Here is a 144179-nt window from a genome sequence, read left to right as displayed (position 1 = left end):
GCCACCATGTGCTGCACATTCGTTTTGTGGTAGTGAGTGTTTTCACTATCTTTTTGGGGGGTTTTGGTCCCTTATTTAGGGGCTGGTTTGGGGGTTTTTGTCCCTTTTTCCACATTTATACATGTTTGTTCTCCCTACATGGGAAGTATTGAAATTATTCTTTTGTTTTCTTGTCTTTATTAAAGGAGGAGGATAGGTATTTTGTATGTATCTTTCCTCCTTGTGTGATTCTTTTCCCTCTCGTGATGTGGTTTCTACTGTTCATCCCTGGGTTATTGACCATTAATTCTTGTTGTACTTTGTGTTTATAGTTTTAAAAGTGTTGCTTTAATATTATTCTATGTTATAGGAAGGAGATAATGTTGCATCTACATGTTGTGTTATTAGGTTCTATGTTACCTTGTTCCTAGCTGCTCAGCCAGTGTGAGTGTTCTGTGTTAAATGTTGTTGTGTGGGTCATGAGTGGAATGCTTGAGTGACTGGTATGAGTGGTGACAGTTGGAGGAAGGGCTGAGAAGCTGGCAGGCTGCTCCTAGTGGGGCTGCTCTACAGACTTTAACTACCTACTGTGCAGGATCTAAGCTACATGTTATCTACTTGAATAAACTTACTGAAAACTACATCCTACCAGCGTGTACTACTTTACAGTAGGGACAGCAGACAGGACAGGGACAGCAGGCAGTGTAGGAAGAATAAGCAGTGCAGGGACAGCATCCAGCACAGGGACAGCAGGCAGCACAGGGACAGGGACAGCAGGCAGCACAGGGTTTAAAAGCACAGGGACAGCAGGCAGTGAAAGCAGGCCATGCAGGAACAGCAGCCAGTGAAGGGACAGGGACAGAAGGCAGCATAGGGACAGCAGGCAGTGCAGGGACAACGGGCAGCAAAGAGACAGCAGGCAGCACAGAGACAGAGAGAGAAGACAGCTAAGCGTCAGGGACAGCAGACAGCACAGGGACAGGGACAGCAGGCACAGTACCTTATGGTGGGCCAGGCGAAAGAGAGGTGGCACAGTCCAGCCTCCTCTGTGCTCTGACAGGCACAGATGGGCCCGCCCTTGACCCACAGGAAGCCTTTATCCAGTGTCGGGAGGTGCCAGAAAGTAGGACCCAGCAGGCCCCGCCTCCAGGGGTGCAGGGAAATTATGTCTAAAGAAGGACCAGTTGGAGCGAGAGGGGCAAAGAGCTCTCAAGCGCTTGGCAAGGAGGCATAGAGGCAGGCTGAGCTGGAGGGTAGACACCTTCTGGAGGGGAGCCATGGCAGCTTCCCACAAAGCAGGAGCCACAGGGAGCCTTTATTAAATGCCATGAGGCACTAGAAACAAGTAACACAAGTACCAAGCACAACGTGAATTCATTGACATTATATGAGATTACGCCAACATACCAGAAATTCTGCACGGGCCTACAATTAACCTGTATTTTCAAGGACATTTAAGAATCTATCCCTGATAGTTGCAATATCTGGGATATAACGGATGCCGCCATGAGGGGTTTGGTATAGAGATCTCTGCCTATGAAAATAAAAAGAATAAGAAGATCTTACTAGACTTAAAACAGGAAATTTAAAAAGGTAACTCTTGACCTCCAGGCATAATAATACAACATTCCTAGATCTGAAATCTCTAAAATATGAATATGAAAGAATTTTCTCTTTCAGGGCTTGGTATATGATTCAATTCAAGAAAGCAAAATCTCTATGCAGAGCGGAAAAATCAGGGGAACTGCTGGCTTCCATCTGAACTTTAAGTGGCTTAGGAATCTTAGTGGCTCTTTTTTTTAACTCTTTATTCACAGCTGTATCATCAGAAACATGACAGTGCAATAAACGTCTTCGTTACATCAGCTGGTATTTTCCAATTTTTCTCCCAACCATAACAGCCCACTTTGCCAGTTTTATTCCCAACCATGGAACCATTGGTAATACAGTTAGTCCAATTACTTTTTGCAACGCATCTCTTCCGTATATCTGTATTCACACTCTATACTTTTGTGGGATCAAACAAAGGGCTAACTCATCTTCCCTCCCCCTCCCTCCCATCCCCCGTGCATCCCCTCCCTTTCCGTCTCCTGGTGGTCCGTGCAACTCTCGTCGTCTAAGCCCGGTCTGTACTGGCTTTCGTGTAACAGAATAAGTGCTGTATCCTGGCATATCGTACGACCTGCGGGAGACATCAGACCCTACCTAAACAGCCCCTACTCCTCCCTCCTAACCCTGAGAGCCGTGTCCCGGTGCCGGGGCCAGGTCTATATCTTCAAGTGCTATGAGCAGGACCTCCCAGTCTTGGGATATGGGGTACTTTCTGTGGCCCCGGATTTCTTCCTTCCTTCCCCTCTGCCCGACCCCTTTTTCAGTACCTCTGTTTGCCATAAGTGTGTTCCTGGTGCCCTAGGGGATTTCCACCTCATTGTTATCACCTGTATAGCCAATAAGAGAGCTAAGTCCTACAATTTCAGTGGTTTAGGCCATCTGTGCAGCCCCAGCAAGCAGGGCAGTGCCTCAATCGGCACCGGCATGGTCGTGACCGTATGTAGCACCTGGCATACCACCGACCAATACTCGCGAAGTTTTGAGCAAGCCCAGATCATGTGGAGGAACCCAGCCTCATCCTCCCCACAGCGTGGACATCTATGGGGGGCATCCGGGAACATCAAGTGTAGTCGTTTAGGGGTTAGATATGCTCTGTGTAAAACGATCACTTCTATAAATCTGAACCTAACGTTGGGTGATACCCTCCGGGGATGTTCCAGCGCTGTGCGCCATTCTTTCTCCGTCATTATCCTATCCGTGTCCCGCTCCCAAGTGTATTTCAGTGTTGTGATTTGAATTGCGACATGTGCCCTGATGCCCGTGTACAGCCAACGTACCAGGTGACCCCCTGAGCCCATGTAGTATAGTAGGTGGACTAATTCATGTTGTGGGGGTTGAAGACGTTGAGGTGCCCATTTGTGGCGTATGAAATGTGTAACGGTGGCATGAAGTAAGTACAAATGTGGGGGAGCACCAGTGGCCTGCCGGAAGGCGTCGTGGTCCAACAAGTTGCCATCTCCGAAAAAGGCACCCACCTCAAGCACACCTCATTGTCTGCCAGAGGCGCATTGCTCTACTAGTAAGTCTACCCTGTGGTGTCGGGATTCCCAATAGAGGGATATTATCCTCGTACGCCACTGTCGGGGCTGTATACACGAGGGCTTTCCGCCAGCATACCAAAGCTGTGCGGAGGAGCGGGTGGCAGTCTGCGGGGATGTGGCTCCGCGGGAGTAGCAATGTGTGTAGTCCACCCCGGTTCAGCCTCTCGGGCATGTAGTCTATTTCATAATGGTTCCGTCCTGCTGTCCAGTAGGAGAGCCATTCAAGCTGATTAGCAAGGTAATAACCTTTGAAATCTGGGCGCCCTAGCCCTCCTTCTCTAGTCCCTAACTGTAGCTTACGGAGGCCTATCCGGCGTCTCCCAACCCCCCCATATTAAAGTAACTGGGTGTGTATTAAGTGTGTCAAAAATGGACTGAGGCAGACTAACAGGGAGATTAACAAAGAAGTATAGTATTCGGGGGAGCATCACCATTTTGGAAGTTGTTTTCCTGCCCACGACTGATAGTGGCAACGCAGTCCAGAATTCCACCGAACTGCGAAGCCTCGTAATAGCCCTCTTGATGTTCCCGTCTATCTGGTCCTCTTGTGTCCTGTACACCTGGATCCCCAGGTACTTAAACGTAATCGGAGCTATTGGGATAAGATGGGCCACAAAGGGAATGGGACCTGGATTTTGAATATCCCGAAAATAAAAGCCGGTGGACTTATCCGGGTCAATGGTTAGGCCTGAGACCTCTGCAAAGCGGTCAAATATGTCATAGATGGCAGTGTGATCAGCCCCTAGGTCTTGTAGGTATAATAGGATATTGTCCGCGTAGATCGATATCAGGTCGTATGTACCTCTAATCGGTATGCCTCTCAGTCCTTCCTTTGTACTCAGGTCTATGGCCAGGGGTTCTAGAGCAAGAACAAATAGCATTGGGGACAGGGGGCATCCCTGTCAGGTGCCCCTGTGCACTGTGTGTTTATCAGACACATGACGTCCTGTGTGTGCTCGTGCCGAAGGAGCAGTGTAAAGCAGTCTGATCCATGCCAGGATGGAAGCTGGGAGCCCAAATCTCTCCAAGGTTAACAACATGAAAACCCAAGACAGTGAATCAAAGGCCTGTCTAAGATCCAAGGCTATGCAGCCTGCCCTGGGGAGGACCAGCCCACTCCTCAAACCCCGACCAAGCCGCCACCAACCTTACCCTATGGCTATCCAACAGCGCCGACACCCTAGCACCACTGAAAAAACGACAAAGCAAACTTGGCAGCAAGAAGGCCTCATGGTTCAACGATGATCTTAAGAAATCCAAGAAACTCTGCCGCTCTCTTGTGAAGGCCTGGAAAAAAGACCCAACCACCAGCACCAAGGACGCCTTCAAAAACGCCACCCGCATACACCATCAACTGATCCTTAAGGCCAAGAAAACCGCCTTCAAGGAACGACTAGATAACAACGCCCACAACAGCAAGGAACTTTTCAACATCGTCAAGGAATTTACCAATCCCTCGGCCAACTCTAACGACATCACCCCCTCTCAAGCCCTCTGCGACTCCCTAGCCTCATTCTTCCACAACAAAATCGCAGACATCCACAACAGCTTCGACAACCAACCCGAAGACCAACCCACCCAACCATCTACTGGACCTTCACCCCCCTTAAACATCCTTACTGAATGGAACACAATCTCCACTGAGGACACCATCCGCCTGATGAACTCCATCCACTCAGGATCCCCCACAGACCCATGCCCTCACCACATCTTCAACAAAGCAGACTCCATCATAGCACCGCACCTCCGAGATGTCATCAACTGCTCCCTCAACTCCGCCACCTTCCCGGAAAGCTGGAAACACGCTGAACTCAGCGCCCTTCTGAAAAAACCCACAGCGGACCCCACCGAACTCAAAAATTACCGCCCCATCTCGCTCCTTCCATACCCGGCCAAAGTCATCGAGAAAGCTGTCAACAACCAGCTCGCCGCTTTCCTCGAAGCCAACAAATCCCTCGACTCCTCACAGTCCGGCTTCAGAGCAAAACACAGCACTGAGACCGCCCTCATCGCAGCAACAGACGACATTCGAACTCTACTGGACAATGGAGACACAGTCGCCCTCATCCTCCTCGACCTCTCCGCAGCTTTTGACACAGTCTGCCATAGCACCCTTCTACAGCGCCTCAGAAACATCGGAATCCAAGGAAAAGCAATGGAATGGATCACCTCGTTCCTCACCGGAAGAACCCAGAAAGTCCGCCTCCCACCATTCAAGTCAGAGGCCACTGAAGTCATCTGCGGCGTACCACAAGGATCTTCACTCAGCCCCACCCTTTTCAACGTATACATGAGCCCCCTCGCGGCCATCGCCCGCCAACACAACCTCAACATCATCTCCTACGCGGATGACACTCAACTGATCCTATCACTCACCAATGACCCTAGCACCGCCAAAACTAACCTACACGAAGGAATGAAAGAAGTAGCCGAATGGATGAAACACAGCCGTCTGAAACTGAATTCTGATAAAACAGAAGTCCTCATCCTAGGTATCTCCCCCTCCGCATGGGATGATTCTTGGTGGCCAGAAGCCCTTGGAACAGCACCCATCCCGACAGACCACGCACGGAACCTGGGCGTCATTCTGGATTCCTCACTTTCAATGAACAGACAAGTCAACGCCGTCTCCTCATCCTGCTTCAACATTCTTCACATGCTCAAAAAAACATTTCGTTGGATCCCCACCGAAACTAGGAAAACGGTCACCCACGCTCTGGTCACGAGCCGACTGGACTATGGAAGCACCCTCTACGCCGGGACTACCGCTAAACTCCAGAAAAAACTCCAACGAATCCAAAACGCCTCAGCCAGGCTCATATTAGACATCCCGCGTAAAGAACACATCTCTGGTCACCTGAAAAACCTCCACTGGCTTCCCGTCAATAAGAGGATCACTTTCCGGCTCCTAACCCACGCACACAAAGCACTCTACGAAATCGGACCAGAATGCCTCAACACACGACTGTCCTTCTACACCCCCTCCCGCCAGCTTCGATCTTCCAACCAAGCCCTTGCCACTGTACCTCGCATCAACAAGACCACCATGGGAGGTAGATCCTTCTCCTACCTGGCAGCTAAAACCTGGAACTCACTTCCCACTTGCCTTCGCCTTACCCAGAACCACCTAGCATTCAGAAAGCAACTTAAAACGTGGTTATTTGACAAGTAATTCCCCACCCCTCCTTAAGCGCCTTGAGACCCTCTGGGTATGTAGTGCGCTATATAAATCCTTTGACTTGACTTGACTTGACTTCGCGTGTTCATGGAGGTGCTCCAACCTGGGAGAATATAGGAGTGGCATATACAGGGCTGGTCCCTGTATGGTCCTGACGAAAAGCCTGGGGAGCTTGAAACATGTTGACCAGAAACACTGATTTGGCCCTACTTAAGGTTAAATAGCAGTATCACCGCCATTTTAATATACCAAACTAGGAGCAAAATAAAATTGTTGAGGCCCACTAGCACGGTATTTTTAATTCACTTACACCCACTCCACCACCTCATCACTTTACACCACACATAGTCTATTCACAAATGAAGTGCTCCGGCGTAGTTCGCTAGTTGCAGCACGCCCCTTTTCGTAGAGAACTGGGATGGCCCCAATGATGAAGCATGTCACCGTGGGGAAACCCCGGTGAGTGAGGGGACTCTAGAAAGAAATTTTTCTTTCTTCTTCTGGTATGTACTGACATAATTCATGCAGTGGCCATAACACAAAAACTAGGTCTCTGAATCCAGCACTTTGGCTCATAACGAGTAACCAGACTCTGTAGCGGGACAGGGGCTTTACCGCTCAGGATGCAGTGACACGTGAAAAGAGCCTTGAACTCCACCCTGCTCCTGACAGGAAGCCAGTGTAAGGCCTGTTGCGCTGCCTTTTAGGGAGATCTCCTGGGGAGCCTCAGAACTAAGCGTGCAGCTGCATTTTGCAGCACCTGAGGGGGTAGATGGCTCCTCCTGTGGCCCCCAGATACAGCAAATTGCCGTAGTCTAGGCGCGAGGTGACGAGGGCATGCACCAGCGTCCGACAACCTATGATAGGCAGAAGGTCCAGGACCTTCCTCAGAGACTTTAAAACTCCGAAGCATACCCCCACCACCCGGCCAATCTGGGGGCCAAAGGCAAGGTCGACATCAAGGAACACTCCGAGATTCCTTGCTTCCTGGCAAGGGACAGGAGTTTCTCCCAGACAGGGTGGCCACCATGCTGACGACCAGACCGATGGCCCTCCCCCCACCACTAGTACCTCGGTCTTGCTACCGTTTAGTTTCAAACAGTTGGCGGACATCCAGATTGCCAGTTCTTGCATGCAAACTCTGAAACTGTCCGCCGCAAGACCTGGCATGCGTGAGAGGGAGATGACCAACTGCGTGTCATTGGCATATGACACGAGGCGCAGGCCATGACTTTCAACAATCGCCGCCAGCGGGGAGACATATAGATTAAACAAAGTTGGGATCAGGGACGAGCCCTGCGGTTAGGGTAGGGAGGTGCGCTTGGAGCCTTAGGGCTATTGCTTTACTAAGAATGTTGTACTCAGTAGAGAGCATCAATAGGGGCCTGTAGTTGGACATGTCAAGATGGTCCCTACCCGGCTTTGGCAGTGAGACCACCAGTGCCTGCATAGTGGAGTCAGGCAGACGGCCCTCCGCCAACGCCGCCCTGTATACCTTTTCCAATACAGGTACCAGGGTGTCCGAGTATGTCGCATAAAACTCAACCGGGAGCCCATCCATACCCGGTGTTTTGTTGCGGGTAAGGGACTTGATGGAAACGCGTATCTCATGTTGCGTAATGGGTCCCTCAAGGTCTTTCTTAGCGTCCGCGGTTAGCGTTGGGAATGGAAGGTCGGCCAGGAAATCAGACATTCGACCCAGGTCCTCCCGCTCACGTCGTGCATATAGTGCTGTAAGATGGGCACAGAATGCCCGATTGACTTCACTCTGTGTATTAACCAAGGCACCTTCCCCAGTTCGGATTTGGGTTATCACCGGGACATCCGGGCGATCCCTCACCAAGCGAGCCAATAGTGCCCCTGACCGATCCGCCTCTGTGTGTTGTCGACGAAGGTATTCTTTGTGATGAATGACACAAAGCGTTTCTAAAGTATCTGCGTGTTCTATGTTTTCCCTCTGCAGGTCTTTTTTCTTTACAGGATCAACTCCTACTTCTCGCTCTAGTGTCTGTAATCTATCCTCTATGCTGCAAAGTTTTCGCTGTATTTCCTGTCGGACACCTACGAGCTGTCCTATCGCTGCGCCGCGTATCACCACCTTCATGGCGTCCCACACCACCAGATTAGTGGAGGCAGAGTCCCAGTTGTCTGTAAAATACTCAACTAGAGTTTCGGACAGGGATGTCCGGAAGGGGCCATCCTCCAGTAGGAGTGGATCGAGCCGCCAGGTGGGGACCGGAGTCGGTACCCTACCCCACATGAGGCAAAAGGTCAAAGGCCTGTGATCAGAGACATTTTTTGCCAGATATTCCGGGGTCTCCACCTTCGCGACTATGGAGTCGGAGCATAGGAACCTGTCCATCCTAGTGTGTAGCATGTGTATATGTAGAAGGCGGAGTAAGTTGTAGAAAAATCACGCCCCTCCACTTTTTTCGCATTTTAGTGGCCTCACAATCGGTGAGGTGGGATTCCTGAAGAAAGGCAATTTGTGTGTGGTGTCTGAGCAGGAACGAGTGTATTCTATGTCTCTTCTGCACCGCCCCCAGGCCTTGTACGTTCCAGGTTGTAATTCTGTATGCTCCAGTTACTTCAGCCATGGTCATCCGGGCACTTGTACCGCGGCCGCTCGAGCCGTTCTACTTGATCCCTTCACTCTAACCACCAGGAGATGTCCCATCCGCAATCCCATGCACAAAACTGAACAATAACTGCACAGCAGAAAAACAAAGCTATGCCCAACAATAAACCAAGATAAAAACAAGTTTAGAGGTCCAGTGCATTCGCCTTCGGGGGGTTGGCCCAGCACTATTTCAGTCCACATTCCCACCTAGTGGGCTCTGCTGGCTTAACGGCAAGCTGACTTCGGGGGCATCATTACCAATGTACATTTACAGCAGGTGAAGTAATAAAACCCAGATCCGTCAATCCCATGCAACAGCAAAATGCTTGTACAGGGTGCCCTCCGCCCACCAAGGAAAACATCGCAGAGCATAGTAAAAGTAAATAGCAAAATGCAATACAGTTCGCAGGCAAGCCAGCCGCTTCCGGTCTGGTCCTCTCTCCCACAATTGTCCATCACGTCATCAGCTGCGCGGGAGTCATGGTAGGGAACAGCAGCACACTGTGGTCTGAGTCTGAGTGGACTGTGCTATCTTCCGAGTCCGTCGCAATCTTCTGCGGGTCGTCCCTGAAAGCGCCCACCGCCGCCACTGCATCCTTCTGATTCTCTCTTTGCTGCTTCCGTGAGGGTCCGTGTCCCAGCATTCTCCGCCGCGTTTTGGGAGACCCCGCCGGGCCACGTGCTTGCGTGTCTCCCACTCCATCGGCGTTCGACTCCTGCGTGGTCCTTTGGCTCCCATCAATACCCATTACTTCCAGCCATTCCGTGACATCCGAAGGGCTCTCAAAAAAGTGCATCTTTCTATCATGTATTATCTTCAGGCCCGCTGGAAAAAGCAGTGCGTACTTGAGGTTGGCTGTACGCAATAACCTTTTCACCTCCAGATATGAGGAGCGTAGTTTTTGGACCGCGTTGGTGTAGTCCGGGTAGAGGGAGACTTTCTGGTTGTCGTATTGAATGAGGGACTTCTCGCGCGCCTTCTGCAGAAGGACATCCCGGTCACTGTAATTCAGGAAGCACACTATGAGAGGTCGTGGGGGGTATCCAGATTTAGGTCTGCCCGTCAGGATCCTGTGTGCTCTCTCTACGCAGAAGTGCGGCGATAGTCCCTCTTCAGCAACGTGATCTCGAAACCATCGCTCAATAAAGTCTGCCGCCTGGGCCCCCTCACAGCGTTCCAGGAGGCCTATAACGCGAATGTTGTTGCGGCGGTTTCGGACTTCCGCATCTTCGACTTGGTCTATGAGAGAGGTGACCTGTTGCTGAAGCTGTTGTATGGAGACGGTATGCTCCGCCACCGTCGGTGTGATCTCCCCCAATGCCAGGCCGTGGTCCTTGACTTTGTCCGCCAGTTTGCTGTGATCCGCTTTGAGTAGGGACAGATTCGTCCTCAGGGTACCCATCTGCTGTTCCAATATCGCCCTAGAGTCTCTTATTTCCTGTAATATAATGTCTACTTTATCCATTTGTTGGCCCTCTGCTTGATGTTGTGCAGCGGATGTCGATGAGGCTCCCTCCCCTTCCGTGAGTAGCATTGTACGGGCTGTGGCTGGTCCCCCCAAGGTCTCTGCCGTCTTGGCGCCTTTACGGACCATGGCGCGTAGTACTCCCGGTCTCTCCACAGTCCACCTCGCAGGTGTCCCCACGTTAGGGTCTCCCAAGTGGGACGGCGTCCGATGTCGGCACAACTGGCTGGGTTTAGGGGTGGGCGACCAGTCCAGGGAGGGGGGCAGCAATCTACCCGGTTTTCAGCTCTGCTCCTTCACATGTTTTGTCCTGTGGGGGGGGGGGGGGGGGGGGGGCAATCCTCCCTCTCCTAACTTCTCATGATCCACCGGCGTTTTTATGGATGGGGGGTCTCTCTTTTTTTTGGGGGGGGGTGTTCTTCAGGCGTCTCACCGTACTCCCACTGAGTAGCTCCTGGACACCTCAAAAGTCTCGTAGCAGCAGGGTGCTTTCTCCCGGCCCGGCTCTGTTATACGCAGGGGCCCCCGCTATCGCCGCCAAAATTGAAGTAGGAAGGTTATGTAGTGGGCTCTCTGTCGCCTACCGGCAGTCCCATGTGTACTTCGATCGCCAGTGTTCCGCAGTCTACTGAGTGCGGAGGGGAGCGAGGAAGCAGGTACGGGAGGCGGGAGGGGAGGAGAGGCAACCCAAGCCCGTACCAACCTCCCGGTGCACTAGATCGCCCCTGCTCCCGGTCCGCCGGCAGCACTCTCAGCTATCCTTCCTGCAGCCGGGCCCCTCCACGTGGCTCACCGTACCACTGGCCCTCTCGGCTGTTCTCCTTGCCCCCGCAGTCCTCGCCCTGGGATCGGAGTGACGGCGGATTCTCCCCCGTTTCCTTTTGGCACAATGCACCCCTCTCTCGGCGTCCCGGCGATGTCTTCGGGCCGGTCCTCCGACGACCTCCGGAGTATCTCAGCCTCTCCCGCTACTGTGGGTCCCGGCCCTGGCCTGCGCGCGCCCGCCGCGGGGCGCACTCACAATCGGCAGGCGTCGAGGGCACCAGTGGTCTCCAGCTATGTATTGGCAACAGGGTTCAGCACCCTGGGGCCCCCCAGGATGTTTTAAACTGAATTAAGCCCCCGTCAGCGCCGGAGCTCAAGCAGTGCCCGTCTTCTCACATGGCCTGCTAGCCACGCCCCCCCCTCTTAGTGGCTCTTAAGGACAAATGCGTATTGTTAAAAACTGGAATGATGAGATTGTAAATGTTCTACCCGACTTTTACAATCCATTGTACACTACAGGTATGCTAAAAGCAGACTAGATTAAAAATAAATATTACATTTTCATTTATTTCTCCTAAATCAACATTGAAGATAGAGATACTTCGAGTGCACCTATCATGAGATATGAAATTATTAACTATATTAGCCTCATTAAGGTGCCGGTCAGAAGAGTTTTCGACTGACATCGTAGCAGAATTGACCGATCGACAAGTAGTCGGAGGTCCTACCTGCCAAATTATGATCAAACCGCCATGTAGGCAGTCAGAATCATAACTATTTCCATTGTGGCTTGCACTGCAACCCAAAAAGGGCTGAAGCACAGGCCATAATAGAAACATTGATGTTTTCAAACATCCAAGCCCCTTGTTCCAAGCACCATGTGATGTTTGGGGGGGCTCCACAGGTGCCCCCTGGGCCCAAGGCAGAAGCCCATGGGGACGGGGCCTTGCTAGGGGCCCCAAAAGACCCATTCCGGCTCCCTTTTCATGAGAAGACAGTCGAAATAGGCCATCGTAATCCTTACAGCGGTGCCTGAGAAGGCACTGCCCTTATTATAGGTTATTATACAACAACCGGTGGTCCAACTGTCTTTTTGAGCCCATCAGAAGCACCTTCCGGTTCCGCCGCCCACTGCCTCCGACCGCCACGCATAATAATGCCGCGGCACCAGATGTTGGATGGATGGCCACCAACAGGCCATCGGTGGCGGTCCATCTGACATCATAATCGGGGCCAATATCACAATTACACGTTGTTGGTCAAAATGGCTAGACAAATTTGTTTTATACAAAAAATTGGCTCACTGCTTGTAACACTTATTGGGTCAAATTATTTTAATAAAACATTAGTGTTGGGTTCAGCTGCAGATGTCAACAATATTTCATTGCCACAGGAAGGGAGAGACCCATTAGAGCCAGTCAGTCGCTGCATGGTCACTTTGGAATCAATGTAATCGGAAATAGACTTCTAAAGATTATCAGTGGTCTCATCCATTTCAACTGTTTTTTGAAGAAGCTTATCCAGTGCTAACAGTAGGTTATTCGGAGGTATATTACGGTCACCCTGAAATCAGAACACTAAGTTCTACTGGGATCTGATTCCTTTTCAGCCCTGTTTTATTTCTGGCTGGCTCAAATTTGCACATTATCCAGGACACAGGTTTATTAATAAGATCTATGGATATTAAGCCTACAATCAAATGAAAGGATCACATTGATCTTTGCATCTAAAAGAATACATTAATTACAGTTAATGATAAACAAATATACTGGGAACAGCGGGCAAAGAAAGAGAGGATGTTAGTGAAAGATGGAACGAGCAGAGATGGCTTCAGGGCGCTTTCTCAGATCCAAGCCCGATAGTTCTTAAAAAGTATTAAGTTGCACATAATTGTGAAATTCAGGGGGAGTTTTTCAAGACAGACAAATCACTACTATGGTGAAGTAGGGAGGCATGCAACGAGGACAATAGCGTCCAGCTTCAGGGAGGTTTTCAAAGTGAAGGACTGTCATGACTGCGTGTTAATTCGCCTTTAGTACAGCTTTTAGGTCTGAGCCTGTTGAAAGTAATGTAGAAGAATCTGCGGGCAGTTAAGTGTTTGTGTATCCATTACCATGGATGTGTGTCTCTACGTTTATGGTCATCTGGCTGCTCAAGGTGTATGGGCGTGCCCGTTGTGTAAAGTGTATTTTGTTTTACCATGATTCTGACACTCTATATGTGAGCTACTGTATGTCTGTATGTGTCTGTGATTGTGTTCATGCCTGTGTATTCACACCATGCTTATTTGTTTATGCATGGTCCAATGCCCTCGCCTCTGTACCTATAAAGGTGAGTGCACGCCTGAGGGAGAGCTTGCCGATGCGAGTGCGTGTTTGGGCAGGCGGAGTCCGCTGCTGTTTACTGTGGGTACACACCTACAGATCCTGTTCGCCCAGTACACGTTGCAAAGGAAGCCGGATTTCAGCCGGACGCTCCTCTCCCTCTTCAGCCGAGAGTGCGTTTGCACAGGATTCTTAGATGCACTTGGAGCCCCAGCGTAGACTGAGTTAATAAAAAAACTCGGGGGCATATTAGCAAGAAGCTCGTTAAAATTATCGCCATTTTAGCGGCAAGAAACTGCCGCTAAAGGGGGGATAATGGGCTTGCTAATGTGTTATAGAATTCCAATAGAAGCCCAGGTTAGATGTGCAGGACATCTAACCTGGGCTTTTATTGGAATTCTCTAATGCATATTAGCAAGCCCGTTATCGCCGCTAAAACGGCGATAATGTTAACGCGCTTCTTGCTAATATGCCCCCAGGTGAAGTAATTTTCTCATTAATGTATGCAATTGGCAGGTTTGCCAGATGCATACATGTAATGCCTTGGGACTGCATGCTTCTGGCTCTGCCCGCTGTACAATGTCCACTGTGGCATTAATGCATGGCATAACTTGTGGTGGGCACATTAGTGAAATATCGGGCATCGTTGATAAATGGCCAACAACAGCTTGGATCCTGGGACTTCAAGTTTCGTTAATAACATCCTCCCTTTGGACGCAACAATCCCAACATAACACAATTTTGTTCCTAAAAACACAGGAAGGCCAAATGTGTCCCACATCACCTGGTAGCGGTGTGTGGAATTCTGCCCTGACTGCCCAGCGTGCCCTCCGAGGACCGATCTCTACGGGCCCGTGTGAAGCACCGAGATTTAAGAAGGGTGCACACGTACTACACACTGCCCTGTTTAAGTCAGTAGCATGGGTGGTGTCAGCCGCACGATTGGAAATTAAGCAACAACCCAATCAGCACATAAATGGAACACTTTAGATGTAATTACACGGTAATTGAGGGAAAATCAAACGAGATGTTGAATACAAATCTGTATAACAATGCTATTTCTTCTCAATAATAACAGAATCCCCTTTCTGTATCAAATAACCGACTACACCATGCAGGGGTGTTGTTTCGTGGATTAAAATTGACCTCTTTGCAACCAGCAGGACCCATTATATAATTCGACTTCCTAGCTTCATACACGATTGTGTGATCTTGGACAACTAACCCATTTTCTCTTTAAATCGTTTCTCTCACCAGTAGGGATATGTTATTGGAAACATTATGAACACAAGTAGTGATCGTAATTGCATATATATGTAGGACTTCATCATGCAGAAGAGTGGACAATACACGTTCAGGTATGGGCAGCCCTTTTCTCTATGGATGCTGCAGACAAATGCAATCTAGTTGGAACGGTCTATTTACCTTGGAAGCAGTTAGAGGCGCATCAGTTCTCTGTGTCAATCTCACTAACCTGTGTAGGGGGCTTAACGACTCTACAAATTTACATGGTATTAAAACCAAATACTTTCTGTTTCTTTTGAAGGTGGTTGCAACTGTTGAGTTCAATTTCTCTCGCCATAACTCGCTCTGGCTTTTGAGGTCAGCTGTAGTGATGGAGGCAGAGGTCTTGAATCATAATCTACAGGTATAATCGTCATACAAACCCCACCACTGGCCGTATTGACCATTGTTTCTTGATGTGAAGAGGTGACTAGGAGTTAGCATTTATATGTATTACCATTAACAGAGAAACCATTTACCATGGACGTCATTTGAGGCTAGTTAGTGGTCACAGCAGTGACCTCTAACTTGCTCCCTGATACTTTTGGCACTTCCTTTGCGACCTCTGCTCTCAGAGCAGGCAAATGTTTTGTCCCTCTGAGGCCAAGGGTCAAAAAGGAAGTGCCAGGAGTGGCAGGGAGCAAGTTTGAGGTTGCAGCATCGACCCTTAACTAGCCTCAAATGATGCCCATGCTATTATGCTCCACAGGAAGTCCTTTTAACTTTCTGACGGGCTCTCCTTATCTTTTTGTGACCCCTGATGAAGGGCTATTCATGCCCGAAATGCATAGGGTTACCAAGGATATGCAACGTGTTCCAATAGGCCATGCAAAATGCCAGGATGGGAACTTCTTGATATGTAAAACGAGCAGTTATGCTGTTCCTATTTGAATGTGAAAAATTATGGAGAAAATGGATAAATATAAAGATCATAGATAAAATACTGGATTCCTGTTTGTTGATTAGTGCAATCCTTTTGCATAGCTCTGCAGCTTGAACATGGGGCGTGACAACGCTCCACACATTTCTAATACTTTTAGAAAGTTTGTATTTTTCTGCCCTACCCATTTGGTGTCTGCAGCCTGTCTCTAGGTCACATGACTAGACGTAGGTGGCAGTTGGTCTTTACATATTCCTCCCAGACAGCCACACACAATAGAGAGCTTATGTGTGTACAGATCGGCCATCACTAGCAGGATGCGGGCGGAGCTGGGCACTGCCCCACTTACACCTGGATAGGCTGTGTCCTGCCTTTACACAAAGGATTGCACACCCCCTGTCGTCAGTCTGGAACCAGGGCAGAGGAGACAGGAAACCTAAGAACTACAAAGGGAATCCTCTAGAATTTTCTCACACCTCTCAGAAGGCACCAGGTATAAATATTGAACCTCAGACACCAACGTTTCAGTACACTTCGGGACCTATGGAAGACGCTGCCAGGAACAAGGACTGCTGAAAGGACTGCCATTCTGTTGGACTGCTTCCCTGAAGAAGTGCTGCCTGGCTGACCCCTTACCTGGATATGAAGGACTGGGCCTGTAGCCTGTACCCAGGACCACCAGAGTGACTCCAAAAGCTGGTCACTTATAACCAGCACCATGACACTGCAACTGCGAGCCATACCTTGCCAAGTAGTGCCACCTCAGTTCTAGACCATTGGAAGTGGGCCAAAGGTGCTCTGCCAGCTGATCTGTGGACCCTGCAGAACCGAAGCATCACCTCTGCTGAGTGGACTTTCATATTATAAAACAGAGTAGCCCCTTCTACCAAAACGAAAGGATTATATATCAAAGATATCTGGGATTATTGGTGGAGCCCATACCTTAGCATACACAGGTGGATGTTCTAAATCTCAGCTAATGTAGCAATCTTGTCTCAGAACCCTTGCTTGGTGTTCATGCTCAAACTCTTATGCTCAGTTATGTGACAAGATGTGTGCTCACAAACAGCAGCTGTGTTCTCATATTATGTCTAGGTGCTAGTGCCTGACCAGAGACAATTACAAGGAGCATTGTTTGACCTTGTCTGTGGTGCTAAGACTAAATCTCAGTAAAAGAACAGAACACAAAAACACATACAGGGTCGCTGTGAAAGTAAAATGCGGCACAAAAACAAGCTTGTTTATATAGTAACATATGCCAAAGAAAATGCGGCCTACAACGTGCACAATTAGGTAAACATGGAAAACTACAATGGGCCATGCTAAAAACGCATGACAACTGCTCTGTGCACAGCTACTAAAGGGTTGAGCACAGGTAAATTTGGGGGGTGGGGGGGGCGTGGTTGCTTGTGACTTCACCCTGACAAGGAATGTGGTTGCTGCTTGAGTAGGTTTTCACCCCCTCAACCGGTAACCCAATTTCTTACAAATATGTTTAATTTTGAAAAACAAAATCCAACTCCATCATTTGTGATGGCTTGAGATCATGGAAATGTGCTTGGCACTTGTATGTGGTATCAGCAAGTGAATCACATGTGCACTGCACGCTCACAGCACAGGAACAGAAGCAAAAACAGTCACTGGAGCTCCTAGCAAAAAGACAGAGGGGATGTATATCAAGGTTTGAACTGTCTAAATCTAAAATCACGCATTTTAAAACATCACAGGCATGTGACAGAGAGCTTTCAATATCAAGGGTTTTTGAAAGCCTTAAGAAGCAGGGGTATGGTTTTGTGCCTTATTTCAACACAGTGAAAAGCTTCAAAGAAAGGAAAATAGCCCGGCATGGTGGATATGGAGAGACATCAACAATAATCTAGCCTAGTGCATATTTCATTCTTTTGTGTATTGGAAAGTACATTTTGACAACTTTTCTGTCTTGTGGTTCGAGTAGCCTTTGGTGCATGGGATTGTTTAATGCTGCATGCACTATCTAATGTTGCACAATAGGATTAGGTGGCTCCCAAACACAGCCTTTGTGATGGTTATCACTGCAGGTAGACTGGAGGCTTGCACACCCATGCAGGCATATCATGATCATAAATAAGTGTGTAATTTCTGCACCTCATAACTTTCTGAAACAGCAATTTGGAACAGATAGAAGACTAGGCCTGGCCAAGAATCTTACTCACACTGAAGAGCATAAATTACAGCCTCATTCTCACCTCTACCCTCCACCAAATGACAGAGCTCCAGGAATACATTTCCATTCAATCAGGAGGCTACCCTAGTTTCAATCTTTTGCCATTCTAAACCTAGGACAACAAAATGAATCCATTTTGCTTTAGTAGTTCAATTTCAATTTGTAATCTTTATTCGGTTCTTAATAAGACACCATAAAAGCACATATACAAAATACACACAAAAATGTTTTTAAAAAACGGAAGTAAATTTCCATTTAAAAAGTTATAAAAGTTAAAATTGTCTATTATCTCTAGCACCATAGTTCATTGAGCTAGGGGCGCAGGAGTTAATTGTTCAAGGGGACAGGTAATGTTAGGGTCCAGATTCTCTGGTGTTCCTCAGCCGTATTGCCATCCGAATAAAATGTATAGTGCAGAAAAGGGTGTAAGCATCTTCAGCTTCCTGTAGGAACCTCAAGGCCAATTTTGCATGTTTGAACTTTAACTCTTTCAAAATCCCCACCAGGTACTTGCGTCTTGGTACGGTGTAAAAAGGGCACAATAGAACAAAGTGAAGGGTATCCTGCGGAGACCTGTGGTCGCAGCCGCAGGTACCCTTCTCTGCCACTGTATGAGTGAACCCGGCCGGAACCGCAAAGAGATGGTGGAGCATGTTAAATCTAAAGCGGGTCATGACGTAACGATCCTGGGCGTTATACATGACTCTCAGATAGGGTTCCATTCCTTGCTTCGCTGTGAGTTCACTATAAGATAAACTAGTGGGTTTGTGGCTTTCTTTCTCCGCCCTTAGTGACTGAAGCCGTACCGGAAAGAGTTTTTTCACCAGTGCTTTGCTCTCGATTGTTAAGGAGTCTGGGGATGTAAAAAAGTTTATACAGTCAATCTCTGCTAGTGATTTCTTCACGTACTTCAGCCAGGGGATAACGTGACCATTATCTCGTTTGAGGCAGTCCAATATAATTTGTCTTGTTAGGGCCGCCTCTGGGTTGGTCCATACTTTAATCCATGCCAGGAGGGGTTTAATTTTAATCCTGTCTTCTATGAAGGGTTCTCCCACCTCCTCATGGATGATGTGAGCCGGTACACTCTGGGGCACTTTCAGAATTCTTCTCAAGAATTTGTTTTCTTCTATCTGAATTTGCTGTGCTTTGTTGTCCAAGAAGCCCCACACTTCTGCCCCATAAGATACCTTCACACAGCAAATTGATCTGTACAGGTTCATTATTTGTTCTGGAGACCATCTTCCTAGTCTTTGACCATACCCCATGATGGCTCCTACTGATGCTGCCAGTTCCATGGCCTGTTTTTCTACCAGAGGTTTGAAGTTAAGCTGGTTGTCGAACAACACCCCCAGGTATGAAAAGGTCTTGACCTGGTCTATCTTGTGTGACCCAATGTGGTAGGTGAAATTCCCTTTTGTTGGTTGCCCTGATGACATGATGTATTATTTTTCCAAGTTTGTCGCCAGATCCAGCTTGTCCATGAACAAGACAAACCCATCAATCAGTTTTTGTAGTCCTAAAGGGGTTCTGGCGAGCAAAACCGCGTCATCGGCGTATAGTAATACAGGCACTGCACGATGACCGATTTGGGGTGAGTCCACCTTCAGTTTGAGGAGGTCTTTTTCCAGCGAATTGATATAGATGGAAAAAAGGAAGGGCGCGAGGATGCATCCCTGCCTTACTCCACTGTTGCAGGTGAAGGGATCGGTCTTTTTTTCCCTCTTGGTTGTACCTCACACTTGCAGTTGTATTCCAGTGGAGATTTTGCAGGGTGTCAACTAGCGGTGGATCCACTCCTAGTTCTAACAGCATGGACCAGAGCTTTCTTCTGTTTACGCGGTCGAAAGCCGCTGAAAGGTCCATACACCCCATATGGATGGACCCCTTCCCAGCGATGGTGTATTTAGCTGTCAGGAGGTATAAGTTTAGGCATTGGTCGGTGGTGGATCTGCCCTCCCTGAATCCATATTGGATTTCCGAGAGGACCTGGTGCTCCTCAGCCCAATCTTGCAACCGCTGTAGAATGACTCGCCCCAGTACCTTTGCCGTCACATCAATGAGAGAAATGGGTCGGTAACATTGAGGGTCATCACGGTTCCCTTTTTTATAGATAGGGACTATGGTCGCTGTTGACCAGGACCGGGGCAGTCCTGCCACCACTGCCTCGTTCAACACCCTGGTGAGCAACGGGGCCCATAGCTCGGGTCTACTTAAAAATAGATCAGGTGGAATTCCATCCGGGCCAGGTGCTTTATTTTTACTGAGCCCTGCAATTCCCATTTCGACTTCTTTCAGGGAAAAGTCCAGTTTGGCCGGCTGGAAGCTCCTTGATGCACCCCCCTGGGTTGAGTGGCTTGAGTGATTGTATAGACTCTGGAAGTGCTTCTGCCATTGTTCCGGCAAGATAATATTCGTGATTGTTGGTGCCCCTTGGTCCTGAAAACATGGGGAATTAATAACTTTCCAGAAACTAGCAGAGTCTTTCTTTTCAACAGCGTCCCTTAGGTCCTCCCAGGCTTGATTTTGTAGGCTTTGTTTACGTTTCTTCAGGGCTTTCTTATATTCAACTCTATTCTGTGCAACAATTATTTTATCCCTTGGTTTGGCGTGGAGGCTAACTTTCAGTTTTTTAAGCGCCTTGGTGCAAATTGAGTCAAACCAACGTGGATTTGAGGACGCTTTGTTCGTCCCGGTGGTCTTTAGGGAATTGTTTACATGGGACGCAATTTCTTCAAAAGCCCTGACCACCAAAACTCCATCCATGCTTGGGTCAAGGCATATATTTATTGCTTCTGAGGCCTCTGCTATCAGTTTTTTATAAAATCTTTCCCCATCGATCCTGGCCCATTTGATTCTTCTTCCTTGATCCACTGCTTTTTCTATGGTGTTGGGTCTCTTTGAGCCCATGTTAAAATCAAAACCCTCAATTGTGATAATAACCGGATTGTGGTCACTGAAGGTGCTAGCGTCTATTATAGTTTTGCTGATGTTTCTTTTTAATGTGGGAGAGACTAGAACGTAGTCAATGTAGGAATGGCAACCTCTTCCTTTGTATGTTGGGGTTAGTTCTCCTATTTCGCCCAGCACAACAAGATCTAAGGTTTGGGTCAGGTTGTACCTTTTCGTTAGTCTCTCCAGGTCCCATCCCTCTTTCGAGTGAGTGAAATGTGGGCCTTTCATTATGGTGCATCTTGACCAGTCTTTGTTAAAAGGTTTTAATTTATCACAAAGGTGGCAGTTAAAATCTCCCGTGAGTATTAGACTTGGGGGATTTGGTGTCTTATTTAAAGAGTTCAAATTTTTTAGGCAGGCATCCAGCTCGTTTACGGCGGTTCCCTTTTCTATCATGCCGGCGGCATTATACCAGTTGACTAGAAAAAAGGTTAGTCTTGGTGAGTCGAACCTTAGTGCTTGAAGGTTGTGTGAGACCCATTTGATGTTAGTCCAGGTGCCCTTGATGTCTAGACTGACGTATATAACGAGTCCCCCGCTGGCTCTCCCCGAGGCTACCTTTTTAGCTGGAACAGAAAAGCTTTTGTAGCCTTCTAAGCTATAGTCATTTAGGTCGGTGGCCCATGTTTCTTGCAGGCATATAATTTGGAATTTGTTTATGTAGCTAAGCCATTCCTGGGATTCAAATTTGGCCGCTAGTCCTGCAATGTTCCAGGATACAACGTGTAAGTTTTCATGAGTCTTTTCCTTTGAAATTCCTGTTGGGTTTCTTGCTGGGGGCACTGCCGGTTTTCCCACTTTAGGTGGAATGACAGGGCTGGGTTGTGGACTGCAAGGGGTAGCTAATCTGCTCTGTTTAAAGATTGACCTGTATTTTGGGGAATTTATCAGGTCGCCTTTTCCCCTACTTATGTTTGGCGGCTTGGTGCAGCCTCCTTCGCTTGATGCAGGTTCTGATCTATTTCCCGCCCCCGTTCTCATTCCTGTTATGAGTGGACTTTCCTCCTTACTCCTTGCATTGTTGGGGGGTTGGTTTTCCCGTCCCTGTCAGTCGACCTCTTCAAGTGCGCTAAACCTGTTCCAATGTGCATGCTGCATTAGGAAAGTGTCGAAGTTCGGGGTCACATAATGTGGCCTTTGCCACTGGGGTGGGCCATATTGGAAATCCATATGAGGCATTCTAATCATCGATGGTCTATTGCTCTGCCTAGGTCTTTGGTGTGTGAATGGATAAAAATAAGATAAGTGTACCGGATGAATTTGTGTGTCAGTATAACTGGGGGGGGGCGTTACAGATGAAGTTAACTGCTGCAATGTCTCTGAAGTTTACCGTGATTATGTCCCCTGCTATGGTTTTTGTGCCTTTACCGATCCACTCCCCCCTTCTTACTGAAAGGTTCTCCCCATGAATATTGGGTGGCAGTGGTCTGTGTATTTGTAACCACTGAGCACATTTGTTTTTTAGCTCTATTTGTGTTTCCCTTTTTCCCTCCCTTAGAGGTGGGACTCCTGTTAAAACTACTACGAAGGGTAAGGCTTCAGGCGGGAGGTTAATTGTCCTGAAGCGGGTTGCTGTTTTAGTTTCTCTAGTAGTTGTTGTAGAAGGGGTCGCATTGGTCTTCAGACTCGCTTTGGGAGTTTGAACGTTGTTTCCTTCCAGTGTTTGAGGGGGTCCGGGGGTAATTTGTTAGTTTCAGCAATTGTTTGTTTATTAGTTATACCCGTATTCGGTGTGGTAGAGACCTTTTGTGTGTCTTTAATGCTTTTTTGTATGACTCTGGTGGAGTTCTTTACTACCGTGTCAGGTGTTGGGGTGGCCTTGTCTTTGGTTGATCTTTTGAGTGTAGCCTCATTCTGTTTTAATAATGCGCCCTCTTGTGCTGGTTGGCCTTTCAGGCCCTTGTTGTTTATAAGTGATGTTAATCTGTCGATTTTAGCTATAAGAGGTTTTATCAGCACAGTGATGGAGTGTTCAAGGTCTGCTTTAAGGTCTGCCACCATGTTGGTGATCCAACAGGGTATTCCTGGTGTAGATGGATTTATGGGCGTTACCAGGTTGTGATTTCTAGTTTTGGTTGGTCCTTTTTTAACCCCACCTTTAGAGCCTTCCTTGTGCAAGATTTTATCTGGGGTGTTTGATTTCTTCTTATGGTTGTTTATTTGTAGACCCGTTCGCTCTGTGCTAGTTTCTGCGGGCACCTGAGCACACGGGAGATCGACAAAAGAAGAGGGGGTAAGGGCCAAGCTAGTGTCCGGGTCCTCTGTCAAGACTAGGGAAGCTTCAGATAAATTGATAAGGGCTTCCTGGGTTTCTTGGACAATAGTCACGGGTGGTAAGGATAGCCTTCTCTCTGTGTTTGCGATTGCATTGGATACCGCCCCTATTGTTTGTTTAAGCATCTTGTCAATAGCAGTTAAAGTTTGTAATGGTGGAGGGGGGTCTGCTTTTGATTTAGTGCTTGATCTTAGGGTGGGCATCTTGGACTTCTTTGCAGTCTTCCTCATAATCCCCTAATAAAGGATGCTAGGGCGGTGGATGGATTAGACTGAAGTAAATAAGTCACGTTTTGATACCTGATGTACGCTGTTCCTTAGGAGATTTTAGGGGGGTGGCCCAGCCCAGCCTCTTTTGGCCTCTGAGGGCCGCAGAGGGCCCGCCCTTTGCCCGGGCTTCGCTCGCGTCCCGCTGAGCGGTAGAACGCTGTTCATAAAGGGGGCGCGTTGCAGCCGGTGGGCGTGTCTTGCTGGGGGCGCGGCCGTGCACACCTGTGCAGCGCAGGGACTCCTGGTCTAGAGAGTCCCTGCAGCGCGCGCCCTCTGTTGATTCGCTGTACTCCCTCCTCCTTCCTCTGGCTCACCAGCACTCCAGCAGCCTCGACCCCACGCCCCACGCCGCGCAGCGGCACCCGCGAAGTGGGTGCTGCAAGTTGTTGAATAGCGGCGGGCGGTCAATCCCTCCAGGGACACGGGGAGGCTGCGAGAGAAACCGGCGTTTTTCCTTGATGATTTGGCGGCAACACACGGGTAAGATTCAGAACAGGAAAGGGTCCCACTGCAAACAGGATGTCTTCCCGCTTAAAAGCTTTGGTCAGCCGGTGGGCGTGTCTTGCTGGGGGCGCGGCCGTGCACACCTGTGCAGCGCAGGGACTCCTGGTCTAGAGAGTCCCTGCAGCGCGCGCCCTCTGTTGATTCGCTGTACTCCCTCCTCCTTCCTCTGGCTCATTAGCACTCTAGCAGCCTCGGCCCCACGTCGCACAGCGGCACCTGCGAAGCGGGTGCTGCAAGTTGTTGAATAGCGGCGGGGCGGTCAATCCCTCCAGGGACACGGGGAGGCTGCGAGAGAAACCGGCGTTTTTCCTTGATGATTTGGCGGCAACACACGGGTAAGATTCAGAACAGGAAAGGTTCCCTTTAGTAGTTAATACAATGAGACACACTTTAAGAGTTCAAGAAGACATCCACATCAGAAGTTGCAGAATCTTGTTTTCGATGTGTGCATTATTTACCCTCTATATTCCCTCACTTAGTCGTGACCACAAGGTTACACCTTCCTTAGAGGGCTACCTAAGTCTGTTGATATTTCCCAATATAAGCATCCAACTACTTACACTTTCAACTCGAGGTGGTATTCTTGTTGTAGTGGTGACCGAGCAATGGATAGACTGTTCATCTGAATCATTACAGGTTTCTCATCCATGGCAACCTGCACTCCTTCTCCCTCCCAGGACCTACATAATGGCAGCTTCAACACTGGCCAGCCGAAGGCATGCCAGAGGCATGCTTGTCTAAATCGTCCTTGCCGGACCACACCCAGTTTCACAAACCCCGTTCTCCCCCTTCCCACCATGCTACTACGTGCTCTTAACCTGGACCTCACTTGCTGAAATGCTGCCACACCGCACCACACAACACAGAAGTGTTCACTTGTGCCTTCTGCAAATTCTCATGCACTCTCCCACAATCCAGATCCCCCACTCTTACACCAACAGCACCCTGCACACTCACACAAACCAGATATGTACTTAAGCTCACACAGACTAATACCCACCCTCACAACAGTCACTATCATATTTAAAAATACCATCAGCTGCACCACCTACACGATCACCCCCCCTCCAGCTACAAGAAACACGTCACATTGAAGATATGCACAACAGCCCACTTCTCCCTCAGTGGAATTCTTGAGTACAGACCATCAGGACCAGCAACCATTTCACCAGCGGCATCACATATTTTGCAGCACTCCTCATCATCAATGCCAGCACCTTCATCCTCTTCAGAGACCTTAACTTTCAACAAGAAGGCCACACTCCAGGGCTCTTCTAGAACATCACACACTGTGGCTCCACCTAACAGATTCTGGAACCCACCCAGACTGCTAGGCCGCTCCTGGGCCCAATTTTCTCCTCAATCAGCAACATCACAGTCGTCAAGGCAGCAACTGTGACCTTGACAGATCGTGCTCTTGTCAGTTTCATCATACTCATCCCAAATCACTACTTATTCCAAAACCAGCTGTTCACAGCTGGAAAGGCATAACAGAAAAGGAATGGGATTACACCCTGTCAATGCACTGGCCCAAGCACATCAGCAAGACCATCAACAGGATGTGCTGACATCCTGGCTCCCTTCAAGTGCAACCCAATTGCAAGAGCCCAAACAATGGCTAGTTGTTAAAAAGAGGAACCTTGACTGACATAACACCACTGAAAGCAACTGAAATTCAAATGGAGAACATGTCAAGACACCACAGATAAAGCTATCTTCAAATCAGCACTAAGAGGCTACTAGCAGCCGATACGGAATATCAAGCATGCAGCACTTGCAGATCGCATCAACACATAATAGCAGCAAGGAACTTCGTCATCATCAAAGATTTCACTACCCCTCCTGTCGTCTCCAGCAACATTTCCCCCTCCCGAGACCTTTGCAACAAGTTCTTGCACTTCTTCTGTAACAAAATCACACCCATATCTAGCATCATTGATCCTCAACTGGAGCCATTCACCATCGCATCTCAATTTCCCATTATGCTCGAGGAGCGAACCCTGGCCTCCTAGCACGCTGTTGAAATCACTGCTACCATGAAAACCAGTCTCTCAGGATCCCCATCTTACCCTTGGCCCCACCAGGCCTTCACCAAAGAACTCCTATGATCACCAAAACACTAACACTCATCTTCAGCATCTTCATCAATTCAGTCACATTCCCGGACCCCTGGAAACATGCCACTGTCATGCCCCTATCTTCCACTGAACCAAGCCACACTTACTAACTATAGACTCATTTCCCTCCTACCATACCCCTCAAAGAACGCAGCAAAACTAATCAATCAATGTCTGACCGACTACCTCAGCAATCATCAGCTCCTCAACACCACACTTTCTGAATTCAGGCTCAATCACAGTACCTAAAAAACACTCATTGCCGCCACAGACAACACCCACGTTATCCTTGACAGAGGAGACATGGCAACCTGCATTCTCTAGTCTTCTCTGCAGTATTTGACAAGGTCTCACAAAGCATCCTCTTTAGGCGCCTGCATGAGATTGGCATCCAAGGACATTCTCTTTGTTGGAATCGGCTCCTTCTTAACGGATTGCACACCAGCAGTCAACCTGGCACCTTACTCCTCGGAACCCTGCAAATTCATCTGTGGAGTACCTCATGGTTCATCACTCAGCCCTACCCTCTTCAAAGCATACATGATCCCTCTGGCCACCATCATCCACATGCATGACATCAATATCTTCTCCTATTCTGATGGCACTCACCTCTCATATAAGACCCCCAAAACAAGAAACAAGTTCTTGGCCTGCATGACCGAATGTCGCTAACCGGATAAAAGCCAACTTCTGTCTTGTCAGTGTTGAGCATATCAACACCGACAAGACAGAAGTAATGTCTTTGGCAAGAACACCTCACCATGGTATTTCTACCGGTTACCAGCCATACTCGGACCCACAGCCAGCACCCATGCCAGGAACCTCAGAATTAAGCATGGGCGGTAAATCCGTTTCGCTCGCGGATTTTGCGGATTTTCGGTAAATTCGCAATCCGCGAGATCCGCGAATCTCCCGCAAAATCCGCAAATCCGCGAGCAGCGGATTTTATGGCTTGCTCGCACTGTTCGCGTGAGTTCGCGGCTTGCCAGTACAACTTCGCACCCCGCAAGTAAGTGCTAAATTGCAGAAATACGATCTTAGCAAAACTGAAACTACTTACCAGGTTCAAAAGTTCAGGCTCATCATTAGTAGCCATTTCCTGTAGTGCTTCCTGAGGGGCCCCTCCAGAGTTCAGTTGCCAGTTGCAACTATTATGTGACCCTGCTCTGAACCTCAGAATAGTTACACATATGCCACAAAGGTCCTGAATTACAGCTAAGGGAGACAAGCAGGAGCCAGGCTGGAAGTTAAAATCCATTAATCAGCCCCTAATTCATTATTGTCAGTTGGGGCAGGGCAGGTGTTGTAACTAATTTTGCAACAATGAAAGCACTTAGCAAGTGCAAAAGATCACTAATCAGGAAGCACTAAGGAAGCAGGTGCCAGCTAAAAAAATATTCTGTGACACATTAATCAGCCCCAAATTAATTCAGGTCACTTGAGGCAGGGAAGGTGGGCTTTGCTTTGCCGAAAATAATGTACACTGGACAACCAGAGGGTGTGGTGATGAAACAGAGGGTGGCATGGGTGGGCCAGAGGGTGGCATGAGTAGTCAGAGAGTGGCAGTGGTGACAGAGAGTGGCAGTGATGAAGAAGAGTGTCCCAAACAGGCTGGACACGTAGAAACAACAAGTTCACAAAACTTGCGACCCGACAGGTAAGTTCGCAAATTGCGAAATTGTAAAAACCCTCGCGAACTGGCAGAAACACGCGCGAACACAAAAAAAAAAAAATCCGCAAATTCGCGGGAATTCGCGGATTTTGCGGATTGCGAGTTCGCAAATCCGCAAAATTCGCGAACGCGAGATTCGCAAAATTCGCCCATGCTTACTCAGAATAATCATCAACAGCAAACTTAACTTGACAGCAAAAGTTAACTTTCACTGCATTCTGCCTCCACACCCTGAAGATGCTGAGGGAGATCTTCAAATGGTTCCAAAGCAACACTAGAAAAACCTAGTAACCAGCAATTTGGAGTGTGGGAACACTGTTATGTCTCAAGCTGTTGGTGGCATTGGAAATCTCGGTGTTTGTGATATCAGGGGTTCTAATGCCATAAACAGAGACAGTCTAAGATGTGGATGAGCTGGGCAAGCTGCCTTGTTGCTCTTACCCCTGCACTGAAGTGTCTTAATTTATGACTAAAGAAGCAGTACTTTTGATCAAAGCAGATCTCACCTCTTTAATTGGAAGCAGATTGGCAGTCAGTGGAATTCCTCATGGTTGTGCTGAACCACTAGGAGGCTGCACTTGAGTTTGACTACATCGGGGTTAGTGAGTGGATTCATAATCTCGGGGCAACAGGGGCTGTGCATTCAAATTTTTGTTCCAAGTTCCCTTTGACTTCATCAATTTTTTGGGGATGATTTTACTGAGGAGGTATTCGTAGGTCATCAAGTTTCTAAAATAACGTGGCGCCCATCTTAGATAGGTAAAGTTTTCTCTTCACTTCATGTCATCACGCATTGAGAGTCAACTTGGCAGCCATCTTCGATTAGGTTATTGACGAAAAGCCACATTCATTCTAATAATGTGGTGGCCATCTTAGATTGGTCTCGTTTTTAGATTCTGAAGTGTCAAATCTATATTTTGTGGAGTCAGAGCGGTGTTCATCTTTAAGGAGTCAATGAACAGCCTTTTAATAGTACTTTTATTGAAAAGTCAATGCAGAAAAGTAATTACCTTTATTTCAATAGATTTGAGGACCACCTCTTACAATAACTGCACAAATATTACCTCTACAGTGCATACAGTGACTTTTTGATTTCTGGCTTCATGTTTTGTGCCCTTTCAGGAGTACTTTGGTGACCAAATGTAGTCCATAAATCTACCACTACCATTTTTGCAATCTCCAGGTGAACCTCAAATCAGATGGAAAAAATGGTTTAGGGCTTTCAATGGCTACCTTAGAGCCATTGGTGGTTTTAAATGTACGAGCATGCAATAATAATTGTGACTGTTGAAAGTAGTATGAGACTCTTCTTTCAATTACAAACCTTGTCTTATATATCCATTTGAATACAGGAATAATTGGAATAAGGGTGAAAGTAATTTGAGAAAACTGAATTTAAAGTCTTGATAAAGATGGAGTAAAGGAAAAAAACATCAAAGCGCGTCGACTCTTTTTATGATGACATAATCCTGTTGGTATGCTTTTGTGGGACCGCACAAATCAGAGTGTGGCCAGATTGCGTCTTCATATGTATAAGGTTTAGTCAATTTGATGACAAAGGCAACTGTCTGATTTTGTGTTTTCTCTGTATTGTGGATGTATTCTCTTTTTGTATTTTTTATGAAATAAGACATAGTGATTAATTGTGTAGGACAGTAATATATTGTGAGACAATTGATTTTTTAATGTATGAATTATTTGTATTGTTTATATATTTTTGAATAAAATAATTGTTACAATTTTTTAACTTCAGTTTTATCTAATGTGCTTGATTTGTATGTTCTAACATAGGTTGTGGCTTGTTTAGACAAGGTCCAATGAAACAAAGGGCCTTATGCGATAAGAGTCTGTGCTTAAAGGGAATTCTTTTTTAAGACAACTTGTGTAGAGTACCTTATCCCTTTTTGCTATCTAAGGGGTCTCTCTCTCTCTTTTCAAACAAACACGGTTTTAAATTCAAGGCATTCAGGAAACATTGGCTTCTAGAAATATTCTTTGGTTATAAGGCCAAGAATTAATTGAACACCTACCAGTCTTTACTTCATATGATGATGAAGATGAACTCGAAGAGTATAATGAGGTTGTTAAAAGATTAGAAAAAAATGTTTTTAAACCACCAAATTAGTTATTTTGAAGCCATACATTTTTCAAGGGAAGAACAGGCGAATTAATCTGTTGATATGTATGTAGCCTCATTAAGGGTGTTAGCGGCCAAGTTTGAATTTGACGATTTTACAGAACAACCTATAAGGGGCCAATTGGTTACAAGGTGTTTAAACAAAAGAATCCAAGAAAAGTTGTTAACGTGCAAAAATCCTACATTGGCAGAGGCTTTGGAAATTGCCAATAGTATTGCGAATCCAAGGTTTCAACAAAAATATTGAATAATAATCAGGAAAAGAAAGAGACTGTATGTGTGGTTAAGAATAGTAAAAGTGATAAGGATCTCCTGTCTAGGGAGACATTTTTTTACATTTTTTCGAAGGAACATGTTTTCATTGTGGGTCAAATAACCATTTTTCTTTTTATTAAATGTGTCATGCAAAGAAAGAATGTTGTATGAAGTGGAGTGATTGGACATTTAGCCAGAGTATTCTGCACTTCGTGTGGAAGGGTAAGTGGAAGGATTAATGTTGTTTAAGGAGAGCAAGAGAACAAAAATGTAAGTGGCCAATTGAGTAATCTAGTGCTGTATAGAAATGTTCACTAAAATGATGTACCCAGGTCTAAAAATCCCATTGATGATTTTTTGAGTGGATAGTGTAATTGTTCCCCTCATGACTGATTCGGGCTCCAGAATTACCATTATTTCTCTCTCTACTGTGACCAAGAAGAACATATGTCATGGTCTACTCCCACCTGATAGCAACCCTGGTGGTTACAGCGGCTCTAAAATTGATCTCCAAGGACATTCTGAGACGGTCAACAATTTAAAAAAAAGATATGTGCAAGGGAAAGCATATGTTTCTGTGAATGGTCCTGATGTTTCTGGATGGCATCAACAAGGATGTTTGGGAGTTTTGTTGAGATCAGGATGTGCTCAAAAGGTTTTGTGGTTGGGTGAAGTAGAAGAAAGGTCATGTGTGGATGATGCCACGCAGTTTTGGGAGAATTATTCTGATACTTTTTATGATAAATTGGGGGAGATCAAAGACTTTGAACATATTATCAAAGTGAAAGACGGTGTGGAGCGTGTTAAGCATTGATGAGATGTGTGCCTCTGAATGTACAGGTTGAGTTGTCTGATTTTTTTAGACAGATGTGTAAGGATGGAGTGAATGAACCAATTTAGTCTTCATTGTTGCTGTCATCTATGGTTGTTGCAAGGAACTAGACTAAAGAATTGAGAATGTGCATAGATTTACACTATCTCAAAAAGCCAATTGGGGTGAATAGATATATTTTACCTAGGATAGATTACATGGTATCTACCTTGAGTGGAACAAAGGTTTTTTCTAAACTTGACCGTAGATCAGCGTATCACCAGGTAGTATTGACCAAGGAGTCATGGCATTTGACAGCCTTTGTTATACCTGATGGTGTGTTTCCATTTTGAAGTATGCCATTTGGTCTGGCGTCTGCTGCAGTGGTTTTTCAAAAGTTGATGAGTCAAGTGTTGGGTGGTTTAGGTAAGAGATGGCATTCCAGGATGATGTCCCAGCCTATGCGAGGAGTGAAGAAGAGCATTTTGAATGACTGAGAGGAGGTTTGGAGAATTTTAAGATGAAAGGAATAAGACTCAGGAAAGATAAATGTGTTTTTGGAGTCAGCAATGTGGAGTATTTGGGGCATGAATCACGGACAGTGGGATCAAGCCTAAGCCAGGATTGCTAGAAGCAATAGAAAAATCTCCAGCACCAGCATGTCATGACAAGCTGTTGGTGTTCATGGTAATTTTGCAAATTCTATATGAAGTTCATAGAAACATTTGCCGCCATTGCTAAACAGAAAAGTACAGAAAAGTAGCCAGTTTGTTTGGGGGCAGTAGCAAGAACTTGCATTTTCTCCCCTTAAGTACAAACTTAAGCAAATTCCTTTGTTGAGTCATTATGTTCCTGGAAAGAAACTATGCATCACTGTTGATGCCACTGGTGTGGGGTTCAGTGCGGTTTTGTCACAAGGATGAGATAGCAGTGATTACGCCATTGCTTTTGCTTCCCATGCCTTGCAGGTATATGAACGCCATTATTCCGTCATCAAGAAGGATAAGCTCACTTGTACTTGGGCTGTTGAAAAGTTTGCCTACTATTTTTGGGGTACAAAGGTCTTGCTGCATAAGGACATAAACCTTTGGTATCCATTTTGAGAGGCAGTAATGTTAATTCTACTAAAGCAACCACCTTCGCTCCAAATGTTTGGAGCAATACTTCAAAATTGAACACATAGCAGAGGGAGAAATAAAAAGGCAGATTATCTTTCTCAGTTACCTGCACTGGATGATGGCTCGCATGAGTGAGGAAGGCAATCAATGTTTGGTTGCTAGTGTGTGTTGGTCTGAAAACAAGCAAGTTAGTGAGGCAGAGTGGAGAAGTGAACTTGCCAAGGATACTGAGCTGGCTAAAGTTATGTACTTTGTGGTTATAGTTTAGCCTCATGAGAATTCTCTTATGACCAATCTCCAACCTGTACCAAAATTAACAAGCATTTACAATGCAATAGGTCTCACATTTCTTAAAGCTGGAGCTATTGGCATTGAAAATGACAAAAAAAAATGTATGTGTGCTTTTCTATTTGCAGTAGAGTAATTATATTTGCATAGCGCTATTGGTATTGGTATGAACTTGCGACGCTGGAGAGCGATTTAATGAGCAAAAAAAAAAAGCGTAAAGGAGGTACAGTGTGACAAGTAGAGCGAAGGGACTGCTATGAAGTACTGGTGGGAGAGCCATATAGAGAGACCGAATGGATGAAATGGAGGGACTAAAAGGCTGGTATGATAAGAGGGACTGGCTGAGAAACCGAGAGCCTCTGGTGAAAGGAGCGACAAAATTATGAGGGGAGAGATAGCCAGTGAAGTACCGGAGGGTAGTGGCATTAGAAGACAGTTGTAGGCTGAGGTGAAAGGAGGAGTCCACTAAGAAGCCGGGAGTCTCTGGTGTAAGGAGGGACAGAGTAACAAGGCGAAAGGAGGGAAAAAATGAAACGGAGAGCGGGGAGACAGCCCTTTATAGAGTTTCTGGTGAAAGGAAGGACAGGATGACAAGGGGAGAGATAGCCCGTGAAGTGCCAGAGGGTAATGCTATTGGAAGACAGTGAAAGGCTGAGGTAAAAGGAGGAGTCAACTAAGAAACTGAGAGCCTCTGGTAAAGAGGAGGGACAGTTAGACGATGTGAAAGAAGGGACAGTGTGGCAGTAAGAGCGGAGAAACAGGTATGAAGTAGTGGTAATGTTTTTACACATGTTTTCTTGTTTGCAGTGGAGCTATTTTTTTAATTAGAGTGAAAGCTAATTTAGGCTGTAAATCAAGCGATCAGCGCTCAGGAGACAGCAGGTAGGGAAGTAGTTCAGGGCGGGGAGATGAGAGAAGCGTGGCTCAATGGTTAGAGCCGCACTTGCGACCTTCAAATCTATATCAGTTTTAGTCCAATTATTCTTTTTGTTCATTTTAAATGAACAAAAAGAATAATTGGACTAAAACTGATATAGATTTGAAGGTCGCAAGTGGGGCACAATGCTGTGCATTTGGCTGGGGCATGAACGTGTCCCATTTGTAATTACCTAGGTCGTACCAGGTGGCATTTGGGCATGCCACATTACCAATCTGCACGCAATCACTAATACAGAGGATGAACATTGAACAAAAGTTTTGAAAATTAGGTGTGCATCCCTTATCTTTCAAAAGACTCAATGGTTAGAGCGGCAGACCCTGATGCAGAGGTCTGGCCCGGGACCAGGGTTCAATTCCCGCCTCAGCGGCTCTTGGACTCAATTTCCCCGGACCTGATAATTCTCGCCTCGGTGCCTAGTCTAATCATGGGTCCCACTCTGTGACTCTGGGCAATAGCCTGCTTAATCTCCACAACGGCCCTAGCAGCGCTGTGGATGCCTGGCTTCACCTTGGGGGTGCCCAGGAGTGGACACTTCACAGGAAAGCCAGGATGGGTTCCACAGCGGTATGAATACAGCGCTACGAGGCCTCCGGGTAGAAGTGCGCTATATAAATACTCTACATTTACATTTACATGAGAGGCTGGGCCTGGAGAGCAAGTGACCAGCCGATTGGTGATCTGGATATGAGAAAAAAAACAGCTGATGGCCCAGCAGTTTCGGGAAAGCAAATCAATTGGTTTGCCAGTGTGAAATAAAGAAAAGTAAATACGTTGTGAAAGCAACTACGTTTTTATACAAAAAGCATGCTTAAAGTCAAAGCGTCGCCATTGTTAAATAAATAAATAAAGATGCGAGGAGATGCTGATTGCTCCCTGCCACATATTCCTGTCTATTTTCCCATGTGTTTACTTCTGCGTCTGATTCTGAAGAGATCATTAGGTAAATGAGCCTTTTGGATATGACAACAACATTTTGAATTTCAGTCGTTTATGTTGCGTAGGCCTTTACCAGGGAGAAGCTATCTAAACCTTCAGTTGAATGACAGAGGAGAGTTTTGTGGAAAAAAGAGAGGAATAGCGTTTGAAGTACACGACAAGCGCACTTACAATACATCCAAGCACTAGATTCAGATTCAGATTGCTTTATTCGATTTTTGTTTAAAATCATAAAAGCGTACAGTTAAAAAATACAATCATGATTAAAAAGAAACATACATATGGAATTACAAATTATCTGCGAGTTACAAAATTAAAAACATTTGCTCATCCTGTAAATATGACTATCTTGGTAATAACATACTTTACAGGAATCCTGTTAACTATTCTTACAATACATCAAAAAGAGAGTTAATTGGGGTTGCAGTACTTAAGATTGTTATACCGTAGATCAAAACTGTTAAGCGCGGGGATACTACGGCACTGCGGTATGCTAACTCCTCTGCCCATCCTGGTATTATCCTCAGCCGTTGGTCTGGGGGCTGGGATATATGAGGTGCTTGGGTAGAAATCGTGAAGGTCCTAGGTAGATATGGGACCGTCCCCTTCTTTGGGTGGCCAAGTTTGGAGGTATGGAACAATGTGTCTACTCCTAAATCTTATTGGTACCAAGTCACCAGTGGTGTCTTTTGGGAGGGGACCTAACCAGCCCACTCTCCTCACACTCATGATCCTTCCGTCAAGATCATGGGGCAGGGGTCTATTTTTTGATAGCCAAAACTTGACCTTATTTAACAGGTCATGTTGTCTCTCTGATTTTCCCTGTTTGAGTTGTGGGACTCCCGAGAGGACGCACACAAATGGAGCAGCCTCTGGAGGTAGATAAATTTGAGAAACTCTATTACGGTCTACTCTGGTAACAATATTGTGCCCTATAATGGGTTTAAGAGGGGCTTTAGGAACATTTGGGGGCAAAGAGGAGGAAACTATTTCTTGGGTTTGGGCAGCTTTGTTTTGTGTGGTTGGTTTAGGCACGTTCGGGGGGGCAATCGACGAGGGATGATTAGATATTGTAACTTTGGTAGAAGGTAACAAATTAGGTTTAATTGTTTCCTCAATCCCTGTCAGTCTATCCCCCAAGGTGTTAATTTTGTCAATCAGGGGGTGTATAATAGATTTGATCAGTTGTTCGATCATAGACAATAAAGCCATCTTGGAAGTGGGTGCTAGGTCGTCTGATTTATTAGCCACCTCTGGATTTGGGGGGGGGGAATTGATAGGAGACAAAGTTGGGCTTGGGGGCCCATTTTGTAATTTTTGTATTTTAGATTGACTCCCATTATATTTGTCCCCGTCATGCTTCCTTTTGGCAGATGTAGCCCGAACGGGTACTATACTTTGAGTATTGGCTTTTGTGAAAATAGAGAAGGGTTCCAGCACACTCTCGTTAGGGGTCGATGGGTTAGTGTTGTTTGGCGGGGAGGGCAATCCTGCTGGGGCATACCTAGTCTTACATAGACTGTTTAGTACCTCCAACAATGAGAGGCTACAACCTGTACTGGTGATTTGTGAAGAGGATTGATTACTGGTTAGGCTGTCTATAGGCTGGTTGGAATTTTTTGCAAAATCTCTGCGCATAGGTAACTGTGTACTATTTGTGTTCGTGTCTATCGTCCTAGGGCAAGAATCCGACCAGAGAGCTGTTTTAGTGGAAACCCCCTTGCGAATCATAGTATGGAATGGAGGTAATAAGGATAATAATGTTTATAAGGCAGGTGCTACTGTCCAGTACAAATAAGTCAATTGGTAGCTTTACCTCCTCATGAAAAGCCAAGGGGGGTGGCCCGTCCCGACCTCCTCAGGCCTCTGAGTGCCACAGAGGGCCCGCCCTTCGCCCGGGCTTAGTCCAGCGCGCCCCACGCGCGTCCTCGTGAAACGAAGGAGCAGGTGAATCTTTATGCGCCTCCTGGCGCGTGGGAAATGCGCAATCTGCCCCTGTGGCTCCTGGGGCTTGCAGTCAGGCAATGTGATCCGGGGCGCAGGACCGGCGGAGCGAAGCCCGGCCGGTCGGTGAGGTCGGGGGGCGGAGCTAAGCCCAGCCGCGAGGGAAGGAAACAGCACATCAACGAACACCAAGGGACTCTGCAGCAGGCAAGTCTTTATGCGCCTCCTGGCGCGTGGGAAATGCGCAATCTGCCCCTGTGGCTCCTGGGTCTTGCAGTCAGGCAATGTGATCCGGGGCGCAGGACCGGCAGAGCGAAGCCCGGCCGGTCGGTGAGGTCGGGGGGCGGAGCTAAGCCCAGCCGCGAGGGAAGGAAACAGCACAGCAACGAACACACAAGCACTATTAATAATTATGAAACCATTACCTGATTCTTTGGTACCGACATCATGCCTATGGAATAACTAACTTTATTAACGTCAAACGTGAGTGGTGGACGCAGTGAAACAGATGGCACGGTATGATCTCACAGCTTTCACCATTTTCAAGCTTCTGTCAGAATCCTTGCTCTCGCTATATTCCTTTAATATAAAATGCTAAGCAATAGTTTTGAACTTCATTCAGTGTTCCTCATCCCAAGCCCATCCTACGGCCCTGCACCATTTCTCTGTGCTTACTCTGCCACCATGGTGTCTGCTTCCATTTAAGAGTCGCTGAAATTGTATAAGTCATGCACTTGGAGGGTGAACTACGGAGCAAAATAAGAGACTCGCAACGCGTACTCGTCACAAGTCATGCACTTTTCTTCCATGTGGAGAGTTGACTACGGAGCAAATTAAGAAACGCACAACACCAAATGTGCCCGTGCTATAAAAAATAAGTAGTTCCCAAAGAACACACAACACGTATGTGTGTAAGGAATCTGTTATTTACCGTTGCTCTTCGCTGTAAAACCGGAAATTATCTATCGGAGCTCTAACGAGTAAGGAGCCAGGAAATGCAAGCGACGTAAGGGCGAACCAATTACAGGCAGAATTACACTCAGTACAAGGGATCCCAACAGGTCTTGCAGACAGCGCACGTGCGCTGATGCTCGACCTAAAAATATAGAAGATAGTAGGGTGACCAGAATTTAAAAGCCAAAAACCGGGACATTTCACAAAAATAGAAGAAGGACTACAATTTTACTTCAAGCGATGAGAGCGCTCCTCAGTAGAGCATTACAGAACAGGCGCTAAGAACATACATACAATGTAATTTTTAAACCCAGTAGCTTGCCGGTTAATTAAATTGCTTTCTTGAAACAACTGCTAACTTTCCCTGCTTTGTAAAACATAAAAAACACCTTCCACCGTTTTCAGTCGACCCTCTCTAAAAACTGGGACATGAGCTTAATTTCTTGAAATTTGCTGGGACAGCTGGTTAAAAACAGGGACCGTCCTGGCAAAACGGGGACTCCTGGTCACCCTAGAAGATAGGCCTCTATGAATAGTGACAAACTGGTTCTACTGGAAGAAGTCAGAAAAATACTGCATGAAATAAGTCATAAATGTCATCTAGGTATGACTTTCAACAAAAAGTGGTTGAGCGAAAAATACTGGTGGCTGGCAATGGACAGAGGTGTGGAAATTTGGATTGAAAGGTGTGTTGTCTGTCGCAATCAGGACATGGGTTTGCAGTGCAGGAACCACCCATGGGGCATGTTCAGTGTCCTGAAGGAGTTTAGGATTGGTTAGTTGTAGATTTTCTGGGGCATTTCATATTTTACCACTTCCTTAGAAATATCTGATTTTGCTGGCAGATTACATTTCTAAATGGTTTGAGGTGTTGTTTGTGAGAGATCCTACCACTAAATGTGTGATACAATTTCTTACAGATGTCTTTTCCAGAGAAGGATTTCCTCCTGAACTTTTGTCAGACAATGGGGTGCAAGTCATGTCTAGTGAAATGAGAGAGCTTCTTGAAGATGCTGGTATTAACCATAAGAAGTATAGCTTGTGTCATCTGTAAAGTAACAGCCATGCGGAGAGGATGAACAGGTTGAGGACTGAGCCCATTAGAGGTGCTCTTGCTTCTGGCCTGTGTGTGAAGTACTCATTGCGAGCTAAGTTGTGGGCATATTGGAATTCTCATAGTGTGACTGGGAGTCACACTATTTGTGACTTTGAGGTGTAGCAAGGCCAGCAACCCGATTTTTCCCAGATGGTTGTCTAAAATCAATGGGATGTTGAATGTGGTGTCAGAACATGAACAAGGGAGGATACTTGCTGCAGATCGTAATAACATTTTGAAGAGTCAGGTGAAGAGTAAGCAGAGATATCACATGATTCATGGTTCCAAAAGCAAAAACCGGGTTGTAGTGATTCTGTTTGTATAAAGTTTCCTAGCAACAAGGTAAAGAATGGAAATTTAAAGTTTGATCCTGTACAAGTGACTGATGGGATGGCCAATGGGTGTGCTGTCAAATTCACTAATGTCAGTGGTGGAATTGTGAACCCATGGCAAAGTGGGTACACTGCTGAATTTAGCAGAAGTCGAAGAGGGCTCGGGGGAGCAGAAAGGTGTGGTGTAGAGCGAGTGACCTTATGAAGAGACATTTGAGGTGTAAAAAAAGAGTCTTTTCGTCAAATTTAGAGCTTATGTAACGTACAGAAAATTATCTTCTTGGCAACTTTTAGGATTAGGTTGTGTATAGGAAATTATCTCTTTTGGACCATAAATTACAGTCTTTTATACTGTGTATGGTTCAATTATTTCTGATTATTTTTAGTTACTTGGTCTAGAGTTTATTATTTTTTGTTCTCATTACATTTCATATGCGTTTCAGGTTATATAGGGGGCCAAAGGGTATTGTTGTATTTTGTTTTGTTTCGATTTCACTTTGTCATTTATTATGTTTTTGTAGTTTTCAGTAGTTGTTTTTATGGAAGAAGCGAGGTATGTTATGTCTCGAACTGCTGGCAGCATTTGAATACTCGTGTATAGCATCGAGGGTTCTAAGGCCTCAAGCAGAGACAGTTGGAGGTTTGGAAGAACTGGGTGAGCTGCATTGTTGCTGGTGGCCTTGTATTGATGTTTCTCAATCTTTGAATAAAGAAGCAGATATTTTTGAACAAAAAACATCTACTGGCAGATGCGTCAAGGTAGCCTTTTGCTATTCCTAAATAGCGATTTTTAAGGAATTGCTATTTAGGAATAGCAAAAGCCCATGCATGTAGGAATCGCTATTAAAATAGCGATTCCTAAACATTCCTTAATTTCTACTCGCACATTGCTAGTCATAGTCATAGTCATAGTCAATAAGTCTTTATTTCGACACAAGTCATAAAAGACATCACAATAAAACAGCAAACAATAAAAAATCCAACATTTCATAATTGTTACGTCCTAATATCCCTAAAGACAATAAATTAGTCTATTCAATCAATGCTTTGTACAGGGTGATCCAAACACAATCATTAAAAAAATAAATATACTATATCTTAAAATTTTTATAAACCATTTTAAAATTTGTTACATAGTTAACAATTCATACTTTCTACTATAAAGCCAGGTTAAAACATTACAGTCTACATTAGTTTCAATTTATTTCTACGTATAGTCCACATCCATTTTAGAAACTTTGCAAGTGCAATAACCATGCTGTCAGTGCAGTCTGTTTTTAAGATCCTAAGTGCCACAGTACCACTATGGATGCCTTTCTGTATACAAATTGGTCTAATCCATTTGTGGCACACGGCTTTATATGCAGGGCATATAAACAAAACATGAGCTAGAGTTTCAGATTGGGCTATACAGAAAGGAGACTGATGGTGATCATTATTAATTGACCACTTAATTGTGAATGTGTTGATAGGAAGAGTTCCTACCCTGTACTGATGGAAAAGTTTCCTATCATTGGGGAAGGTGATAAGGTCCCAATATCGCTCATATACAGGCATATGTTTTTGTTCCAAAAAAGCCCTGGTAAGTGATGCATCAGTATGTTTCTGAAATTTCCTTTGGGTTATATTAGCCCAATACAGCTCTTTTAGGGCCTTTCGTGATGGAAAGATATTTTTTAATGGGTTTTCCCAAAGTTCCTCCATTCCTAAGGCTTTATATTGAGACTTGACCTGTTTAAACCATAATATTTTACCCCCTGTGTCCATGTTTCTGGTTTCTAGGAGCGCTGAAGCATAGTGAGATAGTTTGGGCGTAACCCATAGCCTCCTCCAATATGCGACTGATCTAAAGCTTGCTATGTCCTGAATTTTCTGACAACCCAAGTCCATATACAGCGGTGTCAATGGTGTCGATTTTGGAAGTCTAGTTATGCACCGCCAGAATTTATTTTGTGCATTTGTCAGCGCGGAAACATCAGAAACCCCCTACAGTTAGGCCCCATATAACATCGAAGCCCTAACTTTCGTGTCATATATTTTCAAGGCTGGGGCTATTGGTTGAGTAGTTGATGATCTTAATTCTCTCAAGAGGACACCTGCTAGCTGTGCATGTTTTGTAGTTAGGTAAGTCATATGTGGCTTCCATTCCATCCTAGATCCCAGTGTAATGCCCAGATAACTAAAACAATCAGTCTGTTCTAAAAGCTCACCATTCATAAAAACTGTGCCCCTCACATTCTTGTGTCTGTGCATTACCATGAATTTAGTTTTAGACACATTTATAATTAGACCATGGTCTTTGCAAAAAGCCTCAAAACAGCCAATAGCTTTTTGAAGCCCTTCTTGCGTTTTAGAGATTAGAAGGGTGTCGTCTGCGAACATTAACAGGGGTATTGGGATGCCATTTTGTTTGGGTGCATCTGTGTGAACCTCCCTGTAATATTCAATAACCCTGTTTATGTATAACGTAAACAGAGTTGGTGCCAGGACGCACCCTTGTCTAACTCCCCTTTCTGTATCGAATTTGTCGGTAACCTGGCCCTGGTTGTCCCACCTAACCTGTGCATAATTATTTTTGTGAAATTTGATTAAGAAGGTGAGGAGTTCGTGGGGCATACCTTGCTCATGAAGCACTCGCCACAGCCTGGTGCGTGGGACAAGATCAAATCCCATTCACCTTCGCCTCACTCAGAACCACCTAGCATTCAGAAAGCAACGTAAAACCTGGATATTCCCCACCCATCTTCAAGCGCCTTGAGACCCTCTGGGTATGTAGCGCGCTATATAAATTCATTGACTTGACTTGACATTTCAAATCGACAAAGGCTGCGTAAAGAGTGCCTCCCCCAAGGATTACCCATTTCCAGTATACAGTAGAAAATCTAAAAACTTGATCCACAGTGCTAGTGAAAGGGCGAAAGCCTGCCTGTAGTGTGGACATAACCCCAGAATCGTCTATCCAATTCTGAATCCTATGTAGTACAAGCCTAGCCACCACCTTCTGAATGCATGCAATTAGGCTAATTGGCCTGTAATTTGCAGGGTCAGCACAATCCCCTTTTTTGAAAATTGGGATAATTTCGGCTCCCCTCCAAATGTCTGGTATCGGGGAGCCCCTGGAAATAGTGTTCGCCAACAGCTCTATATACGGCACCCATGCCTCTCTGCAATGAAGAAAAAGATCTGCCGGAATCATATCCGGACCCGGGGCTCTTCCTCTCGGGACGGTATTTAAGGCATATTCGATATCACTCCGACTAAACACTAGCGGAGTGGTGGCTGTATAGTTTATAATAGGATACAGACTTTCCGCACTTGCCCAGACGGGGTTTGCAAACTGTGATTTGAAATGTGATACCCATCGTTCGGGTGAGACGGAGTTTTCTGGCTGTGACCTGTAAGATCCCTTGCCCCATTTCACTAAATTCCAGAATCCTGTCATATTTCTAGACTTACTTGCCTCATATAGCTCTTCCCAGTATTTATTATCCCAGCTTTTTTTTGCTTCCTGCTGGGTCACTTTATAATGGCGCCAAGCATCACGTATTGAGAGCCTATCCTTTGATCTCACTGCAAGTGCTAGAAATTTATATGCAGTTCTGCAACTTTTGCCATACCATGATTCCTGTTTCCTTCTGCTTTTACAAGGGAGATCACTTCTTCGCTTTATAAAAAATATACTAAGATTTAAAATAAAGGGTTGTGTGAATTGGAACCACCCTGGTCATAAAGTCATATTTCTAGACTTACTTGCCTCATATAGCTCTTCCCAGTATTTATTATCCCAGCTTTTTTTTGCTTCCTGCTGGGTCACTTTATAATGGCGCCAAGCATCACGTATTGAGAGCCTACCCTTTGATCTCACGGCAAGTGCTAGAAATTTATATGCAGTTCTGCAACTTTTGCCATACCATGATTCCTGTTTCCTTCTGCTTTTACGAGGGAGATCACTTCTTCGCTTTATAAAAAATATACTAAGATTTAAAATAAAGGGTTGTGTGAATTGGAACCACCCTGGTCATAAAGTCATTATTGGACGTGCAACACTGTAACTCGCTGGTTGCACTTGACACCATTTCTTCCATTTCTGAAGTGCATTGGCAATTGTCCATGCATTCCGCCCATTTTAACCTTCTTGTGTCATTTGCAAGAGCGATATCATTGGATGTATCTGTATCAACGACTCCCAATTTTGAGAAAAGATGAAACTCTAAACTGAGAGGGTTATGGTCACTCTCAATTCTTTTAATGATATTCATATCCCGGATAGCTGACCAAAATTCCAGATTAAATAGAATATAGTCAATCCTACTTGAGCGTATGCCATTATTAAAAGTTGGACTTCCGTCCTTATCCCCTTTAGTTCTACCAGTCACTGCTCTTAGTCCATACTCAAGACTAAAAGTCTTGAGCTGGAGAGCTGCTTGGGTCCACTTCTTTATGGGTGGTATATTTAGAGGAGGAATTTTCCAGCTATCATCCTCTGCCTCTGTAAGGTCAATGTCAAATTGGTCCAGAGGCTCAAAAGAGCAATTGAAATCACCTCCTATCAATACATTTTTTTTTATCTGTGTAATTTTACACACTGTCCCAGTTGTTTAACTGTCTCAGAAGATTTTCCTCCCGGATTACCCCTCGCATATGCATTGAATATTATTAGATCTCCGAACTCAGGGGAGTGGAGATTAACAATTAGGATGTCCTTGGAATTGGAATCTAAGTGCGCCGTAGTGTACCTGGCATCCTGCTTTACCCAGGTGGTAAGGCCCCCCATTGGCCTTCCCCTCTACGTATGGGTTGCGGGTATTGAAAAATTTAAATAACCTAGTCGCTAGTCGCAATTAAGGAATGCTGTGTCATTCATTCCTATGGGCCTAGAGGCCCATAGGAATGAATTGGAGATTGCATGAGCAATTTGCGAGTACCACTAGGTACTCGCAAATTGCTCATGCAATTTCAAGGGTGCAAGGGTGTCAAAATTGACACCCTGTTGCACCCTTGAAATTGATCTCTGCACATATTTTGCACACACATGCCCTAAGGGCATGTGTGTGCGCAACATGAAACTTTGAAAAATGCACAAAAGTGCTTTTTTCAAAGTTTTTGCAAATTACCATGAACTTCAACTTCATGGTAATTTGCTACTCCTATTAGCGAATTCGCAATTTTTTGTACTTTCATGCAATGCATTTAAGGAATCTCAATTTGGATTCCTTAAATGCAATCGCAATTTAAGGAATCTCAATTAAGAGATTCCTTAAATTGCGATTTTTGCATTTGGGATGATGCATCCCAAATGCAAAAATACCGGGAGCAAAGGGGCAGATTCTGAGAATCTGCCCATTTGCGACCGGTATTTACTTTGATGCATATGCCTGCTAATCTCTTTTATCGGCTGAGAGAAGCACCGTCTTCACTGGGATCACCAAGCAACTCACACGGAGACTACAAACCATTCAGAACTCAGAAGCCAGACTCATCCTCAACCTTCCACACAGAACTCATCACACATCAAGGAGTTCCCCTGTCTCCCGATATACAAACATGCTCATTTCAAACTACTCACACAGAAATACAACGCACTACAAAACATAACCCCCCCCTACCTGAACAGTCACATCTCCCTCCACCAACCACCCAGACACCTCGGCCCCACAGGACTCCTACTCACACACTTCCTAAACCTGCACAGAGCTAGAACCAGAGGATGGACATTCTCTTACATTACTCCTAAAGCATGCAACTGCCTCTCACTCTACTTCATAACCTCCTCCTTGCTTCTTGAATTCTGCAAACGCTGTAGATCAGGCTTTCCAATTAAACAATCTCCTATATGCTGGGCAAGGTACACACACCTTTTCATTGCCTAGACACCCTCCTGGATGACAATGCATACATATAACATATCATTTAGTGCCTATCAAAAATACATACCAGAGCACTGTGCCATTTGCAAGTAATGTTGTTTTATTCTACAGTCTTGCATCCTTATAGTGCATGCTATCCCAAAAAGCCTACTTTATATTCCTAAAACCTTGCCTGAAAAACTGACCATGACTTCTGATTGTCTCCTCTCCTTTTTTCATGCAAATGACTCTCCTACTTCCCGCTCCTACACTATTCCTCTCTCTGAACACAGTCGACTCTTTCACATCTTATTGCTGTAATCTCTGTTATTAATTTTCTACAGATTGTCCACATCTCTTTTAAAAAAAGACAACAAACTCTTTCGTAAATAATACCACTGCATGCCCTCTAGCTCATTTATTAATCCAGCCTTCTGCATGAAGTCACACACACCCTACCAATTATCACACTTAAACCCAATTAATTAAATCTGCCACAATTTAAGAAAATGCATGTAATGTTTTCCAGGAGAGAACAAGATTAATCTAAGGAACCATCGATACACACTGGACTAACAACCGACTAACCACTTTCTCGAGCAGCGTGCTGCCCGGTGCAAAGTGTTTCAACGCCTCATCCGGTGTAGTAAATGCTTCATAGATTCAATTACAATACAGCACAATATAACGTGGGGCGAGTGTACCCCTCCCAGTCTCCACACACACCATGCTTTGACTCTTGACAGACGCAGCATAGAGAGTGCTGTGTATTTTTCATCCTTTAGCTTGCCACTTTTCTTAATTTCATTTTTTAATTCTTAGTGCTACCTCTATGGTGGATTTCAACCACGATTTGCTCTCTCTGGGAAAGGTGAAGCAAAAGCCTATTTGGAATGGTAAATAACAGTTGGTGACATGTGCTAAGCATGCTGGCATGATACCGAGAATATGATAATCCATATTAAGCGTAAAACCCTGCTCCTGCAATGCGACCTGTCATTCACACATGGTGTTGTTGCACTTACTACAAAAATGATAGTTGCGCCTTGATGTTTACTCGTCAGAAAGTGTTTTGACTCTGCCTGATCTTGTGATTTGCTTCCCTAAAGAGATGTAAATATATCCCCCAATCTTTGACTGATGAGAAATGAGATGGAGAATAATGTTCACTGCTACAATGTATGGAAAAGAGCTTCCTTCTGTAGTTTCTAGCTCCAGGATGAGGAACTAATAAAGCTGAAGGTCACATTGCAGTACTGCATAGCTTTTCACACTGTCCAGGAACTCGTTGAATATTTTACAGTGTAGAAAAATGCATAACCACAGTAGCAAATCTGTCTCTGCAGTTCAAATCCCGTTTCTCAGTTCTTATGCACCAGCATTTCGAAACTCTGTATTTGTGTATGGTAACCCAATGCACACACATTGTTTTGCTAGTGCTGTGGGAACAGGCATCGATTAAGGGAGGGCGAGCCATGGGTCATTAATAGTGTACATGCACATACCCCAAAGGTAAAGGCAGATGCCTCACTCATATGCTCAGTTCTGGTGATTATGCATCACCAGTGCACATGTATCAGGACTTGGAATGGGGATAAGTGGATGAGTGAACATTGTGCTGACTTTGTTTTAAACATCATAATGCACTGATTAATGGTGTTACTCTGGGTATGTGCTGGAGTTATGTTAGAGATGGTGAAATCTTGATATGCGGTAGTATAACTAGATGATAGTGCAAATTTGAACAGGCATTAATTAATGACTGGTGGTCCTAGTGGAGTCATACAGCCAGGGCATCTAAGTGATGTGACTAATGTAGGCTGAGTGTAAAACTGGCCATGTAATTCAAAATTAAGGAGTTACAGTGAAATTCTCAGCATGCATTATGGATTACTGAGTGATTGGGAAAATGTAAAGATGCTGTAAGAGCTAGCTAGCTATTAGGCCTGGCACTCTCTGCAGGGCCACCCCCCAAACATTTTACCTTCACCTCTCCTATCTTGTTGAATCAGTTCTTGTTGGCTTTGGGACTCTGTGTACTTTACCACTGCTAACCAGTTCTAAGGTGCTAGTGCTCTCTCCTTTACACATGGTAAAATTGGCTTATAGCCAATTGTCACATTTAATGTACTAGTAAGTCCATAGTAAAGTGATACTACATGTAGCGAAGACCTGCAAGTTAAATGCTACTAGTGGGCATGCAGCCCTTATTGTGCCACCCACTTAAGTAGCCTTGTCTCAGGAGTGTCGTTGCAGTCTGTGTGCAGTTTTAAACAGCCAAGTCAACTTGGCAAAATTAACCTTTTGCCAGGCCCAAACCTCACTTCTTAACACGTATGAGTCACCTCTAAGGTAGGCACTAAACAGCCCATAGGGCAGGGTGCATTCTATTTAAAAAGTTGGACATGTGCTTGCAAGCTTTACATGTACTGAGAAACTCACAAACTCGTTTTTCAGTACTGTAAAGCCTACCTCTTTCAGTGGATACCATTGGGGCATGTTATTACACTTAATAAGTTGTATCCTTTGTTTGGGAACAGGTAGAAAGTTCATGTTTGGTGTCTAAGAAGTTGTCACTTAAAATCCTCTTTAATGGTAAAGTCACAATTTGCAAAATGCCACTTTTAGAAAGTAGCAATTTTCTTGTCCTAACCATTTGGTGCCTGTAGCCTGTCTCCTGGGTCACATGCTTAGGTGTTGTTTGCCTTTCTGTATTCCTCTCAGTCAGCCACACTATATGGTGACTGAGTGTTCGCAGAATGGGTCATCCACAGCCCTACTTGCATTTCAAAAATCCTGCCTCAGCTCACACATGAAGAACTAGCCTATTGTGCCCCCAGGCAGACTGGGACCAGGGCAGTGTTGCAGGGAATTGCAGACACAGTGGGGGTAAACTCCAGAAGTTTCTTCTACTTCAAAGCTGGCATCAGATTTAAAAATAGGACCCTCAGACCCACTATTCAGTATTCTCCTGTGGATGTCACAGAAGAAGGACTGTCCAGCTAACCTGCTTCACTGGACTTGCAAGTGGAGCTGATTGAAGCCAGCCATGCTGTCTGAGAAGGAAGATTGGACCTGCTCCCTCATCCCACACTGAAGGGACTCTAAGGGTCCGCTGACTGACATCCGATTCTGAGCCGCAGTGACACAACAAGCTCCAGTAGCCTCCATGCAATTGCCTACCCGATCCTTTGCACTGGACCAAGCTGAACCTGCAAATGGACCTTCCAAAGCTGTGCTGTCCTCTCCTGGAGTGAGATCCTTATCCCTAGGTGGTGCCACCCAAGCTCCTGGGTCCTTTGCTGGCATTAGAGAGAGCTCCTGCTGGCCTAACTGAAGATTCCACCAAAGCCAGTGAGTAGCGACATGAAGCCTACAAAGCCTCATTGGACAGATGCAAGGTACTGATGCCAAAAGATGCAAAGCAGAAGACTCATCAAGGACAGATGGTACAATCCTCAACAGGCCAAAATTGGTCCTGTGCCCGGTCTGCACTCCATCATGGTCAGTCTGAACATGTGACTTTGTCCATGTCCAGAGCAATCAGATACCCTCAGTTGGCGCTTTGCACCTTTTGATTCTACTTTTATCTAAATCTTTAAAGTTGTATATCTCCAGTTCTACTGATTGGAATTTTGTCACTGTGGTCTCAAATATTGTATTCAAATATACTCTATTATTCTACGTTGGTGTGGTATTTTTCTTGTGCTGTGTTTTCACTTTATTATTATTCTGGGTATTGCATAAATACTTTACACATTGCCTCTATGTTAAGCCTGAAAGTGTTTGTGCCATGCTTTCAGCTGATTAAGCACAGTTAATTTAGTGACTTTTGTGGTTGACTCTTACAAACTCTGTATTCTACCCACTAATAGGTACGGGACAGCCTGCAGTCATTAAAAGAAAAGGGGGGCCCCGGACGTGATGCACAGCCTGACTGCTTGTTATAAAAGATCCATCAATATGAGTGAGGCTGAGTGTTGGAGCAAAGAAGTGCTGGCCGTGGCAGTACCACCGAAAAACAAAACAGAAAGAGGGGCTATCCAGGAGCCCCAACCTCTTGGTCCACCTGTGCTTGCGCCCTAGCCCATTGAGCCCAGCCTGTGGGCTTGTTTGTGTTTGAGTCTCTGCTTCCTGCTCCTATTGAGGCTGACACCATTTTTTTTTCCTTGACCCCCTGTGCCCAGAATATTGAGGCAATTTGCACCTGACAGAAGGTCAGTGCACCAGAGAGACAATTGTATCAGTAGGGATGGACTTCATGGATGAAGAATAGGGTGCAGGTACCCTGTCTAAGGTACCAGCGATAGAGTAGGGGGAAAGAGATTGGTGCACTGGCCTGGACACTGGACAGGATTAGTTGAGTATGTCCTCTAAGGAGGGAGGGTGCCCTGTCCTGAGTGAAGAGTATTTTTTCAGAAAGAGCTAGATGAGTAGCTCCACCGTCGGAGCTCAACAGCACCTCCGCCAGATGAACAATAGGAGCCTACCAGTGATGGCTCTCTGAAAGACACTGGAAAAGGAGATTTGCCCATCCTGTTCTCTAGTAACCCATTCCATCGTGTTACATTTCTCTCCTAATCACCATGTATCCATTTGGTCACCCAATTGATGAGGAAAATAGCCTTTTGCACCTCCCTGTCCAGAGCGGGGTCAATACATACAAAGTGCAAGTTGCATCCCTAGTTGTTATTGTGCTAATAATAGTGTTAGGAACATTCCCTGAATAAGAAGTATCCTGTGCACTCTCAAGTTCATGCAGCACCTGCTTCTCTTGTGAACATGTTTGTTACTTTGACTGCTCACACAGGGGAGCCCCTGAGGACATAAAATGATAATACAAATGTCTAGATTGGTGTACCTTCAATTCTGTTCTCCAGTCTCAGATATGACATTTATTGATTTCCGCACTGCAAATGAATGTGTATATTATGCACCTGTCATGATAGTTAATATGACGGTTTGTTTTTGTATCCAGAAGAGGGGAGATTAAGGTGGGTTAGAACATCTGACTTTATTCACAGGCCGAACATGACAATAAGCCCATCTTAAATTCTGTATCATAATGTTCACTTCGCCCGTGGATCACAAGTTCATACTTAGCTCTGAGGGGATGGTTTCCAAATGCTGCCTTTTTTTCTCTTTTTCCCACTCTATTTGTTGCCCCATCTACATATTACACATTCCATCAGCTACAATGTAAAATATGTTACATGAGAAATAGGCTGTTGTATGCACTGTCTCTTAGCTTGTTGTGTCTATTGAATAGGTACATTGACTCCTAAGAACAGATTATCCATGTAATGAACATTGATGCAGACACTTTTTAGGTCAACATGTCTCTTATAGTTTCCCTGCTTAATAGCGAGCATTTGAACACTTTTGAGTATTGAGATATTGATCATGTGAATAGAGAGTTCCCATCCCCATATAGAATTGTTAAGACCCTACCGGATAGCCAAATACAGCATTTAGCCACTTCTACTAAAAGAAGGGTCTGTTAGGTTTGAAATTCCCATTCTTGCAATGCACTTGTTTAATGCTATATTAGGTAAGCAGTGCAAGGCTAAATAGATGCCATTTGTATTCACGTTATGCAACCTACTGAGTTATCCCCGTAATGTGCAGGCTTCAGTTAGTGAGTGTGACTCCATTTTGCATTTTGTAATCCCTAGCAGGCTGCTTAGACTGTGCTTAAGTTAGGCCTCCCTACTCATATTGCTTGCCTCAGCAGAACACTGTATTTTGTTATTATTTTCTCTTCTGTTCAAGTCTGTTTCTCAACTTGCTAATGAATAGACCCTTCTGATCTGGCATACCTATCTGAATGTGTAGTTTCTGCTCCCACGTTAGGAGAAGCTGAGACCCAGCACTTTGGCCTTGGATTCCTGATAGTATGTACCCATCTGGTAGGTGTTAGCTCATCCTACTGTGCCACTTTGTTCATGTTCGGCCCAGGCTGGTAGTTTTCCATTGTGGGCGTGGTTGGAAGCTTCTCGTGTGGAATGATTATCGACTGTGGACTGTTGGAGGCCAGTCCCTCGGCAGACATCTTGGGGTGTAGGTCATGATGAACTTCTCTGCAGAGTATTGCTGATAAACTAACTGTTTGTATTCTCTACTGTCTGACTGACTCTTCATTCTTGTGGAAGGCATTGCAGGTGGGTGTAAGTAACCAGGGTGGCCCCTAAGGGACACTTCCTTCACAGCCTGTAAGGGCATGAGGCATCAGGCTGAAAACCAAAGAGTGACTGAGCTAATGTGATTAGTAATTAATTTTTTGAGTTTTTGTTTTGACAGTCTGAATAACTCAACTCAAGTGCAGGCTGTTCCTACTGGCAACAAATAATAATAAAGCAAAAATGAGGCAAAAAACAAAAACTTAAGATACCCACGTGAAAAGAAAAAACATTTTCTTTTAAAAGAACCCTCACTCACCACTAGTTGGTGACATGCTTCATCATTGGGTTCCCGCTGGGGTGACCGAATGTCTCCCCAGCGTGCTACTACGCCTGGTTACAGCGGAGCTGGTTCGTGTTGTGTGCAAACAGTGGAAAAACTAATAAGTGATTCCAAACTGTGTGTGATGTTAAAAAATGCGTAGTTGTAACCTGTATAAATTTTAATAAAGGCCAACCAGCAATGGGTTAAAATCGGTGAAAGAAGCGAACTACTCAGGGTTCTATTAATTGAAACCCGTGTCCTCTTATGTGATTGGTCAACATGTTTCTGCTTTTTTTAGCATATTCGCTCAGCATTCGTCAGGACCTATAAGTGATCCTCCGGTGGTATGCATGCGCTAAGGTGCACCCTACCGTGAGGGTCTTAGTGTGAAAAATTAACAAATTACTCACGGATATTACCCGTAGGGGCTCACCAGACTGTAAAAACGAGAGAAACAAAGGAAAAAACAGACATGATACAACGTACCAACATATAGCAACCTGTAAACATGTATTGTTATTAACAGGTATTATTAAATACAAGTCTGTTGTCATGCAGCGTGTTTCGCTCTTGTTGTCATACTATGTATATTACCCTTCACCATATTAGGCTCCCGTACGGTAATATGGCAGCTGTTTTATGCCTCATACACTAGAGTGCTTTGGTGTTGCAGGTGAAGGGGCAGTCCTGTCAGGAGAACGGTCCTCTGGTGGTACGTGGCGATGTACAGCAGTAGTTGTTGTTGTTAATGCATCCGGGATCCAGGGCTCGGAGGTCAGCGTGGGGTGGGACAACCAGAGTTCCTGGTGCTGGGCGTTGTCCAGGTGAGGATGAGTGCAGATTGGCCTGCCTATGAGCGGGGTCGCGTGGGACCTCCATTAAGTAGGTGCTAGGAGGTGAAAGGGTTGCTGAGAAATGGTGGGCTGGGCCAGACGTAGAGAGCAAAAAGAGCAGGAGTAAGCAGGCAGCAGAGGGAAGAAAACAAAATCTGACAAGTCAACACAGGATAAGCAAAACAGACACAACAGGGCACAATATGGCAGAGATAACTAGAAAACAGGGAATCAGAAAGCAAGCAGTTTGAGGCAGCACAGTGGGATTGGACAGGGCCAGAGGGAGGGAGAGAGAAGCAGGAGTGAGCATGTGGCAAAGGAAAACACTAAAAAGCATAGATAATTAAATAACCAGAGTAAAATGGGCTTCACTAGATATCAACCATTGAAAGAGATGCGAAGCAGAGCAGTCCGAGGTGGCTGAGGGAAACAGACACTAGGACCTGCTCAACATCCTTCCAGACAGTGTGCTCCAGGTAACTGTTCTAGCAAATAGTCCACAGGCATTTGGACAAATGAGTAAAATGGTGAAAAAATAGAAGCCGCATAGAGTGTAAGGTTGAAGGAACTCCCATGGTACAACAAGGAGATACCAAAAACGAAATCTACTGCCAGGTGCTTTAAGTCATATGTCTGGACAGGCAAGAAGGAGACAGATCAGCCTTCCTGGACAAGAGAGAATGTAGATGGATGGATCTTTTGGACAGCCTAAACACTAGGCTGAATGATATCAATGATATGCATGACCTTCTGTGATACAAACTTGAATAAAAGACTATGTATATATGGATTGACATATAGCAGGCTGTTGAGGGTACTATTGTCAATAGTATAAGAAGGGCTCATTCTTAATATGTTGAACAAGGATTACCCGGTATCCACATACTTGACTGCAGTACCAGGAAAGTGGCTTTTACAAGCATGAATGTTACCTATTCTAGATATCATAATATATCACATACAAGGCATCACATTAAGTTTGTCTCCTCATTTTGTCAGTAGTTACAGATCGATGATACACTAAAGTGGGTAGCCATTAATCAGGAAGATTGATTGCTAGAAAGTGATATATTAGTATGTCCCCTCTCAACCATAACATATAGTTGTTTTTTGCTTGCTAAATAACACCATTGTTATATAGGAAGCACTATGGGTTGTAATACAAAAGGAATCTTTATATTCCTGTAGCCAGAATGATGGATGACAAGTGTCTAGAATACAGGCCCAAATTAGGATGCTATTAAAGTAGATGGTGATTGCAAAGCATTGTTTTATTTACAGGCAAGATTAGGAAGATTGGAATAGAAATCCCTAATCTAATTGCTATGTTGGCTGTTTACAGTACAGTGAGAACAGATAATTTTTCCCTGGATAACTTCTCTAATAGTCTTTCAGTTAAACCTGGAAACTTGAGTGGACACTTGCGGCTTAATTTTCTATGAATTGTTGTGTAGTGTGAGGATACATGCGTTGAGTGGCCCGCATTGTATCTTTCTAATTGGGATAGTGAAGGACCCTCCAAAGGTGGCCAATGGACGAAAGTGGTGCAGTGCACCAACCGACAGGAGAGAAGCTAATCCGGCATTGTCCGCCCCATCGTCCTTCTCGACCTGTACATGATTAATGCAGCATAGCGATGAGTGGAAACATCTCCTGCTAGTGGTGAGAAGATCATTGACTCTTGTAGTCTGGTTGTCCATGGAGTCATTCAGGCTGTAGTTTACTATATATTAATTTGGTACCTTCCTCCAGTCAGATTGGTTCCCTGAAGTGATAACGTGCCTGTTCTAATCCTATTACCAAAATATTGCGGTTAAGCACCAGTGTTAAAGACGCCAGCTAAAAGGATTATCGTCGAGTTCCTTGATCAGTAAGAGATTTAGGCCATATGTAGGTAAATACTATTTACCGATTCTAAAATACCGACTTTTACCGATTCGGTATTTCAGAATCGGTAAATGGTATGTAGCTAAAAATTCGGTAAATATTACCGATTCGGTAATAATCGGTATTACCGAATCTGTATTTACCGATTCGATAATTCCCATTCATTCCAATGGGCCTGGAGGCCCATAGGGATGAATGGGAAGCTATTCACTATTACCGATTCGGTAAATACCAAATCCGTAATAGGGGGAACACATTCAAGGGTGGCAGGGTGTCACGTTGACACCCTGTTGCACCCCTGAATCGTGCATGTGTGCACATGTGGCACACATACATGCCCTAAGGGCATGTATGCCTGCCACAATGGCACTGTAAAAAGAAACACAAAATTGATTTTTTAAAGGTTTTTGATATTTACCACCAACTTGTAGTTGGTGGTAAATAACGAATCCTTAAAGCACATAAGCACTCTTAAATGTGCTTCCTACATACCCGATTCGGTAAATAATGATTTGGTAAATACCGATTCTGTATTTACCGAATCATCACCTACATTGGAAATGGCATAATACCGGTCGGTAAGCCTGAAATTTACCGAATTTCGGGTTTACCGACCGGTAATGAGCCACCTACATCGGGCGCTAAATTCTGATGCACCCGAATGTGTGATGGTAGTTATCTTTTCGGGCGATGGCATTGAGTCTTTTTAATAAGGTGTGAGGCTATACACACCCTTGGTGGAGTGGGCGGGATCAGGCAATTGACCACACCAGTATGCGAGCTCTGACAATATCACTACCCATTGTTTATTTATATACACTCCTGAGACTGCCGGCACAAGGGTTGTGTGCATATGGGCCGTACTGGCTGTCAAAGTCCTTTATATGCAAATTCAGTCATTTGGACAAGTGTTCTATCGTAGATGGTTTGAAGATCCTTTGAAGAATTCATAACAATTGATTACATGCTGTCTAGGGTGGTGAGTAGCTAGGGACAATGGGATGGTGTCAGCAAAAGTCAGCAAAAGTAATTGTTTCCTACCTGTGCATGTGTGATAGTCAGATTACTACGTCCTGAGGATACCCCTTAAATAAATTGGAGTCAAAACATCGACACCTCCCTCTACTTTGTTGGCATTTAAAAGTAATACAAAGGGAATATGAATTCGGACAACTACCCTTTTATCAACTATTTGAAATAACATACACAATAGAGAATTGTACAGTGTCTTATGTTGTACATTTTGTAAATATATTTACTTTCTGAGCACTGAGTTGTCTGCACTATCTTAACTTAATCCACATTTTTACTGCACATTAATTGGTACTGTTACACCTGGCATCCTTGGCATGATTATTGCCTTCATCCCTCCTATTCCAGTGACTTTTTCTATTGCTTTAGAAATCTGTGGACCTTACTACTGCTAACCTGTGCTAAAGTGCTTGTGATCGCTCTGTAAAAGATGACAGGATTGGCTCATTCCGAATTGGCATATTTAATTTACTTATAAGTATCCAGTGAACTGGTACTACTTGTCCCCAGGCCCTGTAAATTAAATACTACTAGTGTGCCTTCTGCACTGATTGTGCCACCCACTTAAATAGCACTTTAAATATGTCCCAGGCTGCCATTGCAGCCTGTGCGTGCATATTTTAATCTGCCAGGTGAGGAAATAGAAATTTTACGTGGCCAATGTGTCCCCTGCATGTACCCCACGTTTAGTGTATGTTCATGTCTCCCATGCACTTTCCCTCTCTTGCCTGTAATAATAATGCCTCTGCATTTCCGTCCCATGTTAGAGTGTCAGTTACCAAGCCTTCCACGTTAATTCTGCACTGATGCCTATGTTGCCTATGTTGCCAATGTATTTACATGGTGCACGTTTAAAAGTCGAGATGAACCCGTTTTGTGGCTCAGCCGAGCCAGGACCCGAATTCAGGCCTCATGCCTTCCAGACACTCTGAAAGCTGCAGTTTAGCTATGTATCCCTGACCTCTCGCATCCTTCCTGCTTCAGTTCGAGAGAAGCCCAGTCCGGCCTGCCAAGACAGTATTTTGCTTACAGTTATCTGCTCTGCTCCACAGAAACACATTCCTGCTTAACGAAGAAGGTAAACAGAACCCGTCCACAGAGATAGAGCCCAGCCTTTCTGTCTCCGTGATTTACAGAGCTCGTATCCATAGAAGGCCCATGGCCCCACGCAATGCACGAAGAAATATATGCACACACTGGCATCTAGTGATGAGTAACCTTTGCTCGAGCGACCTTTACTTCAGACCATACATCCTCCAAACTTCAGATATCAGATAATACCAGGCGTGCAGGTCGTCCTGACACTCAAGGCCTCTCTACTAGAACGAAAGTCAGCTCCCCCCAGCTTCCCCCAGTTACACGTCAATTGCACGTCATGCCCAAGTAGCGCACACAAGTAGGGTAAAGGTTCCAGCTGACTGCGCAGACCCCCTCCATGTATCCACCCATCTATGACACACCTATGACTCCTCAAGGGAACACCCATGTGTACGCCTTCTCACACGCCCTTTAGCACGCCCATGTACTCTTAACTCTCTCTTTCTCTTGCTCCGCCTGGAGCGCTCCGCCTTCTCTATGGAAGTTAATGTTTGTTTAACGTATAAATAATGTACTCTGTGAATAAAGTTCAGATGACGATCCTTCCTGAACCTTAGTGGTGATGGAACCCGATTCTCCCTTAACTCGAGTTACTGAATTAAAGCCCTTTTGAATCGGACACCACGGACTCTGCCTCTCATTATATGCATGACCTTTTGTTTAAGTATAGAAATTCCGACTGGGTAATAATTTTATTTACCACATAATCTGGCGCCCGAATAGGGACCAGTCCCCTTCCCCACGCGCCGGCAATGTAGGTCCAGCCCTTGCCCCTTCTAAAGCCGTGACGGACTTCAAAGTGTACACGCCAGCGGGACTTCCTGCTTACTCCCTCAGGCCCACGGAGGAGATGGACTGCGACCAGGCATCCACACGAGGCTGTGAGGTTTGCGGATCATCCCAACCAGAGCCCAAGCCGTGAGAGAGCAAGGTCCGAGGTTTCCAGAGGCCCACCTGTTCCGAGGCGCATGCGCAGCAGTATCGAGTTTCCGAGGCCTTCAAGTTCTGCTTCCCGGTGAGTACCGTTATTGGGAACGCATAAAGACGGGTTCATTTATTTGAGCTCGGTAAAGACGTGTCTGTTCACACAGGCACGGTAAAGACGGGTCCATTTCGGTGGGCACGGTAAAGACGCGTCTCTTTATGAGACCGGTATGGTTGTACTGTATTGCAGTACATAAAGTTAACGGTTTTCAAGTTCATGTTTTTGCCCATGTATCAGTCAAACTGTATCTGTTTTTAATGTTTTAGTGTTGTAGTGTGAATGGTTGTTTCAGTCAGTCTATTTTAGTGTATTGTGTTTTCATTCCGTAAGTTCCAACATGCCACTGTTTTCGAAATTACGTCAGATAGGGACCAGGAAAGGGATACTCGAAGAGTCAGTTCCCGTCCCGCCTAGAGACACACGGGCTAGATGCCAGAAACACGGGCTAGATGCCATATTGTTTTTAGACTTGTGGGTAGATTACACGAAGGATTTAGAGGAAAAGTACAGATGGCCTGCTTCAGGAACATGGGATTCTGAATGCATTATGAAAGTAGAGGAAGCGCTATGGAAAAGGAAAGTAAGACCGTCCCAGAAAGATGCCATTGAGTTATGGCGTAAAGAAGCGCATAGGAGAGCAGAGAAAGAATTCCACCAAGCAGAGAGAAGTAAACAAGCAGCGGAAAAGGCCAAAGAAAAAGAACTGCGGGAGGAGGGGGAACGGGTCAAAGCAGAACAGGCTGATAGAGAAAGAAATGCCCTTGTTGCAGGTATTTATCCTGTCCTTTCAGAGGAACTAGCTAAAGTGACCCCTCCAGAAAAATCCCGTAGGTCGCATATGCCACCACCAGTACCTTTTAGAGTACGTAGACAGAAGCCGACAGCCTCTGAGGCTTTTATTTCCACATATCTAGAAGAGCCCGCACCGGACTATGTAAATGCAGAATTCCCTCCGCCCCCATCACAGGATCAGCTTCTACAGCTTCAGCTTCCGCAGGCTTCTCTTTCGCAGGTCGTAAACGACGACATAGGTGCTGGGGCAGTGGGAGGGGGGCCACCGCCAACGCCACGAACACCGCCACTGACACGAACCCCGCTAGGGCTAGGGCCACCACGAACGCCACAAATGACATCAACACCATTTAAGTATGTAGGAGTAACGATCCCATGTTGTATATACGATCCAGTGCCAGGAGAGGGTGCAATGCTCGTGTATTCACTAAGATTAAGACATGCCGTCGATTATTTGATCACATTACCAGGCATGAAGGACCACCTAGATAAAATATACGATTTCATTAGAACTAGTAAGGGACCCGGGAGTATAGAAGAGGCCATGAAACTAAGAAAGGTGGATGTTAAGAATATGATTTTACATTTTCTGATTAACTGTCTGATCAGGGAACAAGATCAACCAGACAGAGAGGTAAAGAAAGTTTTGACGGATTGGAGTGACAACATAGCTGCCGGTAAGCATGATAGACAGGGACAGACAGAATGTATGTACAAGAAAATACGAAAGGTGATTATAGAAATACATAAGGAAGATTCTGACGGGCAGTATGAGTCATCAACGGAAGAAGTTGAGCCAGAAACCGAGGAAAAAGATAAAATAAATTACGTAGGCAAAGCGCGACAGTTTGACAGGCCCAAGTGTCTCGACTACCGTAAACAGGGACATTCTATAAAAGAAAGATATTCCCTCGAGAATCTATTCCAAGCTACTGAAAAAGCACTGAAACGACGGGTAGAGTGCGAGATACCCCACACGAACAGGAATTAGTCCGGTCAGCCGTCCAATGGGCGTCTAATTCTAACATATATAACAGTGATGTAGTGGCACAGACCTTTTTGAGCCTCCCACCGAACGAACAGCATTTGGCTGGTATTTACATGGTTCAACATTTGATCACGTTGTATGAGAGTCAATATTCTGATCCCGGTCCCTTGTATAAATTACTGGACGACATACTTCTAGAAAGGTGGACAAACCTAGGTACTGAATTAATTAATGTCATTCTGGACCAACGACATAAGTACTTGACTTCTCCGGCCACATGCATGATTCCCGCCCCACACCATGACAGAAAGAACATACACATAGACAGACAGAACCCCCTACGAGAGGTACATCCCGTTAAAAATACAGCGGGTGAGCTTCAACGAGTATATGTTTACACACCCTTAACGAAGTTAGAAATACTGCAAATGAAAAAGATGCTGCCCTGCCATGATAAAGACCCGGGGGGGTTTCACCGTGAATTAAAAGACATTCTCCGCATAGGGGATTACAGGTATGCTGACATTATTAAGTTATTGAAAGTACTGTTGCCTGCTGGTATTTACGAAAAGCTTAAAGAAAAAGACTGGGAGGTGGGAGAGAAAAAGTTAAGTTGGGCAGAATTGGAAACAGAGGATAAAGCCAGGCTCCCTGGTGTTGGTCTTGGGGGCAAAGCTAAAGCACTACCTGAACTCCTAATACAGGTTCTGCCGAGATTATTGATTACTAAAAAGGAAGATTGGGATGCTATTTCGGCCTGTAAACAGAAACAAGACGAGGACACAAGTGATTTTTATTCTAGATTTGAGAAATGTTTTTCTATTAACAGTGGCCTTAAGCCAAGTAGTGAATCATATCCACATCTTTTCGTGAGCAAATTAGTAGAAAATTCCTTACCCCCGATCAAGAATAGAGTACTGAAGGTTGTGAGTACCTGGCAAGCAAACAGCCCTTCCCAAATGTTGCAAATGTTACAATATCACCAGAACAGAATTAGAGAGGAACAGGATCATGAAAAGAGACGCATGAAAAATACGAAAATGAAAGTTCTGGCTGCACAATCGGTACAAGCTAATGCGAATAAAAAGGGCACGACACCTGTTAAAGGGGACTGTAATTATTGCAAGCAACCAGGTCACTATGTAAATGAATGTGCTGTCCTGAAACACAATATAGCTACAGGCAAGACAAAAGAACGACCGCATCCTCCTAGACAGAATAGCACCCCACAGAACACACAACAGACAGTAGCGAATTTTCCACCCCCATCACCAGCTGCCACACAACAGGCCACGCAGCAAATGTACCAGTACACACAGTCGGATTATCCAGAATTCCAACAGTTCTCATGAAACAGCCTAGAGAGGGAAGTTGGCTTGCCCCTTATTGAGGTTCCTGTAGATCAAGAGGGTCCCTATGTACATAGTCGTGTATTGGGAAAGGACAGAAAATTTCTGATTGACACAGGGGCGAGCAGAACTACCATCAGCCATGACGAGGTTCCAGGGGCACCCCCTTCAGGCTCACAGAATGTTTCCCTGGGATTTTCAGGAAAGCCTATTGTTAACGAAGTGTCGAAACCAGTCTCCCTAGGGGTCGGTCCATTGTCAGGTACCACAGACTTGTTGCTTACTAAGTCATGTCCAGAAAATTTGCTTGGTATAAAGACATTTAAAGAACTAGGAGCAGTTATATGTTGTTCTCCGGAAGGAGTACGACTGTTCTTACGCGATTTTAAGGGACATTATGTGTTGAAAGATTTTGACCGCAGACTCCGGAATGTACCCCAGCACTTATGGGCACAAGGTCCGACTGACGTAGGTTACATGCACATTACACCACACCGTGTCACTCTCAAAACTGGAGTAGTATTGCCACGTATCCGACAATACAAGTTACCACCTGATGCCGTAGTAGCCTTACTGAAAATTGTTGACGAACTCATTGCACAAGGGGTGGTAGTGGAGACTGACTCGAATGTATGTAATTCACCTGTCATCCCTATCCTTAAACGAACAGACCCTAATGCACCACCAGTTTACAGACTAGTTGTTGACCTTCGAGAATTGAACAAATGTATAGTCCCTCAATACCCAGTGGTCCCAGACATTTCTTCATTACTGACTGCTATTGATTCTGAGGCAACGTTCTTTACTGTAATTGACTTGAAGAATGCCTTCTTCAGTGTACCAATTCATCCAGAGAGCCAATATCTCTTCGGATTCAGTTTAAATGGACGCAGCTTTAAATTTACGAGAGCTCCCCAAGGTTTTACAGAGAGTCCTAGCATTTACAGCCAAGCATTAAAGAGACAACTGGACAGTATTCATATGCCTGCTAACACTGCACTGCTCCAGTATGTAGACGATATCCTAATCACAGCACGATCAGAACCAGACTGCGAGAATGATTCACTGACAGTTTTACACTTTCTGGCAGACAAGGGGCACAAAGTGTCCCCTTCGAAGTTGCAATTCTGTGCACAGCAAGTGGTGTACCTTGGACACTTGCTGTCCAAGAGGGGTAGACAGCTGACACAAGAGCGTATTCAGTTAATTGCTAACCTTTCACAGCCCAAGACACAAAAGGAAGTACGGGCCTTCATTGGCCTCACTTCATACTGCAGACAATGGATTCCCCAGTATGCCTGTCTAGCCAAACCACTCATACAGTTGACAACACAGGAGGCAGCGTCTTCGACTGTCCTCCCTTGGACACAAGAACATACCCTTGCATTTGAAGAATTGAAGAAAGCCTTATGTCAAGCACCAGTTTTAGCGACTCCTTGTTACAGCAAACCTTTTACGCTTTTTGTCACTGAACGAGATGGAACAGCATTATCTATCCTCACACAAGATCAAGCAGGAAAACACAAGCCTTGTGCTTATTTTTCTAGTACACTGGATCCAGTGGCCCAGGCTCTGCCTGCGTGCCTGAAATCAGTTGCAGCAACAGCCTTAGCTATAAGACAGAGTGACTCCATAGTGCTGGGACACCCCCTGACAGTACAGGTTCCACATGCAGTGGAAGTTCTCTTGAACAGGACACAGACACAGCACCTGACTGTAGCGAGACTGACAGGATATGAGCTGACGTTATTCCAGCCACACATAGAGATCAGACGATGCAATGTTCTCAACCCTGCTACACTCTTGCCCTCCAGCACAGTAGACACTGCACCACATGACTGTGTGGAAGTAATTAATACAGTGACAAAACCAAGACAAGACCTGACAGACATTGTACTGCCAGACCCTGACCTGACGCTTTATGTAGATGGTTCATGCATGAGAACAAGCACAGGAGAGTTAGTGGCCGCATATGCCGTGACCACTGATACTGAAGTCATAGAGACACAAAGAATAGACACACTGTCAGCACAAGCGGCAGAGCTTATCGCTCTGACACAAGCCTGCATAAGAGCCAAGAACTTGAAAGTGAACATATATACAGATTCACAGTATGCCTTCGGCGTTGTTCATGACTTCGTAGTATTATGGAGGGAGAGAGGTTTTCTGACCTCTCATGGGGCTAGAATTCAGCATGGTCCCCTTATTTAGGCTCTGTTAGAAGCGATACATTTGCCTACAGCCATAGCCGTCTTGAAATGCAAAGCACACACGAAAGTTACAGACACCATTTCCCAGGGTAATGACCTGGCAGACCGAACAGCTAAACTTACAGCCCAGACACCAACAGACACGACAAAGACAGAAGTACCATTACTGACAAACAGCATGACAGTCAGGGATCCTTCACAAGATGTACTCGACATACAGACACATGCCACTCCAGATGAAATTAAGAAATGGACTGAACAAGGAGGGGTCCAGACTGACCAAGGTTGGATGACTAAAAGCAAAGCTACATGGTTTCTCCCAGACTCTATGGTACAAGTCATCATAAACACAGCACATAGTCCAGCACACTTAGGAGAAAAGGCAATGCTAGACAGCTTACAGAACATCTGGTTTAACAAGCACTTGCGTGCAGCAGCGAAACAGAAAGTACGTACCTGTATGATTTGTTGCCAGTTCAATCCAGGCAAAGGCATTCCGGTGGAACAAGGTGGATTTCATCCTCCTGACCATCCTTTTGAAGTCCTCCAGATGGATTATATCCAGATGGACAGATGTAGAGGTTACAAGTATGTCCTAGTAGTTGTATGTGCACTATCTAGATGGACAGAAGCTTACCCAGTCCCAGATTATACTGCTGTGACCACCGCCAGGCAATTGGTACGAGAGTTTTTCCCGCGGTACGGATTGCCCCGTGTCGTGTACTCAGACAACGGTCAGCCATTTTCCTCTGAATTAATGAAACAAGTGTCCCTTCTGTTAGGATATCAATGGAAATTTCATTGTGTACGACACCCAGAAGCTGCTGGACTCGTCGAGCGCCATAATCAGACACTTAAGACGAAATTAGCAAAAGTCTGTGCAGAAAAAGGCGTGGATTGGATGGTAGCCTTGCCGGTTGCCCTCTTTTACATGCGTATGGTAGCTCATTCCAGAACAGGCCTATCTCCTTACGAAGTGATTTTTGGTAGACCACCGAATATGTGGGGTACGCCTATGCCTAAGAAAATTACTGATGTTGACAGTAACATGCTGACAGATTACCTGGCTTCCTTGATGTCTGCACTACTCTCTTGTCGTTCACAGGTTGCCGCCGCCTTCCCCGACAACACCCAAGTTAAGGAGCATACCATCATCCCTGGTGACCTAGTCTTCATTCGGAACTTTGATCGTTCAAGCCCCCTTGAGCCGCGCTGGAAAACACCGAAGTTAGTTCTGCTTACCACGAGGACTGCCGTCAAGGTCGAGGAACGCAAAGGCTGGATTCACGCCCTGCATTGTAAAAAATTCTTTGGAGATTCCGGAACTTTGATAAAGACTAAAGACAATCCCGATAATACTGACTCAAAGCCTCCTTTTCTAGAAAAGACTCTGCAACAGAAGTATAGGTCTAAGTTACGGTCTAGTAAGTCAGACAGCGTTTAATTGTTTAAGTCCACTAGGTGGTGAATCGGTTAGACAGGTTCCTGACATGTATAAGATCGTAGACCAGAATAGTAGAAAGAGAGAAATGAAAGAAAAGTACTGCAAGATATTACGCAGTAGTTGTATAGTAACCCTGATTTTTATGTCTCTTCTGTGCACCACTATAATATGTATCAGCTTGGCACTACATGTTTTCTTTCCTCCTATTGCCTCACGTATACACTCTTCCTTTAATGACACTGTAGAGCACAAATTCAGTGATCTGCCACCTCATGAACTGTCATATCGACTAGCCCTGCGCAACAATACTTTCATTCGAATGTTGCACCGTTCTCATCAGACCAGCAATGTAACAAATTGCTGGGTATGTGGCCGGCTCCCACCTTATCAGAAAATGAAGGGAGTTCTGCCCCTTTTTCCTTTTCCGTTCTCACACAATGGTTCATGCGGAGCATGGTTTGCTTTAATGTCATCACTAGACAGAAGATTTACAGTTTCCCAAGGCAATTGGATATGGGGAGATTTGAATAAAGTAATGAATGAGGCATGTTTTCCAGATGAAGACGGTCTTCCCCAAAAGAAAGGGACCGATCTAGAAAATGAAGTGTACGAACAAGGAAATGCTTCCCTTAACTTTATGATTCTGAATGTCCAGCCCGAGCAAAGTATAGGTCCACCGTTTATATCAGTCCTACCAGTAAAAGGTGAATTGTGCGTTAAAAAGAAAGGTTCAGTACATTTGGGACACAGTGATTGTAATACTGTAGTCGGGTTTAATGATAAAGGAAAGTCTACTTTCAAAGCTTCCCGCCATTCCTATTTCATTTGCGGTCAGACAGCCTACGTACGTCTGCCCTTAGACTGGGGTGGGACATGTTATATAGCGTTCCTGCTGCCACCCGTCTTTCTAGCCCCATCCCATTATCATCGAGATTCACGACTAGTACATGTCAGACACAGGAGAAAGAACGATTCCCCAGTGATTGATCAGACTGAGACAGCTTGGGAGCAATATACAGATTTCAATAAAGGATTCTTTTTCTTCATAGGTCCTGTCCAAAATAGTAAACTAATACGCAGGTTAACAAGAACTCTAGAAGCAGTAGTGAATGAGACTGCATCTGCTCTGGCGAACTTGACAGAGGAGCAGTCTGCGATGATACTTGTTGTTCTTCAGAACCGCCTTGTTCTTGACGTCATCCTGGCAGATAGGGGCGGGGCTTGTAGAGTGATCGGCTCCAGTTGTTGCGTGTTTATACCTAATAACGCACCTTCTGTGTATGCAGCAATAACTAGGCTCCACAAGATAGCTCACGAGATACATCAAGACCCAGGCACATGGACTTGGTCCGGTTGGCTCTGGAGTGTTATATCAGCATGGGGATGGAAAGTGTTGTCGTTCCTAGGAATGATACTGCTCATGATATTCAGCTGCTGTCTCTGTCTGCAATGTGGCCCAGCGATTTGCGGCTTGTGTGCCACTGCCTGTATTCCCCATCCACGTACACAAAAGAAGAAAGACGAACAAATGATGCTGTATGATCAGATATACGGCCTCATGAATATAGATGTGTCCTGAAGGGCACAGTAGGGGACAAGGAGGGAATGAGGAAATAGAAATTTTACGTGGCCAATGTGTCCCCTGCATGTACCCCACGTTTAGTGTATGTTCATGTCTCCCATGCACTTTCCCTCTCATGCCTGTAATAATAATGCCTCTGCATTTCTGTCCCATGTTAGAGTGTCAGCTACCAAGCCTTCCACGTTAATTCTGCACTGAGGCCTATGTTGCCTATGTTGCCAATGTATTTACATGGTGCACGTTTAAAAGTCGAGATGAACCCGTTTTGTGGCTCAGCCGAGCCAGGACCCGAATTCAGGCCTCATGCCTTCCAGACACTCTGAAAGCTGCAGTTTAGCTATGTATCCCTGACCTCTCACATCCTTCCTGCTTCAGTTCGAGAGAAGCCCAGTCCGGCCTGCCAAGACAGTATTTTGCTTACAGTTATCTGCTCTGCTCCACAGAAACACATTCCTGCTTAACAAAGAAGGTAAACAGAACCCGTCCACAGAGATAGAGCCCAGCCTTTCTGTCTCCGTGATTTACAGAGCTCGTATCCATAGAAGGCCCATGGTCTCACGCAATGCACCAAGAAATATATGCCACACTGGCATCTAGTGATGAGTAACCTTTGCTCGAGCGACCTTTACTTCAGACCATACATCCTCCAAACTTCAGATATCAGATAATACCAGGCGTGCAGGTCGTCCTGACACTCAAGGCCTCTCTACTAGAACGAAAGTCAGCTCCCCCCAGCTTCCCCCAGTTACACGTCAATTGCACGTCATGCCCAAGTAGCACACACAAGTAGGGTAAAGGTTCCAGCTGACTGCGCAGACCCCCTCCATATATCCACCCATCTATGACACACCTATGACTCCTCAAGGGAACGCCCACGTGTACGCCTTCTCACACGCCCTTTTGCACGCCCATGTACTCTTATCTCTCTCTTTCTCTTGCTCCGCCTGGAGCGCTCCGCCTTCTCTATGCAAGTTAATGTATGTTTAACGTATAAATAATGTACTCTGTGAATAAAGTTCAGATGACGATCCTTCCTGAACCTTAGTGGTGATGGAACCCGATTCTCCCTTAACTCGAGTTACTGAAATAAAGCCCTTTTGAATCGGACACCACGGACTCTGCCTCTCATTATATGCATGACCTTTTGTTTAAGTATAGAAATTCCGACTGGGTAATAATTTTATTTACCACACAGGTCTACCTGGCAAAATAAATCTTTTGCCAGGCCAGCCCAAATCTTCCTTTTCAATACAAAAAAGGCACCCCTAGGGTGGGCCCTGGACAGCCCAGAGGGCAGGGTGCAGTGTATTTAAAACATGGGTGTTAGACCTGGTACCATTGGCGTGAGTCTCCCTTCCATTTTTCACTTGCCTCCTCTGTTTTTGATTTGTTTTGCTGGTTTAGATGCTTTGGGCACTGTGCCACTGCTATTCAGTGCCACAATGCAAGTGCTCCCTATTGTAAATCCATGTATTGATTAGTGACTCCATGATTGGCTTATTTGATTTACTTGTCAGACCCTAGTACAGTGCACCATGTGTGTCAGGGGCCTACAAATCAAATGCTGCTGGGGGGCTTGCAGCACTAGTTGTGCCACCCACAGAAGTGGCTTATAAAGTGTGTCTCAGGCCTGCCATTGCAGAACCTGTGTGTTGTATGAGACTGCCATTTCAACTTGGTGAGTGCACCCACTTGCCAGTCCCTAAACCTTCCCTTTTCTACATATCAGACACCCCTAAGGTGGGCCCTAGGGCAGGGTGCATTATATGTAAAAGGTAGGTCATGTCCTGATGTGTGTGGCATGACCTGATAGTGAATCACAGCCTATTTTGTTTTTCACTATTGCAAGGCTACCTGTCCCCATTGGCCGGAATGGGCAGTTTGATTATAACATCTTATAATCCTAACTGACCCAGGGAACATGGTAGAAATTCGAATTTAGTATGCCTGAACTCAGGATGATAAAATACACCTTTTAGTAAAGTTGGTTTTAACATTCTGTGTTTGAAAATACCACTTTTAGAAAGTGGGTATTTTCTTACCTAACCATCCAGCCTGCCTCTGCTAGCTTGTGTATTGCATGTCTGGTTTCTGAGTGCAAGGGGCTGGGGAGGCTCCAGGAGACAGGGTGACTCAGCACAGGGCTGAATAGACCTATCTGTATATAGAGTGGTGGGAGGAGTAGCACCTGGGCCTGAATAAGGCTGTGCCTGTCTTCCACAAAGCTGGCTCCACCTCTTGTGGTGTGTCTGAGGACCCTGGCCCACCGCGACTAGGAAAGAAGAAATCCTGTTAACAAAGTGCTCCAGGACTGCACAGAAGTGGTTTGGACTAGGTACAGGACCCTCTGCCTTCAGAGGGCAAAGGATTTTGTAGTATAAATATTGGGGCCCAGACCCCAGGACTTTAGATCACTTCTGCAACAACAAGACAAACCTTTGCCAAGGAGAAGAACCACGGAGGCTGCAGGGGTTTGGACTGCCTCTCTGCCAATGTGCTGCTTGGTGGGTTGGCCTGCACTGGTGTCTTCATTTCCAAGGAAAGGAGAAGAAACTTTTAAGAACTTTCATCATCTTGCAGAATATTTCTCCAAGGGCTTGAACTTGTGCTTGCCTCCTGCTGAAGTCTCAGGGCTACAAGACTTCACCACCAGCTCCCCTCTGAATTTCGTCGCTGGGAATTCTGTCTGCAGAAGCCTGTGTGTGGCTGGGAGCTGGAAGCGCGACTCAACAAGAAGAAGCGCATCGTCATCGCAGCTGTTGCATCACCGGAGAAGCGTGTCACTGTCGCAGAGGCTGGCATCACATCACCAGACAAGCATGTCTTTGTCGCAGCTATTTGACGTCGCATCACCGGAGAAGCATATCGCCACCACAAAGGTCGGCGTCACATCACCGGAGAAGCATGTTGCAGGGCCTGTCATGGCTCCAAAGTTACAGAGTTTGCCGCACAGCTTTTGGGTATGCAAGCAACATCTTCACGCTGTTGCATCACATCAAGGGTGCCATCTTATTGCATTGCACCGGATTGTCGCATCGCATCGAAGCGCCATCTTGCCGTATGGCAACTGGAACGCAGTACGAGAATCAACGCATCATCTGCTCTCCGGTAAGGAATAGACGCATCCCCTACTCTGGGTGAGCATTGAGGCGCGATGCATCGCCGCCCCGGAACCCAGGAACCACACATCACCCTCCCTGTGGACATTTTGTTTGTTTTGCGTTACGCATCCAGGTACTTTTGTGAGAAACGTGTTGCATTTATCATCAACTTGTACTAAGTTACTTCTACCATCTTTAGGTTAATTTGGAGTACAGTTTTGTGGATTTTTGTTGTTTGTGGTCTTGCGTTAGGTCTATTTAAAAAATACTTATTTTCATAAAACCTGTGTTGTGTCCATCTGTAGTGTTTTCACTGTATTCCTGTATTTGTTCACAAATGCTTTGCACACTGTCTCTGAGATAAGCCTGTTTGCTCGTGCCAAGCTACCAAGGGGGTGAGCAGGAGTTATTTTAGAAGTGTACCCCAATACCCTGACTAGAAGCACGGGTCCCTATTTGGTCAAAGGTACCTACCTCTGCCAACTAGAGACCCCCAGTTCTAACAATGGAACATGTACTTTTTATTTTACATGTTCTGGTAGTGAAAAATTCTTAACTATATTTTTCACTACTGAAAGGCTTACCTCGCCAATAAACTAAATTAATGTTACCTCATTGCATTTAAAAAGCTGTAATTTGCAAATGGGAGCAGGTAAATAGTTCTTATTTGGTGTCTTTGGAATTGTAATGAAAAATCCGCACTCATGGTAAGTCAGATTTTACATTAAATAATTTTGAAAATTCTACTCTTAGAAAGTTGGCATTTTTTCTGCCTTAGCCACCTTGTCTCTGAGTCTCATGACTGTGTATAGTTGTCAGTTGATCTTTGTGTATTCCTGCTAAACAGCTACACACAATATAGATCATTACTTCTAGACAGCCACACATAATTTAGAGCTTATGTATGCCGTGATGGGCCATCAGTGTAAAGTGGGAAAGCGGAGCTGGGCTTAGTCCTGCTGACACTTGAATAGGCAATACCATGTCTCCACACAAAGGGCTGCATACCCCAGTAGTTAGTCTGGAGCCAGGACAGGGAAGGCTGGCTCCTAGGGGACGTCAAAGGGAAACCTCTAGAAGCTTCTAACATCTTCCAGAGGAAGGGTATTTGCTACAAATATTGGACCTCAGACATCACCTCTTCAGAATACTGCTGGACCTGTGGATATTCTGCCAGAAAGAAGGACTGATGTGCTGCTGAAAGGACTGCCTCACTGCTGGACTGCTGCTCTGAGAGACTGCTGCAATGCTGTTCTGATCTCCTTCCCTCTTGCCTGGATCTCCATCTGTTGAACTTAGGATCCCAGAGTGACTTCATTGGCTAGTTACCTGGGCTCTTGACTTGAGCCTCAGGGATAGTAGGCTCCAACAACCTTGACTCCAGCACCTGGACTCTGCCATCTGTGAGTCTACCCGGACAAGTGGGTCCACCTCAATCATGGACCTTTGGAAGTAGGCGTAAGTTTCTCTGCCAGCCTCTGTGGATCCAGCAGAACTGACATCTTCTCCGCTGTACGATGCAACCCTGAACAGAACCTACACATCATCACTGATATGTGGATCGTCCCTGTCGCAAAGCCCTGCATTACATCACGGCCGGCCACCTCATCGGAAACGCTGCTGCATGATGCATCCTCGGCTCAGGCCCTAATACCCGGATCAACAGCAGCCTTGACAATGATGCTGGACTCCACATCACAGCCTCACAGCTCCATAGAAACTGATGAATCGCAACAACTGCATGACGCATCCTTAACACCGGACTGCACATCACAAGCCCTCGTTGACAGGATCCTCAGTGACAATGTAGTCCCTTGCATTATTTTGGCTGTGCAATGCATCTTCGACACAGCCCCTCACAATGCTCCGCCAACCAAGATCCAAGATACTTTGTTCAGAGGACCTAAGAGGGTCCTGTAGCTGGCCCTCAATCCATCACAGTACACCTGAACTTGTGAACGTCAAGATATCCACAGACGGCGCTTTGTGCTTTTGGCACTATTTTTACAGAAATCTTTAAAGCTGCATATCTCCTATTCTGCTGATTTGCGAACCCGTTTGCGCTTGCAAAATCACTGTTGGCCATGTACAATTCCTAAATAGCGAGTCGCAATTAGGAAGGGGCTTTCCCTTCCTAATTGTGTCCGCAATGTTATGTGTGAATGTTTTGTGACAGCAATTGCGGTCTCAGAACACTCGCAAATTACCACCCTCTTCAAAAGGGTGGTAATGCAGTTGCTTTTGGAGGGGTCCCGAGGAGACCCCTTTCTCTTTGTGAATGTCTCTAAAAATATTTTTTAAGGGCAGGCAGTGGTCTCAGGAACCGCTGTCTGCCCTTAAAAAATTAAATGAAAACGTTGATTTTTTTTTTTTAAATGTGTCCCGTTTTCCTGTTAAAAAAAAAGCTGCTTTATTAAAAAGCAGTTCCAGACATGGTGGTCTGTTGAGCCCAGCAGGCCTCCATCCCAGCGAGGGCCGGCATTCCCAATGGGCTCGCAAATTGCGAGAGGCTCATTAATATTAATGAGCCTTACAATTTGCAACTCCATTAGGAATCGCAAAACAGTGCAATAACACTGTTTTAGATTTTATTTAGCGCCTCGCAATTCGCGAATCGCAATGAGTCGCAAATTGCGAGGCGCTAAATGAAAGGGTCGTATATCTGGCCTTTGGTGTTTTTCTGATCGAGTTTGGCAGTCTCGTCTGCAGTGAAAAAGGGGAGCTTATGTTCGTCCAGAAAATCACTCAACAAACACACTCACTGCAGACCACACTATACACATATAGCAGACATGTATCAGTATATATCAAGGGGGGGGGGGGGGGGCGCCCTTTTCTTTACTGTAGCTAAATATAGCAATAAGATGGTATGTGTAGCCATTTAGGTCAAGGCTTTTGACCTAGGTGGTCTATTCCGAAAGAATATGATGGGGGACGGCCATTCCCTTTTTAAAAGCTAAGCTGACATTTTAACTGATCTATGGCATTCATAATGCAATAGTTGTCTATAATTTCTGGGAAAACTTGGATAATGCATACCAATTTTCCATACCCTACATTTAGCAGCATGAATGACCGGTCCTCCTGAGAGATCGTCTGATGTATGATGGAGCAGGGTTTTTGAGAAATGAAAACTGCTTGGATTGAACTCCCATAGTGTGAAATTAATCGTGTGGTGTGCAAACTGCATGCGAAAAGGGCTAACATAAGGCCAATGAAAACTGCGCAAGCGCAAACTAAAATGCTAGAGTAGGCTGCAAATGCTTATGACTAATAGGGAATAAAAGGACTAATGCTGCTTGATTGTTCTATAATAATATGTGTTGGAAATAACAATAAACTGGAATGTACATGGGTAAATGCAACACATAGGGTGGTGCGCTATGGTATAGCATAATTGATGGAGAAGTGTGGCTCACTGGTTAGAAGCAGCAGACCGTGAAGCAGAGATCAGGCCCGGGTTCAGGGTTCAATTCCCGACGCGGCAGGGTCTTGGGCTTAATGTCCGCGGACTCGATAATTCTCTCGCCCCGGTACCTACTCTAATCATGGGTCCCACGCTGCAACTCTGGGCAATAGCTTGCTTAATCTTCACAATGGCCCCTACAACACTGGGATGCCTGGCTTCACCTTGGGGGTGTCCAGGAGGGGCATCTCACAGGGAGAGCCAGGAAGGGTTCCACAGCGTTATACAGCGCCGGGATGCCCCGTTGCTGGGGCAGCTGTGCGCTTTACAAGTATACTACATTTACATTTACATTAATAATGAATGTGTTTGTATTTCATAGAAGTCTGGTTTTCTGCTTGTCAGAAAAGGCCGAGAGTCATTTTAGAAAATAAATGCAAGTTTAATCTGAGCAAGAAAGGGAAGGTGGAAAACTGTTTGCCCTTCACAGGTCCTGTGTGCCTGCCAAAGTTTGAGTGGAAAAAACAATATGATGTCCGGAAGCGGAACACTTCCTTCGAGAGCAGCGCAAATGAACAATCGAGGCACAACAGTTGTTACATGACTGAGATGGAGGAAATGTGTACTATGACAGCAGCTCAAATTTGTATTTCCTGGGCTAGAAGTTGATAAAATGAGTAAAGAGGACAATGGACAGTCTTACAGAAGTGTCATGACGAGAGTGGTGTGACAGTGCACCTCCTTCCTTAACCAACAGAATGAAAAGAAATTGTGTGTTATGATACATTGTTACATTGTTGGTTGGTTTCCTTGGGGTTTTGAGTATAATATTAGGTATATGGTCGGAGGGGTTGGTGTTTGTGTGTTTTCCTTCTTTACGAGAGGAGAGTGCTGAATAGCTGTCTCCTGTTTGGGCTGGCTGTTCCTGTTTGCTGAATCCTGACTTAGTCTTTGCTCTTCAACTCTACTTGAAGGGCCTTGCTGCTCTCATGGCCAGAAAGTAGTTTTCCTAATTTCCTTTGTGGGTTAGTATATTATCTGAATTTGCATAATTAAGTGCAAATGTTATTTATTTCTAATCTTTTGTATGTACGCCTATCCACTCACTCATTGCATTGATGTTGAGATGTACTTCTGTCATTTTCATTTATTGTTTCTTGTGTGGTAATCAATCGAGCTGTATTGTTTTCGATGAGCAATCACAACATTGAGATAAAAGCATTATGAATATACAAGGGAGTTTACCTTTATTAGAAATATTGAATTTAGATTATACTGAGATATACTTCTTCCAGGTATTAGTTTGCCAAACCCTGATTACAAAAATAAAGATTGCATCACCACAAAGTATATACGAGGATGAAATACTAATTGGAATTTGGTAAGTTTTGGTACTTCACTGCACCCAGCGTGAAGGGGCTTGTGGGTGATGAATTTGGCCCAGGTAATGGAAATTTGTTAGTTCCAGATCGCTGGATCAGTTTTGGTAGCATCTTGATGGTTTTAAATAATTATTTTGGCAAGTTAATTCATGATGTTGGTTACTAACATATTGTGCTAGCGTTTTATGTAGTCTTGAAGTAACGGGTACGGAGTTGCCTAAGAACCTGGGATGTTTTAGCATCAGGGTAGAGGAAGAGTGTGGCAAGTACACACTACAGAAGGGTTTTGTCTGCTGGTGTGATAATAAGCAACAAGAGAGGCTGTTAATATTGCGTAAGGGACCTATTCTGAAGTTAGTATTAGTGGAAGATTAATGGGAAACTTTAAATGGCGCACCTGAAGAAGTACAAAGAGTTCTTTCACTTGATTGAGAGTGGTGTAACTGGTCGATATTCCGCTGGATGTAAACAAATTTCTAAGATTGTTTGAACTATCTCTTTTTTATTTGGGGCAGACAAAGCAGCAGTGTTTTGTGTTGTTTCTAATAATTTTTATTTAGAAAAAACGTAAATTCATTGCTGTAATATTTTGTGAACGGAGGGTCAGTAGTTGGAGTTATAGTGCGCCACAGCGAGCCGCGCTGGCACTGGTCAGTCAGCGGAAGCATCATCAGAGAGTGTAGTACTGTTATTGGTTGGTTGGTGCGAGTCGCACTGGTAGTGGATATTGGGAACAAATAAAGTGAGTAGAATTACGTAACGATTTCCTTGTTATTTTTGAGTTTTAGAGTAACAAAACAAAGTTAATAGGAAACTATTAAAAATGATGGAGACTTTGTTTAGAAAGTATGAGCCTATACCTATTACTTATTACCTATTATGACACTAAAGCGTGGATATCATTTGTTTACCTGGGTGGAGAATTAGGTGAAGTATACGTAGGAGATGGGAATTTGGCTTTTCCAGAAAATTTTACTTTTAATGTGAGGGTGTTAGAGAACATGAGGAATCAGATGAATCAATTGAGACCAAATGCTAGACCTATGCAGTAAGAGGCGCTTGAGGAATGGGAACATGAGGCATGTAGGAGAGTAGGATCGGCTTACCATGGTTACCCCCACTTTTTGCTGGTGTTTCACTGTTTTACGACTTTAGTCTGGCTGGGGCCCTGCTCTCCTGGACCCCAGCCTAGCTGCTTTCTCCCTGAAATGCTTGCATTTACTTTAGGTACACTCTAGTTTGGTTGCTGGGGTACCCTGGTGAGTCCCTAGTATATGGTTCCTTAGGTACCAAGGGCATAGGTACCCCAGAGGCCTACCAGGGGCTGCAGCATGTATTATGCCACACCTGGGAAGCCTTCCAAAATGACACCACAGGACTGCTACTGCAGGCTGGGTAAGGTGGTGCATGCACCCCTTACTAAGATATAGGTTACCTATATCTACCTTTTTTTATCACTGACACATATAAACCTATCAGTCACTCTATAGCAGACCTTATCAATCCTGAAGGCAGAGTGCTTGTTTTTGTGTGAGAAGGTGCCCATTGTAGGAAGGTGGCTACCTGACTATGGTTACCCCAGATTTTTTGCCTTGTGTTTAGCTGGTTTTTGACTTAGTTGGCATGGTTCCCTGCTAATCAGGGCCCCAGGCTATCTGCTCTCTCTGTAAAATGGATTCCATGTACCCTATTGCATAACTAGATTGGCTTGGGCCACCTTATCAGCCCCTGTACAGAGCACTATAGGTACCCAGGGCATAGGTGCATCCAAGGCCTACCAGGGGCTGCAGCATATCTTTTGCCACCCCTGGCTGGCTATCTAAAATTGACACAACTGGCTGATCACTCAGCTAGGGCAAGGTGGTGTAATCACCCCTTGCTTAGATATAGTATGTCTATATCTAAACCTATCTGGACACATATATACCTATCAGTCACTCCTATGGCAGGCCTTAACAATCCTGGAGGCAGAGTGCTTGGTTTTATGTGAGATGGTGCTCTAGCATGAGCTGAGCCTGTCTGCAGCTGTCGGGACCAATTCCCTAAGCCGTTCCGGGATAATGCCATACCATATACTCTTAAGTGCCTTATAATCCTCGCGGTTATATAGTAACTTTGGTTTGGCTTTATCAAAACATGTTGTGTAAGGTGTCATACGATTTGGAATACTACCCCCATTGCCAGTCCTGGCGACGAGGGTAGCATTCCACCCCTCTAGAGGGAGACAACATGTTACATTGCTAAAACGCGGTTGATTTTAAAAAGAGCCTCAGATCCACAAAATGGATGCTTCTGCCACAGACACGAGTCTGACCTCCTGCAGCTGACCGAAACTCAGCAGAGGAGGCCTGGGCAAAGGTTTTCCTGTCGCAGGGAGGTGTTACACCACCCCAGACAGGAGATAGTGGATTGTAGCAGGGAGGTTTGAAAGAAACCAGACACTGCCTGGGGAGCACAAGGCTGCCCCTTGCATAATCCGGCCAAACCGGTTCTGGGGCACACCAGCCCCTGTCCCAGCATGGCCTGGATCAAAGGAAAGGGGTGTATCCACCCCCTTCCTGGGTCCCACCCATAGGAGGGGACCTAGCAGGTAATCCAGCCCCCTAGATTGGTATAAGAATGGGAGCAGTGCCAACGCACTCAGATTATCCTGATGAAACATTTGAAACAAAACTCTGGACCCTTCGACATCCTACTCAACGTAGAAGACTGAAGAATCTCCCTTGTGGTCAAGGAGTGACCACCCTGTGCAAACAGGCACCATCCAGCACCTCAACGTCTGCTTTGTTGCAGATCCCGCCGGAACTCAAGCAACAGAGATTGACGAGATCAAGCTTGCCTGCCTTCTTACAGCCCGATCCACAGTCCCTGCAGAGCTGAGACCCGTGGAGGCGACCGGAAGCGTGGGGCACACCATCTTGAAAAGACCACATGACGCTGACCGTGCAGCCCACAAGTGACCCTCGAAGCAGTACACCGGGGTTTGAGAAGCCCCAACTCTGAGCCACTCTTGCACCGAAGCTCACCCCTCTACACTCGACGAGTGCTGCATGGGGCCCTTCTGCTTGCTTTGGCTCGACGCATTGGCCCGGTCACTTGCCAGCTGGCTTGTGGCCCCTGTGCCAACGAAAACCTAAAACCCACTTGCGATTCTGGTCGCTTTAGACTTGCACCAGCTCCTCTGAAAAGGAGCACCCGCTCTGACCCTCCTGGTCCGAGTGAGAAGCAATCTCCTAGTCCTGCGTGGATTGCTCTTGCCAAGTGTTGTTGACTCCGATCTTGAAGGCGACAGCGCCGACGGTGAGAGCCTACGTGGGAAAGCTCGTGACCCGCTCCTGGACGTCGCAGATGCCCCAGAGCCCACGTGGCAGCGGAGAGAAGCTCCTCAAAAACCACCTGATTGCGCCCAACATTGCCTGGTTCCGTCCTGGTTCCACCCTGGTCACTGCTGAGTGACCCAGACTCTGTCCCCTCTGCTTTCAGGTACTTTTCTACTCTGATCCACCCTTGGATCACACCGGGCACTTCTCCTTCACATCCCCTGCAGCATCTTCAGCTCCAAGCACCAAGAACCTGCGTGACGAAACCCAACGCCACTTCGACCCTAGGCACCCGCTTCCTGTGGGTGAGGTAACATTTCAACGCCGGTGTTCCCACACTGGTACACACCTCTAGGGCCTGTGACTAAAGTTTTGTCCTTCTAGGTTCAGCGGAAGTGTCCTTAAACTCTACTTGTGTAACTTTTACGCACCATTGACATTGCATTGGTGCAAGCCGCGCTTTAAGCGCTGCACCCGAATCCCGCGGGCTTTTCCCGACTTCAGCATTGCTTGTCCCGACTGCTCCCAGCGATTCCCTAGGCCCTAGGCCTAACCACTGTTCGATGGGTATCTCTTATACCACTTTTTTAATATATGGTTTGAGTGGCCACCCGCCCTCATCCATAACTGTGCAACTTTGTATGTTATACTGTGCTTTTGATTTAACGCTTGTGCTCCTTTGCTCATAAAGAGTACTGGGGATTAATTTAGAAATAAATACATATATTTTTATAATATATACTTGTGTGGTGTCCTTTCATTTGATATTACAGGACTGTGATTGGTAAAACAGCTCGCTTAACACGACCTCTTGAGTTAAGCCTTTAAGGCTGCTTAGTCTATGCTACCCTTAAGATAGCTTGTCTAATAAGGTTGACTTACAACCAGACACCATAAGGGATTGTTTGGACTGATACAAGGTTGTTCCAGAATTGGAAACATCATATATCAGGCCAACTTACCACATTGGTGCGCAGCGGTGCAGATTTGAGCTTGCTGTTGTTTTACCATTGCAATCTTTTTATCAAATTGAAAGATCACATAAAGTACCCAAGGTACATATAAATCAAAAGCTTAGCATATTAAGTTCTACTGAACTTAGTAGTTGTAGATTAAAGGGATTAGCACACCCTGACTACAACTCACTAGCAAGGTACAGTAGGAAAACACTTAGTGTAGGTAAGTGCACCACTTGCACCTCACTAGCAGTCATGTCTGGCGCAGGTGGAGCCTCAGGCTCTGTCCCTGTGACAGTTGACCCTACCAAGGCAACTTCCAGCTATGACAAACTTAGCCACAAAGACTTGAGTGCCTTGTGCATTGCAAGAGTGCTAAAAAGGGCAGACACCCCACCATTCCTATCCTGATAGCCATCCTGGAAATGGATGACTTAGCTAAGGCGAATGCAGCTCCCTTAGATTTAGGAGATGGAGTGACCCACCCTGAGAATGAGACCACTCCAGAAGATGAAGAGGAGGGCTCAGAGGTAGATGAGCCTGAGGAGCAGGATCAGCAGGGTAACCAGGTACATGTTGGCAGGCTTAACCAGACCAACTTGAACCCTCATGGGAATGGAGAGGGCCAGCACCTCCCCAGACCATACACCATAATTCCTGCAGGCAATAGGAGAGTGAGATCCCCGTCCAGGGAGTCTAACATTTCTAGTGTCTCCAGAGAATCTCAAAGGGGAATTACTTCCCCCCAGAGAAGAGAGCATAAGACCAGGATGAGAGCTGTAGAACTCCAGATAGAGAGGGAAGAGTTGGCCCTGGCCCAAGCTAAACTTGCTTTAGCAAGGGAACCGAAGATGTGTGGCTTAGATGCCACTGGTGGCAGCAATAATCCTAGAGAGAAAGACAGGTCCTATAATACTAGAAACCTGACAAAGATTGTGCCCCCTACACAGAAGGGGATGACATCCACAAGTGGATAACTGCTCTTGAGAGAGCCTGCATGGTACAGCAGGTTCCTGAGGAACAGTGGGCAAAAATCTTATGGTACTCCTTTTCAGAGAAAGGGAGAGATAAGCTCCTCACTGTCAGACATGAGGATGCTAAAAACGACAAAGTCCTGAAGAGTGCTCTAATAGATGGGTTTGGCTTAACCACTGAACAGTACAGGTTGAAGTTCAGAGACACCCAGAAGACACAGTTCACAGTTTCATGAATGGCTTGGCCATGCCACTAATCTCCTGGCTCCCACAAAGTATATATCCAAAAACCGATCCAGGCCAACAGCCCCATGGTATACAGACAAACTAAAAAAGCAAAAACAACACAGCAGGAACTGTGAAAGACAGTGGAGGAAAACATATGATGCGGTAAGCAGAAAGCGATATAAAGATTTACTCACTGTTTATAAAGGAACGATAGCAACAGCCAAAAAGTCTTTTTATTCTGCCCAAATCGAGCAAGCTCAACACTCCAGCAAAAAATTATATGAAATAACTAAAACATTGTCAGGCAACGTTCCTGACCTCATTCCACCTCCATCACAAACAATGTGCGATGAGCTCGCCAGCTTCTTCTTTTCCAAAGTAGATGATATTTACCAAGCTTTTGCATCCAATTCCACTACAATTAATTCTACTCTCTCCAATATACATTCCACTAGTTTTGACAGTTTCATTCCCTTAACCGATGACCAAGTAAGAACCATTGTCACCACAATTAAATCAGGATCGGCATTGAATCCCAGCCCTCTCTCTGTGCTTCTTCCGGTGATGGACGCTATAATACCTATCATTACTCATGTATGCAACTCCATCCTGAGTTCAGGAACATATCCTACTGCCTTAAAAAAGACACTACTGAAACCCCTTTTAAAGAAACCAGGTCTTGATAAAAGCGAACTAAAAACTACAGGCCCATAGCCAGTCTCCCTTTTATAGCAAAAGTGGTTGAAAAGGCTATGAACTTACAACTGTCTGAGTATATCGAGAACCACAGTTTGCTGGATGACACACAATTCGGATTCTGAAAATATCATGGGACTGAAACCGCCTTAATTAAAGCGGCAGACGATGTGCGAGCAATCCGAGACCAGGGTGGGACAGCAGTCTTGGTGTTGCTGGATCTGTCTGCGGCTTTCGACACGGTCGACCATAAGATCTTAGTCGACCGTGTTGGTAAAATGGGCGTTAGACAAACAGCAATAAAACTGTTGGCCTCGTTTCTCAAGGACAGAACCCAGGCTGTCGCCTTGGGGACATACCAATCTGCCCAGTTGTCTCTGCCATGTGGAGTACCTCAAGGCTCATCCCTAAGTCCGCCACTATTTAACATCTATGTGTCGGACCTTGCTAGTGTCATCAAAAGCCATGGGATGAGCCTAACTTCGTATGCAGATGACACGCAACTGGTACTGGCCATTAAAGGCGACGGTCTGGAGGTGGCCCAACCTTTCAAAGGGCAATGCTGGACATAGGTGAGTGGATGGCAATAAATTGCCTAAAGCTCAACTCAGAAAAAACTGAGGTGGTCATTCTTGGACCACTTCAACCACTTTGGTCTTTAGTCTGGTGGCCATCTACATTTGGAGCACCTCCTACACCAGTAGCCAAGGTCAGAAACCTAGGAGTCATCTTTGACGAGGGCCTCACTTTTATGGACCATGCGAATAAAGTGGCATCAACAGCTCACTACAAGTTGCGCATGATCAGGAAAATAAGTCCGTTTCTACCAGCAGCTGCCACCAAAATGCTGGTTAGCTCCTTGGTACTCTCGGCACTCGATTACTGTAATGGATTATTTTTAAACACCCAGGTCAAGGTTTTAAAAAAGCTGCAGTCGATACAAAACGCTGCAGCACGTCTACTTTCAGGAATTCCAAAATTTGCTGCCATATCCGGAACAATAAAACAATTACATTGGTTGACCATCCAGAATAGGATTAAGTTTAAATCGCTATGCATAGTGTACAAATCATTAAACAATAAAGGCCCCCAATTTCTGAAGGACCAGCTGGTTCGATATCTACCCCCTAGACAGCTTCGGTCCTCTAACCTTAACCAGTTAGTGATCCCCCGGTCCAAAACAGTATCTTGGGGCGATCGTCGTTTCTTGACAGCAGCACCCAAACTATGGAACACTCTGCCGCAGGACATTAGACTAAGCCCGACTCTCCTGCAGTTTTGCAAGAAACTAAAAACCTGGTTGTTTAACCAATAGTTTCTGTCCTTGAACGATCCCGGACGCTGCTAGCCGCACTGAGTAACACCTATGCAAATATTCTTTAGCGCCAAGACGCCTGCGGGTATTTGTCGCGCTTTAAAAATGGCAATAAATAAATAAATAAATAAATAAGACACAGACACAGGACTGGACTGATTTTGTAGATTGTGCTACTAAGGCTCTGGAGGGTTGGCTACATGGCAGCAAAGTACATGACTTCACAGGATTGTATAATTTGATTATGAAGGAGCAGATCCTAAGTAATTGTCAGAACCAGCTCTTACGCCAGCACCTGGTGGACTCTGATTTGACCTCTCCCCAAGAATTGGGAAAGAGGGCAGATAAATGGGTCAGAACCAGGATTAGGCCTAAGAATCAGGACAGTAACCAGAAGAAGGAGTCTACCAAGCCTCAAGAAAAGGGTGGGGATAAAAGTAAGGAAAAGACTTCCCCAGGGCCCCAAAACTCCAAGAATGGGGGTGGGTCCCAAGAAACGTCTTCAACCCAGAAAAAGCCTTATTGTCATGCCTGTCAACAGGTTGGGCATTATAAAACAGACAGCTGTTGTCCCAAGAATGGCAATAAAGAGAATATACCTCCAAAGCCAGCTCCAACACCTCCTGTTACTGTCAGCAGTAATCCCCCAGGAAGTGGGAGCACACCCAGGAATCTGGGTGGGTTTACTTTTGGAGCCCAGGTGGACCCTGGTCTATCCAGGTCCCCATCACCAAATAATCTTGTTTATGAGACTGGCATGGAGTTTGCCAACTTCTCTGATTGCCCAAATACCTTGAGCAAATATAGACAAGAACCCATCATCAATGGTTTGAAAGTTGAAGCCTTTAGAGACACAGGGGCTAGCATCACCATGGTGGCTGACTGTATAGTCCCCTCTAAGCTACTTTTACTTGGTGCCACATACCAGGTAACAAACATTGATGGAATCCAAACAAATCATCCCATGGCAGTAGTAAGTCTCAGCTGGGGAGGTGTCACTGGCCCAAAGAGAGTGGCAGTGTCATCAAACGTGCCTGTAGACTGCCTACTTGGTAATGATTTGGATATCTCAGCCTGGGCTGAGGTTGAACAACAAATTCATTCTAGAATGGTAAACCCCAATGGAAAGGTTAGTGGGGCTGTAATGGCTACAGCCCCAACCCAAGATGTCCTTCCTGAAAAGGTTGGAAGGGCTGAGCAACTCTCTGCCCCATCTTTAGCAGACGCTCTTCCTAAACAGGATAGCAAAGCTGTTATGATAACAGCAGAAACCCAAACTGAGTCTCCTCCTGAAAAGGTTGGTGGGACTGTGATGGCCACAGCCCAAACTCAAACAGATATGTGTGTTGTGAAGCCTGAAATGATGGATCACTCCACCCAAACTGAGAGCATGGAGGAAGAAGAGAAATCTTCCCCTCACCAGACATTAGGACAGGATCAGCATCCTCAGGGAACTGATCTTACCCCTGATGAAGGAACTGCCCCAGAGGTTGTTAGGCCTGGCCTGACAGAGCCTCTGATGGCAGTGGACCCTTCTCAGGTGGGACCCAGTCTGGAGCAGGTAACCTGCCCCTCTCTACCTTGCCTTAGTCAGCACAGGGCTGCAGAGGACAAGAAGGACAGTGAGACCCAGAGGGCCCCCTGTCAAAAAAGCAACCCCTCAACAGATTAGGGGCACCAAAACTAGTAGCCCTAGTAAGGTGAAAACTTTAAAAACTCCTGAGGGAGCCCCCTTAAAAGTAGTTAGGGACCTCCCACAGATGGATTCTGTTGGGCACAGCCAAACCTGGAACCCAAAGGGCCCAAACCTGAACTGTCCCTCCAGCAAGCCAAACAGAGGGACCCAGCCTCCAGCTTTAGGTAGCAAGAGGTTGACCCTGAGAGCACAGTGCAACTCAGTTGAAGAAAGAAAGGCACACATGGTGGAAGATAATTGGAGGAAGCTGAGCCCTAAATTAGTGGAGCCTCACTTCAATACTCTATATCCAAACCAGCCTTTAACTTTGCATAAACACACCCAAGGTAGTGATTCCCTATGGTGGAGACCCTCTAATACCCATAGGGTGAGGGACTGCTTAGTGGACCATGGGACAGGGGGTATCCATGCTAGTGCAGGTACTTCCTTATATGGCCACTCAGGCAATATAGGCTTACCTGGCCAATGATAGCCTTATCTCCTTTCGTTTGGGGGGGGGGGGGTTGTGTAGGAAGGTGGCTACCTGACTATGGTTACCCCAGATTTTTTGCCTTGTGTTTAGCTGGTTTTTGACTTAGTTGGCCTGGTTCCCTGCTAATCAGGGCCCCAGGCTATCTGCTCTCCCTGTAAAATGGATTCCATGTACCCTAGGTGCATAACTAGATTGGCTTGGGTCACCTTATCAGCCCCTGTACAGAGCACTATAGGTGCCCAGGGCATAGGTGCAGCCAAGGCCTACCAGGGGCTGCAGCATATATTTTACCACCCCTGGCTGGCTATCTAAAATTGACACAACTGGCTGATCACTCAGCTGGGGCAAGGTGGTGTAATCACCCCTTGCTTATAGTATGCCTATATCTAAACCTATCTGGACACATATATACCTATCAGTCACTCCTATGGCAGGCCTTACAATCCTGGAGGCAGAGTGCTTGGTTTTAAGTGAGATGGTGCTCTAGCATGAGCTGAGCCTGTCTGCAGCTGTCGGGACCAATTCCCTAAGCTGTTCCGGGATAATGCCATACCATATACTCTTAAGTGCCTTATAATCCTCGCTGTTATATAGTAACTTTGGTTTGGCTTTATCAAAACATGTCGTGTAAGGTGTAATACGATTTGGAATACTACCCCCTCGCCCGTCCTGGCGACGGGGGTAGCATTCCACCCCTCTAGAGGGAGACGACATGTTACTTTGCTAAAACGCGGTTGATTTTAAAAAGAGCCTCAGATCCACAAAATGGATGCTTCTGCCACAGACACGAGTCTGACCTCCTGCAGCTGACCGAAACTCAGCAGAGGAGGCCTGGACAAAGGCTTTCCTGTCGCACGGAGGTGTTACACCACCCCAGACAGGAGATAGTGGATTGTAGCAGGGAGATTTGAAAGAAACCAGACACTGCCTGGGGAGCACAAGGCTGCCCCTTGCATAATCCGGCCAAACCGGTTCTGGGGCACACCAGCCCCTGTCCCAGGGCGGCCTGGATCAAAGGAAAGGGGTGTATCCACCCCCTTCCTGGGTCCCACCCATAGGAGGGGACCTAGCAGGTAATCCAGACCCCTAGATTGGTATAAGAATGGGAGCAGTGCCAACGCACTCAGATTATCCTGATGAAACATTTGAAACAAAACTCTGGACCCTTCGACATCCTACTCAACGTAGAAGACTGAAGAATCTCCCTTGTGGTCAAGGAGTGACCACCCTGTGCAAACAGGCACCATCCAGCACCTCGATGTCTGCTTTGTTGCAGTTCCCGCCGGAACTCAAGCGACAGAGATTGACAAGCTCAAGCTTGCCTGCCTTCGTACAGCCCGATCCACAGTCCCTGCAGAGCTGAGACCCGTGGAGGCGACCGGAAGCGTGGGGCACGCCATCTTGAAAAGACCACGAGACGCTGACCGTGCAGCCCACGAGTGACCCTCAAAGCTGTACACCGGGGTTTGAGAAGCCCCAACTCTGAGCCACTCTTGCACCGAAGCTCACCCCTCTACACTCGACGAGTGCTGCGTGGGACCCTTCTGCTTGCTTTGGCTCGACGCGTTGGCCCGGTCACTTGCCAGCTGGCTTGTGGCCCCTGTGCCGACGAAAACTTAAAACCGACTTGCGATTCTGGTTGCTTCAGACTTGCACCAGCTCCTCTGAAAAGGAGCACCCGCTCTGACCCTCCTGGTCCGAGTGAGAAGCAATCTCCTAGTCCTGCGTGGATTGCTTTAGCCAAGTGTTGTTGACTCCGATTTTGAAGCCGACAGCACCGACGGTGAGAGCCTACGTGGGACAGCTGGTGACCCGCTCTTGGATGTCGCAGATGCCCCAGAGCCCACGTGGCAGCGGAGAGAAGCTCCTCAACAACCACCTGATTGCGCCCGACATTGCCTGGTTCCGTTCTGGTTCCACCATGGTCACTGCTGAGTGACCCAGACTCTGTCCCCTCTGCTTTCAGGTACTTTTCTACTCTGATCCACCCTTGGATCACACCGGACACTTCTCCTTCACATCGCCTGCAGCATCTTCAGCTCCAAGCACCAAGAACCTGCGTGACGACACCCGACGCCACTTTGACCCTATGCACCCGCTTCCTGTGGGTGAGGTAACATTGCAACGCCGGTGTTCCCACACTGGTACACACCTCTAGGGCCTGTGACTAAAGTTTTGTCCTTCTAGGTTCAGCGGAAGTGTCCTTAAGCTCTACTTGTGTAACTTTTAGGCACCATTGACATTGCATTGGTGCAAGCCGCGCTTTAAGCGCTGCACCCAAATCCCGCGGGCTTTTCCCGACTTCAGCATTGCTTGTCCCGACTGCTCCCAGCTATTCCCTAGGCCCTAGGCCTAACCACTGTTCGATTGGTATCTTTTATACCACTTTTTTAATATATGGTTTGAGTGGCCACCCGCCCTCATCCATAACTGTGCAACTTTGTATGTTATACTGTGCTTTTGATTTAACGCTTGTGCTCCTTTGCTCATAAAGAGTACTGGGGATTAATTTAGAAATAAATACATATATTTTTATAATATATACTTGTGTGGTGTCCTTTCATTTGATATTACAGGACTGTGATTGGTAAAACAGCTCGCTTAACACGACCTCTTGAGTTAAGCCTTTAAGGCTGCTTAGTCTATGCTACCCTTAAGATTGCTTGTCTAATAAGGTTGACTTACAACCAGACACCATAAGGGATTGTTTGGACTGATACAAGGTGGTTCCAGAATTGGAAACATCATATATCAGGCCAACTTACCACACCCATGCGTGAGCAGTACCCCTCTGCAGTGTTCAGAGCCTATTCTCTGAAGCTGTTCTGTGATGGAGCCAGACCATATACACTTAAGTGCATTATAACCTTGCGGTAAATGCTAACTTTGGAATGGCTGCAAGGAAACATGTCGTGTTTGGTGTCAAACACTTTGGAATGGAATCCTACTCCCCCCCCCCCCCCCCCCCCCCCCACCAGTCCTGGCAGCAGGGGTAGAATCCCACCCTTCTAGAGGGAGAGACATGTACACACTGGTCTGCCCTGTAATAGTTTAAACGAGCTCCAGCATCACAAAATGGATGCTGCAACCACAGAAATGTATCTGACCTCCTCCTGCTGGACGAAACTCCGGCAGGGGAGGCCTGGACAATAGGTTTCGTGTTACAGGGAGGTGTAACAACCTCCCAGACAGGCTTTAGTGTATTGGGGCAGGGTGGGTGAATGCCAGAAAGTCTGCACTGGGGGTGCATTTGGTGTCCCTGTGCATAGTCCAGTTCAAACCGGTGGCAGGGACACTCAGCCCCTGCTATGGCACAAAACTGGACAAAGGAAATGGGTGTAGCCACCCCTCTTTCCAGACCCTCCCAGAGCTGGGTCCCCAGAGTATGTCCAACACCTTTTCTTAGTATAAGTAAGGGACCCCTGGCAACAGGACTTTAGATTACACCTGGACGAAACTCTGAAACTGAATCCTGGAACTTCAACACTTTACTAAAGACTAGAGGATGGAAGAATCTCCCTTGTGGTTAAGGAGTGACTCCCCTGCACAAGTAGGTACCAATGAAGCATCTTGCTGGTCTGCATTTCCGAAGCTCCCGCCGGACTCCGAAGTATTTGTGACACAGGAAGAAGATTGCCAGACTTCTCAGAGGCCAACCCGAGTACCCAGCAAAGCTGAGACCGCTGCCCTCACGAGTGACATGGAACCAGAACTCCTGGATACCGTGCACATTTGCTAGTGCATTAATTTCTCGAGATTTCTTGAAGTTTTGCTTTCGGTTACTTGTAGCCCAAGCACCATCATCGCCGAAGTGTTCCATGAGCCTGTTTCTTGCATTTCCTCTTGAGGCTCCTTTGCGATCCCTGGTCCGTTGACTGGTGGGTCCCCCCGAAGGTAACTCTACTTTTCTTTGGGCTTCCCTGATTGCTCCAGATGTACCCTGACTCTCCACCACGTGGTGAGTTCCTCCGACCATGCTGGTCTGCACCAAAGCCTATCTCTGCTTTCTGCATGGGTTGCTGTTGCCAAGGCTTGTTGGGTCCAATCCGGAAACCAACACCACAGCACTTGATATCCTTCATCGGACAGCTTGAATCCAGATCCTGGTTGTCATTGTCACCTCCTGGCCCTCGTGGCTGAAGAGTCAAGATTCACCTTCTTCACCTGAAATCACCCGACATCGGTGGGAACCCGCCTATCGTGCTCCTGGTCACTGGCAAGTAACCCAGACTCTGTCCCCTCTGCTTTCAGGTTCTTCTCATCTTGAATCCAGGCTTGGATCACACCGGACACTATCCACTTGGACGCCAGCAGCACTTTGCAGTAGATCGCCATTGAAAACGACGACGAAACTCCACACAAAAAGACACCTATGCACCCGGCTTCCCTGGGTGAGGTAACTCGAGTACTCCGGTGCTCCCTTGGGTGTTGACTCTAGAACCTCCTAGTTGTACAGGGGTTTGCTCCAAGTACTCTTCTACATGTCCTTTATCTTTAAAATTCCAACTGCGACTTTTCCCATAGAAGTTAACGGTGATTTGCGGCTGTTTTTCAGACACTGCACCGGTCCCCCGTGAGTTCCCTGTGTCACTACCGAGGGTGGTTCCCGGTGGCCCCAGTGGTTCTATGCAAGTCATAGTTCTTATACCACTTTCTTAATATATGGTTTGGTACGCCCCTAGAGCTCAATGTATATTGTGCTAATTTACTGTGTGATATTAAGTTTACTGAATATACTTTTGCCTCTAGCCTCATAAAGAGACTAGAGGGATGTGTTTAGAATACATACATATACTTTATATATATATACCTGGTGTGGTTCTCCTTTCCTTTGGTCATTCACAAGATTATAGACTGGTAAAACAAGCTGCTTTACATTCCTTCAAGACTTAGCCTGAAGGCTGCTCTCCACAGCTACCACTAGGATAGCTTTCTATTAAGGTTGTCTTTAACCTACCTCTAATAAAAGAGAGAGGGACCCCAGGGCCAAAGGGACGGGGTTCCGTGAACGACTATAAGTCAAAAAGGAAATTCCCTTTGGACGAATGAACATAGAACAACTAGTTCTTACGGACCAAACAAATAAAAATACATCAATACATAACACATGGACAAGCAGGAAGCAATATGAACAGAATTAAAAACAAGTGAAAAAACACTCTAGTAAAATTAATCTAAACAGTTTATTAGTGTACACTATATTTGTTAAAAAATGAGGAACAGACAGGACGGAAATCATATACAATCAATTATTAAAACATTCCAGTAAAAAAGGAGGTACAGGTTGAGGATTAAATTCACACAGTGATACAGAATTTTCCTCTATTTCTTGACCATGTATTACTCCTTAAGCATCGACGCGTTTCGGTGGTGAGAAAGACGTTTTTACCACCTTCATCAGGACAGTTGAGATAGTTTCCCAATAATTCTCGATAAACCCTTAGGGTCGTAAATAAGGGGTACTCAGCCTCCTTTCCACACAAGGCAGAAGATATTCGTCCAGCGAAATATCTTCACACTTTCAAAAAAGTGTCACAGTCATTAAATATTGTCAGTCTTGACACGCGGTATACATAGCTCAAATATAAAAGATTTTTTTAAAAAGTTAGTGTTAGGTGAACCCGGCAGAGGGGAGTCTCTGTGTTTAAATTTTTCTGACTTCCTTTACGGGCAAAGTAGGTTTGAAGACAAGTACATAAGAAGCCTTCGATAACTGGAACCCGCCGTAGTTCAAACGTGCGTTCCCTATTCGCGCCGCCGGATAAAGCGTCCCGCGTGTCTGTAGCTTGGGGTCCTCATCAACAAACACAGTTTAACCTACCATCAATAAGGGTCGTTTGGACTGTTGCAAGCTGCCCACTAGAATGGTGGACAGCATATGCCAAGCCAACTTCTCACATTGGTGTGCAGCGTGTGGGATTACAGCTTGCCATTTCTTTCCCAGAAAATCTCAAGTGTTTGACTAACTGAAAACCACTAAAGGTACCAGAGGTACATATAATACAAGCTTAAATACAGTAAGTTCTACTGAACTTAGAGTTGTGTGTCAAGGGCTTAGCATACTCATTCGACAACTCAAGAGAGTTTAGTAGGCTACAACTAGAGTAGGTAGGTGCATACACCACACCTCACTAGTAATGTCTTAAAGGCCAGGAACCAGTGGGTCCCTGCCAGATGTCAGTATGTTACAGGCATCCAAGTATGACACATTACCTTTTCTAGAGTTAAGGGCTCTGTGTACTATGAAGAAATTGAAGACAGGCAAAAGTGCCAATACCCAACGCCTCAGAGTGGTACTACTGTTAGATGATCTTAGCAAGGCGTCAGAGCCTGAGGGGTCAGGCAGTGGGGATGGAGCCACAGCAGAGGAAGAGACTGGAGGTACAAACCACCAGGACTCAGACTCTGATGCTGACCTGGATGGTGACAATCGCCTTGACCTGGACCAGGCAGCTCCTACTAGAGATGAGGAGGAAGGCCAAGGTGGCCCTATCTTTAAACCCCCAGGAAGAGTTGGAGTTATACCTAGCCCCTTAACTGCTGCCGCCGGCCAATGGTCGTCATGAGCACTACCTCCCCAGTGCTGCGCACGACCGTTGGCCGACGAGCCAGCATTCGTTATCCGAACGTTCAGCACTGGGCGCTGAACGTTCGACGCTCTGATGAGGTTAAAAGTCCCAGATCTCCTTCAGTGGAGTCTGTCCATTCTGGTGTATCTATAGGGACCTCTGTCTCTTCTCATAGGAGGGAATCCTCCCAGGAGAAGAGAGAAAGGCAACTGAAGTATCAAGAAGCCCAGCTGAGAATTAGAGGACAGCAGGTAGCATTAAAAAGGGAGTCCCTAGAGCTTAAAAAAGCTGGAAAAAAGATGGGACTAGACTCCCATGGTGGCAGTAACTTCCCTAGTGGTAGAGAAAGATCTCATGACCATAGGAATTTGAACAAGATTGTCCCTCCCTACCAGAGTGGGAATGCCATCCACAAATAGATAACTGCACTGGAAAGAACCTGCAAGGTTCAGAAGGTCCCCCAGGAGCAGTGGGCAGCTATATTGTGGCTCTCCTTTGCTGACAAGGGTAGAGACAAGCTCCTCACTGTTAGAGAAGAGGATGCTGATGAATATACAGTCACGAAGAGTGCTCTGATTGAAGGATTTGGCCTAACCATTGAACAACATAGGATCAAGATCAGAGATACCCAAAAGGCTCAGTCTCAGGACTGGGTTGACTTTGTTGATTGTGCTATTAAGGCTCTGGGGGGCTGGTTACTTGGAAGTAAGGTGTGTGATTATACAGGATTGTACAACTTGATCCCTAATAATTGTCAGAATCAGCTGTTACATCAGCACCTGGTAGACTCTGATTTGACCTCTCCCTAAGGAATGGAAAAGAAGGCAGACAAATGGGTCAGAACCAGGGTGAAGCAGAAGGTACAGAACTAAGGTGGTGACCAGAAGAAGCAAGATCCTAATAACTCCAAAGTTTTGTTTAGATTCCCTGAGCAATAACACAATACAAATATCTGTATAATTCAAACAAGTTTTTTTCAGTAATGATCCATAAATAAGTGTTCCGTAAAATCCAAGTTCAATTCGTAGTTTTTATTCCCATATTCTTCGGATTTCACAATGAAGACTTGTTATAACACAGGTTCCATCTCAAATAATACTGCCGTTATCATTGCAGAAACAGCCAACATGCGTGTTTCGTCAATGGAATATTATTCCAAAAGACTTCATCAGGGCTCAAACAGCTCTTTATAATATTCCTCTATATTTCTTGAAATTTCAAACCCCAGGTTCTCCAATCACCGCTGGCAACCTCTGAAGGCGAGGACTTTTAATGCAGGACCCATGGAGTGTGAGAACGGAGACTTCCTAGGAACATCAGAACTTCTGGAAAAAGGAACTTTCAGCCAGGAGAGGATTATAAGCTTCGTGCAAATTGGATTAGATTGAGCCTGATTAACAGAAATTACCCTGCTCAATTTTACTGGAGATGGACCCTGGGCAGATCATACTTGGTGAACTTTACCAAGTGACCAATGCTAGCAATGTCAGGACCAACCATGCCCTGGCAGTTGTTAATTTGTCCTGGGGAGGGGTAATTGGCCTCAAGAAAGTTGTGGTAAGTGCAGACCTCCCTGTTGAATGCTTGCTTGGCAATGCTTTAGAGATTTCAGCCTGGTCTGAAGTGGAGCTCAGGACCCAAGCATAAATGTTAAGAATCATTGCACATGTGTTTGCTGTGACTAGGTCACAAGCTAAAATGTCTAAAACTGAACAGGCCCTGGATTCTGGAATAATTGGCCAGGTGCCGTCCAAGAAAAGGAGCAGTAGGGTTAAGGCAGTGCCTTCCCCCCTGACTCAGGGTGAAGATCAGTCTCTTGAGGGAGATGATTGTGCTCATGAATAAGGAACTGTCCCAGATGAGCTTGAGCCTGATCAGGTTGAGTTCTTGGGCAGATCTGAGTAAGGAGCAGCTGAGCTGCCCTGCTCTTGAACCCCTCAGACAGCAGGCTGCTGCTGAGGCTGCTGGAAATGCTAGTGGCACCCATAAGATTTATTGGGATGATGGACTCCTGTCTTCAGAGAGTAGAGACAACAAGCCTGGTACAGATAGGAGGTTGGTTATACCTTTGAAATTCAGGGGTTTCCTATTGACACTAGCCCATGATATTCCTCTAGCAGGACACCTGGGCCAAAACAAGACTTGGGACAGAATTGTCCTTTACTTTCAATGGCCCCACATGTCTGAAGACACAAAGGAGTTTTGTCGCTTCTGTGTCACCTGTCAAGCCAGTGGCAAGGCAGGTGGTACCACAAAGGACCCCCTGATACCACTATCTGTGGTGAGGGTTCCCTTTGAGAGGGTAGGGATTGACATTGTTGGTCCCATGGATCCTCAGACACCATCTAGGCACAGGTTTATTCTAGTGGAGGTGGGCCATGCCACTAGGTGCCCAGAAGCAATTCCCCTTAGGACCACTACAGCACCTGTGGTGGCAAGAACCCTCTTGGGAGTGTTCTCTAGAGTGAGTTTCCCTAAGGAGGTAGTATCTGACAGAGGTGCAAACGTTATGTCTAGCTACTTGACTGCAATGTGGAAGGAATGTGGAGTGAATTACAAATTCACCACACCCTATCAGCCACAGTGTAATGGTTTAGTTGAAAGGTTCAACAAAACCTTAATGGGTATGATCAAGGGTCTCCCAGAAAAGTTTAGGCGGAGATGGGACATCTTACTACCCTGCCTTTTATTTGCATATAGGGAGGTTCCTCAGAAGGGGGTTGGTTACAGCCCTTTTGAACTTCTGTTTGGGCATCATGTCAGAGGTCCATTTTGGCTGGAGAAGGAGGGATTGGAGTTACCTCTCAAACACTCTAAACAGGACATAGTGGACTATGTACCTGGTCTCTGCTCCAGGATGGCTGAATACATGAAAAATGCAACCAAAAATCTTGAGGCTAGCCAGGAATTACAGAAATTCTGGCATGACCAAAAGGCAGTACTGACTGTTTACCAGCCAGGACAGAAACTGTGGGTGTTGGAGCCTGTGGCCCCAGCAGCCCTCCAAGACAAATAGAGTGGCCCCCATACCATTGTTGAACAGAAGGGAGACATTACCTATTTGGTGGACCTTGGAACTACCTGGTGCACTCATGAAGTGGACACTGGGGACAGCCTGCCTGTTAAAAATAAGATTTACAGGCAACCTGACCATGGCAGGGGCACAGGGTCAGACTGATATGCATATAGCCATGTCTGAACTCGGGTGGCAAAGTGGGCTAAAGAACGGTGATGGATTAAACCCAGATCTGTTGACTGGGTGTGAGTTTTTGATTGGTTCAGATGCTCCAGCCATCACCACCCCCTTGTGTAGCGCTTTGTTTGCCATAAGTTGGCAGGGTATGCTCAGACGTGAGTCCCTTGCTCACTTTGCCACTGGATTCAAGCAAGCCTGGCTGTAGACGGCTCTAATGCCAGAAACCGGTCCTAGAAAGCTTGAATCCAGTCCAGGGAAGGCATGGCTTGGCAGTTCGAGCTGGACTGTTCCCATGAGGCACAGGGTCAGACTGATTTGCATATGGCCAAGTCTGAACTGGGGTGGCAGAGTGGGCTAAAGAACTGTGATGGATTAAACCCAGATCTGTTGACTGGGTGTGAGTGTTTGATTGGTTCAGATGCTCCGTCCATCACCACCCCCTTTTGTACCGCTTTGTTCGCCTTAAGTTGGCAGGGTAGGCTCAGACGTGAGTGTCTTGCTCACTTTGCCACTGGATTCAAGCAAGCCTGGCTGAAGACGGCTCTAATGCCAGAAACCGGCCCTAGGAAGCTTGAATCCGGTCCAGGGAAGGTATGGCTTGGCAGTTCGGGCTGGACTGTTCCCATGAGGCACAGGGTCAGACTGATTTGCATATGGCCATGTCTGAACTGGGGTGGCAGAGTGGGCTAAAGAACGGTTATGGATTAAACCCAGATCTGTTGACTGGGTGAGAGAGTTTGATTGGTTCAGATGCTCCATCTATCACCACCCCCTTTTGTACCACTTTGTTCGCCATAAGTTGGCAGGGTATGCTCAGACGTGAGTCCCTTGCTCCCTTTGCCAATGGATTCAAGGAAGCCTGGCTGAAGACGGCTGTAATGCCAGAAACCAGTCCTAAGAAGCTAGAATCCGGTCCAGGGAAGGCATGGCTTGGCAGTTCGGGCTGGACTGTTCCCATGAGGCAAAGCGTCAGACTGATTTGCATATGGCCATGTCTGAAATGGGGTGGTAGAGTGGGCTAAAGAACAGTGATGGATTAAACCCAGATCTGTTGACTGGGTGTGAGTGTTTGATTGGTTCAGATGCTCTGTCCATCACCACCCCCTTTTGTACCGCTTTGTTCGCCATAAGTTGGCAGAGTATGCTCAGACGTGAGTCCCTTGCTCACTTTGCCACTGGATTCAAGCAAGCCTGGCTGAAGACGGCTGTAATGCCAGAAACCGGTCCTAGGAAGCCCTGAATCTGGCCCAGGGAAGGAATGGCTTGGCAGTTCGGGCTGGACTCTTCCCATGAGGCACTGGGTCAGACTGATTTGCATATGGCCATGTCTGAACTGGGGTGGCAGAGTGGGCTAAGGAACGGTGATGGATTAAACCCAGATCTGTTGACTGGGTGTGAGTATTTGATTGGTTCAGATACTCCGTCCATCACCACCCCCTTTTGTACCGCTTTGTTCGCCATAAGTTGGCAGGGTATGCTCAGACGTGAGTCCCTTGCTAACTTTGCCACTGGATTCAAGCAGGCCTGGCTGAAGACGTCTGTAATGCCAGAAACCGGTCCTAGGAAGCTTGAATCCGGTTCAGGGAAGGCATGGCTTGGCAATTCGGGCTGGACTGTTCCCATGAGGCACAGGGTCAGACTGATTTGCATATGGCCATATCTGAACTGGGTAGGCAGAGTGGGCTAAGGAACGGTGATGGATTAAACCCAGATCTGTTGACAGGGTGTGAGCGTTTCATTGGTTCAGATGCTCCGTCCATCACCACCCCCTTTTGTACCGCTTTGTTCGCCATAAGTTGGCAAGGTATGCTCAGATGTGAGTCCCTTGCTCACTTTGCCACTGGATTCAAGCAAGCCTAGCTGAAGACGGCTGTAATGCCAGAAACCGGTCCTAGGAAGCTTAAATCCGGTCCAGGGAAGGCATGGCTTGGCAGTTCGGGCTGGACTGTTCCCATGAGGCACAGGGTCAGACTGATTTGCATATGGCCATGTCTGAACTGGGGTGGCAGAGTGGGCTAAAGAACGGTGATGGATTAAACCCAGATCTGTTGACTGGGTGTGAGTTTTTGATTGGTTCAGATGCTCCGTCCATCACCACCCCCTTTTGTACCGCTTTGTTCGCCATAAGTTGGCAGGGTATGCTCAGACGTGAGTCCCTTGCCGACTTTGCCACTGGATTCAAGCAAGGCTGGCTGAAGACAGCTGTAATGCCAGAAACCGGTCCTAGGAAGCATGAATCCAGCCCAGGGGAGGCATGTAATGTAATGTAATGTATAATAAATGTATAAAGCACGTAAATCACCCGAAGGTCTCAGATGTAAATGTAAATGTAAATGTACATGAATTTATATATCGCAAATCACCAACCGGTCTCTAAGCGCTTGCTTAGGGAATCCGTCCTGGTATTCCCCAGTGAGATACCCCCGGCAGGGTATCCGCAAGGTGAAAGCCAGGCATCCCGCCGCGAGGGGCCATTGTGGAGATTAAGCAAGCTATTGCCCAGAGTCGCAAAGTGTGAACCCGAGAATCGAATTGGCACCGGAGCGAGAATTGTCGAGTCCATGGACATTTTAGGACTCAAGACCCCGCCGAGCCGGGAATTGAACCCTGGTCCCGGGCTGACCTCTGCTTCCAGGTCTGCCTCCTCTAACCAGTGAGCCACACTTCTCCACAGAGTGCTAGCAGATCCTCCAACACAGATACACAAGACAGGACTATGGGCTGAAGCTAAAAAAGCCAGGTTTTTAGATGCTTACGGAACCTCAGATGATTGGGTTCTGTCCTAATCTGGAGGGGCAGGGAGTTCCAGGCTTTGGGGGCTGTTTTACTAAATGCCCTATCGCCATTTCTGACCGTGCGTACGGTAGGTACAGTTAAAAGTGACTTGCTAGAGGATCTGAGTGACCTTGCCGGGTTGTGGGATTTAAGATTTTGTTCCAGGTATGTTGGTCCATGTCCATTGATGGTTTTGTGGACTAGGAAGCATAATTTAAATTTTATGTGCTTCTTTATTGGGAGCCTGTGCAGGGGTTTTTAAACAGGGCAGTGACGGGGTGCGAGGGGGAAGGTTGAGCACCAGTCTTGCAGCAGTATTTTGCAGGACCTGTAGACGGGCCAAAAGAGTAGCATTTATTGAGGAAAATAGCGAGTTCCCATAGTCTATCCGGCTGACAATGAGTCCCTGCACAATGGGCATGCGCGATGAAAGGGGGATCCATTTAAAGATTTTCCTCAGACTGCGCATGAGGCCGAAGCTGGTGTTGACTACTTTATTAATGTGTTCAATCATGGATAGCTTGTTGTCAATTATTACCCCAAGAATTCTAACTGAGGCTTTGGGAGAAGGGCAAGGACCAATGGAGACTGGCCACCATTCTTCAGACCAGATCTTATCGGCCTTTCCAAAGAGCACGATCTCCGTTTTGCTGGCATTCAGCATCAGGAAGTTATCTGTCATCCAATTATGAATGTCAACCATGCAGTTTGTAAATCTCAGTTTGGTTTCGTCTGGGTCCTTATTGATTGTAATCAGTATTTGGACGTCATCTGCGTAGGACACGGTTCCAAAACCGTGTGCTTGAATCACCTTTGCCAGGGGGGATACATAAAGGTTGAAAAGAGTGGGGTTCAGTATTGACACCTGTGGGACACCCTTGTCATTGTCGTGGTAACTAGAGGAGTGGGTGCCAACTTGGACCTAAGACCGTCTCTTGGTCAGGTAGCTTTTTATCCAGAGTAACGCAGAGCCTTTGACACCATCCTCAGCAAGACGTTCTAAAAGAATGAGGTGCGAGATGGTGTTGAAGGCTGCGGACAGGTCGAGTAGGACAAGTATGGCCGACTGATTTGAATCCAGAGTCATTATGACATTGTCGACAATTTCGAGCAGGGTGGTTTCGGTGCTGTGGAATGCCCTGAAGCCCGTCTGGGATGGGTCCAGGAAATTGTTAGTCTCAAGGTGAGTTATGAGTTATTTGTTTATCAGTGACTCCATGACTTTGCCAAATAGGGGCAGGAGGGAGATGGGCCGATAATTAGGAAATAATTTGGGATCGGCTGCGTTTTTTTTTTATAATTGGTCTTATTATGGCCTCCTTCCAGTGCAGGGGGACGGAGGAATGCAGCAGGGAATGATTCAGGACTTTAGTTAAGTCGGAGACCAGGACAGGGGCAATTTTTGCTAGAATTTGGGGGGAGGCTGGATCTCCCGGGGCTCCTGACTTCATTTTGTACAGGGTTGACTCAACCTCTGTTTCAGAGCAAGGTGAAAATTCCCTAAGTATATTGATTTGGTTTTTTGAGTCCCTGTAGCAGTTGGTGGGTGGATGTATGGTCTGTGACAGAGGGGGAGGTTGGGGGAAAAGTCTGTGGATGTCATTGATTTTTTCATGGAAGTACAGGGCTACAGAGTCAACACACTCTTTTGACTCATTGGGTGATTGCTGACAGGCAGATGGATTAGTGAACTCTTTTACTATTTTGTATAGTTCTCTCTTGGAGTTTGCTGCCCGGGAAATCCTATTGCCTAAGTACACATTTTTGCCATGGCGATATCTTTCATATAAAACCTATGTGCTGCTTTATAATGTTGCCTGTCGTTTACGTCTTTGGTTTGATGCCATTTTCTTTCTGCTATCCTGACCGAGTGTTTAATCTTTTCCAGATCCGGGGGGAACCACGGTGAGATCTTGGAGGGAGGCCTGAGTGCTCGGGCCGGGGCTATAGAGTCTAAAGCCAAGGAGATTGCAGAGTCGAGATCAGTTGCTGCACTGTTAGGATCGGTTTTACTAGTAATGATGGGAGGGGAAAAGTGGGTAGCAAAGGAATTCAGGGTGATTTTGTTCCATGGTCTGCTCAGCTTTTCTTGAGTAATTTTTTGGGGTTCAACAGGGTGCCAGCAATAAAAAAAATTATTACAAAGTGGTCTGTCCAGAGGGCAGGAAAGATCTGATTAATTTCTACTTTATCTGAGTTAGTGCATATGAGATCAAGTGCATGGCCAGCATTGTGTGTAGGGCCTGTCGGTAATAAGCAAAGTCCTAGAGAGGTCAGATTGGTGATAAGATCAATGGTATGGGGATCGTGAGTTTGTTCCACATGGTAGTTGAAATCCCTTAATAGAAGGAAGTTCCCTTTGACCAGGGAGTAGGGAGCTATTGCTTCTACGAGCTTGTTTACAAAATGGGTTTTTACTCCTGTGGGTCTATAGATAAGAGCCACCTTCCATGACTCTTTATTACCAAGGATCAAGGTAACAATGCACATGTCACCCCAGTTCTCTAGATAAGAATCATTGCTATGGAGCGTGATGGAGGATTTATATATAATAGCAGTTCCCCCTCCTTTTTTGCCAAGACGGTCGAGCCTGGGTATTTTATAATCGAGGGGCAGGGCAATGGAGATGTCGGGGGTGGAAGACTCTTGCAGCCAGGTCTCCGTGATAAATAATATATCACGGTTGTCAGAGTCAAGTAGCAACCACATTTCTAAGGCATGTTTAGGTAGGGATCTAGCGTTGCAGTACATGCATACAAGGTTTTTCTGGGGCTGAAGGCCGAGCTCACTGTTGTGGTGTTTAAAAAATGTGGCCTTATTTACACTACCTCCAGTGCAGTTACTGGCTGGTTGAGGTGTTTTGGTGTCACTGCCGGTTACGTTTAAGGAGAGGAGCTCCTGATTAGTGTATCGGATGATGCCCATTGGAGATTCAAAGCCCACAGAGAATAGAGGGGCCGGCGAGGTACTTTTAGCCACTTTTCGTTCCCTGGAACAGCACCATCTTGCTGCCCGTTCGAATTTCATCCACTTGAGCCTAGAAATATCCGGCATAATCAGACGTCCCCATTGATTAAAGTAGCACATATATTTCAACTTAAGAAGCCCAATCTAAATATATAAGCCATGAAATATTGGTCACAACCAGACGTTTCTATCTACTGACGCAGTTGAGACTACATGAATTTAGAACGTCCATCTGAGCATATAAGTTCCTTTCTCTACGTCGATATCTGTGGCGCTACATGACAACAATAATTTTTTGAAGATTTACCTCGCGGCTTTACACGATCATCGTGTACGATCCAAACATATTGTTACCTTTGACAAGAATACGATAGATTTTATCAGGAATTAGCCTTTATCAAGTGGATCTAACTATTGAATATAAGAAGATATCATCTACTTTCGATGTACTGCATAGAAATACAGTATTGTCAATAGTTTTCAACAGTGACTCCTGAGGAAGGCGTCTTTTCAGCCGAAACGCGCGTCGAGTTTTAATACATATTTCTTCAGCACCTTGCATGCTTATGACAACTTTGAATGAATTGTTTTAATTGTAATTTGTATGATTTATATGCTATGTACTTATTGTTGATATAACCTATTGATATAACCTGTTGATGTCTCTTTATGAATCATATTTTTATCTTATCATATAGTTTGACTTTTGCCGAGTCTCTATATGATTTTTATTTATGCTGATTAAATATATAATTTTAATATAAAACTCACATTCGATTGTTCTTTTCATCACTGGTTCTAGACAAATTGTTCACTTACTTTACTGATGGCCTAGGATTTTTTACTCGCATAGAGTGGGCTAAAGAACAGTGATGGATTAAACCCAGATCTGTTGACTGGGTGTGAGTGTTTGATTGGTTCAGATGCTCCGTCCATCACCACCCCCTTTTGTACAGCTTTGTTCGCCATAAGTTGGCAGGGTATGCTCAGACGTGAGTCCCTTGCTCACTTTGCCACTGGATTCAAGCAAGCCTGGCTGAAGACGGCTGTAATGCCAAAAACCGGTCCTAGGATGCCCTGAATGCGGTCCAGGAAAGGCATGGCTTGGCAGTTCGAGCTGGACTCTTCCCATGAGGCACTGGGTCAGACTGATTTGCATATGGCCATGTCTGAACTGGGGTGGCAGAGTGGGCTAAGGAACGGTGATGGAATAAACCCAGATCTGTTGACAGGGTGTGAGCGTTTCATTGGTTCAGATGCTCCGTCCATCACCACCCCCTTTTGTACCGCTTTGTTCGCCATAAGTTGGCAAGGTATGCTCAGACGTGAGTCCCTTGCTCACTTTGCCACTGGATTCAAGCAAGCCTAGCTGAAGACGGCTGTAATGCCAGAAACCGGTCCTAGGAAGCTTGAATCCGGTCCAGGGAAGGCATGGCTTGGCAGTTCAGCCTGGACTGTTCCCATGAGGCACAGGGTCAGACTGATTTGCATATGGCCATCTCTGAACTGGGGTGGCAGAGTGGGCTAAAGAACGGTGATGGATTAAACCCAGATCTGTTGACTGGGTGTGAGTTTTTGATTGGTTCAGATGCTCCATCCATCACCACCCCCTTTTGTACCGCTTTGTTCGCGATAAGTTGGCAGGGTATGCTCAGACGTGAGTCCCTTGCCGACTTTGCCACTGGATTCAAGCAAGCCTGGCTGAAGACGGCTGTAATGCCAGAAACCGGAATTAGGAAGCTTGAATCCAGTCCAGGGAAGGCATGTAATGTAATGTAATGTAAAATAAATGTAGAAAGCGCGTAAATCACCCGATGGTCTCAGAGTGCTAGCAGATCCTCCAACACAGATACACAAGACAGGACTATGGGCTGAAGCTAAAAAAGCCAGGTTTTTAGATGCTTACGGAACCTCAGATGATTGGATTCTGTCCTAATCTGGAGGGGCAGGGAGTTCCAGGCTTTGGGGGCTGTTTTACTAAATGCCCTATCGCCATTTCTGACCGTGCGTACCGTAGGTACAGTTAGAAGTGACTTGCTAGAGGATCTGAGTGACCTTGCCGGGTTGTGGGATTTAAGATTTTGTTCCAGGTATGTTGGTCCATGTCCATTGATGGTTTTGTGGACTAGGCAGCATAATTTAAATGTTATGTGCTTCTTTATTGGGAGCCAGTGCAGGGTTTTTAAACAGGGCAGTGACGGGGTGCGAGGGGGAAGGTTGAGCACCAGTCTTGCAGCAGTATTTTACAGGACCTGTAGACGGGCCAAAAGAGTAGCATTTATTGAGGACAATAGCGAGTTTCCATAGTCTATCCGGCTGACAATGAGTCCCTGCACAATGGGCATGCGCGATGAAAGGGGGATCCATTTAAAGATTTTCCTCAGACTGCGCATGAGGCCGAAGCTGGTGTTGACTACTTTATTAATGTGTTCAATCATGGATAGCTTGTTGTCAATTATTACCCCAAGATTTCTAACTGAGGCTTTGGGAGAAGGGCAAGGACCAAGGGAGACTGGCCACCATTCTTCAGACCAGATCTTATCGGCCTTTCCAAAGAGCACGATCTCCGTTTTGCTGGCATTCAGCATCAAGAAGTTATCTGTCATCCAGTTATGAATGTCAACCATGCAGTTTTTAAACCTCAGTTTGGTTTCGTCTGGGTCCTTATTGATTGTAATCAGTATTTGGACGTCATCTGCGTAGGACACGGTTCCAAAACTGTGTGCTCGAATCACCTTTGCCAGGGGGGATACATAAAGGTTGAAAACAGTGGGGTTCAGTATTGACACCTGTGGGACACCCTTGTCGTTGTCGTGGTAACTAGAGGAGTGGGTGCCAACTTGGACCTTAGACCGTCTGTTGGTCAGGTATCTTTTTATCCAGAGTAACGCAGAGCCTTCGACACCAGCCTCAGCAAGACGTTCTAAAAGAATGAGGTGCGAGATGGTGTCGAAGGCTGCGGACAGGTCGAGTAGGACAAGTATGGCCGACTGATTTGAATCCAGAGTCATTCTGGCATTGTCGACAATTTTGAGCAGGGTGGTTTCGGTGATGTGGAATGCCCTGAAGCCTGTCTGGGATGGGTCCAGGAGTTTGTTAGTCTCGAGGTGAGTTATGAGTTGTTTGTTTATCAGTGACTCCATGACTTTGCCAAATAGGGGCAGGAGGGAGATGGGCCGATAATTAGGAAGTAATTTGGGATCGGCTGCGTTTTTTTTTTTAGAATTGGTCTTATTATGGCCATTCCTTCCAGTGCAGGGGGACGGAGGAATGCAGTAGGGACTGATTCAGGACTTTAGTTAAGTCGGACACCAGGACAGGGGCAATTTTTGCTAGAATTTGGGGGGAGGCTGGATCTCCCGGGGGTCATGACTTCATTTTGTACAGGGTTGACTCAACCTCTGTTTCAGAGAAAGGTGAAAATTCCCTAAGTATATTGATTTGGTTTTTTGAGTCCCTGTAGCAGTTGGTGGGTGGATGTATGGTCTGTGACAGAGGGGGAGGTTGGGGGAAAAGTCTGTGGATGTCATTGATTTTTTCATGGAAGTACAGGGCTACAGAGTCAACCCACTCTTTTGACTCATTGGGTGATTGCTGACAGGCAGATGGATTAGTGAACTCTTTTACTATTTTGTATAGTTCTCTCTTGGAGTTTGCTGCCTGGGAAATCCTATTGCCTAAGTACACATTTTTGCCATGGCGATATCTTTCATATAAAACCTATGTGCTGCTTTATAATGTTGCCTGTCGTTTACGTCTTTGGTTTGATGCCATTTTCTTTCTGCTATCCTGACCGAGTGTTTAATCTTTTCCAGATCCGGGGGGAACCACGGTGAGATCTTGGAGGGAGGCCTGAGTGCTCGGGCCGGGGCTATAGAGTCTAAAGCCAAGGAGATTGCAGAGTCGAGATCAGTTGCTGCACTGTTAGGATCGGTTTTACTAGTAATGATGGGAGGGGAAAAGTGGGCAGCAAAGGAATTCAGGGTGATTTTGTTCCATGGTCTGCTCAGTTTTTCTTGAGTAATTTTTTGGGGTTCAACAAGGGTGCCAGCAATAAAAAAAATTATTACAAAGTGGTCTGTCCAGAGGGCAGGAAAGATCTGATTAATTTCTACTTTATCTGAGTTAGTGCATATGAGATCAAGTGCATGGCCAGCATTGTGCGTAGGGCCTGTCGGTAATAAGCAAAGTCCTAGAGAGGTCAGATTGGTGATAAGATCAATGGTATGGGGATCGTGAGTTTGTTCCACATGGTAGTTGAAATCCCTTAATAGAAGGAAGTTCCCTGTGACCAGGGAGTAGGGAGCTATTGCTTCTACGAGCTTGTTTACAAAATAGGTTTTTACTCCTGGGGGTCTATAGATAAGAGCAACCTTCCATGACTCTTTATTACCAAAGATCAAGGTAACAATGCACATTTCACCCCAGTTCTCTAGATAAGAATCATTGCTATGGAGCGTGATGGAGGATTTATATATAATAGCAGTTCCCCTTCCTTTTTTGCCAAGAGGGTCGAGCCTGGGTATTTTATAATCGAGGGGCAGGGCAATGGAGATGTCGGGGGTGGAAGACTCTTGCAGCCAGGTCTCCGTGATAAATATTATATCAGGGTTGTCAGAGTCAAGAAGCGACAAAACTTCTAAGGCATGTTTGGGTAGGGATCTAGCGTTGCAGTACATGCATACAAGGTTTTTCTGGGGCTGAAGGCCGAGCTTACTGTTGTGGTGTTTAAAAAATGTGGCCTTATTTACACTACCTCCAGTGCAGTTACTGGCTGATTGAGGTGTTTTGGTGTCGCTGCCGGTTACGTTTAAGGAGAGGAGCTCCTGATTAGTGTATCGGATGATGCCCATTGGAGATTCAAAGCCCAGAGAGAATAGAGGGGCTGAAAAAGTAGTATAAATAAACAGGGTAACTGGCGACTCTTCGACGCGCCGCTGCGCGCGTCCGCTGCGCTCGTCCGCTCGGCGCACTGACTGATAAAGTGAAAGTGGGCGGGACCGCAGCAGTGTAGGAATGACTCTAGAGCGCTAACCCTGATTGATCCAGGAAGTGAGGGCGTTTAGAAGGGAAGGTGTTTGACCCCTCCGCTCAAACGGCACAAGCCGCGGCGGAACAGGGGGACACCAAAGGCACAAGTAAGTCACAATTCAATTTCACAAGTAAGTCACAATTCAATTTCAATTTTAAAAGAAACGTGCAAGATACAAAAGATTTAAAAACACTGGCAGAGGCTGCCTAAGCCTGCAATGTCGTCTGAACTGAAGGTCTCTACTGCATGGCTTGGCAGTTCGGGCTGGACTGTTCCCATGAGGCACAGAGTCAGACTGATTTGCATATGGCCATGTCTGAACTGGGGTAGCAGAGTGGGCTAAAGAACGGTGATGGATTAAACCAGATCTGTTGACTGGGTGAGAGTGTTTGATTGGTTCAGATGCTCTGTCCATCACCACCCCCTTTTGTACCGCTTTGTTCACCATAAGTTGTCAGGGTATGCTCAGACGTGAGTCTCTTACTCACTTTACCACTGGATTCCAGCAAGCCTGGCTGGAGACGGCTGTAATGCCAGAAACCGGTCCGAGGAAGCTTGAATCCGGTCCAGGGAAGGCATGGCTTGGCAGTTCGGGCTGGACTGTTCCCATGAGGCACAGAGTCAGACTGATTTGCATATGGCCATGTCTGAACTGGGGTGGCAGAGTGGGCTAAAGAACGGTGATGGATTAAACCCAGATCTGTTGACTGGGTGTGAGTGTTTGATTGGTTCAGATGCTCCGTCCATCACCAACCCCTTTTGTACCGTTTTGTTCGCCGTAAGTTGGCAGGGTATACTCAGACGTGAATCCCTTGCTCACTTTGCCACTGGATTCCAGCAAGCCTGGCTGAAGACGGCTGTAATGCCAGAAACTGGTCCTAGGAAGCTTGAATACAGTCCAGGGAAGGCATGGCTTGGCAGTTCGGGCTGGACTGTTGCCATGAGGCACAGGGTCAGACTGATTTGCATATGGCCATGTCTGAACTGGGGTGGCAGAGTGGGCTAAAGAACGGTGATGGATTAAACCCAGATCTGTTGACTAGGTGTGAGTGTTTGATTGGTTCAGATGCTCTGTCCATTACCACCCACTTTTGTACCGCTTTGTTCGCCATAAGTTGGCAGGGTATGCTCAGACGTGAGTCCCTTGCTCACTTTGCCACTGGTTTCAAGCAAGCCGGGCTGAAGACGGCTGTAATGCCAGAAACCGGTCCTAGGAAGCTTGAATCAGGTCCAGGGAAGGCATGGCTTGGCAGTTCGGGCTGGACTGTTCCCATGAGGCACAGGGTCAGACTGATTTGCATATGGCCATGTCTGAACTGGGGTGGCAGAGTGGGCTAAAGAACGGTGTGGATTGGCAGAGTTGGAGGGGGTAAGGATGGGGCGGGGGATATTAGGAATTGGAAGGAAGTCAAAAAGAGAGCGGAGAGAAGCAGAGGTTGGTGGCCAGGCAGGTGTTTGGTACTCATAAGAACGGGGGGGGGCAGTGCGTCACAAGCTACAAGAACATAGATTGGAAATACAGTGAGTGAAAAAGTGGGAGAAAGTTAGGGTAGCAGTTACAATTTCAAAACCTATTACAGTTACAGTTACGTACGACTAGATGACTGTGGCATAACGCAATGGAGAATCATAGGGAACATCACTTAAAGTATTAAACTCTGGTAGGCTAGAGAATAACAGCATGCAAAAAGAAGGTTAACAAGATGCACACAATTTATGTTACTATAATGGATGAATTATTTGTCTTGTAGATGTATGAAAATGGGCCAGAAGATGGCACTAGAGCCTCATTATTTATGATATTAAACAAATAATCAGATGACAACAGGATAGTAGTGGAAGAATAAAATGGAGGTCAGGTAAACAAAGAAGTAGTGACTAAATGTTAGGAAACATCAACATTATATATATATATTTTTTTTCTTCTTTTCTTCCCAGTGAGGTTAGGGTGGGCCTAGAATCAAACCGAGGTATTTCAAAATCCAGTAAAGGTAGGGCAGTCCTACCTCAATTTCTGCAGAGGAAAACAAGGAAAGTTAGTAGGGTCCTTTGTTTTTATTTCCATGTCGAGTCACCATCTTGTGAATTCACCAAGGATTAGGGAAAAAGTGACCTCGCAAAATGGAGGGGGGCAAAAAAGCAAACAGAGTTCGCGGAGGTGGAAAAGGAAAAGAATCCTCATTTAAGTCAGGGAAAAACACCAATGAGCCCCTGATCACATAGCAAGGGTCCAGGCAGCTGCGGAGAGCCAGCGCCCCTCACGGGCTGGAAGAGAGACGGTGATGGGAGGGCGAACAAGGAACAATGGGCTTGGAAATCGCGCCTGGAGTCCCAGCCGTTCTCCCAGTGTCTCGCCCCAGGTTAAGCTGCCTACGTCTAGGCAGGAAGGCAAGAGCGGCCGATCAAGGCAGTGGGGAGCCAGCGGCCTGCAGATCACCCACCCAGGTCAGCAGCTCCTCGCAGCATATTGGCAAAAAAACAGCTTTGCAAAGAAACAGCTTGGCGGAGTCCGATCCGCCACACTGCGACTCGCGATTCACGAAGGTGGGGCACGTCCGTCGCAGGAGATCACCTCAGTCATGGCCAGAGAGGGGACGAAGGTCGTCTATCCTGGGAAGCACAATCCTGTTGAGAACGCTGCTGCAGGCGAGTTGAGGCTCTATGGATCCTGGGAGATCGATTTTGCAGGTATGTTGCAGGTGTGTGGCATCAAAATCACCATTTCCTCTGGGTGAATGTCGATTGAGGTCAATATATGATAGTTGATGTTGGATGGCTTGGTTATCGCGGGGATATCTACCGATAAGGTAATCCCAAACCTGGAGCTCTGAGGAAGAGCTCCTACTCAGCGGCCAGGTAAATTTTGGTTTGTTTAACATTAATTGTTGTTGTGCCTTACTTTATGTTTCCAAATGGAAATAATAATTCTAATAGGGTGATGAGTGTGAAAGTAGATGTGGATAATCTTAAAGAAGATTTACAAACTAATATGAAAAGGAGGATAGATGATAGTGTATCACCGGGATCATTCTATTAATGACCTTTCATTAAATGTTTTCACAAAATTATTGTATGAGTATGGTGACACAATGGATGCGAGAGATTGTTATGCGTGCATGCAACTACCATTGTCTGTTGATGAGGGAATAATTTTCCATCATTTACCTCTAACATATGGAGTGTCTTATAGTGTCCTAATGAGGCTATTCTATGAGAAGGGTAGTCTACAATACTATTACTCAAATATGGATCTAGTGTTTTCTGAAATTCCAATTAGAAGGAATATGAATAGAGTGCATAGTGCTAGAAATGCAGAATTTTTGGGTGAGTTTTTTCATTCGACAAAAACAATTGATAAAGTATATGTGCATAGAAATAACTTAAGGAGCAGATTGTGCCAGGAAGAGATAGAGTTTATTAAGAGGATAGAAGAAAGAGTTTTAGAAAAAAGGCTGCTGAACAAAAGTCCCATGTACCTCCGTAGGCTTTTAGAGAAAGTGATTATAAAAAGGTTGAGACATAAGCTGCAATGACTCTAGATTAGCATCATAGAAGGAAGCTTTGCTTACTTAGATTAAAAACTGACTATAATAACTATTTCATTGGTTCTAGTTAATGTGATCATGGTTTCCTAATCACAGGAGGCTGGGGAATAAGAGGAGGTACTGATCCTGTTTTCCCAGGAATTTATTATGTGTGTGGTAAAAATGCCTATTATAGGTTGGCTGCACATTGGTATGCTTGCTGTTATATGGGAATAGTTTTCCAAAAGGTTTACCATTTATACAATAGTCATGGAATCAATAAAAAGAAGAGTGAACTAATTCGTAGTAAGAGGGGAATAAGTGTTTTGGAAATTGTGGGTGATATTTTTGGAGCATTGATACCTTCAGTTGGGGTATTTCTAAATTCACACAAAATTAGAACATTTTACACAGTGGTTGTTTGTTTATCAACAGACACTGCTGGTGGGTTTTTGATGATTGCTACTGAAATGGTTGCGATAAGGTCTATGGTTTTGCAGAATAGACTTGCCCTTGATGTATCATTGGCTAAAGAGGATGGAGTCTGTAGCATGTTGAAAATCCAACAATTTTGCACATATATCCCTGATAAGAGTACAATTTAGAGGGGTATATTAAAAACATTACAAATCTCCAAGAAGATTTGGCAGAACTGAAGGCTGACGGTGCTTGGGGGAGACTTGGTAAGGGTTTCTCCTCAGTGGGAAATTGGTTTTCTGCTTTTGGTTATAGTCTATTAGGAAGAGTACTTACGGGAATACTAGTTGAGGTTGATACAGGGATACTAATGATACTACAGATATATAAGTGTTGCAAATGTAAGAAAGGAATACAAGATGTTAAATGACGAGCAAGAAAAAGAAATAGAGTTCGAAGACAGGAGAGGAAACTACTAGGAAATAGTAAAAGACATAGATGGGGTTATGTTGAAACAAAAGAGAACTACACATTTCTAAATGATAAAATGGTGACAAATTGTATTTGTGGGTTTTCTGGTGATGACTTAAAGTCGCCATCAAAGGGGGTATTGATGGAGCAGGGTTTTCGTGAAATGAAACATGCTCGGATTGAATTCCCATAATGTGAAAATATTAATTGTGTGGTATGCAAATTGCATGCGAAAAGGGATAACATAAGGGCTAATGAAAACTGCGCAAGCGCAAACTAAAATGCTAGAGTAGGCCGCAAATTCTTATGACTAATGGAGAATAAAAGGAATAATGCTGCTTGATTGTTCTATACTAATAGTGTTGGAAACAACATTAAACTGGGATGCGCATAGGTAAATACAACACATAGGGTGGTGCGCAATGGTATAACATTATAGGTAATTAATAATGAATGTGTGTGTTTTTCGTAGGAGTCTGATTTTCTGCTCTGCAGAAAAGGCCTGAGAGTCATTTTGGAAATTAAATGAGAGTTTAATCTGAACGAGAAAGGGAAGGTGAAAAACTGTTTGACCTTCACGGTTGCGTGGAGAAACAAAATAATCTTCTGAAGTGGAACACTTCCTTAGAGAGCGGCGCAAATGAACAATCGAGGCACAAAAGTTGTTACATGACCGAGATGGAGGAAATGTGTACTATGACAGCAGCTCAAATTTGTTTTTTCTAGGACTGGAAGTTGATAAAATGAGTGAAGAGGACAATGGACAATCTTACAGAAGTGTCATGACGAGAGTGGTGTGACAGTACACCCCCTTACTTAACCAATAGAATGAAGACTATTTGTGTGCTGTGATACATTGTGGGTTGGTTTTCTTGGGCTTCAGAGTATAATATAAGGTACCTGGGGGGGGGGGGGGGGGGGGGGGGGGTGGTTGCTTGTTTTCCTTCTTTGCGAGAGGAGAGAGCTGCATTGCTGTCTGCTATTTGGGCTGGCTGTTCCTGTTTTCTGAATCCTGATTTAGTCTTTGCTCTTCAAACTCTACTTGAGGGGCCTTGCTGCTCTCATGGCCAGAGAGTAATTTTTCTAATTTCCTTTGTGGGTTAGTATATTATCTGAATTTGCATAATTAATTGCAAATGTCTTTTATTTCTTATCTTTTGTCTCTACACCTATCCACTCACTCATTGCATTGATGTTGAGATACTTCTGTTATTTTCATTTATTGTAACCCTGGGTGTAGGACTACGCTACGCTCGAGTAGTTTGCATAGTTTGCGCAACTACGCACTACTCAAATTACAAGTAGCACAGTGCAAAAATGCGTAGAGGGCATTTTTTACTTGCTCGCGGCCCTCAACGTCAAGTTGGCGACCGCGAGCGAGCAAAATAACATTCCAGGAAGACTTTTTCCTTGTTCGTGATAAGCAACATCAAGTGGCCGATCGCGGAAAATAAACCTCCCGGCGAGATTCTCAACGCGGGGAGGTCAGGTTTCTCATTGCGAGTGGTCGCGTATGCTTGGGACCGCTCACGATGAGAAACTACCAGTCCGCGTTGAGAAATCTGCTGCTCGAGTACAAATCTACACTAGCGGCAGAAAATGACCGCTTGCACTGTGCAAGATGCGGTTTGCAATGATTGCACAGTGTGGACAAGCATCTGGCACTGTGCAATCAGTGTGAACAGCATTTTGCACAGTGCACTACGCAGTTCGCGTAGCTTGTGTAGTGCAAAGTGCACTTGGGGTAGCTGCGCGTAGCGCTACTGCGTGAACTACGCCCCGGGTTAATTTATTGTTTCTTGTGTGGTATTCAACGGTTCGGGCTGTATTGTTATAGATGAGCAATCACATTATTTAGATAAAATCATTTTAAATATACAAGTGAATTTGTCTTTATTAGAGTTATTGAATTTAGTTTATAATGATATACACCAGTTCCAGGCATTAGTTTGCCAAACCCTGATTACATTAATAAAGATTACATCACCACAAAGTATATGCAAGGATGATATACTAATTGGAATTTGGTAAGTTAGGTACTTCACAGCACCCAGAGTGAAGAGGCTTGTTGGGTAATGAATTGGGCCCAGGTAATGGATTTTTTTTGTCCTAGATCGCTGGATCATGTACAAGTTTGAAGTAGTGGCAGTTCCTCCTTAGCTAGTGTTAGATTTGCTGCAAATGTTGTTTGAGCCCATATAGCATGATGTCCTGTGAGCCTTTAGGAGCCTCCCCAGAGGTTCTGGGGGAGGAGGGTGTTAGATGTGTTCTTCTTTGGTGGATTGGATCTTAAAGGCCAAAATCAGAAAGTAAAATCTTTGACCAGGATGAACCTGAGTGGTGTATCCAACCTGTGCTCCACAGCAGTCGGTGTCAAATTGGGCCTATGCCCAGGTCTACTGCAACCATTGGCTATCATTGACGTTTCATGCCTCTTGACGCTATTCCACTTACAACTTTAATAACTCATATCTCTTGTTTCCTTTATTGGATTTTTGTCATGTTTGTGTCATTTGGTTAATGACATTTTATATATTTTTCTTTGTGTTTTGCATTTTGACCTTATTACTGTTTTGGTGCTGCAGAAATACTTTACACATTGGCTAAGTTAAGCCTGACTGCTCTGTGCCATAGCAAACAGGGGGTTGAAATCAAGTTTCTTTACTGACTTTAGTTGTTCACTCTGTCAAGGGATGTGATTATTCCTTGAGCTGGGTAGCCACCCGCCCCAAATAATAATCCAATTTGTTACAAATATTCTGTAGGAAAGGGAATCATTGAAAATATTAGTCTATCTCTTTTATATTATGTACCATTTTTATTTTCTCTATTGCCACCATAACTGGTATTTGCTACCACATTTTACATATGCTCTGCACTACCTTGACTTCCAATAAAATTTCGTAAAAATACCATACCATAAGATTTGTATGTATGCTGGCTTTAGGTAAAGGTTCAGGTGAATCCAGGAAAATATGCTAGTTATCTCTGGCAGGGTTTATTCTATTCTTAACAAGGACAATTTCTATGTTAATTTGGGAGAGGTTGACGGGACACCAGTCTGATTTCTCTCCTCCAAACGGCAAGTTGATATATCTGCTCCACTTGGGGCATAGGGAAATCTACAGGGTGTGACCAAGATTGATTAGTAACAGAAACGAGCATTGATTTAAAATATGGCACAAAACCAGCATATAAAACCGAACCGGAGTGGTCAGGTTCTGTATTGCAGCCATTTTTAGGTCGAGCATAGTTAGCGCGCAAGTGCTGCTCTGCAAAGATGTGGGGTAGTTCCGTATGGGAGTGAAGGCCCGCCCATATTGGTCATGGGGTTGGGTCTTTTCCCTTCATAAATGCTGCCTTCTGATTCATTCATAGGCTTGTTAGTCCCTCCTCAGTCCGACTGTGTTGTCGTTTGATTCCTAACGATGTGGTGAGAAGAGGCGTCCTCCCTCCCCAAACCAATCGCACAGCAATTTGACGCCTTCATGGCTGATTATTCAACTGTTCGTCCATAATTTAATATATTTTACGCAATTCCTCCAACTTTTAACTCTTATTTTTTCAAACAACTTATTTTGTGCTCCACACGCGGGATAGATTGCCAATTTTCCATACTTCTCATGTGAAAACTGTGCCCATCCTGGCCTCTTGCTTAAACACGACAGATGCAGAGGTTCGTTCCAAGCAGTGTTTATTGAAGACCTAATGCATTTCAGGCAGTAAGCGCCCTTCGTCAGGGGACACTAAAAATAACAATAAAAACATATCACTATTACATAACTGAATGCTGTTATAACATTTGTGAAATAAAATGCAGTGTGCCACTTATATAAATCCTACAATCGTGGAATCCATCGTCAATATCATGCTATTAATTAATAGAAAAATTCACTGTATGACACTCAATTTGACCTGTACTCGACCTCGCGCTCTTTTACCCTTCCTTATAGACATGTAGGTCAACACACCCCTCTGTAAAACTCTTAATTTTAACTCCTTGTCCATCTGTATGCATTATTTCGCCACTCTAGTTAACCATTTTTTCTCATAACCCCTAGATGTCTCCTCTCCTCCATGGTTCACAAGAATCCTCCCGCAGCGCTCTTGCATTATTTTCCGTGGTGTGCATCTCGCAATGTCTCCTACATTCTATTTCTCCCTTCATGTTACGTTAACAACATTCAAAATCCCTTCGAGTACCCCATTCTTTTATAAAGGCATCCCTTAACACAACAATCATTCACGTACCTGCTACAGAAGTTAAAACTACGCTGTTCTCCCATTTCACGTAGTATGTCTAACCGCGTTTTTTCTGCAATACTTTTAAATCATACCCTTCTAACATGCTAGTTCCTGATTGGTGCTACGATCATCATGTTCCCGCATTTTATTTCACAAATGTTATAACAGAATTCAGTTATGTAATAGTGATATGTTTTTATTGTTATTTTTAGTGACCCCTGACGAAGGGCGCTTACTGCCGGAAATTCATTGGGTCTTAAATAAACACTGCTTAGAATGAACCTCTGCATCTGTCATGTTTAAGCAAGAGGTCCGGATGGGCACAGTTTTCGCATGAGGAGTATGGAACATTGGCAATGTATCCCGCGTGTGGAGCACAAAATAAGTTGGTTGAAAAAATAAGAGTTAAAAGTTGGAGGAATTGCATAAAATGGATTAAATTATGGACGAACAGTTGAATAATCAGCCATGAAGGAGTCAAATTGCTGTGCGATTGGTTTGGGGCGAGAGGAATCCTCATCTCACCACATCTTTATGAATGCAAGTGCAATAGGGCAAGGCACTTTGCCAAGTCGCACGCATTCTTCTAAATGAGTGGATACGTTTTGGAAAGATATGAAAAACATGGTGTGCATCCCGATCCTCCGAATTGTTTACGTCATTTGATTCCTCCCATGGCTACTATCCCCTTTACTTCGGTTCTTACACCATAAACCATAATTCTTTATAGAGTTTGTCCTACTTGAGGCAGGACGTCTGCTTTGTTTATTTTCAATGCGCTGTGCGCTTTCACTTTTGAAGCTGCGGGACAATCTTTACGGCTTGTTAAGGTAAACTGAAGAGAGACTGTGGTTTCCCCTCTGTTTGTTTCCTTAGTGAGAGATTAATATGTTGAAAGGGCATCCCCAGTGCCGACGGGCAACAAAAAAATTGAAGAAATGAGAAACAGGAAGTTTATAGAGAATCAGAAGGCTGCAACATATGATTTGCATTTTGCATCCACAGCAGCCTGTGTTCAGGAGCTGCTTCTAAAGCTTGCACAAGGCAGGCAGCCAAGCTGGTCTCTTTGACTGCAAAACCTGGAGAATAAAATCGAAGAAGGAATGCATATATTGGTCTTTAAATGTGCGCTTAAAGATCCGGTAGATGTGTAACAGCATGGTTGGACGGGTTGTGTTACATATGAGGAACAGAAACAACATGGTCTCGCTTTGGTGTTAACTTATGGCAGATATCGTTTAACTGCTCCATGATGTCTATGCGTTTTAAAAAAATATATATTGATCTGAGCGAATAGCCTGTGCGCCGGCATTCTTAGCTGACAGCCCTGAGCCCTTGGCATCACAACAAACACAAACTGGAGGCTTGACTACAGCTCATTACTGCACTCTATCCCTGCTAGATCTCTTCTAGGTAAATGGGATCTAAGGATCACGGCTTCAAACGCCAAACACGCTGCATGCCTGGCCTTGATGCTACCTGCATGGAGAGGGGCAGTCAGGGCGTTTTATTCCCCCACCACCCCTGTCCAGGATATCATCCGCCTGTCAGTTGGCGTGTATGAAATTAAAAACATAAGCATCACCTTAAGCTGTCAACCTACTAGGAAGGAATTGGTGCACTAGAAAGTTCTGTGCACCCAAAACATTTAGGGGCAGATTTATGAGGCCGTTGCGCCTCTTTGCGCCGCAATCGCGTCACTTTATTTGACGCAACTGCGGCGCAAACAATGCGCCCTATTTACAACGTGACGCATCTAGGAGATGCGTCACGTTGTAAAGCACTGCGCCATAAGGAGGCGTTCCTGCGCAGGGGGGGGGGGCGTTCCTGCGCAGGAACGCCTCCTGAAAGTGGCTGAGTGAATTCTATGAGATTTCACTCAGTCACTTTCAGGGCAATGCTGCGTCAAACCCCTGCGCCTGCTTGAAGCAGGCGTAGGTCTTGATGCAGCATTAGTATAATGGGGCACCCCCGAGCCTTGCCGGAGCTGCGTCGCGCTTGCGACGCAACTCCAGCAATGCACCACATTTCCGGCACAGATGCGTCACGCATCTGTGCCGTTTTTGCACCATGGTGCGCCGCATTATAAATGCGGCGCACCATGGGTGGTGTAGCTGTGGCGAACGTTAACTGGCGCATCCCTCGGGATGCGCCAGTTAACATAAATCTGCCCCTTACTGTCTAGCGAATCCTATATAACTATCAATAAATAAAGCAAATTATTATGCTCTTCTCAAGCATTTTTGCAGGTTGCCTCGGGTTCTCTTTTTTCTGTATTTGTGACATATTCTGCCATCTTGCCTTAATATATGTAGTACTTGAGGAGTTGGTGGGTGATAAAAGGAGGGAGATTTTAATTCAGTACCTACTGCCACTCTTAAAATTAAAAAAACCTTTTCCCTGCAGTCGTCCTTCCATGTGTGATCCGTATTTTAAATGGGTACGTTTGCGGTTATCATTTCGATTTGATACCCCAATTGTCTTGTGTGTGTGCGAGTGGGAAAGAAGGTGCTTTGAATAACACTTAGCAGTGTAAATTCTCACCTCAGTATGTATATAACTGATTTCTGTGACACCATATAGTTATATGTACTTCTTACTAACTGATATACCTATAATTGTTATTTACGAGTGGCATCTTAAGAATAGCAGGTGTCAGAGATGTTGGAGGTTTTGGGTGCAAAACTTTAATCTCGATTCTTATTTTGAATAGTGAAGGGGCCAAGATTAGTATCAGTAGGCTGGTGCATAAGAGCTGTGTTTATTTTTTTTTCTACCAATCATATCAACACACTTTCAATAAATACTCGTGTAACTCGATACTTGGGCGGCCCATAGTTCTGCAGCTCTTATGTTCTTTCTAAAGTGATTTTATGATATGTACTTACTGTAATGTGATGCTTTATTGATATGCACCTGCTTCCTTTAAGAACTTAGATTCTCTGCTCTTGTTGGTTTTTAGAATAGGAATGTTATGGGTATTCTTGGTCAGTTACCAGCCTTGGCTGTTTGTGGATGAGGCGATTAAATTGCTCCTAAAGATCACTTCGTGTTTCCTGCTTATTTCATCTACAAGATACCACATTTATATTGGCGGCGATCATCTTACCTCTCTGCCTCAACACACAGCTGTCCCTGACTCATTACCGCTCCAGCGCCTGTACAACTTCAAAGGAAGCGTTGTCTTCCCAGCGGCAGTTCAACAACGTCATCGACACGTTTGGAGAAGAAACTGTACGGTGAGGAGTGCAGCGGGAGGATAATTAAAAATAAGGGACTTAAAAAAAATAAAGAAATAATAAATAACGCGCCGGGCGTAAAACAACAGTTTAAACACTGCTCGCGCTGCTCGCGCATTCGAACGCGCAAGAATTTGAAAGGCGCAGAGTAATGACTGTGCATTTCAGTGACGTGCTCTTTGCGTGTCATTGACGCGTTGCTTCCCGGCTATTGACTATGCGTTTCAGTGACGTGCTCTGCGTGTCATTGACGCGCTATTTCCTAGTAAAAAGAACGAAGGAATATCAAACAAAGCGTTCTACTTCTCCATTGTTAAAATAGAACGAAGGATTGTTAAAGCTACACAATCGGTGAATGAATATAGCACTATTACGTAATAAGAAGTTCACAAACAGTAAAATTTTTCAGAAAAGAACAATTGCACTGCATCTATTTCTAGAGTGGTATTATGACATAAACAAAGAAGGAAGGAAATAAAACAAACTGGAAGCAAGAAAGTCATTATTGGAAAAATAATACTCATTACAAAAGCAATTTTTTATTTAAAAAAAAAGGAATCTTTAAAAGTGAATACATTCTTTTTATATTTACTAAAGGAGCATACAAACTAAACAAAAATCTATAGTTCACTCAAAGAAGATTATTTCTACTTTAAAAAAATGCAAAATGTAACACAACCCGCATTTTTCTTGACAAGTCCTGGTGAGCCAAACGTAAAATGGCAGAAATGAAAAAAAAATGTTTGCAAACTACGCAAGAGTGTGTGGCACAAATTTGAGTGCAGAAAGGAAGCATTCATTACTATTACACTGTTTAGGAGGTGAAGGTCAAGATGTATTGGAACATTTACCAGAACTTACAGCTTCGGAACAAAGGAATTTGAATGAGTATGAAATAGCTATTGAACAATTGGATCGACATTATCTTCCTAGATTGAGTACGATAATGGAAAGATACCATTTTGGATTAAGAGGGCAAAAGAAGGATGAGTCTGTTGAAGACTACGTCTCTGCACTAAGAAAATTAGCCTCTTCTTGTAAGTTTGGTCAGACATTGGAAGAAAGAATAAGAGATCAATTTGTTTTGAAATGTGCTCACGACAGTATTCGGAAGGAACTATGGTTGAAGGACGAACCACCTTTAGAAGAGGTTCTTGTTATAGCGAAGCAAGTTGAACACATGACGAAATGTGTGGATGAATTAAAAGGAGAAAAAGAAAAGATGGCGGAACCAGAGAAGAAGAATGAACCTAAAGTTGAAGAAGTTGTCTGTCAAGTCAAGAAGGAAGAAAAAATAGCTAGTGGGAAAAATGACAATGGAATGAATAGTTTCAATTCAAATTTTAATATGTCTAACAAATTTTCTTGTTTCAGATGTGGGAATATTGGTCATCTAGCTACCTCTCCAAATTGTCCTGCCTTGAAGTCCATTTGTAATGATTGTGGGAAAAGGGGACATTTTTCGAAGTGCTGTAGAACAAAAAGCAACAAAAGAGACAATACTAATAGAAAATGGTCTCAACCTCAAGTGAAAACTGTAACTTTCCAAATCAGTAGTGGTCCATTAGAACATCCCACACATTTAGTTAAAGTAGATGATGCCATAATTGAGTTTAAATTTGATTCATGTTCTCAGATTACTATGATTGATGAGGAATTGTTACATAAGACTTTTGGAAAAAATGTCAAACTCTTCAAGAGTGATATATTGCCTTTAGGGTATGGCAGCAAACCTATTAAGATTTTGGGATATTTTATGGCTACTATTGAATTGGGGAGTCGAATTATTCCTGGTAAGATATATGTTACGAATGTAGGTGATGCTTTAATTAGTTGGAGAGACCAGCGAGATTTAGGTGTTACACTTAATCCGAATGCCTCACCTCAGGTGCAAATACAAGAAGTGGAAAACTTGTCAGAAATGTTTGCAGGAAAATTTCCAAGTGTATTTAAGGAAAGGTTAGGGTGTTTAAAAGGTTACAAACATTGTATAAAATTTAAAAAAAATGCGATCCCCATAGTAGCAAAGGTAAGAAGGATTCCCTTAGCTGAACAGGGAAAAGTGCAGGAAGAAATTGAAAAATTGATTGCAAACAATATCATAGAACCAGTAGAAGCAACAGAATGGTTGGCGCCAATTGTAGTAGCCAAGAAGCCAACTGGCGAAATTCGCTTATGTATTGATTTAAGAGCCTTAAATAAAGAGGTAGTGGTAGACAGATTCCCTTTACCCAACATTGATGAGATTGTGGGTACATTAGAGGGTGCAAAGTACTTTACCACCCTGGATCTGGCTCCTGCCTACCACCAGGTTGAACTAGATGCCTGTGTCAAGATTTGACTGCTTTTATAACTCCAATGGGTACTTTTAAATTTAAAAGAATGCCTTTTGGTTTAATATCGGCAGCCTCTGTATTTCAACGAATCATGACACACATTCTTAAAGGACTTCAGGGGGTGAAATGCTACCAAGATGATTTATTAATATATGGGGCCAACATGTTAGAGCATAATGAACGTGTGTGTGATGTGTTGAAAAGGTTGTCTGAAGCTGGTTTGTCTCTTAAGAAGGAGAAGTGCAAATTTGGTTTAGAGGAGGTGAACTATCTTGGTCACTGTATTAAGAGTGAAGGTGTTTTTCCAAAGTCAGACTTAGTTACGTCCATTGATAACATGGCAGAACCAGTCAATAGAGATGAGTTGTTATCTTTTCTTGGAATGGTAGAGTTCTATGGAAAATTTATTTTACATTTTGCAGATAAAACAAAGAACATGAGGAGGCTCACTGCTAAAAGTGTAACATTTGAATGGTCAGTTGATTGTAAAAAAGAATTTGAGCAGATAAAGGAAGAGTTAAAGAAAGCTCCATGTCTGCAAGCATTTGTTCCTTGTTTGCCTACATATGTATTCACTGATGCAAGTGACAAGGGTCTAGGAGCGGTTTTGGTACAAAATAAGCATGGTTATGATTCTCTTATTGCTTGTGCCTCAAGGTGTTTTCGTGGTCCGGAACTTAATTACTCAGTTATTGAGAAAGAGTCATTAGCTATCTTCTGGGCACTGAAAAAATTTAAGAATTTGGTTTGGGGTACTAAATTCATTGTTAAGTCAGACCACAAACCTTTAAAAGAAGTTTTTTGTAAGAAAGGTTTAGATTCCATATCCTCTAGGATTAGAAGGTGGATCATATCTTTGCAGGAATTTGATTTTGAAGTACAGTATTTGCCAGGTGTTACAAATAAAGCTGCTGATTGTTTTTCGAGATTGGTAAAAGGTGATAATCTGTGTTGTGATGAGGAGTTTCTTGATGAAGATGATTTTCTCAATGTTTGTGAAGTCACGGAGGGAGTTGTAGGAAAAGATGAATGGAAGGAGGAATTGCTAAAGGATGAAGAGTTGCTTAATGTATTATCTTTGCTAAGGGATAATAAACGTCTGGACAAACCATGGTCACTGGTCTCCCAGGAGCTATCTTTTACGGATGGCATGTTAACACGTGGTCTGAGACTTGTGCCTCCCTTTTCTTTAAGAAAAAAGTTATTGTTGCATGCACACACTGGACATTTAGGCATAGTGAAAACTAAGGAGATGTTACGCTCCCAATTTTGGTGGCCTGGTATGGATTTAGAAATAGAACGCATGGTTAGAGACTGTGTTGAATGTTGTGCAAGTGACAAGATTCTAAAAACCAGACAAATGCCCATGGTATGCAGGGATCTACCCAATCATCCCTGGGATGAATTAGCCATTGACATTTTAGGTCCCCTCACGGGTGTATCTGATACTCCTTACCTGATTGTTTTAATTGATTTATACTCACGTTGGATTGAGGTGTGTGCTGTCAGTGACATAACGTCTGATTCTGTTATCAAGTCAAGTTCTTATCTGATATATTTATGAGAGAGAGTTTTCCCAATAGTATTTTATCAGATAATGGACCTCAGTTTTGTTCAACTGCATTTGATACTTATCTAAACAAATGTGGTATAGTACACAAACGTTCTTCATTATACCATCCTGAAACCAATGGTGCCGTTGAGAGGGTCAACAGAACGTTAAAAGAATGCATTCAGCTTGCAAGAGCAAATGGGCTGAATTGGAAGGAAGCACTAAAAGAAAGAATTGATGCGTATCGTTGTTCCCCCCACTCTACCACTGGACAATCTCCCTTTGAACTATTCAAAGGTAGGGTTCCCAACACGATGTGGTGTCCTGGTTGGATGAATTTGAAAAAGGGGTTTGTTGACAACTGCGGGGAATGAGATTTTGATATCAATTTTTGATCAATCAGCTAACTTATCTCATTCGTCAATTTTGGACCGTTGGTATCTGTCATTGAGTAAAAGACAAACCCCGCATAGGTTAGATAAACCCCATAAACTGACGCCACTCTGAAGAACCACTTACAACTGATAAAGTTTGAAAGTTTTATATAAAAGTCAAATTTAAATGCGAATACAATCCTCTCAGGATAAACCTCAAAGTATACAAAAGAATACAAAATCAATTCCAGAATCAGCAATTTAAAGCATCGATGTGAAGTGGTTCCTTTGCGTCATCTACAGAAAGAGAAAAGTATCAAGTTAAATCTGTCCCTACTCTATACTAAGTGTCATCCCTACTTCGCAAGTTCCTAACCTAAAAAGGTGTCAGCAGTTTGACTCCCAAAGAAGTTCAAACTCTCTTAGCCTCTAAAGGTAACTTAAGTTTAAGAAGCAGTACCCTTTCTGCCTACCCATCCGCTCTCTAAGGGTCCTCGGCCTACTGCTCTCTTGCGCTCTGCTCTCTCTCAGCGCATCTGCTCAAGTCATCTACCCTTCGCCCTTCTCTCTGAGCTGTTCGCTTCGCCTTCCCTATCTTATCCCCGGGGTGCTGTCCCTAAAATACACAATCACAGTGTGGGTGAAACGCCCCTTGACGCCCACCACGGACTTTCCCCGATGATGTCAGCTTCTGGCTTCTTCCATTGCTTCATCTCTTTGCGTCGTCCGTTAAGTTGACCCTTCTCCTTAGATGTCACCTTCGTCTTCTTGTTGGCGACTTCTACTGACACTTTCAGATCAAAAGTCATATGAACTTAAACAAGACTTTAACTTACAACTGCGATTCTTGACCCTTCTAGGTCCTGTGAATGGTCATTCAAAAACAAGTTTCAAATTCCAAGCGTCTCTCCTCACGTTTAGGCAATAAGCCCCGTCCGGCATTGTCACCTTAAATCTAACAAGTGCTAGACTCAAGCTATTCACGACTCCTGTGAGTCCACTAAATTACACACATTGGACTGCGCTCCTACGAACCCTTGGTCAGTCAGGTTAAAATCACAAATGACCTAAACCCTTCTAACATTCTTACAAAAAGCCTTCTACACAGTATAACCTTTAACATATATATATATTCGTACTTAGCAAAAGTCCTTTACGTATATGTGAATACATTGTACATAGAATATAGACTACGTAAAGTATAACTTTATATTCTCATTCGCTATATCGTGTTATACATGTTCTTACACATTTCTTCACGTTTCATTTCTCGCCGCTTCTCCGGTTTAAGGTTACACACGTACATGAATTCTACTTTGCACGTTATACATTTCGTAAGCATTTCTACACCATTTCTACATCAGCCCACTACGTATACGGGCCTTCTAAATCTAATACATGTCCTAAAGTGAATACAGTGACATTTCCTATATTACTTTGGATTATATCGGTTATCTATATGCTATAAGTGTCAACTTCACATTACGATATACATTTCATTCCTACGTTATACGATGTGCTTGTAAATATGGCCTATACATAATTTTTATTCAAATTTGCGCTCTCTCAGTCCCCCCCTTTGATGACTTCTAGGAGTCATCACTAAATGCAATTTGAATAACATCTCTAAACAGGACTAGTTACAATATTCCCTCTTTTCATCGTTTCGAGTGCTCTTAAGCTTTTGTACTGTTGATCTTGTAAAGCAGCTAATCTCCTTTCTTGCTCTCTCATTGTTCGTTGTAACCGGTTCGACCTATACCATTTATACAATTTTACTAAACCTAACAATGTGATTATACAAATTAATACTATCAATACAGGTTTTAATATGTACCATACTATGCTTTTACCAAGATTGGCAAACCAACTTCCAACCTTTCCTACTCCATGACCGACTTTTTCCCAAACGTTTATTTTTGATAAATCTTCGATCTCTTGATGAATCTGTGTAATGTTGCTTATGACTTTCTCAAGTGGTTTTGAATTATCAGGAATATAAGTACAACATTCCTGGACCTTCAAAGCCTTACAAACTCCGCCTTCTTTTGCTAGCAGTACATCTAAAGCAAGTCGGTTCTGAAGAACCATTGCTCTAATCGACTGCATCTCGCCTTCTACCAACATTAATGACCTTGCAGTACTTGCAGACAATCTATCTACAACTGTAGCCAGTCTCCTGATCTTAACATCGTTAAGTATTAAACCTAACATAGGAAACATTGCTCCAAATACATCTCCTACTACTTCTGCATCTCCTACTTCCCTTTTCGCTCTCTTCGAAGCCTTTCCTTCTATTATCGCTACATCCTTTGCATGATATATTTTGGGGAAGACAATTGCCAAGTAACACGAACCATACCAATTGTCAGGTAGTTTTACATAGGCATTTCTTCCACATACAAAATACACATTCGGAATAACTTGCATCCCTTTCATGAAATCTTTCGTATAGTACTCTAATCTAAAAGCATGTTCACAATTTACTTCACCTTCAAATACACTCTCATAATACGTCTTGCTTCGGGTTAAACATAACTTTCCTTTCTGCGTTCTATCCAAAGCTATTGGACCATTGCTACCTTTCTTTTTATGTGCTTTCTCTTCTTCGGTCCAATCCATTTTCCATTGTCCTGACATTTTTAGAATCTTCTGCCTTCTGTATCTATCATCTACTTGTCCTATGAACTTTTTCTCAACCTCTGACATCTTGCAAGTCAGGTTATTTCTACGTGCATATGATGTATCTAATGTATCCCAAGGAAGAAAGAATTTGGCTAGTCTATCCTCCTTTTTGTAATAGTCCCACTTATTCATTTGCTTATAATTCGGAACTTCAGGCAGTACCGAATCATAATTTGAAAAGTAGTACTCAAATCCTTCCCTACCATAAAATATACTGAGCAGTAAACTACATGTTATCCCATAAGTCAGTGGGAGATGATGATATCTAATGCCTTCGTCTACAGAAGCCGGCAATTGCATACAAACATAGCAATCTTTGGCCTCCATGGCATCGATATACTCATATAACAATTTGGCATATGCGTTTGACCTAAAGTTTCCCTGTGACTCGTCTACATGTAATCTACGAGCTTCATCTGCCAATAACGCCTTTTCACGTATAACATTGCTCTCCTCCTTTTTCCCCACGAGAGCAGGTCTCAAAGTCGTTACAGGCTGTACATTTGCTGTTTCTTTATCACTTTCATGTCCTATTATGTATGATATTGTCACTACTGTAATTATGAGAAAAATTACTACTGCTATCAGTGTACCTACTATGCATCTAGCTTTTTGGTTTGGGTTGCCGTTCTCCATGTTATCAAAACAGCGTAGCTCCTTCTTTTGCGAAAAAGTTTTTCCTTCTGCAGTCTTTGTTTGCTTTATTTGCTTTCTCAGTCTGTAAAGTGCTCTTTATCACAAAGTCTCTTTTTCACAACAATGTCCTTTTCTCTTTTAGCAACAGACAACCCTAACCCTTCTCCGTCCTCTAAATGTAATCCCTAATTTTATTCTTCTTTCCACTCGGCGCTAAGTTATCTTCTTCTTTATAGCTTATACACAAAAGTCTTTTATGCATCAACAATTATTCTCGCACCTGCAGCTTTCACAACAATTTCTAATAATTCAAAACGAATGACTTTTTCTTCTTCTTCTGGAATTTGATGACCAAAAGTTGGAAATTGTAATCTATTTAGCACTAGATCTTGAATTTGACTCAAATATGGGGGTATGGGAAGCGTGAAAGTCAGTAATCCCTCAGTCTCGAGTCCAGGCGTCAACATCCATATCTCCACTGCCACAAATGGATCGTGATCGATTACTTTCACTTTCTTCACTCTCCCAGATTTCTTTCCCCAAGACATCTGCTAGATAAGTCCACTCTGGGGTGGCGTACCTTCTGCAGGCGTCCTTGGCAGCGTGAGCAGGAAGTTCTGGACCGGACGACAGTGGATCCTAATACAACCAAACAAAGTCTCCCTGAAACCGTCAAAGGAGGAGCTCTACTTCGTATCGCTTGTTTCCCTTCACCGCTGAATACTATTTCCAATGAGAACATGTGTCAGACTTAAAAAGAAGACTTTGATCGGTTCCACTATAAGCAATATAGCGACTATTAGCGTTTGTACTCAACAAAAGAATAACCCTACATATCAAGTCCCAGATATTGTGATAACAAGTATTAAGCCGGATCCAAAACACCCATAAAAAACAAACCTTTGCACCTACAAGATAAAAAAAAGGAAAAAGATAATTTCTGATTAAATAGGCAGTACTACAAAAATAAAATTGTGACGACCACTGCTGCAAATCGGACAAGGAATCCTCTCCTTCAAACAAAAGATATCTAATTATGCAGGGGCCATAGAAATATTGTTTATGTCTAGGCATTCTGCAATACAGGTCCTGAGGAAGGCGGTCCACACTGCCGAAACGCGTCGACCTTGCGTATCAATTGCACGTCCATCTGCGATCCCTCAGACGCAGAATCTAAGAATGAATGTAGTATGTATGATAAATAAGGAATGGTTGTTTTTGTGAGAGTGTTGTCTGTTTTGTATATTGTCTTCCCTGCATAAAATCAGTATTTTACAGATGAGATTACAAAATGATGTGTTTTATATTATGTGTTTTCTGATAAAACATATGAACTGATGTGATAAATTGATAAATGGAAAAACTATTTTTGTACTAAGAAATACAACTAAAAAGAAAAAAAGAATAAAATGATAAAGTTATAAAAAAAACTCTTTCTTGTTGTTTGCCCTATTGTACTAAAGTATTAGAGTCACAGTGTTGGATATATACCATGATAATTTTTGAGGTCAAGGGGGAAATTATTTCTTGTTAGTATTTTGCTTTTCCCCTCTTTCCCCGACCATTAAAGTAACATTAGAGGGGGTCCCAACTTTCATGCCAGTACCTTCTGCAGGGCACACGTACCCTCCTCGATCTCCTTGGACTTTCAGTTCCTGAGTCTGTAGTTTCCTCCTCCTGGTCCGATTCTTCAGCGATCGGGACAAGAGTTCTTTCTTGATCTGCTTTCAAGCTTGGCCTTCTCCTTCTCTCCGGCCAACTAGCTTCATCACTCCTTGTCCTCCCGCTCCTTGTTCTTGGACTTGTCTCTTGGTCACTCTCTGCTTGTTCAGTATCTGATTCGATCTCCCAATTACTCTCTTCTCCTGAGGCGACTTCGGTCCCACTGGTGTCCTGACCTTCGTCGACCTGTTCCGTCTCAGTCTCAGCCTCTTCGATCACCTCCACAGCTTGGCTTTCCCCCTCTATGGCTTCTCCGCTTTCCGCTGGATTCTCATCCGAGAGAGGAGCTGTTTCTTCTAGAGGTGTTGGCACTCTTCGGGTGTGTGAGGCATGTATCCAGTTTGGCAGACCTCCACACTTTACTGCAGTATTCGTCACAAGTATGACTTGAAACGGTCCTCTCCAGCGCACGTCTAAGCAGTTCTTCCTGACGTGTTTTTTCACCAGGACCCAGTCCCCCGGACTCAGGTCATGGCACAAATCTTGTGCTGATGGAACCTCTGCAGCCTGGACCTGGAGGGACACAGAATTAACGGCATCAGATAGTCCCTTACAGTAGTCCAAGATCAAATCGTCTGTGATGTTCACTAGGGCTGCAGTCGGAACCGATGGCAATCTCATGGCTCTCCCCATTAGCACTTCATGTGGAGAGAGACCTGTTTTTCTATCTGGTGTGCTACGTATGCTCATAAGAACCACTGGAAGTGCGTCTGGCCAACTCAGGGATGTTGCTGAACAAACTTTGGCAAGTCTGGACTTTATCGTGCTGTTGATTTGCTCTACAATCCCTGAAGCTTCTGGTCGATAGCTGCAATGAAGTTTCTGATCGATACCCAAAGCTGAACATAGCATCTTCACTATTTCGCTGTTAAAATGAGTTCCTCTGTCCGATTCCAAAGAGGATGGCACCCCAAACCTCGGTATCAACTCTCTAAGTAACAATTTTGCTACTGTAAGTGTATCGCACCTACGTGTAGGGTAAGCCTCAACCCATCTAGAAAATATGCAAACAATCACTAAAACGTATCTGAGTCTATTGCATTTAGGCATTTCTATAAAATCAAGCTGCATTCTATTGAAAGGCCCCCCAGACCTTCCAATGTGACTCAATGTAACTGGTGTTCTCTTGCCCACGTTTAGTTGCTGACAGATCGTACATCTCTGACACACTGCTTCTGCCGCTACTCTAAACTTTGGGTTAAACCACGTTTGTCTGAATACTCTCACCATAGCATCTCTACCTATGTGCGCTGATCCATGCAATTTCCTTGCCATGGGACTAACAAGTTCATTTGGTAAAACTGCTCTCCCATCGGCAGATATCCAGAAATTCATCTCACTTCTGGAACAACCAGCTGTTTCCCAACTCCTTTTCTCATCGTCTGGTGCATTTTCCTGAACACTTCTTAGCTCATCCCACGTATCTACAGTATCCAACAACATTGTCAATTCAGTTCTTTCCTGGATTCCCCCCACTTTTACATCAGTGTGAGAATATCCCTGTTCTGCGCAGTAACGCGCTACTTCATCCGCATAGCGGTTACCTAGTGATACAAAATCGACATTTTTTGTATGCGCTGCGCATTTGACCACTGCAATAGCTGTTGGGCCTTGCAATGCCTCTAACAAAAGTCTCACGAATTCTCCATTCCTAATGGGAGAACCCGAGGAGGTCATGTAACCTCTTTGAGACCATAACTGCCCGTAATCATGAACTACCCCGAAACCATACTGGCTATCGGTGTATATGGTGACTCGAAGTTTGTCGCCTGCTAGACAAGCACGCGTCAAAGCAACAATTTCAGCTACCTGAGCGGAGTGTACTCCTTCCAGGCAAGCGGCTTCTATTACTCTCGTAATTGTGCAAACTGCATAAGCTGCTCTCAGCTGACCGATATTGTCTCTTACACATGAACCATCAACAAAGAAAATTTCATCGGGGTCAGTCAATGGCTCATCCACAATATCGGGTCTCGGTTTGGTGCATAGTTCAGTCACATCAAGGCAGTCATGATCTGTACAAACTTCGTCATCGATCTCGTTCGGAAGTGGCATCAAAGTTGCAGGATTCAAGACGGAGCATCTTTTTAGGGTCACATTCTCGGCAGCCAGTATGACTTGCTCGTAGCGTGTGAGCCTGCTATTTGTCAGATGCTGAGTCTTAGTCCTGGTCCTTAACAATTCTACAGAGTGCGGTACGTACACCACTAACTGATGACCCATTACCACACTTTCAGAACGTTCAATGCTGACACCCGTTGCAGCTACGGATTTGAGACATCCGGGCAACGCTGCGGCTACTGGATCTAATGTAGCCGAAAAATACGCTACCGGTCTACGCGCATCTCCATGTATCTGGGCCAAAACTGCTAACGCGCATCCCTCTCTTTCGCAGCAGTAAAGCAAAAATGGTTTTGTGTAATCAGGCATTCCTAAAGCCGGGGCACGACATAAGTCCTCCCTCAGCTGCAAAAACGCCATCAAACAATCTTTGTCCCATGGTACCGGATCACTTACTCCCTTGTGCGTCAGTTGTAATAAAGGTTTTGCCTTCAGTGAGAAGTTGGCTATCCACTGCCGACAATAACCGACCATACCTAGAAACATCCTGACTTCTCTTTGTGTTGTAGGCGCGTTCATTTTCATGATCGCCTCTATTCTGTCTGGAGACACCTTCCGCTTTCCCTTTTCAATCCTATGGCCCAAGTATTGCACCTCAGTCATACAATATTGCAATTTACTTGGAGACACCTTGTGTCCGTTCTCGGCCAAGTGATTTAACAAGGTTATGGTGTCTTCTCTGCAAGCTTCCTCCGTTTCTGACGCAACTAGGAGGTCGTCTATGTACTGGACTAGAACCGAATTCTTGGGCAGTACTAGACTTTCAAGATTTCTTTTCAGTAGCTGGTTAAAGATCGATGGGCTTTCTGTATACCCCTGAGGGATACGACACCATGTTAAGACGCGATCTTCCAGCTTAAAAGCGAAAAGATACTGACTCTCTTCATCTAAAGGAATCGAAAAGAAAGCCTGGCACAAATCTATCACGGTAAACCATTCAGCTTGGAACGGTATCTGAAATAATATCACTGATGGATTCGGTACCACTGGACAACATGAGACAACAATATTATTAATCTTCCGAAGATCCTGCACTATTCTGTATTTTCCACTAGGCTTCTGCAAACCCATAATCGGGGAGTTACATGGACTTCCCACGATCTCCTTCAGTATTCCCTGTTTAATCATGTATTCGATCACAGGCTTTATTCCTGCAATCGTCTCCGGAGTCAACTTGTATTGTGGAGTTCTTGGATACTCAGCATTGGGTCTTACCAAGATTTTTACTGGTTCTACTCCTTTAATCAGTCCCATTTCTTCTCCAGTAAAATCCCACACCTCAGCTGACACTTTTTCCCTCAAATCCTGTGGAAGCTCTTCCACTGTTAAGGTAGGATATAGTTCCACGCACTCTTGCGAGTTTACAACCTTAAAATCGGCATCCTCATCATTGGTCTGTACTTCTACTCCTTCAGGTGTGCAATGTATTGTGCAATTCAGTTTACACAATAAATCTCTTCCTAGCAAACACACAGGGCTAGAATCACAGATCACAAACTGATGTTCGTCACTGTAATTCCCTATCTTTACTGACACTGGTTCGGTCAGAGGATTAGTCATCCTCTTGTTTGCGACTCCTACCACCTGAATCGTTTCTCCCGATATTGGCAAACCTGGGACTACCGCTGATCTCAACGTAGATCGAGTGGCCCCTGTATCCACCAAAAAGGTTGTAGGACATCCAGCTACTTCAGCCTCTACGTATGGTCCTCTCTGATCTACTTCCAGGGCTGCTCCTAGAGTACAGTCTTCCTCCCTATTTACTCGTTGCCCTGTAAGGGGATCAACGTAGTAGCATTCTTCTCCTCCTACGAACAATGGCATTTGTCTATAGGTTTTCCCTCCGTTGGTGATGCGAGGTGGTTGAGGAAACGGGGCTCGAGGAGTCTGAGTCCCCCCTTTGATAAACTTTCCCTTCGGGGCTGCGGCTCCCTTAACCACGTTATTCTGTACCTCTTCCTCCTCTTGTTCTAATTCCCCTGTCTCAACATTGTAAGGACACTCGCGTCTCCAATGTCCCACTTCGTTACACTGATGACACCTCGTTGTCTTTTTCAGTGTCGCGATATCCATTCTCGGTCTCAGTCTTTCTTCCTCATCTCTGCTCTGATTATTCTGTTTCTTTGCTTGCGTTCCTGTTCCCTGTTGCCGCTGTCCACCCTTTCCAGCTGCTTGCATTTGTACCAGCATTAACTTTTCCTTGAGTTTCTTTGCCTTTGAATCTATTTCATCGCTACAGTACCTTGCATACCTCAAAATTTCGTCTAAAGGTTTGTTCTGCCAACAGATCAGATGCTGTTGTATCATCAGGCTTATGTCTGGTCTTAATCCTAAAACAAACTTCGACACAAACTGTCCTATGTCCTTAGGATCCATTACGTCTAACCCACTGTATTGTTTAAATGCTTTCAATAGCCTCTCATAGAACTCGTGAACTGTCTCTTTGGGCTCCTGAGTTGTTCGATCTATCTTAACCCAGTCTATGTCCTGCACTGGCACTTTCTCTTTCAGCCATGTTATTACTCTTTCGTATTTTTCCATGACTCTATCTGATGGACCATTTGTCCGGTTATCTCTCGGAGGCTCACAAGTAGGCCATTCAATACTAAGTTTGCATGCCGTCCACAAATCTCCGGGTACTACGATATCGAACAATGTGTTCAAATCGATCCACAGCACCTTAGAGATCTTCACGAACCTCTCTACCTGCTTGTACCACTCAACGGGATTTTCCCTAAGCTTTGGGAAGGAATTGGTAAATGCCGCCAAATCCCCCCTACTCCAGGGTACGTGAACGTAGTTTCCGTTCGCGATTTCTCGCAAAGGGAAAGCTTCCATTCGCATTAGGTCTGTGTCCTGGGACTTCACAATTGTACTTCTTCTGACAGATCCCTTCTTAGACCATTTTTCCTCCCATCTATCCAGATCTCTCCATATTCTGATACACATGACTAGTTCCCTTATGTGTACTCTTAGTCCAATTGTTCTACGTTCATCCAAATCTAGGTCTGTGCAATTTAGCCTATGATTGGGCTGCAAGGCTTTGGTTCGTGACAGGTCTATCATATATCTATTTGCCAAATTAGATAAATTTTCATGAGCTGACCTCGCTCTCCGAGTAACATCCTTGGATAAAAACAGTATTTCATCTGGTGCGTACAATTCTAATCTCTCTATTGCCACTGTGCCATCAATTATTTCATCTAAGTCTGACTTCAAACTCATTACATCAATCCGTCTTGCTTTTATTTCAGCTCTCAGTATGTCAGTCCTAGGTGGTTCGCTCATACCCCTCTCACCTCCACTATGCGCCCTACGCCTGAACACAGGTGAGTTATGAGGAGTTTTCTTTCCATCCCTTTGTTCCCACCTCTCTAGATCCCAAGCCTTTCCATCTTCCCGTGGGGTGTGGTGGAACATTGCTCCATCCCCCATCCCTACATTGCGCCTTTTCGGCTCGGTTTCTCCAGATACGAGATAGGATCCACCGTTCTGTTCTAAATCACTGTAACTCGCTTGCTGTCTGGTGTCGCTCAATAACCGATAAGGTCCTTCATGGCCCTCCATGCTCCCGCGATCTCGTTCTTGATCACCAGAAGTATGGCGGGACGTTTCGCGACTCCCTATATTCTCATGACTTCGCCCATGATCACCGGATGCATGGCGAGACCCTTCACGACTCTCCATGTTCCCGTGATTCCAATGTTGCACCGTTTCACCCGGGGTATGGTGAGTGCATCTGAAAGTATTACGGTACTCCTGCGTCCTTCGTTCCCCTTCACTAAAGGTGACGCGAGGCACTTCGCCACACCCTGTACTCCTGTCGTCGCACATTTGCCTATTGCCGCTGATAGTAGGACAATTAATTCCTCTGCTTTCCTGACTCCCTCTCTCCCACTCCGGGCTGCTTTCGCCAGCTCCACAATGAGAGAGGATCCGGTTATCCTGATCTCTCCACTCTGCTCCTGTTTCTAAACTTTTACTCCGAACCTCTTCGGCAGTATCCCATTCTTTCAGGTATTCCCTTAATTCCTTATGGGTTTTCGGTTTTGGTCCCCTTAAGTCCATTGGCCCTCTTTGACCCCCTTGTTCTACCCAGGGACCTATTGCGGCATCTAATGGGGTGCTCCGACTCATCGGTGCTAGTATCTGTCTCTGAGGATTCATCATGGTATTCCTATTCTCCATCTCTGCCCTTTCCCTATCCCATCGTGCCTGTTCCTCCTGCTGGACCCCTTCTGGGTTGTAGATTGACACAATAGGGCCTATGGTAACCGGTACTTGTAGAGCATCCGGCATTTGGTAGGACCTTGCATGTTGCGTTTCTGGCATTTTCTGGACCACGAATCTTCCCACTACTCTCTGTTCGGAACTAGATTGAGGTACTTCCTCCTCTTTTTTGGCATCCCACTCTGTTACTGGGATCGATTTATATTCCCCCCATCTAGCTCCGTCCTCTTGTGGTAATATGGGACTTGTGGCCCCTCCGCTGTACGGAGGTGGTCTATCGGTCAATAGCCTCTCTATCAGATCCTCTTCTGTCTCGCTTTCCTCATCTTCCTCTAGAGGTTTCCTTTCTCCCGTAACTTCTAGCATCGGGTACAGTTTGTCTGCTTCTATCTTCTGCACCCTCCATTTCTTAGCTTCCTCATCCCATTTGGCATCCTGCACTGCCTTTACTGATCGTCTCACTCTTTCTTGGCGCCTCTTTACGCTCTTTTCGTGTGCTGTTCTAAACCATACACTAAGTGCTTCGAACTGTGTTGGCCTCGGTAGAGGTCTTGTTGCAAGCATTACCGCTTTTAGTTCGTTCAACACATCTAGCTTAAACGTTCCGAATCTCGGAAACGTCAGTTCCTTACTCCCTTCAGTTAGCTTATTCCACTCGGAGATCCATAGTATCGAGTGCAAGCCTACATTCACTGCCATATGATAAGCTGGTGTGCCTTCTGGTGGAGCTTCCTCTCCGGCATATAAGTTTCTTCTATTCCTCCTAAAGAGTGTTCTTAAACCCTTAAAACACTTCATTTTCGATAATCTACAATTTTCCCCTTACTCTTCCTCGTTTACGTCCCGATGGCAACCACCAACCAATCCCTACGCGGCTCTCGCTAATCGGCCTATCTCAGCGCGACTCTTCGCTGACCGACCAATCCCAGCGCGACTCTTCGCTGACGTCTGACAAACTAACCAATCTCAGCGCGGTTCTATGCTGACGTCACTCGTTCCCTCTTGCAGCAATTCTCCTTCTTTCTCAATTCGTCTCACGATTTCGCATGCGTTTTCATTCATACACCGAAAAATGACTACTTCCGTCCAAGCGATCACTTTTCTCTGACTGTACGGCCACAGTCTAACTGTAATTGCTACCTCAACTGACGAAACGTCTTCCCTCTTACGGTCAGACGATCGCCTCAACTGATAGGTTACTTACACACAGTAAACGTACGACCAGCGTCCGTTACTCGTTCACTCACTCTTACGCTCCCCCTATCATCGGTCTGTCGGGCGATCAATGGTACCTCATGACCCCCTTTCAATGGTACACAAAATTACTCTGGGTGTTCGATACACCCGAACCACTTAAGTCCTTTCCTGGAGCTTAAGATTTCATCCGGTTGCGCGCGCTCACAACCTTCCCCCAATCACACTACAGGCATTCAACTCCGCTTGACATTACAACACAGGAACAACATAAAACACCGCAATCTTACAACGCATGACCCTTATACTCACTCTCGACCGACTCTGCTGCTTTTCTCTCGTCGCACCGTCAGCACCGTCTTCGGCTGCAATTCTTCTTCTGGTCGTCGATGACTAGGGACCTTGGGGTAAACTAAACCTGGCCTAGGTCGTCTTCCTCAAGAAGATAACCATCCTCTGCTACCAACTGCGGGGAATGAGATTTTGATATCAATTTTTGATCAATCAGCTAACTTATCTCATTCGTCAATTTTGGACCGTTGGTATCTGTCATTGAGTAAAAGACAAACCCCGCATAGGTTAGATAAACCCCATAAACTGACGCCACTCTGAAGAACCACTTACAACTGATAAAGTTTGAAAGTTTTATATAAAAGTCAAATTTAAATGCGAATACAATCCTCTCAGGATAAACCTCAAAGTATACAAAAGAATACAAAATCAATTCCAGAATCAGCAATTTAAAGCATCGATGTGAAGTGGTTCCTTTGCGTCATCTACAGAAAGAGAAAAGTATCAAGTTAAATCTGTCCCTACTCTATACTAAGTGTCATCCCTACTTCGCAAGTTCCTAACCTAAAAAGGTGTCAGCAGTTTGACTCCCAAAGAAGTTCAAACTCTCTTAGCCTCTAAAGGTAACTTAAGTTTAAGAAGCAGTACCCTTTCTGCCTACCCATCCGCTCTCTAAGGGTCCTCGGCCTACTGCTCTCTTGCGCTCTGCTCTCTCTCAGCGCATCTGCTCAAGTCATCTACCCTTCGCCCTTCTCTCTGAGCTGTTCGCTTCGCCTTCCCTATCTTATCCCCGGGGTGCTGTCCCTAAAATACACAATCACAGTGTGGGTGAAACGCCCCTTGACGCCCACCACGGACTTTCCCCGATGATGTCAGCTTCTGGCTTCTTCCATTGCTTCATCTCTTTGCGTCGTCCGTTAAGTTGACCCTTCTCCTTAGATGTCACCTTCGTCTTCTTGTTGGCGACTTCTACTGACACTTTCAGATCAAAAGTCATATGAACTTAAACAAGACTTTAACTTACAACTGCGATTCTTGACCCTTCTAGGTCCTGTGAATGGTCATTCAAAAACAAGTTTCAAATTCCAAGCGTCTCTCCTCACGTTTAGGCAATAAGCCCCGTCCGGCATTGTCACCTTAAATCTAACAAGTGCTAGACTTCTTGGCTCTCACGTCCACATCAAGCTATTCACGACTCCTGTGAGTCCACTAAATTACACACATTGGACTGCGCTCCTACGAACCCTTGGTCAGTCAGGTTAAAATCACAAATGACCTAAACCCTTCTAACATTCTTACAAAAAGCCTTCTACACAGTATAACCTTTAACATATATATATATTCGTACTTAGCAAAAGTCCTTTACGTATATGTGAATACATTGTACATAGAATATAGACTACGTAAAGTATAACTTTATATTCTCATTCGCTATATCGTGTTATACATGTTCTTACACATTTCTTCACGTTTCATTTCTCGCTGCTTCTCCGGTTTAAGGTTACACACGTACATGAATTCTACTTTGCACGTTATACATTTCGTAAGCATTTCTACACCATTTCTACATCAGCCCACTACGTATACGGGCCTTCTAAATCTAATACATGTCCTAAAGTGAATACAGTGAAATTTCCTATATTACTTTGGATTATATCGGTTATCTATATGCTATAAGTGTCAACTTCACATTACGATATACATTTCATTCCTACGTTATACGATGTGCTTGTAAATATGGCCTATACATAATTTTTATTCAAATTTGCGCTCTCTCACAATCATGTTGGTGCTTGGAGGGAGAGAGAGTTAGAAAAGCAAGCTTGTAGAAAAACGTACTTTGATAAAATAAAATGTGTTAAGTTTCATGAGGTTAAAGTAGGTGATCTTGTCAAAATAAAGGCACCTGCTGGAAGAAGATCTTGGTCAAAATACACCAATGTTAGACCTGTTATTAAAGTTTTTGGAAATGCTATTAAAACACAGGATGGGAGGATTTGGAACAAAAGTCGGGTTGTTGTGGTTAAGTCAAGGAATGTTCCTCATGCTGACTGTGATCCAGTCTCTGAACTCTCTGGTACTGTTAATCCTCCTCTGGCCTGTTCTAACAATCCACCTACGTATCGTACGAGAAGCCAGAGATTACGCAGAGCACCAATTTATATGAAGGATTATGTGTAAACATTTTTTATCTTTATTTCTGTTGTTCATTTCTTTTCTTCTTTTTTCCTCCATTCAGTTTTATGTGTTTAAAGCTGTTGTAAAGAAGGGAGATGTGTAATGTGATGCTTTATTGATATGCACCTGCTTCCTTTGAGAACTTAGATTCTCTGCTCTTGTAGGTTCTTAGAATAGGAATGTTATGGGTATTCTTGGTCAGTTACCAGCCTTGGCTGTTTGTGGATGAGGCGATTAAATTGCTCCTAAAGATCACTTCGTGTTTCCTGCTTATTTCATCTACAAGATACCACACTTACTGTATCGTGAGTTTCACCCAGTAGGCCAATATTCAGTGTTTGCAATTATTTATTTGACTAGATTATTTATAAACTTGTTTTGTGGTGGCCAGCGCCAAATACTCACACATGCTAAACATAATAACATATTAAAAAACTAATCCCCACCTATTGCCTACTAAAGTACTGTGATGCAGAGATAAATTATTTGATGGTTTCGGCACCTTATGTCATCACCTGTAAACGATTGTTAAAGTGCTTGGGTGTAACACTGCTATATTCGTTCATAGCTTATTACACAACTAAATTCAGGCGTTTACTTCGAAGGGTGTTTTGGATCAAGGCCTGACACTGGAAATGCTAGATCACACATCGCGTCCCAAATAGAACAGTGACATCTCCATCCCAGTTTTAATGAGTAAAGAACAATGAAACGCTAGTTGGTTAGGAGTCTTTAGTGCCTCAGTGCAGTATCTAATATGATTAATTACTTCGTAGAAAACAGTATTCTGTTGTGAAAGTATGTGCTGCTGGTAAGCTCCACCTCAGACATTCGTAACTCTGTTATTGGGAAAACTTCTGCAGTTCAATGTGACAAACATTTCTCTTTATTGAGGAGCTGGGCATTGCCAGAACCCAATTTTCTTACTTTCGTATCAAAGCAAATGCTTCTGGTTGTGAACTCCCAGTGCCTGCGTGGTGAAGGCAGGAGCTTTCAAAATTGATGTAGTGATTGCAAGGAGATACGAAAAGCATTGATTAATTAAGGATTCTTTTACTATCTGCAAAAAAAACTTTGGCCGCAGCCTTGTTGTTTATGATTACTTACATTTATTTTTGTGTTTTTTTTTGTCAGGGTTCAATGAACGCTGCAGACAAGAAACACTTAGATGGTCCTACCGAACAATGAGCTGGTGAAAGCAGAGGAAGAAGGTACGAAATAATGCTGACTTGATCAGAGACACAAATATTGGATGGAACAGCCAGTGGAAGCAATGCAAATAATCCGTATTAGAGGGCATTCTTGATAAGTGGGATTAAATTACTATTCCCATGGCACTTGTAGAGCAGGAGCAGGATATTGTACAAACAAGTAGCTAGAGTTTTGAGGAAATGAAAAGGGCGTAGGGAGATTATTGGGAAGATGCAACAGGGGCGGCTCCATTGCCTAGGAATCTGAAGCAGTGACGTAAATGGAACTCACATGCAGTGTAGGAAGTGTAGGCGTGGTGGCATTTTGATTTATTAAACATTATGTAGTTAGTAGGGTTTTGGAAGTCACAAGTAGCACAGCACACTAATGCAAGTTTAATAGAAAAAAACACAGACTAGAGAATTTGTCATTGCAATCTGATTTCGGTTGTTAATGAGGTGTGAAGCGTACAAGAAGTTCACGATATTCATTCTGTTAGCCAGGGCACTTACATAACGAGTAGGAAGTTCATGGCTGCCTTGGCTCTGATCAGCAGAGTTTCTTAGCAAAACTGAAAACTACTTTCTAAGAATTGGCATGCAAAACTGAGTTGTTTTCACCAGGATTGACCCCAAAAAGTTGTCTCTTTGCCAAACAGAAAGACCTCAGTTAGGTCCAAATTTATCATAAGAGTATTATTATTCGTCCTTTCTGCGACTACACCCATGCAGTTGTTAAAGTGGTGTGCAACCTCATAACAAAATTCAAGATGACACAACAATTTGTGTATCATCAGCGTAGGCCACCGGGGCAAGACCAAAAAAGCGGATCAGCCTTGTCAGAGGGGCCATATATATCTTAAAAAGTGTAGGGCTCAATGGTGATCTCTGAGGAATTCCACCTGGCAGTGAGAACGATTTAGATCCAAAGTCTGCCAGGGCGACTAACTTCTGTCTATCTGATAGAAATGACTGCAGTAGATTAAGAGCCGGGCCTTCAATTCCGATTTCCTTCAAACGCTTCTACATAATTGCATGGTTCATGGTGTTGAAGGCCGCTGACAGATCCAACAGGATCATCATCCCCATCACACCATTATCTAAAATACTTCTCAGCTCTTCTGTGGCTACTACAACACTGACTCAGTGATATGGTTTGGTCTATTCCCAAAACCACCAATACCATCACCACCAATATCAATACCGTCACCATTTCCACCATCACCAATGCCACCAATGTCACCAGCAATACCATAAATACCACCACCACCAATACCATTGATACTACCATCACCAACACCACCACTATGAATACCACCAATCCACCACCACCAACACCACTACCTCCACCAATACCAATACCACCACTCAATCCCACCACCACCACCAATACCAATACCAATACCACCACCTCAGCGCCTCTCGCTCACTAGTAATAGCAGGGGCACTGTACAAGGCCGGGGCTGCAGCGGAGACCATCCATCCCTCCCTTCCTTCCCTCCATGCCTTCCGTAAAGCCTAGTCCGAACTACACCAGGAGGTGAAGCCAGGGCCCTACTACAACTGGAGTGTTTCTTATTAGGCCAAAGATAGCAATAACATTATGCAATGTCACACTGCACACTTAAATCACGGAGGGGGTAGGAAATAGGCCCCCTACCCCACCCTCCTCAGCCGTGAAAGTGTAATCATAGAGCCAAAGATGTTGGCGTGCTTTGTTTGTGTTTCTAGCTCAGATCATATGTAACTCTCATTTCACACTTTGTGTCTGTGTAATTTACAACATTTACACATCTTCTTAACTGCACTATTTATCACTACTTTGAAGACGTTGCAGGCCGGTCTCTGCCTCTGATATTTACAATCTAACAAGCGGTCGAAAAGGCCCTTTATTGCAATGCAATAGGTCTCTCATTTACGAGAGTTTAAGCTATTAGTATTGTAAATGACAATGCCTTTTATGTATGTTTTAAAACCCCAAATAAAAATAAAAGGCATTGTCATTTACATTGCCAATAGCTCGAACTCGCATGAAAGCGAGACCTATTGCATTGCAAATGCTTGTTTTAAATGGTAGAACTAGGAAAGCTAGTTCAAATCACAATAAAGGAGCACTTAGGCACCTTCCAAGGTGTATATCGAAATCTGATAGTAAATACCTATTTTAGTGGGGGTAGGCTCTGCCTCCCATTAGAGGAAGAGGCAACTTTGTCATCTTGAGCAGCCCGTGCAGGTAATAGAGGTGGGGCCAAGTTGGGGGGGGGATTCGCAGACGACCACAAGGGAAAATGAAATAATTAATTAATTTTCCCTCGTCGTCATTTGTCAAAATTCCCCCCTATCCGGCCCCACCGCCCCACCGCTCTTACTTACATGGGCCCCAGCTGTTTGTCATATACCTTAGCAAACGGGAATTTGATACCTCAATGGGTGGAATGTGACAGTTCTCACAAGAGGAAAGTTGAACTTGCGCAACAAAAAAATTACCACCTTCAGTCTAGTTGCCACAATTCCCTCAGCATCAACCTGGCAGGCTTCCACCTTGACTATTGAACCTAGTGGCACTACCTGATGCTGGCGAACAATGCAATAGTGTAAGTCAGAAAGTGCAAGCACTAATAGTGAAAGGCATGGAGGCAGCAGGGTTGGGAGTGATGCGCAGAGGACGAGACTACACAAGTGATGCTTGCCTCGGTGATAGAAAACGACTACAAAAACAAGCAGCAGCAAGAAAGAGCAGGGAACTGAGCTGAAAGCATGTGCAACAAAAGTGACTCTTTGTCTGCCAAGCATTTCATCCGAGAAGAAAACAGGAGGCATGCGGTTAGAGCTGCAGTACAAACACCAGGCGTAATGTAGAGAACTAGAACTCTAGGGCTGCCATTTTAGTTAAGGCAAAATCACCATAGAAAACCACAGTGGCCAGCAATTTTGGAACCAAAGAGGTCCAAAGCATTCAATGGGGTGGCTAATTTGGCAATCAGGCATCCCATAAAAAAGCAATTGGTTGTCATTTCAGAATCAGTAAAATAAATAAAAAAGCCAACCTGGTTCATGAAGCAAAGCTACTTACAACTGAGAATTTGAGAATAATTCAACAAAAACGATATAATATTACAATAAATAAATCATGAGACTGACAAAAACACGGAAATTACAGCCAGACAGGAAGATTATGTAAACTGTATATGGTCACTTTCAGACATGAAATACATGAACGTTTTGAAACTTAATGACCAAAGCCCTTAGTGAGGCAGGAAGCGTATTGCAGTCCACCTGGGCAGTATCCATGGACCACAGGTGGCGGCCCATACAACACGCACAGAAATAATCTGAAAATTAAATGAAAGGAATGGATAGGAATGAATAAATAAATGAATACTTGACAAAGACAAGCAGTTAAAGTTTCAGCAAATCAATATGAAATCAGCCAGTTGTACTACCATTCACCTTAGCGGGTCAAATTGCACCGATTTGCGATTCTCACTTTAGCGAGTCGCAAATTGCGCCGATTTGCGACTCGCAATTTGCGACTCGCTAAAGTGAATGTATAACATTGTGTCAGACACAATTGCGATTCGCAATGGGGTCGCAAATTGCATGCCTCATCAATATTCATGAGGCAAGCACAATTTGTGACCCCATTAAGAATGGCCGGCACTCACAGGGATGGTGACCTGCTGGGGTCAGCAGACCACCATGTCTGTGACTAATTTTTAAATAAACCTGTTTTTTTGTTTTTTTAAGACAGCCCGTTTTGCTTAAAGGAAAACAGGATGCATTTAGAAAAGAAAAACTTTACTTTTCAGTTTTATTTTTCCATGGGAACACTGCCTGCTGCTCTTAAAAAATATTTTCGGACACTCTCACAAAGGGGAAGGGTTCCCCTGGGGACCCCTTCCCGTTTGCAAGTGGTTTTACCACCTAGTAATTAGGTGGTAAACTGCAAGTGTTTTGCAACCGCAAATGTGGTCCCAAAACAATAGTACATGGCATTGAGACTCGCTATTAGGAAGGGAAGCCCCTTCCTAAAAGCTAGAGTCGCGAACACTATTTTGCGAGTCACTGACTCGCAAAATAGTGTTTGTACATGCCTGCACCCTTTTTTTGCAGTCGCAAACGGCCTATCTCCCGTTTGCGACCCCAAAAAAAGGGTCGTACATCTGGCCCCAAGATACTCAACAAAACGAAGGACCAAATTCTACACTTTGGAACTGTGGGAACAAGGTTGGAGTGCTGGTGTCTGCTCATTATCCTGCAATCTTCGGCAAATCCCTTAATCTCCCCATGCCTAAAAAATAAACACAAAAGACACCTGACGTAATCTGGTGCTCATGTTAATCGCTCTAAGGCCCTCGGGTCAAGTTCGCTCTGTACGACATTGCAAAATCGAAAACAAGCCATTCAGTTTAAGGTGAGTAAAACACAAAGCAGAACCTGCGCAAGCACGTAGTCACAGCAGCAATTAAAGAAGCATCTTAACTAGAAACACAAAACTTGACGCTCGGCAAGCTTTACCAGTTGCTCAACCTTTTTCTTTTTTTTTTTTTTTATTTCAAATCGTTTTTATTGAAGTAAGAAAACAAAGCAAAAGACATTACATTAAATCTTCCATCAAAAGTGAATTAATACAGATGTTGTCAGACCAATACAGAAACTACAAATGATAGAAATAAAGAGAATAAAGAGAAGAATCACTCTTGCTTGTCACATGGTTATTGATCAAGTTGTTAAACACTTGACGTGTGGATGAATGGGGATAGTTCTGACATAGCTACTAGGATCACACCCATATATCCAAGGTACTACTACAAGGTCATATTGCTTCAAGGCGGTTCAAAGTGGAGGGATGAACTGTCTAGTGTCTTCCATAATTTCTTATTGGATGGACACCACGTAGAGGACTGTAACGCCTGATTCGTGGCACCTCTGAGGAAAGACAGCCATTCCTGCCAAATTTTGAAATTTACTTCCTTAGCACATTTCCACTTGCACAAAATAACCTTACATGCCAGTGTCAACATTAAATCCAAAAGCTGGCGATCATGCTCATTTGTTAAACGCGGTTCCAACCCCCCTAGAATGACATATACAAATTCCTTTATTGGCTTTATCTTAAACACATGATGAATGCATACAAATATTTTCTCCCAGTATTCTTCCAGCAGGGGACAGTTGAATAACATGTGAGGAAGATCACCAGTCCCTGATTGGCAATTCCAGCACTTCGGAGAATCACGTAATTTGCATTTAAATAGCTTTTCCGGAGTCCAGAACGACCTATTTATGAGCATATACTTCGTCTGGAATAGGATGGGTGATACTTTGTGGGCAAGTGCTGACTTATGAATCAATTCCCAATCCCACTCTATTCCTGTGGAGTTAGGTTCCGCTTCCCATTTCGCTTCCACTTTTTTGTGAGATTTGCTGGGCAGTGGTAGCAACAGTTTATACACCTTGGAAACGAAGTGACCTGAGTGCATGATGCGTGGGAGATGTGTTATCAGCCACGGATTGTAGGGTGTGAAATTACGGTTGGTTAATGTCGCCTTAACTTTTAGAAAATTATAGAAGTCTATCGGGGCTAGGTCAAACTTCGTTTGTAGGCTTGAGAACGGGATTGGTTCGCTGTTGTCATATAAGTCTCCAGCCAGGTTAATACCTTTTTCGGACCATGACTCCCAGAAGAGTTCCACACCCGTGTGTTTAAGGTAGGGGTTTCTCCATAATGACATGCATGATGATTTAGAGAATGTCAATTTGGTTTTGTGCGTTTGGTCAAGTCTAAGTAGGGCCCTTCTGGTATTTAACAATATGTATCTGGAGTGAGGGAGGTGTGACAGATCCATGGTGATTAAAGACTCAAGAGGAGCCTTGCCCACTATTGATCTCTCAATGTCAATCCACACAGGAGTGTAAGTTGGTGATTTCATTAACCATTGAGCACCTTGCTTACACAGAAAGGCTGTCTGATAGTTTCTGAACGATGGTAGCCCCAGGCCACCTTTATCTTTTGCCAGTTGTAATTTCTTTAGGGATATCCTAGCTTTCTTGCCCCGCCACAGGAAGTTACCAAACAGCTGGTCTATTTTTAAGACAAAATTATTAGAGAACGTCATAGGGAGCATACTGGCCATGTAGTTAACTAATGGTGTTGACATCATTTTGAGAGTTTCTGCCCTGCCCCACCATGAGAGAAACTTTGGGGACCAACTTTCTAGAAGAGTAGATACTTTTTTCAAAGTCGATTCTTCATTTACTTTTAGAGTGGAGACTAAATCCTTATCGAAGTCCAACCCCAGGTATTTAAAGCATTTGGGCTGCCATGTAAGACCAGAATCCCCCAAGATCCCCTTATCCCCTATGTTATTTAGCAGCTTGACCTCCGTCTTGTCTTTATTGAGCTTATAGCCCGAAACCCTCGAAAAGTCTTCAATGTCCGACATGAGTGCAGACACTGCCTCATCCGCCCTTTCAGACAGGACAAGCACATCATCTGCGTATGCTGTCAATTTAACCGTGCAGTCTCCAAAGGGTATACCTGCAATTTTAGGATCTTCCCTTATATGATGTAAGAATGGTTCAATTGCCAACAAAAATAACGAGGGTGATAGAGGGCACCCCTGCCTCGTACCTTGCTTTAAGCAAAAGGAAGATGAGAACGATCCACCAGCTCTAACTCGCGCCGAGGGGCAGCAATAAAGTGACATCACTAGCCGTGTAAATGTTTCCCCCAAATTAAATTTATTGAGGACTGCTTTGAGAAAGACCCAATCAACCTTATCGAAGGCCTTTTCGGCGTCTAACGTTATCGCTACTGTAGGGGTTTCTAGAAGTTTAGATTTTTCCAACACATGCGCCAAAATCCGTGTGTTATCACTGGACAACCTATGCTTTAGGAAGCCCGCTTGAGATGGATGGACTAATTGTGGGAGCACCTTTTGAAGACGTGCGGAAAGTATCATTGCTAGAATCTTACAGTCAATATTAATTAGCGAAATTGGCCTGTAGTTTTTTGGGAGCGATGGGTCTTTCCCTTCCTTCGGGAGTACTGCAATTGTTGCCTCCGCCAGGGTGCCTTTTACTTCACCAGAGCTATTTATTTCTTGGAATAGGTTTATCAAGGGCCCAGTTAACATAGTTGGGAATGTTTTATAGAATTTTGCTGTAAAGCCATCTGGGCCTGGTGCCTTCCCTGTTTTCAATTTTTTAATCGCGCTTTCCACTTCTTCAGTACTGATTGGGCCATTTAGACTAATCTGGTCTTCAGCGGTCAGCCTTGGGAGGTCACACTCATCCAAATAACTCTTAATTTTATCTTCCTCCACCTTTGTATTTTTTGCATACAGGTCCTCATAGAACACTCTAAATACCTCAGCTATCTTGTCTGGATCAGAATGTGAGTTCCCTGAGGCGTCCTTAAGGATGTTAATACAGTTTTTTTGCACTTTAAATTTCAAATATGAAGCGAGACTCTTTCCCGCTTTATTGGATTCGCAAATCTTAAACCTCTTTCCTTTGTCTAGCCAAACTCCCGCCCTTTCACTTATTAACTTATTGTGTTCATATTTCTTATTTGCCAGAGCATAAAGAGTCATATCGTCTCTTAACCTTAAATGCTTACTTTCAAGATCTCTAATTTCACTTTCAAGGGATTCTAATTTCGCGTTATAATTTTTATTCATGGCAGACCTAATCTTGATACATACTCCCCGTAATGTACTTTTCATAGCATCCCATCTAATAAGATCAGATGTGTCCCCTTCTTTATTAATTTGCAGGTAAGAGACAATGGCAGCTTGTATTGTAGATCTGTGTTGAGCGTCGCTTAATATCTCATCATTCAGGCGCCAAGACGTCTGACGGGGAGATGATTTGGCATTTGCAATGGACAGGGAAATACAAGAATGATCCGACAACACACGAGGCTCTATGTTGGTAGACTCTATTCTGGGTACCCCATTCTGTGTTATGAGGATGTAGTCAATCCTGGAGTATGAGTCATGCGGTGTAGAATAAAAGGTATAATCCCTCCCTGTAGGATTCTGGAGCCTCCACGCATCCACTAAATGAAAGCGTTCACACAGATTATTGAAGGCTCTATGATATTTGTTTGGCTTGAAAGGGCAGTGGGAGTCCCTATCTAGCGTTGCATCTTTTGGAAGATTAAAATCACTACCCACTATGTGAACAGCGTTATCTGGGATATTTTCCATATGTTTATTTAAGCCCTCCCAAAACTTAAGGTCACTGGTGTTAGGGGCATATATGTTCGTAACATAAAATTCCGTATTTTCTTTGCTTAGTCTGGCCGTAACCCACCTCCCGTCCGAGCTAGCCTCATGAGATAAAACCTCCACCTTTGATTTCTTCGCGACAAGAATCAACACCCCATTCTTTTTGTGAACAGATTCTGCACCCACAACTTCGTTGTAAAACTTGTTCCTCAAGTGATAAAACAGCTTAGCTTCCAGCTTCGTCTCTTGTAGCAATACAATATCGCCTTTCAACCTACGCACATAATCGAAGATTTTTTGTCTTTTGATCGGTTGGTTCAAACCTTTAACATTGAGTGACAATATCGTCATCTTGTCCATATTACATACTCCCATCGGAGTATTCACCGCGTTATGTGTGAACAGTTAAAGAATGCTTCATCTGGAGAAAGACATGCATCACACTTGACCAATTACAAAATGCTGGACTTCCATCTCCCCGAGACTTCGAGAGGACATATGAGTGAAC

The sequence above is a fragment of the Lissotriton vulgaris genome, chromosome 1_1 (assembly GCF_964263255.1).
Source record: "Lissotriton vulgaris chromosome 1_1, aLisVul1.2, whole genome shotgun sequence".
Classification (NCBI taxonomy): Eukaryota; Metazoa; Chordata; class Amphibia; order Caudata; family Salamandridae; genus Lissotriton; species Lissotriton vulgaris.
This window is presented reverse-complemented; position numbering follows the sequence as displayed.